This window comes from Ranitomeya imitator, chromosome 3 (assembly GCF_032444005.1).
Source record: "Ranitomeya imitator isolate aRanImi1 chromosome 3, aRanImi1.pri, whole genome shotgun sequence".
Lineage (NCBI taxonomy): Eukaryota > Metazoa > Chordata > Amphibia > Anura > Dendrobatidae > Ranitomeya > Ranitomeya imitator.
In genome coordinates this window covers 799,897,524-800,041,702 of record NC_091284.1, presented here as the reverse complement: position 1 = coordinate 800,041,702, position 144,179 = coordinate 799,897,524, and the positions used below count along the sequence as shown (strand labels likewise).

Sequence of the window (144,179 nt, the reverse complement as noted above, 5' to 3'; positions counted from 1 at the left end):
GTCATCAGCAGAAATGAGGGGGGAAGGAGGAGGTGCGGGGGGACGGAGTAGAGAATTGAAAGTGTTGAAAAGCTGTTTAGGGTTGTGAGACAGGGAGGATATGAGGGATGAGAAGTAAGTTTGTTTTGCGGCAGTGAGCGCAGACTTGAAGCTGGCGAGGGACTGCTTGTATGCAGTGAAGTGGTCGGCAGAGTGGGATCGCTTCCATCTCCGCTCAGCAATCCTGGAAGCCCGTCTCAATTCTTTGGTCAGGCTGGTCAGCCAGGGCTGCCTGTTAATTGTACGAGTTTTACTATGCATGAGTGGGGTGGCCGAATCGAGTGTTGTTGTTATTGTGGTGTTATAAAAAGTGGCAGCAGCATCTGTGTCATGAAGGGAAGCTATGTCTGTGAGAGGGAGAAGGGACTCAGAGAGTGATTGTAAGTTGAGATGTTTGAGATTTCTGCGAGGGTGAGTGAGTTTGTGGAGTGGGGGTTGCACACTAGGAGAGGAGAGGGACGAGAATGTCAGTAGGTTGTGGTCGGACAGGGGGAGGGGTGTGTTAGTGAGATTAGTAAGGGAGCAGAGGTGAGTGAAGATGAGATCCAGCGTGTGGCCATCTTTGTGAGTGGCCTCAGAGGACCATTGAGTGAGGCCAAAGGAGGCAGTCAGTGATAAAAGTTTAGAGGTAGCTGAGGTGAAAGTGTCAATGGGGACATTGAAATCACCCATGATGATAGTGGGGATGTCAACAGAGAGGAAATGAAGTAGTCAGGTGGTGAAGTGGTCGAGAAAGGTGGAGATGGCTAGTTCTGGGGGGCGGTAGATGACAGCCAGCTGGAGGTTGGAGGGGGAATAGATGCGGACAGAGTGCACCTCAAACGAGGGAAGAGTAGCGGAGGGTGGTAGCGGGATTGGAGTGAAGGAGCAGGTGTCGGACAGGAGCAAGCCAACTCCTCCACCGCGTTTGTTGCTGGGGCGAGGGGTGTGAGAGAGGTGGAATCCGCCATAGGAGAGCGCAGCTGGAGAGGCCGAGTCAGATGGGGTGAGCCAGGTTTCAGTGAGGCCGAGGAAGGAGAGTTTGTTGGTGATGAAGAGGTCATGGATAAATGTCAGTTTGTTGCAGATGGAGCGTGCGTTCCATAGTGCTCCAAGTAGGGGGAGCTGGGGAGTGGGGGCTGGATGAATGGGTATGAGGTTGTCGTGGTTGGGAAAACATGCGGAGGATCGTGGCAGGGGGTTAGAAACGAGTGTGGGGATGAATTGAGGAGGGCCGGGATTTGGGGATATGTCACCAGCAATGAGGAGTAACAGACAGATCATTAGAAGGTGGGAGCAGGATAGGACATGATGCGGCCGTGTGTGTCTGGAGAAAAAGGATTGTATGTGGAGGAACAGTTCTGAGGGGAAGGTGAGATGGCTGGGGAGTATGGAGGAAGAAATGACTAGTTCCTTACCAGGAGGAGGGATTGCAGGAGATTGTAAGAAGGAAAGTAGTATGGGGGTGAAAGAGAAAAGAAACCGAAACATTGTAGTGGTTAGTAGTCTGTTACCTTCCAGTCAATTCCAGTCCAATTCAGTCTAATTCAGAATCATAATTAAAAAGATGGAAGTTAAAAGATGATTTGCAGCATACTGAGTCTATAGCAGACTCCTGCATGTGAATATATCCCCAGTTAAGGGCAATCAGGTGTGATACTCTACACTCATTACCTGTATTAATAGCACCTGGTTGAACTTGTTACCTGTATAAAAGACACCTGTCCACACGCTCAATTACACTCCAACCTCTCCACCATGGACAAGACCAAAGAGCTGTTTAAAGGGACACTGTCACCTGAATTTGGAGGGAACAATCTTCAGCCATGGAGGCGGGGTTTTTGATTCACCCTTTCCTTACCTGCTGGCTGCATGCTGGCTGCAATATTGGATTGAAGTTCATTCTCTGTCCTCCGTAGTACATGCCTGCACAAGGCAATCTTGTCTTGCGCAGGCGTGTACTATGGAGGACTGAGAACGAACTTCAATCCAATATTGCAGCCAGCATGCAGCCACGGGGTAAGGAAAGGGTGAATCAAAAACCCCAAAACCCCGCCTCCACGGCTGAAGATTGTTCCCTCCAAATTCAGGTGACAGTGTCCCTTTAAGGACAACAGGGCCCTGAGAAGAAGGGGGTCAAAAAACAGAATATGGCACGGGGGTTAAGGGGTTCAGAAGCCCTGCTACTTTGCACTCATTACCTGTATTAATAGCACCTGGCTGAACTTGTTCCCTGTAAAAAAAGACACCTGTCCACACAATCACACTCCAACCTCCACTATTGTCAAGACCAAAGAGCTGTCTAAGGAAACCAGGGACAAAATTGTAGACCTGCACAAGGCTGGGATGGGCTACAGGACAATAGGCAAACAGCTTGGTGAGAAGGCATCAACTGTTGGCACAATGAAAATGACAAACACAAGATGACTGTCATTCCTCCTCGATCTGGGGCTCCATGCAAGATCTCGCCTTGTTGAGGTAAGGATGATTCTGAGGAAGGTCAGGAATCAGCCAGAACTACACAGAAGGAGCGGGTCAATGACCTGAAGAGAGCTGAGACCACAGTCTCAAACATTCCCTTTAGAAAATACACTACACCATCATGGATTAAACTCCTGCAGGGCACCCAAGGACCTCCTGCACACATCCAGGCCTGTTTGACGTTTGCCAATGACCATCTAGATGATCCCGAGGAGGCATGGGAGAAAGTCACGTGGTCAAATGAGATCAAAATAGACATCAACTCCACCTGCCGAGTTTAGAGGACGAAGAAGGATGAGTAAAACGCTGAGAACATTGTCCCAATTGTGAAGCATGGGGGGAAACCTCATACTTTGTACGTGCTTTTCTGCAAAAGGAAAAGGACGACGGCACCATATTTAAGGGAGAATGGATGGGTGTCACACTGTGTGAAGGACAGCTAAGTGCGCAACAACGAGGAGAGGGGAGCCCTAACACTAGCGAAGTGGGGAGTAGAGACCCCTAGGCAGCTCTAAGATCACCCTGTCTGCCCTAACCATCTCTGCAGTATTTAGGTTCTGCATCTACCACCGGGCAGGGAACTGATCCCTGCCTGACCCAGCCGATAGGCCTTGGTTAGGGAGGGGATGAGGTTGCACTAGTCAGTCCCCACTACAACTAAAGGCAGAGATGGTAGATGAACAAGGGGAACACTTAGTTTTAGAAGACAACCGAGATGTCACACCAGCAATCCTCTGAGAAGGAACTAATGGACTGTTAGTACTTCCAACTAGTCAGAGACAAGAGCTAACATCAGCACCATGCTGCAGCAATTGAATGTATTTAAACCTAAAGCACACAACGTTCACATAAAGAGCATTGAAAACGGGTCGTGGCTGGGTCTTCAAGCATGACTCAAAACACACAGACTGTGCAACTAAGGAGTGGCTCCATAAGAAGCATTCTCTCCAGACCTGAACCCAATAGAAGATCTTTGGATGGAGCTGAAACTCAATGATGACCACAGACAGCCCCAAAATCTGAAAGATCTGGAGAAGATCTGTATGGAGGAGTGGGCCGAAATCATCACTGCTGCAGGAAACAAATGACCTCTAATGTCAAACAAAGGTTTCTGTACCAAATATTAAGTTCTGTTTTTCTATTGTATCAAATACTTATTTCATGCAATAAAAATACGAATTATTTAACCCCTTCACTCCTGGGCCATTTTCCATTTTTTTGCTCCCCTTCTTACCAGAGCCATAACTTTTTTATATTTCCGTCAATATGGCCAAGTGAGGGCTTGTTTTTTGCGGAACAAGTTGTACTTTTGAACAACACCGTTTGATTTACCATACAGTGTACTGGAAAATGAGAAAAAAAATCCAAGTGCGTAGACATTACAAAAGCCAACCTGTCATTCTGATTCTCCAGGTTATTAAGAGTTCCTTAGATACCAAACTTTTCTTGGTTCTTTTTTATTTAAGTGGTGAAAAAAAAAACATCCAAAGTTTGAGGGAAAAAAATTGCATCATTTTCCAATACGCATAACATCTCCATTTTTTTGGATCTGGGGCTGGGTGAGGGTTTATTGAGATCATTTTGGTGTAAATACAATCTTTTGATCACTCGTTATTGCATTTTGACTTTTTTCTCATTATGCCGTTTACCAAGCAGATTAATTCTTTTTATATATTCATAGATCGGGGATTTCAGAACAGGGCGACACAAAACGAGTGTATTTTTTTTACATTGTTTTATTTTGAATGGATCGAATGGGGGTGAGTTAAACTTTTATGTTTTTTTTTTAAATATTTTTAAACATTTTTATTACTTTACACTTGCTTCAATAGTCTCCATGAGAGTCTAGAAATTGCCATCTTCAGGTTTCAGCTCAATTCCTATGAGTGTCGACTGCTGGGCGGCGCTCCTAGCTATCCGACAATAACAACCAAATGGGTCTCCTGCAAACCTTGCCTTGTAATGCCAACTTATCGGGGACCCGCAGTCATGTGAAACGGGTGCCGATGGGTGGGATTAGCAGCTTAACAGCCGCAGGTGGATCGCGATTCCACCAGCGGCTGTTAAGGGCATGTCACCTGATGAAATCAAGTGACATGTACTGGAAAAGATGTGGGCTCAGCGCCGGAGCTCACATCAAAGGGAGAGACCCGACATGCACCATACATGTACGGCGCATGATGGGAAGGGGTTGAAACTCGTACAATGCAATTTTCTGGCGTTTATTTTTAGATTCTGTCTCTCACAGTTGAAGTGTACCTACAATAAACATTAGACTTCTTTATTTTTTGTAGGTGGGAAAGCTTGCAAAATTGGCAGTCTATCATATACTCATTTTTCCCATTGTAACTAGAGAGGATGCTACATTATAAGGGACAGTGTTTAATGAGGAAAGTATATAATTCAAGATGGCGTTATAAATAACAAGAACGTACACGATAGTCTAAAGGATAGCACTATATACTAAGGGACAGCGACATATATATATATATATATATATATAAAAAGTGCACTATATACTAAGGGATGGCACTATATATAACAAGAAAGTGCGCTATATACTGTGCCACTGTGCTATACATAATAACCCGTTAGTTCTGTATCCATGTGAAGTGTCGGTGTGATTTCATTCTCAGAACTGTGATTTTCACGGATGTGAATAGATCTATGAAACTCTGAGTCCGTGTGCCATCCGATAAAAGAAATGTGGCAGCAGATCCATCACACAAGTGAGAATGTGGCCTAAGGAAGGTTCTTTTACAAATTACTGCAAGTCATACAGTACAGATACAGAATAACATTTCTATCCGGTGACCGCTGATGTCTCGTCTGTTTAGAGACGTTTTGTGCTGTTTCTTCTCCAGCTGGTCAGACCTTCATGTCGACGTCTCCCAGCCACGACTCCTCTTGTCACACTGATCACCGCAGCCTTGAAAATAACTAGGTCACATATTGTATGCAGACATTTGCCTCCTGAATAAAAAATCCCCAGCACTGCGCCCCTAATATAAATATGGTCCCCTTCCATTATTATTCTATTAGACATGCACCTATCAAAATATCAATTGATAAGCAGCGCTGTGCCGCCATTAACTATAATTTCTGCAACCAATTAATATAGATGAATCAGTCTCCATGACTCTCCCACGCAGCATTTTTCCTGCCAACACATCAGGATTTGCAGCAGAATTTTCTGCTTCATGTCCTGTACATGTGCACCTTAAGGTACCGTTACACTAACCGACTTACCAACGATCACGACCAGCGATACGACCTGGCCGTGATCGTTGGTAAGTCGTTGTGTGGTCGCTGGGGAGCGGTCACACAGACAGCTCTCTCCAGCGACCAACGATCAGGGGAACGACTTCGGCATTGTTGAAACTGTCTTCAACGATGCCGAAGTCCCCCTGCAGCACCCAGGTAACCAGGGTAAACATCGGGTTACTAAGTGCAGGGCCGTGCTTAGTAACCCGATATTTACCCTGGTTACCATTGTAAAAGTTAAAAACAAACAGTACATACTCACATTCCGATGTCTGTCACGTCCCCCGGCGTCCACAGGGTTAAAACTGCTTTTGGCAGGAGCGCTGCTAATGCACGCGCTGCTGCCGAGAGCTTTCCCTGCACTGTCAGCGCCGGCCGTAAAGCAGCGGTGACGTCACCGCTGTGCTTTGCTTTACGGCCGGCCGGCACTGACACAGTGCAGGGAAAGCTCTCGGCCGGAGCGCGTGCATTAGCAGCGCTCCTGCCAAAAGCAGTTTTAGCCCTGTGAACGCCGGGGGACGTGACAGACATCGGAATGTGAGTATGTACTGTTTGTTTTTAACTTTTACAATGGTAACCAGGGTAAATATCAGGTTACTAAGCGCAGGGCCGCGCTTAGTAACCCAATATTTACCCTGGTGAACACAACGCTGGATCGGCGTCACACACGCCAATCCAGCGATGGCAGCGGGTGATCAGCGACCAAAAAATGGTCCTGATCATTCCCAGTGACCAACGATCTCCCAGCAGGGGCCTGATTGTTGGTCGCTGTCACACATAACGATTTCGTTAAACGATATCATTGCTACGTCACAAAAAGCGTGACGTTGCAACTATATCGTTAACGAAATCGTTATGTGTGAAGGTACCTTTAGTCCCTGTCCTGTGCCCCCTACCCCCACACATTCATTGTAAGTCCCTGATAACATCTTAAGGATTTAGGGTTTGGGAGAAGATGGTATCAGGGTCTTAGAATCCTCTCCCAAACCCCCACTCCCACGATTTCATTACATCAGGTACTTAACAAAAGTTGAACCTGTGCCCCCAACTGCATGTTGGTCAGATGTATGGGCCCTTGTTGTATTCTAGATCCTATAAAGACATCCATGTTCACCCTCACATGTAATAATATCCCAATCCTGACCCCTTTGTGAAATAATATCCCCATCCTGGCCCCTTTGTGTAATAATATTCCCCACCCTGGGCCCCTTTCAGTAATAATGTCCCCCATCCTGGTCCCCTTTGTGTGATAATGTGCCCTATTTTGGTCTTCCTGGCATAATATTCTTCATCCTGGTATCCGTCCTGAAATAATGTGCTCCATCCTGGTGTAATGTGTCTCATCCTGAACTCAATTCTGGGACAATGTGCCCTCTCCTTATCCCTTTCCTTGGGTAATGGACCTCATACTGGTATGTGCCTAATCTTGGGTTTCTTCCTGGGGTAATGGTCTCCATCCTGGTCATCTTCTGGGGCAATACGGCCCTTCCTGGAGTAATGTGTCCTATCATTGACCTTCTCCTGGTATAATGTGTCCTGTTCCGTTCTTCCCCAACACATAAAAAATCCGATTCTTACCTTCCTTGCTCCCACGACATGCGGCGTCCCCTTCTACATCCGGAACAGGAGCCAGCAGCTGACTTTGTGGTCTCCTCCATCACTGCCAAAAGCCCCCCAGTCATAGGCGCCAATGTCAGCTGATTGTCCGCTGCCGTGTATTACAGTGCAGGGAGCCGGTGGGTCTCTGCTCCACAATACATTTCTGATGAATGTGCATCCTCGGACGTACATCCAGCTGTTGGCGGGCCCCCTACACGTCTGGGCCCGGGTGCAACTACACCGGTGATATGTCCGCCCATGCTTTACAGAATTTGTTTAGCTCTAGTGGTCTCCATAATTGCCATTGTCCTTGCTGCAATTTCTTAGGCAACATCTCTATTAAATCTTTGGATAGTTTGTGCCAAGTTAAAATCAAACACTTTATCTTTTGTAATACGTCTTATCTGATGTACTATGTTACATGTGATTATCCAAATATATGGGCCTGACATCTAGACAGCTAAAAGTTCTCACACGGAAACACGTCAGAGATGTTATAGCAGCTACGACCAAACGACATCTCACAAATACAGACAATCCCATTACAGTGTAGTGTAGATGGGCAGTGAATCTGGACACATTGGTTCCCAATCTTGTTGGCGAAGACATTAGTTTTACTTTTCAGTTTTGCTCAGTTTTTACTCTTAGTTTGTTTTTACAAGTATGCGGTTTTCCTTTCCTGCAGATCATGTCATATACACTTGCTCAAAAAAAATAAACAGAACACTAAAATGCCACATCCTAGATATAACTGAATGAAACATTCCAGTTGCAAATCTTTATTCATTACATAGTGGAATGCATAGAAACAATAAAACATAAAAATGATCAATGTAAATCTAAATTAATATCCCACGGACAACTGGATTTGGAATAATACTCAAAATCTACCGTATATACTCGAGTATAAGCCGACCCCCCTAATTTTGCCACAAAAAAATGGGAAAACTTAATGACTCGAGTATAAGCCTAGGGTAGGAAATGCAGCAGCTACCGGTAAACTTCAAAATAAAAATAGATACCAATAAAAGTAAAATTAATTGAGTCAGTAGGTTAAATGTTTTTGAATATCCATATTTAATTAGGAGCCCCATATAATGCTCCATACAGTTCATGATGGGCCTCATAAGATGCTCCATACAGTTCATGGGGGCCCCATAAAATGCTCCATACAAAAAATATGCCCCATATAATACTGCATAAAAGGTTAATCATGGCGCCATAAGACTCTCCATAGAATAATATGCCCCATATAATGCTCCATAAAGGTTGATTGCTCCATAAGATGCTCCATAGAATAATATGCCCCATATGCTGCTCCATAAAGGTTGTTGGCCCCATAAGATGCTCCATCGAATATGCCCCATATAATGCTTGATAAAGGTTGAAGGCCCCATAAGATGCTCCATAGAATAATATGTCCCGTATGCTGCTGCGATTAACAAAAAAAAATAACATACCTCTCGTCAATGTGAGCCAGGTGCCGGTGTCCTGACCAGGCGGGGACACCGGCGCGCTATGGGTGCCAGGTACCAGAGTCGCCGCTGGCTCAGACCCCCAGCACTTGCGATATTCACCTGTCCCCGTTCCACCACCACGCTCCGCTGTGTCTTCCGGGTCTCTACAGTGACTGTTCAGGCTGAGGGCACGCACTAAACACGTCATCGTGCCCTCTGATCTGAACGTCACAGCCAGAGGACGCGGAAGACAGAGCCCAGCAGTGGAATGGGGACAGATGAATATCACATGGCTCACCCTCCCGTTATACTCACCCTCCTGATGCGGTCTCTGCACTTGCCCGCTTCTCCGATGATCTCCGGTATGCGGCGGCAGCTTGTTCCTGTGTTCAGCAGTCACATGGTACCGCTCATTAATGAATATGCGCTCCATGCCTATGGAAGTGGAGTCGCGTCCATATTCATTACTTTAATGAGCGGTACCACGTAACCGCTAAACACAGGAAGAGCTGCCAGTGCTGGAGACCATCTGAAAAGCAGGGAAGTGCGGAGGTGAGTGTGATGTGACAGCTGCCACTCCTACCGCTCCCCCGCCGACTCCCTGGAACAATGTCTCGAGTATAAGCAGAGAGCGGCACTTTCAGCCTAAAAAAAATGGGCTGAAAATATCGGCTTATTCTCGAGTATATACAGTAAGTGGAAAATCAAATTACACAAATTACAGACTGATCCAACTTCAGTGGAAATGCCTCAAGACAAGGAAATGATGCTCAGTAGTGTGCGTGGCCTCCACATGCCTGTATAACTTCCCTACATTGCCAGGGTATGCTCCGTCTTCCCAGACCTGGTTTAAAACATCAGTCAATTCCTGGAAAGTCTATGGTGCAACGTGGCGTTGGTGGATGGAACAAGACATGATGCCCCAGATATGCTCAATTGGATGATGTCTGGGGAATGGGTCGGTCAGTCCATAGAATTAATGCTTTCATCATGATGGAACTGCTGACACACTTCTGCCACATGAGGCCTAACATTTTTATGCATCAGAAGAAATCCAGGGCCAACCTGCATATTGGTCTCTCAATGGGTCTGAGAATCTCATCCCGGTACCTATTGGTAGTCAGGATAACTCTGGCTAGCACATGGACTGTGGCTGTGCGGCCTTCCAACGAAATGCCTCCGCACACCATTACTGACCCACTGCCAAACCGGCATGCTGATGAATGTTGCAGGCAGAACGTTCTCCACGGCGTCTCCACACTGTCACGTCTGTTATATGTACTCAGTGTGAACCTGCTCTCATCTGTGAAGAGCACAGGACGCCAATGTCGAATCTGCCAATCTTGATGTCCTCTTGCAAATGTCAGTTGCCCTGCACGGTGTTGGGCTGTAAGCTCAACATCCCTTTTGGACATCGGGCTTGCATTCCACTTTCATGGAGTCAGTTTCTGACAGTTTGAGCAGACACATGAATGTTAGTTACCTGCTTGAGGTCAGTTTGCAGGGCTCTGGCACTGTTCCTCCTTGTTGCTGGGTTGTTGTCCTCCTGCGGCCCCCTCCACGTCTCCTGGCATACTGGCCTGTGTTCTAGTATCTCATCCATGCTCTGGACACTGTGCTGACAGCTACTCTTCTTGCCAAAGCTCGCATTGATGTGCCATCCTGGATGTGCTGCACTACCTGAGCAACTTCTGTGGGTTGTAAACACCGCCTCATGCTACTGTATCTCTAGGGGTGAGAATAGTGACTAAAAGCAAAAGTAAGCAAAACAACAGCCAAAAAGGATGACAACAGAGAAATGGTCTGTGGTCACCCCCTGCAGAACCACTCCTTTATAGGGATTGTATTGCTTACTGCCAATCATTTCTACCTGTTGTCTGTTCCATTTGCACAACAGCAGGAGAAATTGATTCACAATCTGTGTTGCTTCATAGCTGGACAGGTTGATTTCACAGAAGTGTGATTGTCTTGGAGTTACATTGTGTTAAGTGTTCCCCTTTTTTTGAGCAGTGTATTATTGTCATTTTATGCGACTGGCACCTTATGGATAATCATCGATAATTCTATCAACCAAAGAATAAAGTGTTTGGGCTCTTAGAAAACAAGAAGAAAAAAATTAAAAATAATCCAAGAATGTAAGAGGAAAAATCAAAAGCGAAAAGGGGCCCAATAGGAATTAATCATCCAAGAGGCCGAATAAACCTGCAGCTGAGCTGGCCCTGGTCACAGAGGTCTGAGTCCTACCCAGGCCATCAGAAATATGTTATCACTTCTATCATGGAAATGCCCCTTTGAGAAATTCTATCATCCATCTAATAGAGTGTATGAGGACATGTGGTCCTGGTGATGGTCAGCCTGGAATCAGATGACAATTCCCAGAACACTGCCTCTGTATCTTTCTAGATAGAATTAGAAGATAAAAAGAAACTGTCAGAAAACATATAATGTGATATAATGTCATATGCTGAGAATTGGAAATAGGAAAAGCTCAGCCAAACCTCTGTAACCACCGGCTGTCAAAAAAATTCCTGGAAAACTGCCAGGATTTTATTTCATTCATCCCTATTTGTGCCACCATCATTATCAGTGACTTTATAAGGGACAGGTAGTGAGAGAAAAAGTATTGGTTATTCCGCTGTATTGTGACATCATTACTTACCATATATGGAAGCTGGCAGTGATGTCACACAGGTGAGTGATGATGTCACAATAGAGCGGAACAGAAAAACACTCCGTCCCGTCTCACTGGCTCAGACTTGGTATTTGTTTGTCTCCTGACTGCACTTACTTAGATCTTTTTCTTGTGAATTAGCGATTTACTTGCAAGTTGTGGATTAGCCAAATACTTCTGTATTAGCAAAATACTTCTGTATTGGCGAAATACTTCTGGATTAGCTAAATACTTCTGGATTAGTAAATTATTTCTGGATTTTCCTGAAGATCATTGACTGAGGACTTCTCCATCTGGAGGTAAATCTATTGTGGCTGTTATAAAAAGAGGTTTTTCTATAATTATTTTTTCATGTATTCATGATATTTGTCATGTAATAAATTATTTGTCAATAATGTAAAATATGCCATCTGTTTACATGGGGAGGGATGATAGATAAATGCGCATTATAAGGTGGGAGGGGGATAATGTGCAGAAAGGGCGTCCAGCTATTTACATGGGGGGACGCTGATGTGTCCCCCAGTTATTTACATGGGGAAGGGGGCGATAATGTGTAAAATGTGCCCTCAGCTATTAACGAGGGGGTTAATGAGGAAAGGATTATCCAGCTCTCGCTGTACTGTATGTATATATGTAATCCCTCTTCACATGTGCAGCTCTCTGGAATTAAAGGGGTTGTCTGACCTTGAGCGACAAGTCTACAGTCACTATGATTCGCCGGCGGTGGGCCCGTGACCACAATTATGTGATTTACATACATGAGGTCACGTACAGACTAGACAGCCGCGGCCTTGATTGATGCAAGGGTATAGAGCGAAGTCAGATACAGTCTAGTCGGAATGTGGCCAATCACAGACATGGAAGCACGTGAACCCCCGCTCCGGGCACTGGAGAATCCGCAGAGCGCACAGTGTGTATGATGTAAGCGTTCCTAAGTCTCCATCAAGTGACTGCAAACTTCTAGCTTAAGAGCGGACAAGCCCTTTTGATGGTGCTTTAAAAGAAACCTATCACCTGATTCATGCTGCCTAAGTCACAGCCAGCATGAATCACAGATGGCCGCACAATTGCAGCAAGGTATATTATTCTCTGAAACGCTCCAGCTAGCCAGGGACCATAGCCGGAGACATGACTAGTCCAGCACTGCACCTGGCCGGCTCTTCCCAGCACCACAGCAGCTGATTATCAGGTGTCTCCTTATGTACAGGTGAGGGAGAGACCTGTCAATCACAGACGGCCGGTGCAGTGCTGGACTAGTCCTGTCTCCGGCGATGGGTCCCGGCTCGCTCTTCATACTACATAATGTACCTTGCTGCAATTCATAGCCCCGTGGCTCGGGCAGCAGGAATCAGGTGACAGAGAATACTAGTAATAATAATGGCAGCCAGCTCTCTACTTGTATGGGGCAGGGCGAGCTGCACCACGGACTATGGCACCATGTAATATTGATCCAATGTTTTCTTCCCCTTCAGATCTCCCTCCTGACTCTGTCTGGTCCAGGACCACAGAGGGACGTCAGACACCACCTAAATAAGCTGAGAAGAGAACGTCAGCGTGTACAGGACCCCGCAGAGCCGGACATCTTTAGAGTGAGTATAATGGCGGAGGCTCCTGGTCCTTCTTCTTACACTAATTAGATAAGTGGAGGAGGCCGGACCACGGCTGTCGGCACCGACCACTGAGTTAGGCCAGGATTGCACCTGACAACCTGCCGCATTTAACCACTATCAATCGGCTACTTGTTGGCTGGTCTGAAATAAAACCTGTGTGAATTACTAGGTTTGTGGTGATCGGGTTTACCATCACTGTACACACAGAACTGGGAAATAAAAGGGTAAAATCTAATCTGTTCCTTTTGACATAGGATTATTGTGTCAACCACTAGCCGGTATTCGCAGATGGTTGCTGTATATACATATATACCTATACTCATCTTTGTTTTTGTGGCGTCCCTTTGAACGGTACTTTTTTGTATTCATCAACTGTTCTGTTTTTATATTTATTTATAATAAAATTATGATTTTATACCGTTATTGTGGGATCTCTTCTTGGTCCCATTGAGATTTACATGGGATTTTGTGTTATACCGTTTATGAAGTGCCCTATGTTACTTTTGGACATTTAAGTGATTATCTATTGTGTACTGTTTTTTAATAGATTACTCATGGATTTTAAAGCCAAGGAATTGTCTTGGCGTTCTAAGGCAGTTGATTTATTCAAACAGGATACCGTCATCGTTTCACAAGATGCCTCTACATCGAGCAAAGAGCTCATGTTGAAATATAAAAATGTTTTACATAGGAAAACTAAAACTTGGTGGAACCGTGCATCATTGGAGAATTATTTGGGCAAAAAAGTTATTCCCCGGGGTTTGAGAGTTCAACTCTTCCCTACGTTTGATTTGCAGAATGAGGAGTTGGTCAGTAGATGGATGAATACAGCATCTAATAGTTCTTTGGACTTCATCAAAATTATAATTGACCATAATACATCATCTTTGAACAGTATGGGCGAAGATTTGGAGGGTATTTTTAAATCCTTAGAAACTAACATGTCCAAGGAATCAATTGATACTTGGTTGGAAAGGCTCAGCATAGAGGTGGACAAATGGGAGGAGGAAATTAGTAAGGGGAAACTAAAGAAATTCCTGAGAGATACCAAAGACTATGAGTCACATAGGGTATATCGTTGGCAATATAAAAAAATGGACAATAACGTACAGCAGAGATCTCGAGACGTGTCTGACGTCTCCAGCATCTCAGGAAGTGAGAGTGGAAGATCCACTGGTGAATCTAGTCATGGTCGAGAATTCCATCTACGCAGTGGGGCACGTCGGAAGTACCCGGACATGTTTAACAAACCTCATAGACCCAAGAAACTGAAGGACCAACTAAAGGTGATCAATTTATCTACACATGTCCTTACACCCATACAAATTAGTCTTTTAGAGCGGGGACTTACATTTTCTCCTTCTTCCAATTTAGACGCCTTTACTGCAATAAAGGATTTGAACCTATTTGCTTGTAAAATAATCGGATGATGTTAATCCAAAATGCCCTGATGTTATGGGTGACGAGGAAGTAGTACACATTTTAGAAACTCTTCTGGAGGAAAATGAACCACACGAGGGGAGTACTATTCCGTCTCGGCCATTTGTGAAATCACAAACTTTTCCCCCTTTGAAGCCGTCATCAGCAGTAGAAATTTTGACATGTCTTGTCACCAGAGACATTGAAGTCCTGGCTCGTAATCAGAAACACAGAGACAATTTATCTGTTGCAGAGCGTAGTGCATTAAGGGAGTTACAAGGATGGGACGATATTGTATATAAACCTGCGGACAAAGGGGGCAATTTGGTTGTGTGGCCGTCTGTGATGTACGAGCGTCAGGCATCAAAATTGCTTGGTGATAATAAATTGCTATAAAAAATTGGCATATAACCCCACATCTTCTTTTCAACAGACCTTGGTGTCATTTTTGGAAAAAGCATTCGATGATAGCCTGATTTCGAAAATGCTCTTGGATAGGATTCGCAAACTAGTACCTAGACTTCCCACCTATTACCTCATCCCAAAGGTACATAAAAACCCCACAGATCCCCCAGGACGCCCTATTGTGGCAGGGAATGGGGGTCTATGTGAGATCATCTCCGATGTTGTCGACTATTTCCTTAAACCCATTGTCTCCACTCTTCCATCTTTCATCAGAGACACGAACCAGGCCCTTCAATGACTAGATCAAATACAATTGGATGATAACATGATACTGGTAACAGCAGACGTAGAAGCGCTATATACGTCAATCAAGCACAGTGATGGTTTAGCGGCTACATCATGGTTTCTACAATCAAGCAACATTGATGGCCCCCTGGCCGACCTTATTTTGGTGTTACTGGAATTCATCTTAACCCATAACGTTTTCACCTTCAATGGAAAAATATACCGGCAATTACCAGGTACGGCTATGGGGGCATCATGTGCTCCATCATATGCGAATCTTTTCTTGGTGGCCTGGGAAAGACGTATTTTCTTGGGTGAGGAAATTGACGAGATAGGTCATGTACACAACTGGATGAGGTATATTGATGATATACTGTTTGTGTGGGAAGGGGATGAGCCGGGCCTTGGGAGTCTGATGAAGAAATTAAATAACAATGATACCAACATTAAATTGACTTTTAAAGCCGGTAGATGCTTGGAATTTTTAGATATATGGATCGAGGCGTCAGAAGAAGGGGTGATCAATACTGACATCTACAGAAAACCTACGGCTACCAACTCATACCCCAAGGCAGATTCAGCCCATCCCATTAGCACCATTCGAGGGATCCCTATTGGCCAGTTCCTCAGAGCAAGAAGAATTTGCTCAGATCCAGCAGCTTTTGAAAGACAGTGCCAGGATCTAACGAGGAGATTTGAAGACAGGGGCTATAGCCATAGGATGATCCGAAGAGGATACAAGAGAGTGCAGGGAAGCTGACGGCGTGGGACAGACACCGGAATGTAAGTATGTACTGTTTTTTTTTTTTTTACTTTTACAATGGAAACCAGGGTAAACTGTTATGTTTGCTAATGACAGGTGTTATGAAGGCAATCCAGAAACACAGTGTGCTTAGCGATCAGAGCGCACACAGTGATCTGACAAATACCCAAAAATACAAGAACGAGCTCTGAGACGTGGAAACTCTGTAGACTGCACACCTGATCCTATCCTAAACACAACTAAAAGCGGCTGTGGATTGCGCCTAACAACTACCTAGGCAACTCGGCACAGCCTAAGAAACTAGCTAGCCTGAAGATAGAAAAATAGGCCTGACTTGCCCCAGAGAAATTCCCCAAAGGAAAAGGCAGCCCCCCACATATAATGACTGTGAGTAAGATGAAAAGACAAAACGTAGGGATGAAATAGATTCAGCAAAGTGGGGCCCGATATTCTAGGACAGAGCGAGGACAGTAAAGCGAACTTTGCAGTCTACAAAAAACCCTAAAGCAAAACCACGCAAAGGGGGCAAAAAAAACCCCACCGTGCCGAACTAACGGCACGGCGGTACACCCTTTGCGTCTCAGAGCTTCCAGCAAAACAAAAGACAAGCTGGACAGAAAAAAAGCAACAAAAAAGCAAAAAGCACTTAGCTATACAGAGCAGCAGGTCACAGGAACAATCAGGAGAAGCTCAGATCCAACACTGAAACATTGACAAGGAGCAAGGATAGCAGCATCAGGCGGAGTTAAGTAATGAAGCAGTTAACGAGCTCACCAGAACACCTGAGGGAGGAAGCTCAGAAGCTGCAGTACCACTTGTGACCACAGGAGTGAATTCAGCCACAGAATTCACAACAGTAAACATCGGGTTACTAAGCGCTGCCCTGAGCTTAGTAATCCGATGTTTACCCTGGTTACCAGTGAACACATCGCTGGATCGGCGTCACACACGCCGATCCAGCGATGACAGCGGGTGATCAGCGACTAAATAAAGGTCCTGATCATTCCCAGCGACCAACGATCTCCCAGCAGGGGCCTGATCGTTGGTCGCTGTCACGCATAACGATTTCGTTAACGATATCGTTGCTACGTCACAAAAAGCAACGATATCGTTAACGAAATCGTTATGTGTGAAAGTACCTTTTTTTTTGAGGGGTAATTTTTTAGTATATTCACTTGCATTACAGTACAAAAAAATTATTTCATGCACTTTAACTATGGTTATTACTAGGTAATTTGAATATCAAATATATATATATATATATATATATATATATATATATATTTATTTATTTAGCACTTTAATACATTATATCAGTATTTTATATCGGGGGTAATTTATTATTATTTTTGTAGTTTCTTGTATTATGGGGTAAATAATACTACTATGCACTTTTATAATGGTCATTATTATGTAATTTGATTATTAGATATATGGTTATATTTATCCAGCAGCTATGCACTTTATATTATGAATTATTATTTTTTCTTTATATTATTATTGTTGTTAATCTGTTTACTGCCTTTTTGTCCTTTTGTCGTTTTTTTTAGCCTGCTTACCTTGTTGTTTGTTGTTCATTATTATGTATTCACTTGTATCATGTATTTTAATAAGAGTCGTCATTATGGAATATTAGATATATGTATTTATTCAGCGGCTATGCACTTTATATATATTTATTCATGGACACTATTATAATCATTATAGTTATTGATGGTTATTGTTCTTATGTTAATGTGACCACCCTTTTTTCCCCTGGGTCTGTTTGTTTTGCTGTCCATTATCCCCCCCTTTATGTATTCATCATTCATTAGTCTCAATCTCCCATGTTTGTAGTCCTGGCTTGTGCGGCAGTGGAGTCTGGGCCGATAGTGCGCATGCGTGCCGTCCCGATCCTCCGTCGCTTCTTATGATGCTCACACACCGACACGCAGCCTTCGGGCTTGCGTGTCACTGAACGTTGGCAGGAAGTGAGATGTTTCGGAGGAGGGCAGACGTGCGATGCGCCTACGTCATCGGCTATAGGACTCGCACTGCTGGCCGGCCATTGGACACTTGTGATTTAAAAGCTCGGCTCTCCTTCACCCCGGCACGCCCCCGGAAGAAGCTGGTGGCAAAACGCGCGTCGGGGTGAAGGGACGCCTAGGTGAAGCTCTATGGCAGGTAATGTGTACCCAGTTCTTATTTTATCCCCCCGGATCTATTGAGGTGGCTATGCCCTGCATATTGGCCCATTCATTGCGGCATATATATATTATCTGGGGCGGTTAAACATTGAGTTAGGGTCCTATGCTTTAGGATCTGGGGTATTGATCTATACATGTTGCCCATCTTCTGAAAACTTTGAGTAGGTATTGTCAGCATTCCTTTTGACATAGGATTACTGTGTCAACCACTAGCAGGTATTCGCAGATGGTTGCTGTATATACATATATATACCTATAATGATTTTATACCGTTATTGTGGGATCTCTTCTTGGTCCCATTGAGATTTACATGGGATTTTGTGTTATATCCTTATATTATAGGTGGAATATCGCTCTACTGCTGGAAGGTTCTCACAGTTTTACTTGTGGAGCGTTGAAAGCTCAAGTGTAAAGTTTGTTTTTGGATTAGAAATCTCATTTCCATCGGGAATTCACCAGCTATTACTGTAAGTATTCTGAGGTTACAACAATTTCCTGCCAAAAAATAAAAGAATAAAATCTGACCGATCTATTGCTTGTTTTAGGGTTGATAAACGATCACAGCACTGAGATCCTGACAAGAAGATCCCTGTCGATTACTACGATCCCAGCTGAATTCTGTAGCACTACTAGTGACATCACATTTCTTGGATCAACCAGAAGAGTAAAGTAGTTAGAGGGCAACGATACTTTTATGTGACATTTAAGCATGAGTTGCAATGTGTGAATATGATGTGAGGAATGCCGCTATTTCCGGCCATTATGTGGCTTATATGGTATTTTGCATTGTTCTCCAGTTTTCACCCTACAGTCACTATCTATAATTTGAAATTGTCTTTGAATCAGTGTCTCCTATACAAAAAGTACTTTAGCTCTTTCCTCAGGTATCACAGAGGCATGGAGGAAATTACATAGCAGTACTGAGCATTGTAGCTGTGAATCCAGCTCTGTTATAAGCTAACATACCTGCTAGAATCCTGCAGCACAATGTTTCTGTGCTTCCTCCTGGCTTTGCTCCTCCTCTCCCTCCTAACTTGTGAAATCATTGTGCTGAAGAAGACGGATTTGTGCTGTTTATTCAGAGTTAATGAGACCGGGAGATGGGGGAGGGGAAGAACTGACTGATGAGAATAAAATGAAGCTCATTTCTCTGATAAGATATATTACGAAGTGTCTTATAGTCACTTATACTATTGATTTATACAATGTGTTGAAGGTTCAGTTCCCATGTAAAGTGAATGTTTTCTTCATGTTTTGCTCTCTCAGGTTGTCCTCCGACTTTTTCCTCCCATCCTGCCGTACTACTTATCTGACGGTTACAAGGAACATATCTTCGATGTAAGTGTTTTATTTTACTCAATTGAGAAGAAAAATCCAATCTCTTACTTATACAGTGTTTGGCCTATAACTAATACATGCATGCCTGGATTTAATAGCACCAGTCGATCGTTTTGGGATTTTTCTTTTTTTTGGGGGGCAGGGAGGGATTGCCTATTCAGACTTTTTCTATGGGGCCCCATGATTTTATTGACTCCCTGCGATCGTGTTGTATGGGGGCCAATGGGGTGAGAGAGGGAGCCCCTTTCATGCACTGCAAATTGAACATACCAGTATGTCTAATGTTGGGAAGGAATTAAAGGGTCAGCAGCAATCTGTGATATTCCCAACCAGAGCAGCTATGGTGACAATTAATAAGAGGCTGAATTTGCCGGATTATTCGGCTAATACAAAGCAAAGAGCTCATAATTTTGATGGATTTTTCATAGATTCACCAAAAAGTGATAAACTGCAGATCAGTAACTACTGATGGGTCTGATGTCCAATTACAATGTGCAGATTGTTCTTTCCATATAATTAGGGCCAGAAAGTTCTGTGGAGTCCTCCCATGAGGAGGTGAACGGCCCTCTGTACCGGCATTAGTATCCTTGTAGGGATCCTGCCGAAAACCAACATTACAAGAGGCGTCTGCTCTGAGCTCCGACTTCACAAATGCCACATAGTGACGTGTAATGGTATAAAAAGGCTGAGCGCTTCATAGCAAAAGGGATTAATACATATGCACCTGACAATTTTTAATTATTTGATCCCATAAATGTAATTTTTGCCTATATTTTTCTCACTTCATTAACTTAACCATTTAGTGCTGATGCATCACTCACTAATTGGATCACAAAAATATTTAAAGAGGTTGTAATGTAACAAAATACTTAAAAGGCCAAAAGGGGTGAATAATTTCGCAAGCCACTGTGTGTAAAGAAAACCCGGAGCATCCATAGGTTTCCAATATGGCGGTGGCTGCATCCTCCTCTGTTCTCCGCAGATTCTCTGTATCTGAGCCCTGGGACATTTTATTGTTCCTTCTGCCATTACACATCAGTGTAAGAAATTACTGAAATTTGAGCCAAAAAAGAAAACATCTGTAATGTGAAATATCATTGTATTATCTGTATTTATATTGTAAAAATAATAATTATAATGAGTATTAATTCCATTAATAATTTCATGGCTTTTCCTCTAACATCATATTCCATTTTTCTCAGATTTCCTCTTCTGATTATATGATGAAGCATTCCAGCATGGCATCCAGCCGTCAGTATAAAGACCTGTTGGCCTCGCTGGACCTGCTCGCTGTCCCGCTCCTGAAGGACACTATTCCAGACATCGTCAAATCATATGAGCCTGAAGAAATGAAGACCATGACCAGCATGCTAATAAATCATCTGCATGATCTGGATGGACAGGATTTGGTGAATGCCCTCCTGTTCCTGTCAACCATAACATTTGCCAGAGCGGACGCTGACAACTTTCTGACTATTGAGCTCATTGATAAGACCTATCAACACATGCTGAAAGCAGAAAGTGAGAGACATCAGGGAATAACTGGTGCAGCTATGACGCTCCTGGCCAATATCGCCGTGTATCGCTCCGAAGACGTCATGGAGCGCTTGGACATTGATGAAGATCATCCACAGAGCAGTGCACTGAAAACATTGGATCTGATTTCCAACAAAACCATCAGAGTTTGGAAAGAGAGAAGTGCAGCGCAGAATATACGGACCGTGGATGACTTGATTGCTCCTACACAACACCAAGGTGGACCACCTGACGGCTTTGATTTTTATTATCATCTTCTGCACCCTAGCTATGGGTTCATAAATCACCTGGATGACGCTGATTTCCTCCATGACACAGACACAACCCAGGCTGGGATGTGTCATTACATTACATGTGTCTTATCTGATAAAGGAAGAAGAAAGATCATCCATTACCTGCTTATAGCACTGAGATCTCCTGTCAGAAAGAGCAGACTCATCAGTATCTTGTTCTTCTCGGAGCTGTTACTCCATCCTGAGCTCCTGGAGAAGAAAGTGGCAAAAGATTTAATCTTATTAATGGCTTCAAAGATGGACAGCTCGGACGAGCTTGAGGTCTGTCTTGCTGTAGAAGCTATGGGAAATGCCTGTAACGGTGCTCCAAGGCAGGTGCATCAACTGAAAGACCTCATCTATGACTGCCTTTACAGTAAACTAAATGGTCATCGGAAGCTTAAAGTGGTCATCGAAAGCCTAAAGGCCTTGTCAAAGTTCGTCACCCTGTTGAAAAGATCAAAATTTGGCAGCAAATTTGAGAGAATTGTCCATCGTTGTACTGAATTCCTAAAAAAAAAAAAAAAAAACCCGAAGATCCAGACATACTTCACTTCACTATTTGCAGATCTCGCCAAGAGTTGCAACAGGGACAAGAGAGGCTTCAGCCACCACGTCAGGACATTCCTACCCGAGTTAGGCTACTTTCACACTGGCGTTTTTTTAATACGTCGCAATGCGTCGTTTAGGGGAGAAAACGCATCCTGCAAAGTTGTTTGCAGGATGCGTTTTTGCCCCATAGAGTAACATTACTGACGCATTGCGACGTATTGTCACACGTCGCAACCGTCGTGCGACGGTTGCGCCGTGTTGTCGCGGACCGCCGGGAGCAAAAAAGTTAAATGTAACGTTTTTTGCTGCCGACGGACCGCTTTTTCCGACCGCGCATGCGCGTCTGGAACTCCGCCCCCACCTCCCTGCACCTCACAATGGGGCAGCGGATGCGCCGGAGAAATGCATCCGCTGAACCCGTTTTGCGGCGCATCAAACGCTAGCGTCGGAATCTCGGCTCGACGCAATGCGACGGCCCGAATCCGACGCTAGTGTGAAAGTAGCCTAACTGATAAAGTTACACAGCAAAGACCAGCAGGAGAAGGCATCCGGTATTGCAGCCTTGTTGCATTGTCTACCTTACATCGGATGTAAGAACGCACAAGAACTGTTATGTGCCGATGGTGAAAATTCCTGCAAAATATGTGAACAACTCGGGCAAATGGAACCTGGCCTTCTGGTGAGGATGAAGCTCCACTGCATTGAAATACTGTATATGGTAGACGAGGTAGACGCTGTCCTGAAACACCTCACTATGATAAGAGATGCTTTACCCTATGAAGAACTCTATCCTCTAGCATTATCTGATGTATTTATAGGGTTGAGGAGACTCAATTCTCAGACACATAGTCCAAAGGTGCTGGAGGCAAGTATCCGTGCCATTGACATCCTGGGCACCAAGTGGAAAAGCATCAGAACTGTTAAAGTAGTGAAAGTTGGAACATGGAGTAACCTCATGTATGAAAAAGTGAAAAGAGTGGAAGTAATATTTTACGAGACTTCAGTGTGAATCATCTGTCAGTAGAAGTCTAAATACACCTAAAAAAATGTGACACGAAGTACTGGGACTGTTAACAGACTGGAGAAAACTACAGATTCCCCAAACCTATAAAAGAACTTAAAATAAAGATTATTAATGGGCGTGGTTTGCCAAGGGACAGGCGCGGACGTGCTTTTGTGGAGCTCCTGCTAATCCCTCATTTGCTACTGATTAAGCTTACCTAAACGTGGATTATTCAACTCCTCAGCCCACAAGAACATGCCAGGATCAAGAGGGAAGAAGAAAATAGCTGGCACACCGATGAAATCTCCCTCATCAGGGCAGAGAAGTCCCCAGGAGAAATTCAACAATGGCGGCTGCAGGCTTCCCTCTGGTGAGGAAAGTAGTCCCGTGAGTGAAAGCAGTGGAGCTGTTGGCCGAAGACTGGCGGTCCTGCAGCCCCAAAGAAAAACTACGACTACCCGGACAGCTGCGTGGAAAACCCCTGCCCCCGCCTCAACCCTAGAGAAGACTGCGGGAGAACCGACAAGAAACAGAGACTGCGGACATCTACTCTGCAAGGACGCAGTGGAGGGATATCGCAAACAGCCCAGCGACGCCAGCAACGAGGATCCCTGCCCCCATCAAGACATCGACGCCAGGCGGGGAAGATGGTAAAGAGCGCCGAAGGATCTCCCCTGCACCGCAAGTCACAGCGACGATGAGAGAGCCAATGGACGGCACACCAGCAGCACAGCAGCCCAGCCGCGGAGTGATATCTCCAATGAACCGAAGCACACTAAGGTACGACGCACAGGAGTTCGTACCCGGAAATGAAGGGGGCAGGAAATATCAGACGCCGGGAATGGTGGTGGGGGACAGTGAAGTCAGAGAGCAGCGGCGAGGCCCGCCTGCTGCACACCACGCCGAGGGAGAGCATATTAAGCGCAGTACATCTCCCCAGTACAGGGGGGAGAAACTAATTCCTGCACAACACGCCGAGGGAGAGCATTTTAAGCGCCACACCTCTCCCCAGTACAGGGGGGGGGGGGGGGGGGGAACTATTCCCGGGTGGGAGAAGCGGCAATAAATATAACCCACCAGATTGGGTTAGACTCTTTCAGGATGGGGCAGATTCGAACCCACAACAGGGGCACTACTACAGGGACAATCCCCTATCATCACCTTTGCGGGTCATAAGGAAGAGATGCTTTCTCTGGAGCTGAGGATCCAGCTCAACACCACCAATGACTGTCTATCCTCAAAAAGTAAACCCAAACTGCGTGGGAATAAATCCCCTTTAATTAGTGAAACGACAGAGCAATCTGCATTGTTGTCCCAGTCATTTATAGAGTTGCTCACCTCACGTTTTGCGAAGAAACTTGAGACCCTTACTAGAGGGAAATGTGACAATCAGACCAGCACTGACACTTTCCTTGATCCGCCTATGTCACCAATAGCTGATAAATGTGTAGACACTGACAACTATACGGACTCTTCGTCCCCTCTGACCATGATTACAATGATTCCTCTGATGACTTTGATTATGAGGGTCCAGACGTGTACTCAGAGGGGCCCAGCGACATTGAGGACTTGAGCGGCTCAGATGATATGTCAAAAACCTCAAATACTAGCGACATGGAACAGGAGCAGTCTTGCTCTGAGGTCCCTGATTACTCCCTGTTAGATGGAGTCTCAGCCTCTGACAACTACCCCTCAGTGAGATTCATGGGCAACCTATGTAAAGCTCTCCTAATAGCTATGGACCGAAAAGGAATTAGAACTTCTGAGAAAATCTTTAAAAAACTCTTTAAAAACATCTTTTCACAAATAAATGCTGTCCCACTCTCTGACTTTAACATGACCTCTGACAAATCTCCCAACACCCCGAAAAAGTCCAACCCTTCAAGTAAACATCACGAGTTGGCGTCTTTTAATAATGCAAGGGGTGATTCTGTGCGATCGGATCCTCTGGTCAATCTAAAGAATGATATAGCCTCTTTCAAGAATAAATTAACAGACTTCGAGAACTTTAAAAGAAAAAATAACCTGAAAGTTCGAGGAATCCCGGAATAGGTGGGGAAATCTCAGCTGGGAGAGTACGTCTCCTCTATGAGATCTTACATACTCCCCGAAACCAAAGGGAAAAACAGGATTTTTGGTTGCTTACCGTAAAATCTGTTTCTCGGAGCCTTCATTGGGGGACACAGGAAACCATGGGTGTATGCTGCTGCCACTAGGAGGCTGACACTATGCAAATAAAAAAGTTAGCTCCTCCTCTGCAGTGTACACCCTACCGACAGGAAGTAGGATAATCAGTTAGTGAGAAAGCAGTAGGAGAAGCAACGTGTAAAAGAGAAATCTATAATATAACGCTGGGAGCGTCACAATGTCCGAAGCCTTTATAGACTGCGCAGGCGCAAGTGCCGGCGCAGTCTGGGCCTCACAGAGTGACGCTCCCAGGAGATCGCGGTGTGCGTTCACACTGAACGCACACCGCGATCTCCAACAGAGAAGCAGGGACCGCCAGGAGGGTGAGTATCGCCTATATTCACCTGTCCTGCGTTCCATCGCTGAGCGCCGCCATCTTCCCGGTCTTCGGCCTGTGACCTTCAGTTCAGAGGGCGCGATGACGCGCTTAATGCGCGCCGGCGCCGCCCTCTGACTAAACAGTCACAGCCAGGAGACTGGGAAGATGGCGGCGCGCAGCGCTGGAACGGGACAGACAGGTGAGTATAGTAAGTGCTGGGGGGCCTGAGCTGGCGGCGATACCGGCACCTGACCCCCACAGCGCGCCGGTGTCCCGCCTGCTCAGGCGCCCAGCGGGTCAGAGGCAGTATGGGGACGCAGGATGGAGCAGCACATAAGGATGGGGACGCAGGATGGAGCAGCACATAAGGATGGGGACGCAGGATGGAGCAGCACATAAGGATGGGGACGCAGGATGGAGCAGCACATAAGGATGGGGACGCAGGATGGAGCAGCACATAAGGATGGGGACGCAGTCGTTTTAATGATGGTAGTAATTAACAAGATGAGCTGCTTTGTGGGGTGGGGGTGGGGGGCTTTGGGATCGAAGGGGGCTGTTTGAAGGGGGAGGGGGGGGAAATACTCTATATTGAAAATGTAAATGTAACATGTTAATTGCCTTGTTATTCTTAATAAAAATTTATTTGAATAAAGGATGGGGACGCAGGATAGAGCAGCACATAAGGATGGGGACGCAGGATGGAGCAGCACATAAAGATGGGGACACAGGATGGAGCAGCACATAAGGATGGGGACGCAGGATGCAGCAGCACATAAGGATGGGGACGCAGGATGGAGCAGCACATAAGGATGGGGACGCAGGATGGGAGCAGCACATAAGGATGGGGACGCAGGATGGAGCAGCACATAAGGATGGGGACGCAGGATGCAGCAGCACATAAGGATGGGGACGCAGGATGGAGCAGCACATAAGGATGGGGACGCAGGATGAGAGCAGCACATAAGGATGGGGACGCAGGATGGAGCAGCACATAAGGATGGGGACGCAGGATGGGAGCAGCACATAAGGATGGGGACGCAGGATGGAGCAGCACATAAGGATGGGGACGCAGGATGGGAGCAGCACATAAGGATGGGGACGCAGGATGGAGCAGCACATAAGGATGGGGACGCAGGATGAGAGCAGCACATAAGGATGGGGACGCAGGATGGAGCAGCACATAAGGATGGGGACGCAGGATGGGAGCAGCACATAAGGATGGGGACGCAGGATGGAGCAGCACATAAGGATGGGGACGCAGGATGGGAGCAGCACATAAGGATGGGGACGCAGGATGGAGCAGCACATAAGGATGGGGACGCAGGATGCAGCAGCACATGACAGGATGGGGACGCAGGATGGAGCAGCGCATGACAGGATGGGGACGCAGGATGGAGCAGCACATGACAGGATGGGGACGCAGGATGGAGCAGCACATACCAGGATGGAGACCATATACCAATATAAATGCTCGCCACCCGGGCGTAGAACGGGTTCAATAGCTAGTAATATTATAATAATAATCTTTATTTATATAGCACCAACAAATTCCGCAGCGCTTTACAGTTTAACAGTTTCAAACACTCAAAGAGTGTTCAAAGAATTCAAACGTTAACAGTATAACAGTAAACAGAGCTGTTCAACTTGGGAGGGTGCTGTGTCCCCCAATGAAGGCTCCGAGAAACAGATTTTACGGTAAGCAACCAAAAATCCTGTTTTCTCTATCGCCTCATTGGGGGACACAGGGAACCATGGGACGTCCCAAAGCAGTCCCTGGGGCGGGAACAGCAGTCCACTCCAATCTAGGTCAGAGGAACTCACCACCGTCGCCTGCAAGGTCTTCCTACCTAAGCCGGCATACGCCGAAGCTAGGCATGGAAGTTTCGCGAACATGTGGAGGACCGATCATCGGTCTGTAGAGGTGCAAGGTAGAGGGCCCTATATGTGCACCGCCAGGAGGCGCCAACTGCCCGGGTAGAGTGCGCCTTAAACCTGGAAGGAGGAGCTCTGCTCTGACCTGGTAAATCTAAACATTGCTGACCAGATTTTGTGGGCATACGTTGATTTGGAGGCCGGAGGGCCTCTACGCCGAGCCCGTATACTGAAGAGGGGGGCCTTAGCTGGATAGATGCACCTCGCCCTGACCCGGTAGCGTGATGAGCGAAAGCTACAAAGGATGAGTCCGAGCAGGATGAAAGGAAGGGAATCAAGAACGATGGACAGAGCCATGGAGAACCTCGGCAAGGTAAGGGCAGAGCACAGAACCTGTGATCCACAGAATGTACAAAACTTCTGCCACAGACTCTGGAAGTGGTAGAAAGCCTGAAAGGAAGGTATAAAACTAAATTGGACCTGCCCCTCGCAAAAACGCAGGAATGTCCGATGTCTTGAAGAAAAGGAGGGCCTGGATAAAGGCTTTCATAAAATAAAGGTTTAGTCTGAGGAAGAAGAAAACTTGTCCCTCCGATGACCTCCTTAATAATTGGTTCAAGTTGGAGCCACACTGACGGAAAACCCTCGGAAGGCAAGCTGGTGAGGGACCTCCTAGAGGATAAGTTCTGCCATGCCTTAATCAAAAGGGTCCTACGGATAGGCACCAGATTGCAGGATGTCCAAGCAGCACCTGCAGCGGCATCCGCGGGGACGGATACCATGTACTTCCTTGCGAGAGTAAATTAGTCCGCAAAGGAGACAAAGGCAGGGCACAAAGTAGCGGCAGACACTTCAATGGTCGACTTCACCATGGACTATTAGTCTGCCATTGGTATCCTTGAGGGATGCTCTCTCTGGAAGAGGAGGACTCTATCGGTGGAAAATCTGGAAACCGGAAGGTCCAGAAATGGATAAGAGATCCAGTTCGCAGTAAGCTCAGAAGAGAGGGAATATAGGAAACCGAGACGCTTCCGTCTTTGGTACGGCGGGACTAAGGATTCCAAGAGAAACCCCAGAAAAGACCATTAAAATGAAATTACAAGAAAAGACTTGAGAGTAAAACGCTGAAGATGTACTGAAGGGGACCTCGGGTGAAAGCCTGGATCTCAACCCAGCAATGCAGGCTCTGCTACATCAACAAAACAGATCAGAAAGGGAGAACCGTTTGAAGAGACCACCTCTTGCCCGTCTAAGTAGATAGAACGGAGACTACCAGACGATTCCGCAGACTCAGATCCATCAGGAAGCTAAACATAAGCGAACGGGGATGAAGGTGGTTAATAGGGACTATGGAAAATGTAGACAAGATGGGCATTGATAGGCACAATCGGATATGAGCAGTCAAAGGAGGATAGTCCATGGAAAAACCTGGAGAATGTCAATTCCATGGGAAGTTGGCCCTAGGAAGGAGTACATAGGCCCCAGAAAAAAACTTGACTGCCAAAAGGAAGATCCTTACCTATGACGACATGAGTGACTCTATCCGACCCGGACCTTCTGGAACGGGGAGAGGGTTCTAGCGTGTGGATCTACTTACCTAGGTATAAGACACCACACAACGGAGAATAACAGTGAAAAGGATACGAATCCTGCTGAAGGAAGGAACGTATTATCACCAAAACCCCATCATCGGATCCAGGCGTGGAGCAGCCTTCTACACTGGATGATGCTTGCACAGAGTAAGATACCATTCCTATCCGAGGTGGGAGGACCTGTTCCTGCCACGGTCGGAAATAAAATCCCGGAGCTGCTCGAGGTTTAATCCAGTGTCTGTAAGAAAGAAGAGGTAAGTGCTGACACATAAAAGGGAAACTCTGTATTGAGGAAGTTCAAAGACCCCTAGAATAGTGCCATGAACAATCATGAGTCAAGGTATTATATGGGCTCTGACTCCGTAAGAGACAGCCCGAACGTATAATACTGTAAATCATATATGATAGGAGTAACGCACTGGATAGTGCAGATAGACCAAGGACCGCACTGTAAACTGACCTACTGGATAGGTAGTGGTAGGTCCGAATAACCAGATGGAGAGGAAGGCCCCTGGGGAACAACACGTAATTAAGGCCCAGAGCATGGCTGAAGAAAATCTGCGACCAGTCGGTACCCGAGACCAGCGTGTCCGACCTACCTGGACAGGCCACTTATGCTGCCACTGCAGTCCACCCTGTGGCACTGAGGTCCACCTTGTGGTATGTAGTAGATCTTCTGTTTAACTGTTAATAGACTACAGACGTTATTGACCCTGAAACACACGGTAAAAGTTGCGCCTCTGACTCACCTGAGAGCGGATTGTAACCGCTGCGGCAGCCAGCCAGAAGTGATGGATACCGGGCACCTCCCTCTGAGTGGTGACTAGAGGGGAGCCTAGGCAGATTCTGCAAAGGACCCATAAGAGCATGATAGAGAGCGTTTGACTCACCTGACTCTGGGGCAAAAGAGCAGGACCAATGCAGTACTCGATCTCGGGCACGTCTAAACCACTGGAAAGACGGCAGGTATAGACCAAATGTGTCTGGAAGATGACATCTAAAACCTGGCTAGCGGACAGAGTACTGCTGCAATCGAACGGGAGGAATATGAGAGTACGTCTAACCTACCTGAATACAGTACAGAATGCCAGTACCACTGCAGTGGTCAATCCAAGAAACGTCTTATCCGATGAAGAAACGACAGCTTCAAATACCGTACTGCACCTGGAAGGTGGTGCGTGAGCAACCTGGATGGAGGATTGAGCACCGCTACGATCAGCTCTCGGTATCCTGCGACTATGACAGATAGAGTACTGCTGCGATCGGCTCTCGTGCTGCGATCGGCTCTCGGTATCCTGCTGCGATCGGCTCTCGGTATCCTGACTAAATCAGCATGGAGAGATCCCTGGAGAAGGGTATAGGAGAGTTGATTCTGTGTAGCGGTCTAGGTCATGATACCTGACGGCCTTAGGCAGAATAACAGCTTCCGTGTAGTAAGCCGCACCACGGAGTCTGTCTTGAAGTATGTCCTGCCGTGCTCATTCTCCTGAAGGTAGGACAGTAGGCTTGTCAACAGGGAGACTAAATTCTACTCTCTGTTGTGAACCTGAGTTCAAACCTTGCGCCTGCGATATGTGGTCAGATTCTTTATCCACTGAGCCACAGCAGACATTGCTAGGAAATACGGACTCTTAACCAGCTGGAAGTCAGGTCCGAACACTGCAGTCGTGAAGTGGGTAGGAGCCGCTCCCCTCTCTGCTTAGAGCAGAGTAATGGTTGCATCCGGAGGGGGCTGCAGGGAGATGGAGGGCGAGTGCTCCTGAGCAGGAGATAAGGAAACTTTCGATAAGCCTGGGCTCTAGCATCACTATGTGTAGAGAAATAGCCGAGCCTCGCACTGCTGAAGATCAAGGCACAGATCTGCAATAGCAGAAACCACAACAGTAGTGTGACAAAACGGAAAACCTTCTACAAAGTGAATGCCATATGGCAGGTTTTATAATGGTCCTTCTCCTTGTGGAGAGTGAGGGGTGGACAGTGGCACCGATGACGGCAGCGTGGGGCATACTGCCATACCCCGCTGGTAACTGCCCGGCTCTAGGGCACTTATTACACCAGCGACTGCATGGCTCTAGAGTACTGCTCTACAATACCACTATGCTCCACAGCCAGTGGCTGCACGGATTCTTTGAGGGTTAGGAGACGGGGGTTTCGGGGGGGGACAGAGGGCTGCAGTGCTGAGATACTCACAGCAGATGAAAACGGATTCCAGATGGAGGAAGTTGTCCGGCTTGCGGGTGGAACTCCGGGGAAGTCTTTAGACAGGGAGGCGATATGAGCTCCTGCCGCAATACAAGAAGAGGAACCACAGGAAAAGACGCCAGACTGCGCGCTCTGCAAGGTGGTGGAGCGGCGATGTGTGGCGCCAGCGAAGTGGGGAGGGCGGAGTCTGCTGAGCGCCCAGGAGCACCAAGATGGCGCTGGTGGGCGGAGAATGCGGGGAGAGGGTTGTCGGGCGGGAGAAAAGCCCGCCCGAGCAACCGGAAGTGGAGGAGTCGCGGTGCCGGAAGTAGGCCCCGGCCGAAGCCGGGACCTAAATTAGAGGCCAGCGCCGCCGGAGAAGAGAATCGCAGCGCTGGAGCAGTGCGCCGCAGGGACTAAGCAGCGCGGCAGCCTACCAAGGCCGCCGCGCAGAAACAGGTCACAATGTGGCCACCAAGCAGTGCGGCCGCAGGGGGAAGTGGCGCGGCAGCCTGCCAGGCTGTCGCGCTGAAAGTGGAGACATTGCGGCCGCCGACCAGTGCAGCTGAAGTGAGAGCACTGCGGCCGCCGAAGGAGACAGATCCAGCGTCCCTAGCCGGCCTTCACGGTGAAAAAAAATGGCGCAGCTCAGGAGGGAGCGCGGGTGCCTGAAAGGCCGTCGTGAGATGCGGTTCTGCCCGTGTGGCTCTGGGATCCCTAATAAAAATAAAAGGTAAAAATCGTGCAGCGCATTTCTAAAGCGACCTGCTCCCCCACACTGCGAGTGATCTGGGAATGGGAGGGGAAAATACTCATCTAAACATACCACGCCGTTACTAACCTGAGGGGAATGAGACGTCCAGGGAGCTGTGGTGGACGTCCTCGTCTCCTCCAACCGACAGGCTCTGGTGGGCGAGTGGGTGAGGGACGGAGCCAGGACCGGACTTCTGAGCACGCTTGTGTGCTAGGCTCTTGGTCCTGCTGAGGGATCTATGAGGATACGGGGTGGCAGTACACGCCGTACTCATAGTCCGCATAGTGGGACTACAGGTGTGACTGCTCACCCTGTATCCCTCCGGAAGACCTGTAAGAAAAACGACGCACATTGAGGCAGATAAGGGTCTAATGAAAGACCCGTGTCCACCTCCTACTGACACTAAGCTAAACTGATTATCCTACTTCCTGTCGGTGGGGTGTACACTGCAGAGGAGGAGCTAACTTTTTTATTTGCATAGTGTCAGCCTCCTAGTGGCAGCAGCATACACCCCATGGTTTCCTGTGTCCCCCAATGAGGCGATAGAGAAAACCTAATTGTGAAAGCATTTAGGATACGCAGACCACCTTCTCTCCCGCCGAATATAGCTGCAGACGTCATAGTCTCACTCTATCCTAATTGGCTAAGAGACTCATTGTTTGACATCGCAAGGGAAGCAAGGTTCCTCTCTTCTCCATACAGACACTTGACCTTATACAGGGATCTGTGTAAGAATACCATGCAAAAACGGAAAAGGTGTCAGTACACCACCAATAGACTGCAACAGGCTGGAATACAATATAATTGGCACCAGTTCTCTAGTCTAAGATTTTTCTTTGCGGCAAAATGGCGTATATTTACTTCTCCAGCAGAGGCGGTGGACTTTCTAAACCGCGCGGGTATAGGTCCTCCCGGATCTCCTTCTGGCCCCACTTCTCTTGTATACTTCTCTTCTCTATACAGTCCACGTCACAGCATGTGATTAAACCGAACTTTTTGCCCAATAAAGTCCGTGGGTCATCTGGAGATGACCCGACGTCGACAGGCCTTTGCATACTATTCATTTTACTGGACAGCTTCAGAGTTGATCTAACTGCCCAATTCTACCTATACTACTGTGTATATTATTGCTTTTTCTATGTCACTGCATTTCTTACTTAACCGTTTTTTTTTTTTAGGTATTGTTTTTTAAGCTACAGCGCAGCGTCAGAGTAGATACAACCAGCCTATATGCAGACGTTGTCTTATCTATACTAATTTGCAGCACTACATATAGCCTAAAAATTCATAGCCTACTGCAACTTCAAAGTGAGTCTAATTTCTAGTATAAGAGAGTTACACACACCATTTCCCTTGTCAACGCATATTTTACTCAATACTCTCTTAAGTATTAATGATATGTTATATCTACCTTGTTAATTCTTACAGTTTTATGTGATGGCCTGTCTCCCCTATTTTCATAGGGGTTCTTTCCTTACTCTCTTATCCCTCCCCCTACCCCCCTCCTGGTCTACCCTTCCCAGTTAAAATATAAAACCCAATAAAGCTTTTGGGAAAAAAAAATAAAAAAAAATAAAATAAAGATTATTAAAAAAAAAAAAAACTTTTATTTTGTTTTTATGCTGATTGTAGCTATAAGTTTTCCACATTTCCAAGTTGTACCCATACACTAAAGATGAGAGAATAAATTCTAATGGAATTATACTAGAATTTTAATAAGATCCACATTCACCAAAATGTGTATTTTCTGTAATTACTTCCATCTGGATTCAGTAAATGGTGTTATTTCGCAGAAACATAAGGGTCCATTTAAAAAATAATCCTTATATTCACCTTACCGCTCTGGCTCCTCCGCTCCTCGCTGTAACCTGTCCGGTTCTCGTCGCGTCTTCAGGTCACCGACGCTCCCTTTGAATTTCCTGGGACTCTTCAGCTCATGCACGGAATGTCATGGCGCACCATGTGACATCGTGACCCTTGGCACAAGCTGGCACATAACCTTCCCAGGAAACATCAGTCCAGAAAGTCCAGGCCCAACATGAGAGGCCCAAGGAATTCAATGCGAGTGGTGGCAATCTGAAGATGCAATGAGGACCGGATGAGTGGCGGTGAGGAGGGAGGGGATGGAGAGGAGAGGGGAGTATAATTATTTTACCTTTTTTACATATTACGTTTTATTATGCTCAAGTCTGGAGAGACCCCAGAGCATATTACATTTGCTGAGAATAACTTCTTGAATCTAATTTTCTGGGAAAATCCGCACTAACAGGCTTATTCTAATATTGCCTGATCCACTCATGTCTACCAGATACACATATTTTGGCGATAGACATCTATGGAGAATGACCTAGCACTATCTTGATTAATCTGCCTATGTATGTTGAGGCATAAAATAGTAGATCCAGGAACGAGGATATTGATGACCTATTGAAATCAATTTTAGATCAGTTGGGGGTCCGACAACAGACATCCCTAGATATCAGATGTTAGCAGGTCCCTGGTAGCAGAATTCATTCAGTGCACGGAGCTGGAACAGCACAACTCCATACATTGTGTAGTGGCTGTTCACATGCGGAGGGTCCTGATGACAACTAATCAGTTTTACATGTGAATTTCGTATTGCAATACTGCCACAAAGATGATACCTATATGTTCTTAACTTATTATTTTGATCAGATTATATAAGCCTGTCTGCCAATGACAAGTTGACCTAGCCTAGCGTAAGACATTCTCTATCTGTAGACCTGATAACCGAGGTCTATCACTAGCCCTATATCTGATCCTGTACCTTGGCCCAACTCTAGACCTAACTAGGGTTAGAAAAAGTGTGTGTGTAAAAACTTAAAAGGCAGCTCTTAATAATGAATACAGACAAGCAGATTAAATATAAAATTACCAGCTTCGGCAAACTTCTCCAAGAAAGTTGATTAGAGCCAAGTCAAAGGTACTTCACTTCACCTTGATGCCCCGAAAGAACATATGAGACGCTCTTCCTCACTCGGTAGTCTTCCTCCCCACTGCGCCTTCACAAACTACCTGTACCATTTATTTCCAGTGTTTTATGGCTTTCTCTCCATATCTGGATGGCTGGCCTGTGAGTTGGGATGTCTTCTCAATATGCATGCGTCTTGCATGTACAGAGGTAGTGTACAACAAAGAAAATGTGTTGATCGCTGTGCGTCCAACCTAACCGTAAACCTTGCCCTAACCTAGCTGGGGGGGAAGAATAGTGAGTGAGGAAAAGAGGGTCAGACATATTCTGGTCTCTAATTACAATAAGCAGATTGTTCTTTCCATATAATTAGGGCCAGTAAGTTTTATGTTGTACTCGCCTAAGAAACTGAACAGCCCTATGTTTTGGAATTAGTTTCCATGTGTGGATCCTGCTGAAAACAAACATTAAAGTAGGTGTCTGGTCTTACTTCAAACTTCAGAAATGCCGCACAGTGACGTGTAATGGCATAAAAAGGCTTATCCACTTCAGCGCTTACCTTACCTTGCATGGTGAAACCCCTATCTGGCTAGGAAACAACGGATGGCAAACAAAGGTAACCAGCAGTGTATTTCACAACATTGCAGTATCAGACTTTTTAGACTACCTAAAATGGATGAACAGTCTAAAAATTATCCCTTTTTTTGGGCCAGGGCAAATGAATGCATTGCTGTAGTTTATTCATGCTTCGCACTTTAGGGCCAGAAATGGCAGCTGCATAGTCAAGCACTATGAAACATAGTGGGCAGCCAGGAGGTATACGTTCGTATAGCGTGTATCGCCTAGACTCCCACCTGCCTATTTTCGACATCACTTCAGAATGTAGGCCTTGTAGCTAAGCTTCCATTGTGGCCCCAATTCTAAATGAATGAGGGGATAATCTGGCTCTGACCACAAATTTCAGCACTGCTGAAAACTGATACCATCCCTGTATTTTAATAGTGCGCCTGTACGTGTCCTTTCTGCCGCTGGACATATAATAGACCCTTCTCAGGGCATCTACAATGACCCTTCAGCCATCTGCTCCTTTTTGGAATGGAGCAACCAAAATTCAACAGCATCTCCGACCACCGATGATGGTAACACCAATTCCCATTATCTTATGTTAATGAATTATCGATGATATCCTGGCACCATCACATCCTACCCATTCCAGAAATGAACTCAACGCTTGAAACAAGGCGCACAAAATTTAGCAGCACTTCGGAAGACACTTATCCACAAAATAAGCACCGTTATGAGAAGTTCACAGGGCACACTGGGTGAGATGGGTCCTGTAAGGCCAAGGTCCAGGTGGGCACATGGACCACGGCCATTGGTGCAGCAGGTTGGTGAATAGAGGTGCTGGAAACCATAGATAGACAAGTAGAATACTGGAAACTACAAACAATCAGGCGGACGTCAGGCCACCGCAGACAGGCGGACGTCAGGCCACCGCAGACATGCAGCCTTTAGTCCAAAGGGTCTGCAACAAAATAAATTCAAGGTGGAAACAATTTTGGCTGGCCCATTATGGTGATTTTGTGTCAAATTATGTTCAATTTGACTTTTTTTGTTGTTGTATCAATACACAGAGGAAATAAAAGTTGTCCTCAGGTTACAGTTTTGGCCTTTGCTGTAGAGTTCTGCCGCCGGGGAAATTCTTGTTTGGATTGAAAGTTATCCCAGAAATCCAGATCCTCGGGTGTAATTGGAAGTGAAGATGCCATGAGCTCTTCATAAGTGAGAACTGTGAATAATGTTCCCTCCTGCAGAATAAACAGATGCATTCAATGAAATGTACAGGACAACATCTTCAAGCAGGCAGCCATATGTATTTTAATTATAAAAATTAACCCCTTCCCGACCCATGACGCCACGTAGGCGTCATGAAAGTCGGTGCCAATCCGACCCATGACGCCTATGTGGCGTCATGGAAAGATCGCGTCCCTGCAGGCCGGGTGAAAGGGTTAACTCCCATTTCACCCGATCTGCAGGGACAGGGGCAGTGGTAGTTTAGCCCAGGGGGGGTGGCTTCACCCCCCCGTGGCTACGATCGCTCTGATTGGCTGTTGAAAGTGAAACTGCCAATCAGAGCGATTTGTAATATTTCACCCATTATAACGGGTGAAATATTACAATCCAGCCATGGCCGATGCTGCAATATCATCGGCCATTGCTGGAAATACTAATGTGCCCCCACCCCACCCATCGCCCCCCCAGCCCTCCGATCTGCCGGGTACACTGCCCCGCTCCCCTCCGTCCTGTGCTCCACTCCCCCCCGTGCTCTTGTCCGCTCACCCCCGTGCTCCAATCCACCCCCCCCGTGCTCCGTTCCACCCCCCCCCCATGCTCCGTTCCACCCCCCCAGTGCTCCGTTCCACCCCCCCAGTGCTCCGTTCCACCACCCCCGTGCTCCGATCCCCCCCCCCCCCCCATCATACTTACCGGTCCTGCCGGGGTCCGTCCGTCTTCTCCCTGGGCGCCGCCATCTTCCAAAATTCGTTCAAAGTGCATTTTGATCACTGAGAGATTATATCTCAGTGATCAAAATAAAAAAATAATAAATGACCCCCCCCCTTGTCACCCCCATAGGTAGGGACAATAAAAAAATAAAGAATTTTTTTTTTTCCACTAATGTTAGAATAGGGTTAGGGTTAGTGTTAGAGTTAGGGGTAGGGTTAGGGCTAGGGTTAGGGTTAGGGTTTCGGTATGTGCACACGTATTCTGGTCCTCTGTGGATTTTTCCGCAGAGGATTTGATAAATGCGCAGTGCTAAACCGCTGTGGATTTATCGCGGATTTACCGCGTTTTTTCTGCGCATTTCACTGCGGTTTTACAACTGCGATTTTCTATTGGAGCAGTTGTAAAACCGCTGTGGAATCCGCAGAAAGTGACATGCTGCGGAATGTAAACCGCTGCGTTTCCGTGCAGTTTTTCTGCAGCATGTGTACAGCGATTTTTGTTTCCCATAGGTTTACATTGAACTGTAAACTCATGGGAAACTGCTGTGGATCCGCAGCGTTTTACTCAGCGTGTGCACATACCTTTAGAATTAGGCTATGTGCACACGGTGCGGATTTGGCTGCGGATCCGCAGTGGATTGGCCGCTGCGGATTCGCAGCAGTGTTCCATCAGGTTTACAGTACCATGTAAACCTATGGAAAACCAAATCCGCTGTGCCCATGGTGCGGAAAATACCGCGCGGAAACGCTGCGTTGTATTTTCCGCAGCATGTCAATTCTTTGTGCGGATTCCGCGGCGTTTTACACCTGTTCCTCAATAGGAATCCGCAGGTGAAATCCGCACAAAAAACACTGGAAATCCGCGGAAAATCCGCAGGTAAAACGCAGTGCCTTTTACCCGTGGATTTTTCAAAAATGATGCTGAAAAATCTCACACGAATCCGCAACGTGGGCACATAACCTTAGGGTTAGGGTTGTGGTTAGGGTTGTGATTAGGGTTACGGCTACAGTTGGGATAAGGGTTAGGGGTGTGGTGGGTTAGTGTTGGAGGTAGAATTGAGGGGTTTCCACTGTTTAGGCACATCAGGGGTCTCCAAACGCAACATGGCGCCACCATTGATTCCAGCCAATCTTGTATTCAAAAAGTCAAATGGTGCTCCCTCAATTCCGAGCCCCGACGTGTACCCAAACAGTGGTTTACCCCCACATATGGGATACCAGCATACTCAGGATAAACTGCGCAACAATTACTGGGGTCCAATTTCTCCTGTTACCCTTGGGAAAATAAAAAAATGCTTGCTAAAACATCATTTTTGAGAAAAGAAAAATTATTTTTTATTTTCACGGCTCTGCGTTGTAAACGTCTGTGAAGCACTTGGGGGTTCAAAGAGCTCACCACATATCTAGATAAGTTCCTTGGGGGGTCTAATTTCCAAAATGGGGTCACTTTAGGGGGGTTTCTACTGTTTAGGCACACCAGGGGATCTGCAAACGCAACGTGACGCCTGCAGACCATTCCATCAAAGTCTGCATTTCAAAAGTCACTACTTCCCTTCTGAGCCCCGACGTGTGCCCAAACAGTGGTTTACCCCCACACATGGGGTATCAGCGTACTCAGGAGAAACTGGACAACAACTTTTGGGGTCCAATTTCTCCTGTAACCCTTCGGAAAATAAAAAATTCTGGGCTAAATAATTATTTTTGAGGAAAGAAAACGTATTTATTATTTTCACGGCTCTGCATTATAAACTTCTGTGAAGCACTTGGGGGTTCAAAGTGCTCACCACACATCTAGATAAGTTCCTTTTGGGGTCTAGTTTCCAAAATGGGGTCACTTGTGGGGGGTTTCTACTGTTTAGCCACATCAGGGGCTCTGCAAACGCAACGTGACGCCCGCAGAGCATTCCATCAAAGTCTGCATTTCAAAACGTCACTACTTCACTTCCGAGCCCCAGCATGTGCCCAAATAGTGGTTTACCCCCACATATGGGGTATCAGCGTACTCAGGAGAAACTGGACAACAACTTTTGGAGTGAAATTTCTCCTGTTACCCTTGGGAAAATAAAAAATTGCAGGCTAAAAGATAATTTTTGAGAAAATAATTTTTATTTTTTTTCATGGCTCTGCGTTATAAACTTCTGTGAAGCACTTGGGGGTTCAAAGTCCTCACCACACATCTAGATTAGTTCCTTTGGGGGTCTAGTTTCCAAGATGGGGTCATTTGTGGGGGGATCTCCAATGTTTAGGCATACAGGGGCTCTCCAAACGTGACATGGTGTCCGCTAATGATTGGAGCTAATTTTCCATTTAAAAAGCCAAATGGCGTGCCTTCCCTTCCGAGCCCTGCCGTGCGCCCAAACAGTGGTTTACCCCCACATATGGGGTATCAGCGTACTCAGGACAAACTGGACAAGAACATTTGGGGTCCAATTTCTCCTATTACCCTTGGCAAAATAGGAAATTCCAGGCTAAAAAATCATTTTTGAGGAAAGAAAAATTATTTTTTATTTTCATGGCTCTGCGTTATAAACTTCTGTGAAGCACCTGGGGGTTTAAAGTGCTCAATATGCATCTAGATAAGTTCCTTGGGGGGTCTAATTTCCAAAATGGGGTCACTTGTGGGGGAGCTCCAATGTTTAGGCACACAGGGGCTCTACAAACGCGACATGGTGTCCGCTAACGATGGAGATAATTTTCCATTCAAAAAGTCAAATGGCGCTCCTTCCCTTCCAAGCCTTACCATGTGCCCAAACAGTAATTTACCCCCACATGTGAGGTATCCGTGTACTCAGGAGAAATTGCCCAACAAATTTTAGGATCCATTTTATCCTGTTGCCCATGTGAAAATGAAAAAATTGAGGCTAAAAGAATTTTTTTGTGAAAAAAAAGTACTTTTTCATTTTTACGGATCAATTTGTGAAGCACCTGGGGGTTCAAAGTGCTCACTATGCATCTAGATAAGTTCCTTGGGGCGTCTAGTTTCCAAAATGGGGTCACTTGTGGGGGAGCTCCAATTTTTAGGCACACGGGGGCTCTCCAAACGTGACATGGTGTCCGCTAGAGAGTGGAGCCAATTTTTCATTCAAAAAGTCAAATGGCGCTCCTTCCCTTCCAAGCCCTGCCGTGCGCCCAAACAGTGGTTTACCCCAACATATGAGGTATCAGTGTACTCAGGACAAATTGGACAACAACTTTCGTGGTTCAGTTTCTCCTTTTACCATTGGGAAAATAATAAAATTGTTGCTAAAAGATAATTTTTGTGACTAAAAAGTTAAATGTTCATTTTTTCCTTCCATGTTGCTTCTGCTGCTGTGAAGTACCTGAAGGGTTAATAAACTTCTTGAATGTGGTTTTGAGTACCTTGAGGGGTGCATTTTTTAGAATGGTGTCACTTTTGGGTATTTTCAGCCATATAGACCCCTCAAACTGACTTCAAATGTGAGGTGGTCCCTAAAAAAAAGGGTTTTGTAAATTTCGTTGTAAAAATGAGAAATCGCTGGTCAAATTTTAACCCTTATAACTTCCTAGCAAAAAAAAATTTTGTTTCCAAAATTGTGCTGATGTAAAGTAGACGTGTGGGAAATGTTATTTATTAACTATTTTGTGTCACATATCTCTCTGGTTTAACAGAATAAAAATTCAAAATGTGAAAATTGCGAAATTTTCCAAATTTTCGCCAAATTTCCGTTTTTATCACAAATAAACGCAGACTTTATTGACCTAAATTTACCACTAACATGAAGCCCAATATGTCACGAAAAAACAATCTCAGAACCGCTAGGATCCGTTGAAGCGTTCCTGAGTTATTACCTCATAAAGGGACACTGGTCAGAATTGCAAAAAACTGCAAGGTCTTTAAGGTCAAAATAGGCTAGGTCATGAAGGGGTTAAAGAGTAAAAAAAAAAAAAAAAGGAAGATATAAGAAAAAAGAAGGATTTTTGGTACTCACCATAAGATCCTTCTTGGAGCCGTTATTGGGGAACACAGGTAACCATGGGTGTATGCTGCTGTCGCTAGGAGGTTGACACTAGGCAAAAAAAAGTATTAGCTCATCCTCAGCAGTATACACCCATCGACTGGCACAAAGCTAGTCAATTAGTAAAAAAGCAGTAGTAGAAGCAACAATATCACATTGTGCCCAACATAGGCACAACCCAGGGAGGGTGCTGTGTTCCCTAATGAAGGCTTCAAGAAAGATTTTACGGTGAGTACCAAAAATCCTTCTTTTTTTATTGCTTCATTGGGAGGACACAGGTAACCATGGGACATCCTGAAGCTGAGGGATGGAACAGAATAACTTGGATAAATTAGGTCCAACGGTGGGCGACCGTTGCCTGCTGGACCTTTCTCCCCAGGCCTGCATCAACCAAAAGGCGAGTATGAATGCTATAGAACCTCGCGAACGTATGTAGAGGACCACAGCCACAGCCTTGCAAATGTGAGATGCAGAGGCCTTGTGGCTAACGGCACAGTAACCCGCCCACTGCCCGGGTGGAGATCGCCCTTACACCCGGAGGGGGTTGTCTGTCTTTAACACGATATGCCTCTAGTATAGCCAGGCAAATCCAGCAGGCGATTGTAGATTTGGAAGCAGGAAGACCCTTACGAAAACCCTCAGGGATGACGAACAAGGCGTCAGAGTGTTAGAAAAAGCGGTTCTTGAAAGGTAGAAACGTAGGGCTCTGACCAGGTCCAGCTTGTGAAGAAACTTTTCAAGGGGATGAACTCGAGATGGGCAGAAAGAATTAGAATCTTCTAATGGATGTGATGGCTACCAAAAAGGCAACCTTCCAGGAGAGAAAGGAAAACTAAATGTCCTGAATGGGTTCGAAAGGAGGTTGCTAGATTAAGATACAACAGGGTCTACCAGAGGACGATACAGAGGTGCCAGGCGAGCAACTCCCTGGAGGAAGGTCTTGACCTGGGGACGAGAAGCCAAATTTTGTTGACAAAAAATTGAAAGCACGAAGACCTGACCCTTAAGGGTACTGAGAGAAAGCCCAGAGTCAAGGCCTGACTGGAGAAAAATAAGGATGGGTGGACAGGTATAAAAGACATAGGAGCTGAGTGGTTGTCTTCACATCAACGAAAAAAAAAGGCCATCTAATACCAATGATAAATACGTGAGGATGTGGCCTTTTTGCGGTTATCATGGTCTGTACAATGTGGGATGATAAACCTACTTCCCTCAGAATAACGGCTTTAATGGCTATACCATTAAATTCAGAGACTGAGAACTCCGGTGGAAGAGGGGACCTTGTGAGAGTAGGTCTGGACGGTCTGGAAGTTTCCAGGGAAAGTCTGCAAGCAAATTGACTAACTCTGCACAACAAGCCCTTCTGGGCCTGTCTGGGGCCACCAGGATTATTTTAACTCCCTCCGCTTTGATTTTCTAGAGGAGTCTCAGGATAAACAGGAGAGGAGGAAAGAGGTAAGGAAGCTGAAATTGAGACCATGGAAAGACCAGGGAGTTGTAGCCTAACGCCAGTAGGTCGCAAGACCTGGCTACAAAGTGAGGCACCTTGTGATTCATCTGTGACGCCATTAGGTCTGACAGTTTTGGTCAAAGACAATGTGGTTAAGGGACCACTTTCATGAGGAGAGACCCTGATAACTTAGGAAGTAGGAGGCCCAATTGTTCACCCTTGGGTTGTGCACTGCAGATATTGCTGGGACATGGTGCTCTGCCAAAAACAGAAACTTCGATATCTCCATCATAACGGACTTGATGCGCATTCTGCCCTAGTTATTTATGTGTGGCATGGCTGTAGTGTTGTCTGACTTGAACGCAAACTGGATATCCTGCAAGAAGATCCTGCCAGTGGAGAAGGGAGATGTAGATTGCTCTGATTTCCAGTAGATTGATCGGAAGGGAGGCCTCCGGAAAATTCCAGCAACCCTTGACTGTGTGATGAAGGAAGACTGTCGATAAAATACCTTGTCAGAGAGTTTTGCCCAGGGGAAACAGACTTGGCTACCCAGGTGAAAGCGAATGTGGGGAAGAGGGTAGCGCCTGCAGCCTCTAAGGCTGACTAGGCTAGTGAGTCGATCTGCCTGTCGGAGGAGTCCTTGAAAAAGGCACCATAAGGCAGAGACAGAACCGTTTTAGTGGATAGGCAGGAGACTGGCGGATCTACGGCCGGCGACTTTGTTTGTTTGTTAATGAGGTCCGAACTAAAGGGATATAGCATATCCAATTGTTTTCTACCAGAAAAGAGCTTTGTCGGATGTTTCCAAGGTTTAGTAAAGATTCCATCAAACTCCTTGTGATTGGAAAGTGTCCGGGGAGGGAGTTTTACCCTTTTGAATGAGACGGAGTGATCATGGGGGGTAAACCTCATCCTCCTTAATATTAAAACCTTGTTAACGGCTAATATGAGGCTGTCGAACACATCCTGAAGCTTGGAGGTCTGATCCATGTCAAGCTCAAAGTCTGACTGGGACTCAGGTTTGGACCCCCAGGATACCTCAGGGGAGGCATGGGATACCGAGGGCATGCTGAATGAAGTAGACTGTGATGGAGAGCTGGATGAGGAGCTGCAGTAAACCCGCTTTTCGATTTAATCCTTGATCTGCTCTCCTGAGGGTGGTGTTGAGGTGCCTGCGAATCGTCCTGATAATAAATGTATGGAGCAATGGTTCCTGTAGACAAGTTAAGTAAGCATTCTAGGGCCTGCACCAGAGACTGACAGCCTGGCTGCGTCAGAAATTGATTGAAAGATATCAACAGTCTGCTCTGGGGGAGGGGTTGTGCTCTTGTCTCGAGAGGCTCCAGAGATGCTGGCATGGTGGAAAGGGTGCAGGTCTGGCAGAAGGCCTATGACTGGCCTGAGGGCCACTTCTTTTTGCAGAGGGCACAGGTGTAGTAAATGACAGTCAGGAAGGGACGGGAGTGTGGCGCCCTAGGTGTGGTCATATGTGAGGGGCTGAGGCTAATGCTGCGGAAGGCAAAGCCTCTGAAAAAAAGAAAAGAAAAAGATGCAGCCTGAACAGAGCCTACCCGGTCCTGAAGAGGAAGGCCTTGTCATGGCTGATCTGCTGGAGCTGCAGACAGAGAGTAGAGTTGCTGTGACCCCTGAGCTGAGGCTGGGAGCTGCAGAGACAGAGCCGGAGTGCAAGAGAAGCAGGGGGTGGTCCCAGGCAATGCCCACTGCAAGATCCTACAGAAATGAGCCTGTAGATCCTATAGGCAAAAAATATGGAGCATGCGGGGTCTCGCCAGCTGATTGGGTGGCCCGCTGAGGGCGTGGAATTTTCCAGTAGCAGAGCCCTGTGAGAGGCCAGAAAAGCGAGCGAGGACACGGGAGGGGGTGTGGACCAATCACCAGAGAAGGAGAGACCAACTCTCTCATAGGGGGGGAAAAAAAAAAAAAACGCAACAGCAGGAAGCCACTCACTGATTGGCTGCGGCGCCTGGAAAAAAGGGGAGTGCCCAAAGTGAAGGCCCTAGGTCGGGGACTGAATTTGTCACGCTCGGACACAAATAAGTCCAGTGGATGACACAGGATTCAACAACGGCGGGATGGAAAAGAGGGAGAAAGGCACTAACAAAAGGAAGCGAGGGATGGGACACCTCCTGACACCAACCTGTGTCTGTCCCTAAGCTCCCCTTAACGCCCTATGTGGGTCCTTCCTCCCCCCGTCTGCGTCACATGCCTAGTCCCTGATTGTTACCTCAATATATCCTGGCTAGTGCACTGGCCGGCACAGACGCTAGCCTCACTATTGCAGATGATTAAACATAGGGGAAGAGATAAACACCGGACAAAGAAAGAAGGAACAAAATACTCAGCTTCATGCTCTGCTGGTAAGCTCCAAGTAGTAGAGAATACGGCACCAGGAATCTGCAGTCTCACAGTTGCAGCAACACCAAGGTCACAGGAGAGCTCCAAACCGCTGGCTGATCTGCATGGAACTCTATTACTGAAGATAAGCTGATGAGTCATGTGACCATTTAAAGGAACGTTGGAGAGGTTACCAACCAACACCAGCTGATCATCCTAAAAAAAAGCTGCCAGCAAGAGACCGACATTAACTCTGGCTGGACCAAAATGAAAAAAACATGTAAATTACTACAGAACCAGAGCTGCCATGAATCGCATAATGAATGGTGACAAAGTTAAGAAGCCATGGAGCTTCTATCGTGGCGCCTTGGAGTGCCATAGGCTCCACCGGTACACCCCCACTGCCATGCGGAGGGACTGTGGAAGATGGACAATTCCAGAAATGTGAGTCCCGATGCCTTCTTCACGTATATGAAAATGGCACCAGGAGTCCCTGGTGAGGAGGGGGGTGTCACTAGGAGATAACATGCTTGTTTCCGCTTTGTCTGGTCCTGGATGGTGCAGAAGACAATGTCAACCCCTAAAAAGGGGGAGGGCCACTAGCAAGTGACCACTGTCTTCATCACGGCCCGCTCCAAGGAGAAGGCAGGAAACAGGATAGGACCAACCACCTGGAATCGACCTGAAACACCCTGAGGTGACGGGATAAAGTCCTGCTGAGCGGATCCGAGAGTAGACTATGTGGGCGACACCACACTGTTCTCTTGGTCGCTCGTGTGTGGGAAAGCAGGGTGAGAAATTACACCCTGTTACCTTGTAGAAGAGAACCTCAGTGAAAAAGGGGAAAAGATTAGTAAATCACAACAGGGTGACCTGAAAAGGAAAAGACAGAACAGGAATCAGATCCAGGGCTGCCTCCTACAGACACTAAGCTTAAAATTACGACCTTTGTGCCGGTCAGAGGGTGTACACGGCTGAGGAGGAGCTCATTTCATTTATTGCCTAGAGTCAGACTCCTGACGACAGCCGCATACACCCATGGTTACCGGTGTCCCCCAAAGAAGCGTTAAAGAAGGTCACTTAACAAGAAATACCTCAGAGAAGGAACCTATAAGAATCCTAAGAATTTTATTCATCTACCGTACTTCTAAGTGTGAATGTAAACATACATTTCAGTAGACCAACATTTCGGATTTTAAAATATTTTTTCAAGCTGGTGTTATAAAGTATTCTAATTTACTGAGATAATGACTTTTGGGTTTTCATTGGCTGAAAGCCATAATCATCATTACCGGAAATAAACACGTGAAATAGATCACTCTGTAATGACTCTATATAATATGAATTCCACTTTTTATTTTGAAGAACTGAAATAAATTAACTTTTTGGTGATATTCTAATTTTGTAACATGCAACTGTATGTAATGTATCCAATAAAGGGAAAAGTAGGAGCAAAGGAATGTATAACAATGGAATAAAGATTATTAGTAAATATATAGAAATAATAAATACATAGTAATAGGGAGAGGTCAGACTAAAATATTCCATAAAATAAAGATGGTAATGATGACCCATGATCGGACCCAGAATCACTGATGTAGAAGGAAAAAAAAAAAAAAACCTCCGCCTTTTACTGGATACATTACATATATTATTGTCATTGTCCCATTGGAGAATTCTTTTCATTCTCCAAACCGCTTAATTTGCTTACAATTTTGGAGTCACCTACTGATATTTTGTGATGTCTCAGAACAATCCAATAAATTATACTGTAATATAAGAGGAAAGTTCCTACTGCACCTGTGATTGGGGGGGCTTATTTGTGTCTTTGCCCCCTAAAGCTACAGCCACGTGATGTTTTTCATCCAGGAGCGCTTCCTGCAAAACATGAACAAGACTGATCCTAAATACAATGATCTCGGACGTCATATAAATGGACCGGTAAAATTGTCATTTAGAGGTCTAGACTTGTGAATGGAGATGGGCGAACCCGAGCAGTAAAGTTTGGTGTCTGTATCGAACACCTACTGTTCGGGAAAGTACTTCACCAGGAGGTCAGTGTTACTGTTCGGGTGTTCGTCCTGCTGTCATGTGCTTGGCAGCGCGGCAAACACCGCTTCTGATCGGTGGTGAAATCATCCCCGACGGTCAGAGAGCCGCGGTTCCCACGCTGTCAAAAGACAGCATGAGCCTGCAGCTGTGATGGGAGGTATTAAGTTTTTCTACGGTCACTAGTGTCCGCTGATGGGACTACCGCTCAATTTATCCGACACCTGCAGCCGCTAATAACAGTGAGAGCAGGAGCGGTGGATGGAAGTGTTCATCAGACGCTCCTGCGCTGTAAATAAATAATATATAAAAAAAAAAAAAACCTGAGTGGGTTCCCCAGTATTTTTGATAACCAGCCAGGTAAAACTCACAGCTGGGGGCTGCAACCCTCAACTGTCAGCTTCAACAAGGCTGGTTATCAAGAATAGAGGGTGTGAAGATCTGAGGTTGTGATAATCACCTATGCGTGTTAACGATGCAACTATTTGGATTCATAAATCCATGGTTGCACAACAAATCCATGTAGATGGCCAACATACAATGTCCTCAGTTCACAAGTTTCCCATCTGAGATCTCCAAAACTCCATAGTCCATCCATCCATCCCAGCTCGGATCTTCTCACATCGAAATCACTCCAACCACTGCCTGATTAAACCCCGTGTCAATTTCTTCCTCCCCCTTAAACATTATTCTTTAGCTCACAGAACAAAGCATATTCCATCACCTGAGGCTGATGTGAGACCCCTGTGGTGAGGGCTTCCCTGGGTCCATTATTCCCATCCACAAAATGGGCCCAGGAGTGGGAGTATAATGGTGTGAAATCGGTCTTAAAATGTAGAGTAACCTTGGGAGAATCATCATCTTGTAAACTGTTACTCTCCCCATCCAAGATGTATTAATTTTGATATTTGTTTAATAAAGATTGAATTTCTTTGAAAATTTCCAGAAAGTTAACTTCTGCAATAACGTTTAAAGGTTTTTTTTGATTGCTATCCCTAAAGAGGATTTTTTTTCGTCTTCCCATGAAAATGGAAATAATATATATATTATACATATACACACACGATTAAAAACTGACTAGCTGAATCCCTCTAAGCGCTATGTAGAACCAGGAGGTCAATTTTCCCTGCACAAATCATCAGTCACTGCAAAAGTCAATGGCAATAGGGGGGCGGGAGCAGCTGGGTCAGAAGTTGAAGAGGGGATTGATAAATGCAGGAAAGAGACTTCCTGTTTCTACACAGAGCAAAGAAAAGAGAAGAATTAGATGGGTAGAAAGGCAAAATGATCAATTGTAAAGTACACAGTGCTATATAATACGATTGCAATATATTAAGAGGAGAAAAAGTTTGATGGGAGTAGGGCTTCTTAAGCTCACAATAATATTTCAAAATAACAAATGCATGTCTTTGTGGCCATATATATGTGAAACCTCAGATTAAACCCCCCCCCCCCCAAAAAAAAAAAAAAAAAAAAATTATAAATATTTATAAATTTATAAATAAATTTATAAATATTTATTTAATTTTATAAATAAACTCCTGAAACCACAGGAGAAGCCATCAACTGAGCTCTGAACTGGCAGCTCCTGAAACCACAGGAGAAGCCATCAACTGAGCTCTGAACTGGCAGCTCCTGAAACCACAGGAGAAGCCATCAACTGAGCTCTGAACTGGCAGTTCCTGAAACCACAGGAGAAGCCATCAACTGAGCTCTGAACTGGCAGTTCCTGAAACCACAGGGGAAGCCATCAACTGAGCTCTGAACTGGTAGCTCCTGAAATCACAGGAGAAGCCATCGACTATATATATATCCCAAAGCTACTCTACAAAGAGATGAAAAAGTGAGAATCCTCCGGCTTCAGGAGCTGCCACTTCAGAGGTCAGTTGATGGCTTCTCCTGTGATTTCAGGAGCTGCCAGTTCAGAGCTCAGTTGATGGCTTCTCCTCCGGCTTCAGGAGCTGCCACTTCAGAGCTCAGTTGATGGCTTCTTCTGTGATTTCAGGAGCTGCCAGTTCAGAGCTCAGTTGATGGCTTCTCCTGTGATTTCAGGAGCTGCCAGTTCAGAGCTCAGTTGATGGCTTCTCCTGTGATTTCAGGAGCTGCCAGTTCAGAGCTCAGTTGATGGCTTCTCCTCCGGCTTCAGGAGCTGCCACTTCAGAGCTCAGTTGATGGCTTCTCCTGTGGTTTCAGGAGCTGCCAGTTCAGAGCTCAGTCGATGGCTTCTCCTGTGGTTTCAGGAGCTGCCAGTTCAGAGCTCAGTTGATGGCTTCTCCTGTGGTTTCAGGAACTGCCAGTTCAGAGCTCAGTTGATGGCTTCTCCTCCGGCTTCAGGAGCTGCCACTTCAGAGCTCAGTCGATGGCTTCTCCTGTGGTTTCAGGAGCTGCCAGTTCAGAGCTCAGTTGATGGCTTCTCCTGTGATTTCAGGAACTGCCAGTTCAGAGCTCAGTTGATGGCTTCTCCTGTGATTTCAGGAGCTGCCAGTTCAGAGCTCAGTTGATGGCTTCTCCTCCGGCTTCAGGAGCTGCCACTTCAGAGCTCTGTTGATGGTTTTTCCTTTAGGTTGGTTTCTCCTACCTCTATCTTGTCTCAATTATGTAGCCTGTGAAATTGTGATTACTTTTTGGGGGAGGAAATAACGTTTGAATTCTCAATAAGAATTTGTAAATGGCTGCTTGTGAATAATTACAAGCACCGACCTCTCATGAAGATAAATAACATAGGATGTGATATGACCAGCACTCAGCAGCTTCTCCTCACCATGATTTTTTACTGAAATGCTGTCGTGTTTATAAGTGATACATACATGAGAGAAAATGACCAGATGCCTGATTGTTGCTGTCCATGGTCTGGATACCAAGAATCAAATGATACTCTATTTGTAGATGTGTCACAATCCGATTAATATTTCACTGCCGCTCCATCACCTTCACCCACAAGCCCGCCCAGACAAATCAGCACCAGAAATCGGATGTAATACAGCAAATTGGGCATCCATTAATAATACCATAGCGAGGCGGTGTACTCTTACCTCGAAGGACCAATCTTCATCTTCATCATCATCGAGCCGCATCTTGGTCTGTGTGTAAACCTTTCCAAGTTCCATGTGTACGGGCGACACCTCAAATTCTATTCTTTGCAGGTTGAAGCCGAGGCCGACCCCTATGGCTTTTGTAAAGCTTTCCTTCAATGCCTGAAATCACAAACGCCCACAATAACCCAACACTGAATTCTGTAGAAACTACAGAAACCTATGTATTTATTTTAAGGTTTCTTCATTTTTTTTTACGTCACTATGGATAGGAGATCTAAAGCTGTGATCCCATGAGTCTCCCTATAACTGCGTAGATTCCATAGTTGTAATGTACCGAGGCATCTAAAGGGCTTAGACTTGTGTGACTGGACAATACGGTAATAGGAATTTAGAGGGAAAGTCCATGTAAGTGACCTGTAACTTCAGTGCCATCAATCACATGTAAAACACATAAAACCACCTTTACAATTTGCAGTCAGCTCCCATTCTGCAGCCATGATTTACCCAGTGCCGGTAGAACATGTCGAGCTGCGCCCCATCACTGCCCGCATGCTTTATAGAGCGCCACTCTCTTTCTGTGAACTGGCGGTGCATGATACGGAAGAACTCTTCTGTGGAGCCGCTGCCTGAAAAATGGCAAAAGGCAAATGGTAGAATAGGTGCGGATAGCGTCAGAGGGTTAAAGCAAGAGCGAGTATACACAAGTATAATAGTGGGGCTCACGGCATTGGTTTTTCTATTTTACATCAAATCAATAGTTTCACGATGATGGTGGCAATAGTAGGACCGCAAAAAAATGCCAAAGACATAATTTTATGTCTGAAGACGGTTGCTTGCTGTAGTTTTGATAAAAATCGATGGTTTTATCACCAGGAGATTATCACTAGAGGACTAGTAAACCTGCTGCCATGTAGTCCTCCATATTCATGAGCTCTGTATAACCCCGCCCCTGATTGGCAGCTGTGTGCACGTGCAAATAAGTGGTGTAAGCGGGGCTATACAGAGCTCAGCATTTAAAGAACGGTTACATATGCAGCACAAATACGTTTTTAATCAAAACTGCAACAAATAGCACAATAATTGACACACTGCTGGAATGAGAGTCTCTGCCCCTATATCATGCTGCTTTCAGACGTGGCAGAAAAAAAACCCGGTGACAGGAAAGCAAACATAGGTCATCTGAGCGCTGTACAATTTTTCCATGGACCCATTAGACTTGCATTTGAAAGACCGATCAGAGACTGAAAATCAGACAGGTCTCCATTCTTTTCTGCGGACCACACTTTCCAGAGAAACTATATGGACAAGTGACCAGCCCCACATAGAACTGGTACCTATTATCAGTGAAAAGCACGAGTAGAACTTCCATGTGAAAAACTGTTGTCTGAATGAGGCTTTAACCCCTTCATGACCCAGCCTATTTTGACCTTAAAGACCTTGCCGTTTTTTGCAATTCTGACCAGTGTCCCTTTATGAGGTAATAACTCAGGAACGCTTCAACGGATCCTAGCGGTTCTGAGATTGTTTTTTCGTGACATATTGGGCTTCATGTTAGTGGTAAATTTAGGTCAATAAATTCTGCGTTTATTTGTGATAAAAACGGAAATTTGGCGAAAATTTTGAAAATTTCACAATTTTCACATTTTGAATTTTTATTCTGTTAAACCAGAGAGTTATGTGACACAAAATAGTTAATAAATAACATTTCCCACACGTCTACTTTACATCAGCACAATTTTGGAAACAAAATTTTTTTTTGTTAGGAAGTTATAAGGGTTAAAATTTGACCAGCGATTTCTCATTTTTACAACGAAATTTACAAAACCATTTTTTTTAGGGACCACCTCACATTTGAAGTCAGTTTGAGGGGTCTATATGGCTGAAAATACCCAAAAGTGACACCATTCTAAAAAATGCACCCCTCAAGGTACTCAAAACCACATTCAAGAAGTTTATTAACCCTTCAGGTGCTTCACAGCAGCAGAAGCAACATGGAAGGAAAAAATGAACATTTAACTTTTTAGTCACAAAAATTATCTTTTAGCAACAATTTTTTTATTTTCCCAATGGTAAAAGGAGAAACTGAACCACGAAAGTTGTTGTCCAATTTGTCCTGAGTACACTGATACCTCATATGTGGGGGTAAACCACTGTTTGGGCGCACGGCAGGGCTTGGAAGGGAAGGAGCGCCATTTGACTTTTTGAATTAAAAATTGGCTCCACTCTCTAGCGGACACCATGTCACGTTTGGAGAGCCCCCGTGTGCCTATAAATTGGAGCTCCCCCACAAGTGACCCCATTTTGGAAACTAGACGCCCCAAGGAACTTATCTAGATGCATAGTGAGCACTTTGAACCCCCAGGTGCTTCACAAATTGATCCGTAAAAATGAAAAAGTACTTTTTTTTCACAAAACAATTCTTTTAGCCTCAATTTTTTCATTTTCACATGGGCAACAGGATAAAATGGATCCTAAAATATGTTGGGCAATTTCTCCTGAGTACACCGATACCTCACATGTGGGGGTAAACCACTGTTTGGGCACATGGTAAGGCTCGGAAGGGAAAGCGCGCCATTTGACTTTTTGAATGGAAAATTAGCTCCAATTGTTAGCGGACACCATGTCGCGTTAGAAGAGCCCCTGTGTGCTTAAACATTGGCGCTCCCCCACAAGTGACCCCATTTTGGAAACTAGACCCCCAAAGGAACCAATCTAGATGTGTGGTGAGGACTTTGAACCCCCAAGTACTTCACAGAAGTTTATAATGCAGAGCCATGAAAATAAAAAATAAAAATTATTTTCTCAAAAATGATCTTTTAGCCCAGAATTTTTTATTTTCCCAAGGGTTACAGGAGAAATTGGACCCCAAAAGTTGTTGTCCAGTTTCTCCTGAGTACGCTGATACCCCATGTGTGGGGGTAAACCACTGTTTGGGCACACGTCGGGGCTCAGAAGTGAAGTAGTGACGTTTTGAAATGCAGACTTTGATGGAATGGTCTGCGGGCGTCACGTTGCGTTTGCAGAGCCCCTGGTGTGCCTAAAAACAGTAGAAACCCCCCACAAGTGACCCCATTTTAGAAACTAGACCCCCCAAGGAACTTATCTAGATATGTGGTGAGCACTTTGAACCCCCAAGTGCTTCACAGAAGTTTACAACGCAGAGCCGTGAAAATAAAAAATCCTTTTTCTTTCCTCAAAAATGATGTTTTAGCAAGCAATTTTTTATTTTCTCAAGGGTAACAGGAGAAATTGGACCCCAGTAATTGTTGCGCAGTTTATCCTGAGTATGCTGGTACCCCATATGTGGGGGTAAACCACTGTTTGGGCACACGTCGGGGCTCGGAAGTGAGGGAGCACCATTTGACTTTTTGAATACAAGATTGGCTGGAATCAATGGTGGCGCCATGTTGCGTTTGGAGACCCCTGATGTGCCTAAACAGTGGAAACCCCTCAATTCTACCTCCAACACTAACCCCAACACACCCCTAACCCTAATCCCAACTGTAGCCATAACCTTAATTACAACCCTAACCCCAACACACCCCTAACCACAACCCTAATTCCAACCCTAACCCTAAGGCTATGTGTCCACGTTCAGGATTGCATCAGGATTTGGTCAGGATTTTATGTCAGTATTTGTAAGCCAAAACCAGGAGTGGAACAATTAGAGGAAAAGTATAATAGAAACATATGCTCCACTTCTGCATTTATCACCCACTCCTGGTTTTGGCTTACAAATACTGACATAAAATCCTGATGCAATCCTGAACGTGGACACATACCCTAAGGCTATGTGCCCACGTTGCGGATTCGTGTTAGATTTTTCAGCATCATTTTTGAAAAATCCGCGGGTAAAAGGCACTGCGTTTTACCTGCGGATTTTCCGCGGATTTCCAGTGTTTATGCGGATTTCATCTGCGGATTCCGCACAGTATTTTCCGCACCATGGGCACAGCGGATTTGGTTTTCCATAGGTTTACTTGGTACTGTAAACCTGATGGAACACTGCTGCGAATCCGCAGCGGCCAATCCGATGCGGATCCACAGCCAAATCCGCACTGTGTGCACATAGCCTAATTCTAAAGGTATGTGCACACGCTGCGGAAAACGCTGCGGATCCGCAGCAGTTTCCCATGAGTTTACAGTTCAATGTAAACCTATGGGAAACAAAAATCGCTGTACACATGCTGCAGAAAGACTGCACGGAAACACAGCAGTTTACATTCCGCAGCATGTCACTTCTTTCTGCGGATTCCGCAGCGGTTTTACAACTGCTCCAATAGAAAACCGCAGTTGTAAAACCGCAGTGAAATGCGCAGAAAAAACATGGTAAATCCGCAGCGGTTTAGCACTGCGGATTTATCAAATCCGCAGCGGAAAAATCCGCAGAGGACCAGAATATGTGTGCACATACCAAAACCCTAACCCTAGCCCTAACCCTAGCTCTAACCCTAACCCTAGCTCTAACCCTAACCCTATTCTAACATTAGTGGAAAAAAAAAAATTCTTTATTTTTTTTATTGTCCCTACCTATGGGGGTGACAAAGGGGGGGGTAATTTATCATTTTTTAATTTTGATCACTGGGATAGATTATAGCTCAGTGATCAAAATGCACTTTGAACTAATCTGCCGGCCGGCAGATTCGGCGGGCGCACTGCGCATGCGCCCGCCATTTTAAAAGATGGCGGCGCCCAGGGAGAAGACGGACGGACCCCGGCAGGATCGGTAAGTATGATGGGGTGGGGGATCGGAGCATGGGGGGGGGGGGTGGATCGGAACGCGGGAGGGGTGGAACGGAGCACGGGGGGGGGGAGGGGTGGAACGGAGCACAGGGGGGGGGGGGGGGGGTGGTGATTGGAGCACCGGACAAGAGCACGGGGGGGGGGGGGGGGGGGGGGGAGCAGAGCACAGGACGGAGGGGAGCGGGGCAGTGTACCGGACAGATCGGAGGGCTGGGGGGGGGGGCGATCGGTGGGGTGGGGTGGGGGCACATTAGTATTTCCAGCCATGGCCGATGATATTGCAGCATCGGCCATGGCTGGATTGTAATATTTCACCCGTTATAATAGGTGAAATATTACAAATCGCTCTGATTGGCTGTTGAAAGTGAAACTGCCAATCAGAGCTATCGTAGCCACGGGTGGGTGAAGCCACCCCTCCTGGGCTAAACTACCACTCCCCCTGTCCCTGCAGATCGGGTGAAATGGGAGTTAACCCTTTCACCTGGCCTGCAGGGACGCGATCTTTCCATGACGCCACATAGGCGTCATGGGTCGGATTGGCACCGACTTTCATGACGCCTACGTGGCGTCATGGGTCGGGAAGGGGTTAAACATAAAAGGCAATAACACATCCAGCGATTGATCCTCCCGCCCATCAGGCGGCGCAATCCTCGCCCCCCACTCTGTAACATTACAGGGTCTCCACTTCGTGCCCGAGTTGCTGCGTTTCCTTCCACTTCTTAGTATCACTCACAGGTGATGGGGGAAGATTTAGGAGGGAAGAAATGTCATGGACGGACTTGTTACCCCGGTGGCTCCTATTACAGGACCCCGCTGGTATCAGGGAGCTCTGCACCGCCGGCTGTTCTGTCACATTAGTAAAGGCAGACGGGGGACACATTATACACTGTGGGGGACTGAGGTGTGTGACGGGGTGTACGGCAGAGCAAGAAGGGACAACAGGCCGAGGGATGATTCAACAGATTTATTATCAAGAACGCTGGAACAACACATGCAGGTAGATCTACAGAGTCCACAATTAGTCCAATGGAACAGGTTCAGGGGCACCTCCCGATAATCCTTGTGCCAGGTAACAAAGCAATAGTCCACACTTAGTCCAATGGATGCCAAAACAATCTCACGAACGACGAGATATGTCCTCAGCTCAAGTCTCGCCCCGTTCGCTTCCACAGTCCTAGATGGACATGGGGTCTTGCCTCAGCTAAGAATCCCCACTCCTCCTTCAAGGATCAACTCACATCTGATCTCAAAAATAAGAATGGATTGTCTGAGTTCCTGGGATCCGCCCATGAAGGGGGTAGGGGTCACACCTTCTATTCAATGGTTGGGTCCACCAGAAGATTCTAGACTGGTGGGCTCCGCTTAGTCTAGAAGTTTGTGTATTTGGCTAGCCACCTGCTGTGAGGAAGAATGGCTATTCCTTCCCTAGTGGTGTGGACAAAGCTTAATTACATTATAGCTCAGGGCTACAAGTAGAGGGGAAGTAGACAGGTTAGTTACATACACCCCATGACATTGCAAAATGTGCAGTAAATACAACGAAAGAGAAATCACATCATGACATATTATTCAAATACAGGACAGGACAAAAGTACCGTATATACTCGAGTATAAGCCGAGATTTTCAGCCCAAATTTTTGGGCTGAAAGTGCCCCTCTCGGCTTATACTCGAGTCAATGTGGGTGGCAGGGTCGGCGGGTGAGGGCGCTGAGGTATACTTACCTAGTCCCAGCGATCCTCGCTGTCCCTGCCGTCCCACGGGCTTCTGTGCTGCAGCTTCTTCCCCTCTTCAGCGGTCACGTGGGACCGCTCATTAGAGATATGAATAAGCGGCTCCACCTCCCATAGGGGCGGAGCCGCCTATTCATTCCTCTAATCAGCGGTGCCGGTGACCGCTGACAGGAAGAGCTGCGGCACCGAAGACCAGGCAGAGGGACAGCGCGAGGATCGCCAGGACTAGGTAAGTATAGCATATTCACCTGTCCTCGTTCCAGCCGCCGAGCGTCGCTCCATCTTCCCGGCCGGCGCCTCCATCTTCCCGGCGTCTGCGCTCTGACTGTTCAGGCAGAGGGCGCGATGACGCATACAGTGTGCGCGGCGCCCTCTGCCTGATCAGTCAGAGCAGAGACGCCGGGAGCTGCAATCAAGGGAGGCGAGTATGTGGTTTTTTTTTTTTATTGCAGCAGCGGCGGCAGAGATTTCTATGGGGCACAATGAACGGTGCAGAGCACCGTATATGGCACAGCAATGGGGCACAATGAACGGTGCAAAGCACCGTATATGGCACAGCAATGGGGCACAATGAACGGTGCAGAGCACCGTATATGGGCACAGATATGGGGCACAATGAACGGTGCAGAGCACCGTATATGGCACAGCAATGGGGCACAATGAACGGTGCAGAGCACTATATGGCACAGCTATGGGGCACAATGAACGGTGCAGAGCACTATATGGGGCACAGCTATGGGGAAATAATGATCTATTTTTATTTTTGAAATTCACCGGTAAATGCTGCATTTCCACCCTAGGCTTATACTCGAGTCAATAAGTTTTCCCAGTTTTTTGTGGCAAAATTAGGGGGGGGTCGGCTTATACTCGGGTCGGCTTATACTCGAGTATATACGGTACATATCATGACAATCCCTTCCCCTCCCAATTTGTGTACGTACCAGGGACCTCTACAGGTCGCTGGTTAAGTACACACAGGCATGGCTGACCGGACTCAGGGCTCCTCTTGCCTGGACAGTCCATCTGCATTTTGGTGTTGGCTGCCTCTTCTATACTGTATGGTAAAGTTATAGGGCTGCAGAGCCAGGCTCCATCGTAGTAAGCGTCCATTGTCCCCAGAGACTCTGTTCAGCCAGATGAGGGGATTGTGATCAGTAACCACAGTGAATTCTCGTCCATACAGATACGGTCTTAGTTTCCTGAGGGCCCACACTACAGCCAGACATTCTTTTTCAACAGTTGCAGGGGCAGTCTTCATTCCAAAGGGCATGTTTAGAAATTCATACAGACCAAATGGGGTTATAAAAGCGGACCGTTCTCTCCTCCGTCAGAGGGATTTGCCAGTATCCCTTACTGAGATCCCAGGTAGTGACATATCGGGACCCAGCCAGGCGGTCTAGAAGTTCGTCAGTACGGGGCATTGGGTAAGGATCACTGACGGTATGGTCGTTTAGTCGTCGATAGTCCACACAAAACCGAGTACTCCCATCCTTCTTGGGTACTAACACCACAGGAGAGGCCCAAGGGCTATGGGAGGCCTGGATTACTCCAAGCTGTAACATCTCCTCCAGTTCGTGCTGCATGGTGTGTCGAACTGATTCAGGTACCCGGTAAGGAGCCTGTTGTATGGGACGGATACCCTGAGTGTCCACATGATGTTGGGTGACGGTGGTTCGACCTGGTTGGGATGAGAAAGCAGCCTGTCTCTGTTGAAGCACTCCCAGCATCTGTTTTTTCTGTAAGGAATCCAGGTGATCTCCCAGTGGAACCTGTTCCACAGTGGATGGGGCTCTCGCTGCTTCCACGAGATCAGGTAGGGAGTCCTCATCCTCTTGACCATCTTCTGAAGCCAGCAGACAGCTTGCTATCACTGGAATGTTCCGGTCATGGTACTCCTTAATCATATTCACATGGACAGTCTTTTGTCTTAGCCCCTGATCATCTAAAGCAAGAAGATAATTGGTGTCATTTAGTTTTCTGAGAACCCGGAAGGGACCCTCCCATGTGGTCTGCAGTTTATTCTGCCGGTGGGGAACAATCATTAAGACCTGTTGTCCTTCTACAAACTCCTGATAGCGTGCTTTACGGTCATACCATGTCTTCTGTCTGGTTTGAGCCATCCGCACATGATTCTGGGCAAAACTAGCAAGTTGAGCCAGGGTTTCTCGCAACTTTAGGACATAAGGGACAACAGGGGCTCCTGTATCCTCAACTTGCCCCTCCCAGTATTCCTTGAGCAGGGTTAAGGGTCCTCGGACCTTTCTTCCATAGAGTAGTTCAAAGGGGGAAAACCCAGTGGACTCCTGGGGAACTTCCCGATAGGCAAACAAGAGATGGGGTAGGTACTTCTCCCAGTCTGAATCTCTGTCAGTGAAGGCCCTTAGCATATTCTTCAGAGTGCCATTGAATCGTTCACAAAGTCCATTTGTTTGGGGATGATATGGGGTCGTTCGGATTGCTCGTACTCCACAAGTGCGCCACAGGCACTGGACCAGCTCTGACATGAACTGGGAGCCTTGGTCTGACAAGATCTCACTGGGGAGTCCTACTCTGGTAAAAATGGTAACCAAGGTCTCGGCCACCTTGGCTGCAGAAATACTTGACAAGGCCACAGCTTCTGGATATCGGGTGGCATAATCCACAACAGTGAGAATGTACTGCTTTCCAGATTTAATAGGTTTAGCCAGAGGTCCAATGATATCAACAGCTACTCTTTGAAAGGGTTCTTCTATTATAGGCAGCGGTTGCAGGGGTGCCTTTGGGTGATCTCCGGGTCGCCCTCTACGCTGACATATGTCACAAGTTCGGCAGAAATGCGCTACAGCTTGGGAAATCCCCGGCCAATAGAAAGTTTGAGTCAATCGTCTCTCCGTGCAAGTTTTGCCTTGATGGCCGGCCGTAGGAATGTCATGAGCAAGGTGTAATAGGGGAATTCTGTACTTCTGAGGAACAATCAGCTGTTTGCTATAAGTCCAGGGCTTATCTAGGGAGTCGGCATTGGTAACCCGATATAGAAGTCCATTTTCTCTGATAATTCTTTCCCCGTTCTCCCCTAGCTGCCCTATCTCAGCTCGAGCTCTAAAACTAGCAAGGGTGGGGTCAGTCTCTACCTCTTGTCTAAACTGAACTTTATCCCAAGTAACATTCATATTATCCCCACAAGAAGAATCACTCACCGGCTGTGACGGCAGTTCTGGTGGCCTCATTTCCATGGATGGGTTGTACACGTCCACATCCGCTGCTCTCTTGGCTTGACTTCTGGTTACCGCCCCGACAAAGTTGCAATGAAGATTTCCCACATCATTTCCCAGAAGAACATCTGCAGGGAGGCCGCTCATCACACGACCATGCATTGTTTGGCCCCAAAGCCATAATCCAGGGTCACACTCGCTCTTAGAATATATCTCTGGGTGCCTCCAGCCAACTCAATGGCAATTCCTGGTCCCTTTTGAATTGCTTCTGGTTGAATTACTCGGGGATCGGCTATGGTGAGGAAAGCCTCAGTGTCACGGAAGCCAACAACTTTTTGGCCATCCAGCACAACCTCCTGTAGATGTTTGTGATGAGGAAGTGTCTTTCAAGATGTATGCCCACAGACTCAAACAAATATGTCATCGCTGGCTGGAGGCAGAGGAGGCCTTAACCTGGGAGACCTTCCTCCAGGTTATCCTAAAAGAGCAGTTTTACTTCAAGTGCCCTGCTGAGATCCGGGAATGGGTGCGTGAGAGGAGACCAGCCACTGTGGAGGAAGCTGCAGCTCTAGCTGATCAGGCTCTCACCATCAAGCCTCAGTGGAAAAAACTACTATTCAGTGAGAAAAAAAAAAAAAACTACCAGCCCCCCAACGCTGGCGGCCCCTGGTCCTTCGGCCTCCAATATTTACCATTCCACTAGACCATCAACTCATGGTGACCTTCGTGTGACTGTGCCCCGCACTACTCCTGCTCCACCTTTGGGAATACGACGTGGAGGAAGAATCCCAGAACGCAGATGTTATGGATGTGGGCAGCCTGGGCATCTGCAATTCCAATGTCCAGGTGTTCGGAGGCAGAACAGCTACAGACCGCCTTTGCCTGTTCATTATCTACAGACCCCCTCACCAGGAGAAGAGCTGGATTCAGTCCCTGATGACTTGCCAAGTGACTCTGATATCCTGCCTCCCCTACCAGGAGTCTATGGGGTGCGAGCCCCAGCCACCTGTTTTTCTGATCTTCATCCCTCGGCCTGTGAATGGCCACCCTCTCCTGAGCTCGGTGAATGGCCTCTTTCTTATAGTCTATGGTGGCCTCTTCTCCCAGCAATGCCAACTCCTCCTCGTACCACACAACCCACTGACTCCTTTGGGCATTTACCTCCGGCTGCAGTCTTTCCTCCATTTGCTGTGAGGATCCTTCCTCAGCGTCATCTTGCAGGCGAACTCCTTCCAAAGCCTCAATGAGCTGCTCCTTGGAGAGTCCCTTGTAACTGACTCCCAGTTCACGGGCCTTTGTTTGTAGGTTCACCGCAGTCCAGTTCTTGTACTCTGCGGTGCTGGTTCCCGATGTTGATGGGCCTTTGTCCTCCATTCCTTCTGCTCTGATCCCACTGCTGCCACCAGTTTGTGACGGGGTGTACGGCAGAGCAAGAAGGGACAACAGGCCGAGGGATGATTCAACAGATTTTTTATCAAGAACGCTGGAACAACACATGCAGGTAGATCTACAGAGTCCACAATTAGACACAAAAGAGAACGGCAAAACCAAAAACACTCAGTCTGAAAAAAATGTTTGCAGTAATCCGCAAGTGCTAGTAAAAGATGTAAATAACAGGGTATTTGGTTGATAGGTTTTTTGCAAAAAATGTATACTAAGCTGCTCTACCAATCTTCACGGTATACCCATATCAGAGCAGTCCTAACTAATGTATGCAATCCCTATCTGATGTATTTAAAAACCTGATCATCTGTATATTACCTGTGTGAACAGGGTTCAGAGAGGAAAAATCCATGTATGCATACAGGGCAGAACAGCTTTTGTGCAGCTAGCCCAAGAGGAGTGGTGGAACTCCCCAGTCTTGTAGACACAAGAGAACAATCACGGAAACAGGAACACATGGGCCACTTGCACAGTGAACAAGTCTGTAAGAACATGTTCACACACCACCAAGAAACCTGAAGACACAAAAGAGAACGGCAAAACCAAAAACACTCAGTCTGAAAAAATGTTTGCAGTAATCCGCAAGTGCTAGTAAAGTAAAGTGCTTTTACTAGCACTTGCGGATTACTGCAAACATTTTTTCAGACTGAGTGTTTTTGGTTTTGCCGTTCTCTTTTGTGTCTTCAGGTTTCTTGGTGGTGTGTGAACATGTTCTTACAGACTTGTTCACTGTGCAAGTGGCCCATGTGTTCCAGAGTCCACAATTAGTCCAATGGAATAGGTTCGGGGGCACCTCCCGATAATCCTTGTGCCAGGTAACAAAGCAATAGTCCACAATTAGTCCAACGGAACATATTCGGGGGCACCTCCCGATAATCCTTGTGCCAGGTATCAAAGCAATAGTCCACACTTAGTCCAAGGGATCCCAAAACAATCTCACGAACGACGAGATGTCCTCAGCTCAAGTCTCGCCCCGTTCGCTTCCACAGTCCTAGGTGGGCGTGGGGTCTTGCCTCAGCTAAGAATCCCCACTCCTTCTCCTTCAAGGATCAACTCACATCTGATCTCAAAAATAAGAATGGATTGTCTGAGTTCCTGGGATCCGCCCATGAAGGGGGTAGGGGGTCACACCTTCTATTCAATGGTTGGGTCCACCAGAAGATTCTAGACTGGTGGGCTCCGCTTAGTCTAGAAGTTTGTGTATTTGGCTAGCCACCTGCTGTGAGGAAGAATGGCTATTCCTTCCCTAGTGGTGTGGACAAAGCTTAATTACATTATAGCTCAGGGCTACAAGTATTGGGGGAAGTAGACAGGTTAGTTACATACACCCAATGACATTGTAAGATGTGCAGTAAATACAACGAAAGAGAAATCACATCATGACATATTATTCAAATACAGGACAGGGCAAAAGTACATATCATGACAAGGTGCCTAATGAAGAACTTGAATTCAAGGATTAAGATGAGTGTCCCAATACTTTTGTCCATACAGTATCTCTATAAAGATGCAGAATTGATTTTTCAGAGCATCAAATTTCCAGTTTCCCAAAATAAAGGGGCGTCCAATATACACAGTAAAGTCTCTTCTGAGTGGATCGAGCGTGTGCAGCTGTGGCTCCAGCCACTGTGTATAGGAGCAGCGCTCACACATGCTCACTACCGCACAATTCACACAGGAGACTTTGGGCCCTCTGTTCTCAGGATTGTTTGGAGACAACGCCTTTAAGGGCCGTCTGCCCCTGTAGATACATGTGGTCCTGGGCAATAGGAGAACGTTATGAGCCTCGGTATTAGAGACAAACACCCTGAAGAGAGATGACGGATTGGGGTTTTCTTTTTTCCCCCCGCGGCATTACAGGAAGCCCCAAGGAATCTCGGTTCCATTTCTGCGCTTTCGTTTTGACTTTTTTAGTTTTCTGCCTACATAGACATACGAGGTCTTGTTTTTTGACGGACGAGTTGTACTTCTGAATGACCCTATTAATTATACCTCCTCAAGTGGGGAGAAAATGACCTTACAATAGGATTCTCCTGATCAGTACGATTATGGCGACATCAAACAGGTTTTTTAGTATTTCAGTTGTGAAAAAAAAAAACAGAAATTTGAAATAAAAAGAAAAGGGGGAAAAAAAAAAAAAAAAAAAAAAAAAAAAAAACACAAAAAAGGTTTTTTTGTGGTTGTATCACCGTTTTCTCAGACTCGTAACATTTTCATTTTCCAATTGATGGAGCTGTGCGACGGCTTATTTTTTGCAGGGTGTGACGGTTTTTATCGATACCATTTGGGACATTTTGATCGCTTGTTACAGCAACAAAACAAACAAAAAAAGACCTTAATTTTGGAGTTCTTGAATTTTGTTTCGTGTTTGACGATGAGGTTAATCATTTTTATATTTTGAAAAAAAAAAAAAAATCGAACTTTTCGGAATGTGGAGATACCAGATGTGTGTTTTTATTATATTTATTTTTAATGGGGAAAAAGAGGAGCAATTTTTGACCCTTAATGTTTTAATAACATTTTTCTTCTTTTTTTTACTTTTCTTATTAGTCCCCTCTTAACGCTGCGATCGTCTGATCGCTTATAACTTATACAGCAATGTCCCAGCATCGGTGTATAGAGTGGAAATCACGGCCACAGGTAGGGTTTCAAGGGAGCTCCGTAATGTCAAGCATGGAGGTCTTCAGCAGACCCCCTGCTGTCATAGGAACCCATCAGTAACCCGCGATCATATCACAGGCGCTTAGACTGATGCGACCCCTTGCCGGAACACTTAATACCGCTATCAGCTCGACAGCGGCATTTAACAGGTTAACCCCTCGAGCCCGCTCCCAGTCTGTACGTTATCACCTAGCCCAAGGAAACCAAAGCCTTTACCAGCGCTGCGTTATGGAGCCAAATCGCTAAATCCGTACCTGGTCGATCGGTTTTCATTATGTCAACTCCCACCTGGAGCTCGGACTCCGCGGCCAGAACGGCAAAATCGCCCTGATGGGAGACATTGAAGCTGAAGTTTGGGATGTGCGGAGGAATCCCGCTCACCAGGAATGGCTTCCCTTTAGCACTCCTGTCCAGCACTATCTTATCCCAGGGGATCTGAAGCTTTTCCGCAATCAACTTTCTGATCAGAAGTCGTCCGGCCTGAAGGACAAAAAGGAGAACGGGTTCTGTAAGGGATATCGATCGAGGCGCAGCGCAGCCCTGAGGATACGGAATAGCGGAAAGCAGCGGCTGATCCAGTTACTCCCTAAGGCTATGTGCACACGTAAGAAAAGAGGTGCAGAATTTTCTGCACAAAATCTGCATCTCCTGGCAGAATCCGCAGCCGCGGATTTGCCGCGGTTTTAGTACTTTTTTGTGCGGAATTGATGCGGATTTGAAATCTGCAGCGTTTCTGCGCTGATTTTTCTGCACAGCTTTTTTTTTTTTACATTGATTTACATTGTACTGTAAATCACAGTGCGTTTCTGCGCCGAAAAAAAACGCTGCAGATCCGCACTAAATCTGCATCGTGTGCACACAGCCTTACAGTAGGGCTCTGCAGCCATCTATCGGCAGGAGACGCACATAGGGGGGCAGCACAGGCTTCATTATAGGGGACACAACCACTGAGGTCCCGACAAGCCACAATATCACTTTACTGACCACAGACGCTAAAAGGAGGCCACATGCATTATGCGCAGCATGTCGCTTCTTTCTGCGGATTCCACAGCGGTTTTACACCTGCTCCATAATAGAAAACCGCAGTGAAATCCGCACAAAGAAAGGCGATAAATCTGCAGCAAAAACGCGGTGTTTTTGCTGCAGATTTATCAAATCCCCCACGGAAAAATCCGCAGAGGTCCATTCTACGTGTGCACATAACCTTACTAGCCCCACATTGCCATTGGCCGGCACCTCCCAGCACCTCACTAGGTGACTGACAGCTGTCTCCCATGTGTGTGCATAGAGAAGTACACGGCCTGGAGTGGGGGCGCCGGACTAGTCACGTCTCTCCCTATGGTCCAGATCTATAGGGGACAGGTTCCCATCAGTCAGCCGAGCGCCCAGCTAATGTGCACTGGGGGTCCCAATCCTTCCCAGGGGGCAGATATTGGGGGACGGAGACCGGACACATGGGGAGGCAGGTCCATATAGTGCACTGGGGGTCCCAATCCTTCCCAGGAGGCAGATATTGGGGGATGGAGACCGGACAGATGGGGGGGCAGGTCCATATAGTGCACTGGGGGTCCCAATCCTTCCCAGGGGGCAGATATTGGGGGACGGAGACTGGACAGATGGGGGGGCAGGTCCATATAGTGCACTGGGGGTCCCAATCCTTCCCAGGGGGCAGATATTGGGGGACGGAGACCGGACACATGGGGAGGCAGGTCCATATAGTGCACTGGGGGTCCCAATCCTTCCCAGGGGGCAGATATTGGGGGATGGAGACCGGACAGATGGGGGGGCAGGTCCATATAGTGCACTGGGGGTCCCAATCCTTCCCAGGGGGCAGATATTGGGGGATGGAGACCGGACAGATGGGGGGGCAGGTCCATATAGTGCACTGGGGGTCCCAATCCTTCCCAGGAGGCAGATATTGGGGGATGGAGACCGGACAGATGGGGGGGCAGGTCCATATAGTGCACTGGGGGTCCCAATCCTTCCCAGGGGGCAGATATTGGGGGACGGAGACTGGACAGATGGGGGGGCAGGTCCATATAGTGCACTGGGGGTCCCAATCCTTCCCAGGGGGCAGATATTGGGGGACGGAGACCGGACAGATGGGGGGCAGGTCTATATAGTGCACTGGGGGCCCCAATCCTTCCCAGGGGGCAGATATTGGGGGATGGAGACCGGACAGATGGGGGGGCAGGTCCATATAGTGCACTGGGGGTCCCAATCCTTCCCAGGAGGCAGATATTGGGGGATGGAGACCGGACAGATGGGGGGGCAGGTCCATATAGTGCACTGGGGGTCCCAATCCTTCCCAGGGGGCAGATATTGGGGGACGGAGACTGGACAGATGGGGGGGCAGGTCCATATAGTGCACTGGGGGTCCCAATCCTTCCCAGGGGGCAGATATTGGGGGGACAAAGACCGGACAGATGGGGGGCAGGTCTATATAGTGCACTGGGGGCCCCAATCCTTCCCAGGGGGCAGATATTGGGGGACAGAGACCGGACAGATGGGGGGGGGCAGGTCCATATAGTGCACTGGGGGCCCCAATCCTTCCCAGGGCGCAGATATTGGGAGGACGGAGACCGGACAGATGGGGGGCAGGTCCATATAGTGCACTGGGGGTCCCAATCCTTCCCAGGGGGCAGATATTGGGAGGACGGAGACCGGACAGATGGGGGGGCAGGTCCATATAGTGCACTGGGGGCCCCAATATTTCCCAGGGGGCAGATATTGGGAGGACGGAGACCGGACAGATGGGGGGCAGGTCTATATAGTGCACTGGGGGCCCCAATCCTTCCCAGGGGGCAGATATTGGGGGCAGGTCCATATAGTGCACCGAGGCCATCGGACTCCAGTTACACCACTGTTTGCCCCATCAGTCGCCCTCTGGAGCTCAGCCCGGAATGGGGTCACCAGGAACAGAGGAAGAAAGGGAGGAAAAAACGAGAATGAGAAGTCCTGTGCTCTGCAGGAAGGGGTTAATAGCGGCCGTTCTCCGTGTACACACTGCGCGTTATACCATGGCGGCTTTGGCATCGCGGCTGAACATGAACTGAGCGATGCGCTGCTTCTCCTCAGGCTGCACACAGCGGGCGCACAGTGACCAGTCATCCCGGCCCGGGGCCCAGCGAGCACAGGGGAAAGCCCACCTCACCGCCTCCATGATGAGGGACCCCCGCATGTATCCGGGGCCCAGAGCGCCGCACACTCCGCCCAGCCCGGGCACAGGAGCTCAGAGAAAGTGACGTCACCCACAGCGAGGAGAATAAACCAATCCAAAAGGAGGAAAGGACCTCTGCTGACGTCATGCCATGTGATCATGAGAGGGCGGGACGTGTCACAGCAAGGGGCGGGGCCTCCTCCAGTGCAGATCAGGAACTAAAGCTGTGCTGAGTGCGGCTGCGCGGCAGCTCGAGATGCGGCTGAGTGGATACACACTGGGGCGAGGGGCGCTATACACAGGACACAGTGTGAGAGGACTGGGGGGCTCTATACACAGGACACAGTGTGAGAGGACTGGGGGGCTCTATACACAGGACAGTGTGAGAGGACTGAGGGGCTCTATACACAGGACACAGTGTGAGAGGACTGAGGGGCTCTATACACAGGGCACAGTGTGAGAGGACTGGGGGGCTCTATACACAGGACACAGTGTGAGAGAACTGAGGGGCTCTATACACAGGACACAGTGTGAGAGGACTGAGGGGCTCTATACACAGGACACAGTGTGAGAGGACTGAGGGGCTCTATACACAGGACACAGTGTGAGAGAACTGAGGGGCTCTATACACAGGGCACAGTGTGAGAGAACTGAGGGGCTCTATACACAGGACACAGTGTGAGAGAACTGAGGGGCTCTATACACAGGACACAGTGTGAGAGAACTGAGGGGCTCTATACACAGGGCACAGTGTGAGAGGACTGGGGGGCTCTATACACAGGACACAGTGTGAGAGGACTGAGGGGCTCTATACACAGGACACAGTGTGAGAGAACTGAGGGGCTCTATACACAGGGCACAGTGTGAGAGGACTGGGGGGCTCTATACACAGGGCACAGTGTGAGAGGACTGAGGGGCTCTATACACAGGACACAGTGTGAGAGGACTGAGGGGCTCTATACACAGGACACAGTGTGAGAGAACTGAGGGGCTCTATACACAGGGCACAGTGTGAGAGGACTGGGGGGCTCTATACACAGGACACAGTGTGAGAGGGCTGAGGGGAGCTATACACAGGACACAGTGTGAGAGGGCTGGGGGGCTCTATACACAGGACACAGTGTGAGAGGACTGAGGGGCTCTATACACAGGACACAGTGTGAGAGGACTGAGGGGCTCTATACACAGGACACAGTGTGAGAGAACTGAGGGGCTCTATACACAGGGCACAGTGTGAGAGAACTGAGGGGCTCTATACACAGGACACAGTGTGAGAGAACTGAGGGGCTCTATACACAGGGCACAGTGTGAGAGGACTGGGGGGCTCTATACACAGGACACAGTGTGAGAGGACTGAGGGGCTCTATACACAGGACACAGTGTGAGGGGGCTCTACACAGGGCACAGTGTGAGAGGACTGAGGGGCTCTATACACAGGGCACAGTGTGAGAGGACTGGGGGGCTCTATACACAGGACACAGTGTGAGAGGACTGAGGGGCTCTATACACAGGACAGTGTGAGAGGACTGAGGGGCTCTATACACAGGACACAGTGTGAGAGGACTGAGGGGCTCTATACACAGGGCACAGTGTGAGAGGACTGAGGGGCTCTATACACAGGGCACAGTGTGAGAGGACTGAGGGGCTCTATACACAGGGCACAGTGTGAGAGGACTGGGGGGCTCTATACACAGGACAGTGTGAGAGGACTGGGGGGCTCTATACACAGGACACAGTGTGAGAGGACTGGGGGGCTCTATACACAGGACACAGTGTGAGAGGACTGAGGGGCTCTATACACAGGACACAGTGTGAGAGGACTGAGGGGCTCTATACACAGGACACAGTGTGAGAGGACTGATGGGCTCTATACACAGGACACAGTGTGAGAGGACTGAGGGGCTCTATACACAGGACACAGTGTGAGAGGACTGGGGGGCTCTATACACAGGGCACAGTGTGAGAGGACTGAGGGGCTCTATACACAGGACACAGTGTGAGAGGACTGGGGGGCTCTATACACAGGACACAGTGTGAGAGGACTGAGGGGCTCTATACACAGGACACAGTGTGAGAGGACTGAGGGGCTCTATACACAGGACACAGTGTGAGAGGACTGATGGGCTCTATACACAGGACACAGTGTGAGAGGACTGAGGGGCTCTATACACAGGACACAGTGTGAGAGGACTGAGGGGCTCTATACACAGGACACAGTGTGAGAGGACTGAGGGGCTCTATACACAGGACACAGTGTGAGAGGACTGATGGGCTCTATACACAGGACAGTGTGAGAGGACTGAGGGGCTCTATACACAGGACACAGTGTGAGAGGACTGAGGGGCTCTATACACAGGACACAGTGTGAGAGGACTGGGGGGCTCTATACACAGGGCACAGTGTGAGAGGACTGAGGGGCTCTATACACAGGACACAGTGTGAGAGGACTGGGGGGCTCTATACACAGGACACAGTGTGAGAGGACTGAGGGGCTCTATACACAGTACACAGTGTGAGAGAACTGAGGGGCTCTATACACAGGACAGTGTGAGAGAACTGAGGGGCTCTATACACAGGGCACAGTGTGAGAGGACTGGGGGGCTCTATACACAGGACAGTGTGAGAGGACTGGGGGGCTCTATACACAGGACAGTGTGAGAGGACTGGGGGGCTCTATACACAGGGCACAGTGTGAGAGGACTGGGGGGCTCTATACACAGGACACAGTGTGAGAGGACTGAGGGGCGCTATACACAGGACACAGTGTGAGAGGACTGGGGGGCTCTATACACAGGACACAGTGTGAGAGGACTGAGGGGCTCTATACACAGGACAGTGTGAGAGGACTGAGGGGCTCTATACACAGGACACAGTGTGAGAGGACTGAGGGGCTCTATACACAGGGCACAGTGTGAGAGGACTGGGGGGCTCTATACACAGTACACAGTGTGAGAGGACTGGGGGGCTCTATACACAGGACACTGTGAGAGGGCTGAGGGGAGCTATACACAGGACACAGTGTGAGAGGACTGGGGGGCTCTATACACAGTACACAGTGTGAGAGAACTGAGGGGCTCTATACACAGGGCACAGTGTGAGAGGACTGAGGGGCTCTATACACAGGGCACAGTGTGAGAGGACTGAGGGGCTCTATACACAGGACACAGTGTGAGAGGACTGAGGGGCTCTATACACAGGACACAGTGTGAGAGGACTGAGGGGCTCTATACACAGGACACAGTGTGAGAGGACTGGGGGGCTCTATACACAGGACTGTGAGGACTGGGGGGCTCTATACACAGGACAGTGTGAGAGGACTGGGGGGCTCTATACACAGGGCACAGTGTGAGAGGACTGGGGGGCTCTATACACAGGACACAGTGTGAGAGGACTGGGGGGCGCTATACACAGGACACAGTGTGAGAGGACTGGGGGGCTCTATACACAGGACACAGTGTGAGAGGACTGAGGGGCTCTATACACAGGACACAGTGTGAGAGGACTGAGGGGCTCTATACACAGGACACAGTGTGAGAGGACTGAGGGGCGCTATACACAGGGCACAGTGTGAGAGGACTGGGGGGCTCTATACACAGGGCACAGTGTGAGAGGACTGGGGGGCTCTATACACAGGGCACAGTGTGAGAGGACTGAGGGGCTCTATACACAGGACACAGTGTGAGAGGACTGAGGGGCTCTATACACAGGGCACAGTGTGAGAGGACTGGGGGGCTCTATACACAGGACACAGTGTGAGAGGACTGGGGGGCTCTATACACAGGACACAGTGTGAGAGGGCTGAGGGGCTCTATACACAGGACACAGTGTGAGAGGACTGAGGGGCTCTATACACAGGGCACAGTGTGAGAGAACTGAGGGGCTCTATACACAGGGCACAGTGTGAGAGGACTGGGGGGCTCTATACACAGGACACAGTGTGAGAGGGCTGAGGGGCTCTATACACAGGACACAGTGTGAGAGGACTGGGGGGCTCTATACACAGGACACAGTGTGAGAGGGCTGAGGGGAGCTATACACAGGACACAGTGTGAGAGGGCTGGGGGGCTCTATACACAGGACACAGTGTGAGAGGACTGAGGGGCTCTATACACAGGACACAGTGTGAGAGGACTGAGGGGCTCTATACACAGGACACAGTGTGAGAGAACTGAGGGGCTCTATACACAGGACACAGTGTGAGAGGACTGAGGGGCTCTATACACAGGACACAGTGTGAGAACTGGGGGGCTCTATACACAGGACACAGTGTGAGAGGACTGGGGGGCTCTATACACAGGACAGTGTGAGAGGACTGGGGGGCTCTATACACAGGACACAGTGTGAGAGGACTGAGGGGCTCTATACACAGGGCACAGTGTGAGAGGACTGAGGGGCTCTATACACAGGACACAGTGTGAGAGGACTGAGGGGCTCTATACACAGGGCACAGTGTGAGAGGACTGAGGGGCTCTATACACAGGACACAGTGTGAGAGGACTGAGGGGCTCTATACACAGGACACAGTGTGAGAGGACTGAGGGGCTGTATACACAGGGCACAGTGTGAGAGGACTGAGGGGCTCTATACACAGGACAGTGTGAGAGGACTGAGGGGCTCTATACACAGGACACAGTGTGAGAGGACTGAGGGGCTCTATACACAGGGCACAGTGTGAGAGGACTGGGGGGCTCTATACACAGGACACAGTGTGAGAGAACTGGGGGGCTCTATACACAGGACACTGTGAGAGGACTGGGGGGCTCTATACACAGGACACAGTGTGAGAGGACTGAGGGGCTCTATACACAGGACACAGTGTGAGAGGACTGGGGGGCTCTATACACAGGGCACAGTGTGAGAGGACTGGGGGGCTCTATACACAGGGCACAGTGTGAGAGGACTGGGGGGCTCTATACACAGGACAGTGTAAGAGGACTGAGGGGCTCTATACACAGGGCACAGTGTGAGAGGACTGAGGGGCTCTATACACAGGACACAGTGTGAGAGGACTGGGGGGCTCTATACACAGGGCACAGTGTGAGAGGACTGGGGGGCTCTATACACAGGGCACAGTGTGAGAGGACTGAGGGGCTCTATACACAGGACACAGTGTGAGAGGACTGAGGGGCGCTATACACAGGACACAGTGTGAGAGGACTGAGGGGCTCTATACACAGGACACAGTGTGAGAGAACTGAGGGGCTCTATACACAGGACACAGTGTGAGAGGACTGAGGGGCTCTATACACAGGGCACAGTGTGAGAGGACTGGGGGGCTCTATACACAGGACACAGTGTGAGAGGACTGGGGGGCTCTATACACAGGGCACAGTGTGAGAGGACTGAGGGGCTCTATACACAGGGCACAGTGTGAGAGGACTGAGGGGCGCTATACACAGGACACAGTGTGAGAGGACTGAGGGGCGCTATACACAGGACACAGTGTGAGAGGACTGAGGGGCTCTATACTGGGCCGGACTGAGACTAAAATTCAGCCCTGGCATTTGAAGTTACACAGGCCCAATTGTCACATGGTGACTGTATAATATCTTTGTACACTTGTAGGCAGGACCGGTTTTAGGCAAAGTGGGGCCCTAGGCAAAGTTTAAAATGGGGCCCAAAATGCTAACATATTGCACATCACACAAAAGCATTTCGGTTGTATTTACAAGCGCTGAGTTCAGGCCGCTAAATGAATTTGATCGACAATACTGAAGTTGTGCAACGCTTGTTTCCCGGCCTCTTTCCACCAGCTGAGGAATAATGATGGGACAGAACGATCACTAACAGATTACCATACAGTATCATGTTATCAGCAGCACATCTACAGTTTACAGCGGCAATGTGCTGCTGAGAACAATGATTTTTGTTCCAGCAAAAACAATCTGAATATGCAGCATTTTACTTGTTTGGTAAAATACACCCCATAGTCCTCCATATATTATAATGTGCACCACAGTCCTCCACATAGTATAATACACTCCCTATAGTCCTCCATATATTAAAATACACTGCTCAGTCCTCCATATAGCATAATACACTCCTCATAGTGCTCCATATAGTATAATACCCCGCCATAGTCATCCATGTAGTACAATTCACTTCCCATAGTATAATGCACCCCATAGTTCTTCATATAGTATAACGTATTCCCCATAGTCCTCGATACAGTATAATGCAGCCCCCACCTTACAGAATATAATGCAGCCACCCCATAGAATATAATACAGCCCACCTCCCCATAATATATAATGTAGCCCCCATAGTATATAACACAGCCTCCCCCATAGAATATAATATACCCCCCCATAGTATATAGCTGTAAAATGTAAAATACAGTCTGTATAGAGTCTTGTGCGTGGGTGCCAGGAAACACAGAAGACACAGGCTTGTTTAAGTAGTTCTTGTATTACTTCATACAAGTAAGGGTTAACACAGTTGCAGGCAGGATACAAGACAGGCAGGAATAAACCTTAAGTCCATCTAGTTACAGAAACAGGTTAAAGGTTCTCTCTCTACTTCCCTTGCCAATGTTGATGGTAAGCTGAGAGATTCCTGAGTCCACACATGTCCAAGGATCTGAAGTAGAAGGTGGTAGGATAATAAGTCCAAGTCTTCCAGGAGCAAGGTGTCAAGTAAACTGCAGACTTGATTCTGAAGCACTGATTAAACAGCTGATGCTACTTAAAAGGGCAAGTGGCAGAGAACAGGGCGGAAACATTGAAACTGAGAACTCCATGCAGGTTAAGGGCAAAGTAGATACAGCAGAACAGAAAGCAAAATGGCTGACAGGAAAAACTAGGTTCTACAAAAAATAACGGCAGGTATAGCAAATCGTTTAAAACCTTACAATAGCACAATCTGCATAGCAGATAACACAGCCCATGTAGCAGTGTACAGCACAGCCCACGTAGCAGTATACAGCACAGCCCACTTAGCAGTATACAGCACAGCCCACACAGTAGTATGCAGCATAGCCCACACAGTAGTATACAGCACTGCCCACACAGTAGTATACAGCACTGCCCACACAGTAGTGTACAGCACTGCCCACACAGTAGTATATAGCACAGCCTATATAGTAGTATACAGCACTGCCCACACAGCAGTATACAGCACAGCCCACACAGTAGTATACAGCACTGTCCACATAGTAGTATACAGCAGAGCCCACATCTCTCCTCCCCCCCTAGAATGGCCCTACAGTCCAGTAAAAAAAACAAAAACACAAGCTCCTCACCTTTCCTCGTGCCCGCGCTGCCTCCTGCTCCTGTCTCGGCGGCTGCCGCTGCACTGCCTGGGACACAGTGAGTGTGCACGTACTCGCAGTGTCAGAGGCGGAGAGGGAGCGTCAGGTGACGCTCTCTCCTCCATCATTGCATTCAACTGTACCGGCGTCATAGACGCCGGTATAGTTGAATGCGGTGGCGGTGCTGGGGGAGGGAAGGGTGAGTCGGCGTGCAGGGGCCCACTACTGGCACTGGCCATTCTGGCATTTGCCAGAACTGCTCGATAGCCAGTCCGGCCCTGCTCCATAGGTTACTCACGGTCATGTCTCACTAGTGATGACGTCGGTAACATGATTGCCTGTGAGACATGACCGCTAGTGACCTATGAAGCTTCGTTCTCATAAGTCAGAACAGTCCACCATTGGTTGCACTAGAGAATCACTAGACGTCATGGGTACTACAATGGATTATGTCAAGTTCTGGTTCCCGAACAGAACTTTGGACTAAAGTTCAGTCGAACCTGAGCTTCCACGAGTCCGCTCATCCCTACTCATTTTGCCTTTCTACCCAGCTAATTCTTCTCTTTTCTGTTCTCTATGTAGAAACAGGAAGTCTCTTGTCCCTGCTTTTATCATTTCCCTCTCTAACTTCTGACCCAGCTGCTTCTGCCTCCCCCGTGCCATTGACTTTTGCAGTGACTGATGTGTCATGCAGGGAACATTGACCTCCTGTTTTTACATAGAGCTCAGAAGGATTCAGTTAGTCAGTTATTAGTCGCGTGATGTCATAGACCTAATGGAAAAGAGAAGAATTAGCTGGGTAGAAAGGCAAAATGAGCAATTGTAATTACACAGTGCTGTATAATATGATGACTGCAATATATGAAGATAAAAACTTTGACGGGAGGAGGAGTGCTTCTTTATTAGTAACGGTCTTTTTATATCTGCGAAAGGGATTGTTAAGGCCCCCTTAGGCTCGCGAGTGATTGCAAACCATGCACCTACTATCGTTACGCTTCTGAATACGAGCAGTCAGACCCTCAGTGACCAGCAACTTATCCTCTGTCCAACGAATGAGAAAAGGTTGTGTCTCCCTGATTTATAGATCTGCCGTGTGTCTGAGCCTTGACCCAGTCGATTTACCCAAACTGTAAAATCCCAGATCAAACAGAGTTGTGCCGAAAATAAACTCAACTCTGCTATACCGGCAACTCAACCTCACTGCTCCATGGTTTGGTGCGTACAGCAATCTAGGGAGAGTATCTGTTACTGAGATGTGGATATTTAATGCCATATTCCCCGGCTCTGACGGTAACATTTCTCCTCCAGCACAATACCAAGAAATCCCACAATATTCATCATCACTGTATAATAACAGCCTCTGGTCACACTACACCAGGCAGCAGGGCTGGAGGCTGTGTGTGCTGCTCCCTCCTCCCTCCCAATACTTTCCGATATGTCGTCCTCCAATAGGAAAAGCTGGAATAGACTCCAATGAGGGGCAGGATAACAGTGGGCTACATGTAACAGGCCTCCTGGTGGGCTGCGGCACCAATGATGCCCTGACACCGCCTGCCCTGACACCGCCTGCCCACCATCCACACAGGTACAGTCGGTATTAACCCCATGGTACTTGTCTGTACATATGTGATATATGTGTATATGTGTATATACTGTATATGTGTATGTCTGTGCATCTGTATGATGTGCACATATGTAAACATACGATGTACTGTAAATATATATGCATGTGGGTGTCTTGACAGTATGTGTATACAGTGTTTTTAGGCTGTGTACACACGATGCGGAATTAGTGCGGATCCGCAGCGGATTTTTCCGTGCAGAAGCGCTGTAGTTCCGCACAGTGATTTACAGTACAATGTAAATCAATTGAAAAAAAAGCTGTGCTGATGGTGCGGAAAACTCCGCATGAAAACCGCTGCGGATCAAAAGAAGTAGCATGCTACTTCTTTTGTGCGGAACTGCAGCGTTTCTGACCCCTTCCATTATAGAAATCCACAGGGGTAAAAAACACAGAAAATCCGCATCAAAAACGCACAAAATCCACATAAAAATTCACACCTGCGTTTTCTGCCAGGAGATGCGGATTTTGTGAGGAAAATTCTGCACCCCAATCCGCAACGTGTGCACATAGCCTTACAGTTTGTCTGCATATGTAAATACAGAATATGTATATATGTGTGCATGTGTATTTATAGTATGTGTATAGCTGTGTGCATGTGTATTTACAGTATGTGTGCATGTGTATTTATACTATGTGCATACATGTGTGCATGTGTAGTTACAGTATGTAAAGCTGTTTGCATGTGTTTTTACGGTATGTGTATAGCTGTGTGCATGTGTATTAACAGTATGTGTATATATGTGTGTGTGTGTATTTACAGTATGTGTGCATGTGTATTTATAGTATGTGCATATGTGTCCATGTGTATTTACAGTATGTGTGCATGTGTATTTATACTATGTGCATACATGTGTGCATGTGTGGTTACAGTATGTAAAGCTGTGTGCATGTGTTTTTACGGTATGTGTATAGCTGTGTGCATGTGTATTAACAGTATGTGTATATATGTGTGTGTGTGTGTATTTACAGTATGTGTGCATGTGTATTTATAGTATGTGCATATGTGTCCATGTGTATTTACAGTGTATATATGTGTGCGTGTGTATTTACAGTATGTGCACATATGTGTGCATGTGTATTTATAGCATGTGTATATATGTGTACATGTGTATTTAGAGTATGTGTATAGCTGTGTACATGTGTATTTATAGTATGTGCACGTGTGCATGTGTATTTATAGCATGTGTATATATGTGTATTTACAGTGTGTATATGTGTGCATGTGTATTTACAGTGTGTATATATGTGTGCATGTGTATTTACAGTGTATATATGTGTGCGTGTGTATTTACAGTATGTGTACATGTGTATTTACAGTATGTGCATATATGTGTGCATGTGTATTTATAGCATGTGTATATATGTGTACATGTGTATTTATAGCATGTGTATTGTTGTGAATTCTGTGGCAGAGCTCCCTCCTGTGGTCACAAGTGGTACTTCGGCTGGTTCTCTCTGTGAGCTTCCGTTGGTGGAGGAAAGTGGTACTGCGGCTTCTGAGTTTCCTTCCTCAGGTGATGTGGTGAAGTCGTTAGGTGCTGCTCTATTTAACTCCACCTAGTGCTTTGATCCTGGCCTCTAGTCAATGTTCTAGTATTGGACCTGTTTCCTCCTGGATCGTTCCTGTGGCCTGCTGCTCTGCATAGCTAAGTTCCTCTTTGCTATTTGTTTGCTGTTTTTTTTCTGTCCAGCTTGTCAATTTGTTTTTTTCTGCTTGCTGGAAGCTCTGGGACGCAGAGCGTGTACCTCCGTGCCGTTAGTTCGGTACGGAGGGTCTTTTTGCCCCCTTTGCGTGGTTTTGTAGGGTTTTGTGTTGACCGCAAAGTTACCTTTCCTATCCTCGCTCTGTTCAGAAAGTTGGGCCTCACTTTGCTAAATCTATTTCATCTCTACGTTTGTCTTTTCATCTTAACTCACAGTCATTATATGTGGGGGCTGCCTTTTCCTTTGGGGTATTTCTCTGAGGCAAGGTAGGCTTATTTTCTATCTTCAGGCTAGCTAGTTTCTCAGGCCGTGCCGAGTTGCATAGGGAGCGTTAGGCGCAATCCACGGCTGCCTTTAGTGTGGTTGGAGAGGATTAGGGATTGCGGTCAACAGAGTTCCCACGTCTCAGAGCTCGTTCTATTATTTTGGGTTATTGTCAGATCACTGTATGTGCTCTGACCTCTATGTCCATTGTGGTACTGAATTACCTTTCATAACAGTACTAGAGGCCAAAAGTACTAATGATTCTCAATAGAGGGAAAAAAGAAGTTCTGAGACCATTTTTTTTTTCTCTGCACTGTGTTTTGCCTTTTTTTTCCCCTAGACATTTGGGTGGTTCAGGACACAGGTGTAGCAATGGACATTAAAGGTCTGTCTTCATGTGTGGATCAGCTCACGGCAAGAGTACAAAGTATTCAAGACTTTGTGGTTCAGAATTCTATGTTAGAACCGAGAATTCCTATTCCTGATTTGTTTTTTGGAGATAGAACTAAATTTCTGAGTTTCAAAAATAATTGTAAACTATTTCTGGCTTTGAAACCTCGCTCCTCTGGTAACCCAGTTCAACAAGTTAGGATCGTTATTTCTTTTTTGCGTGGCGACCCTCAGGACTGGGCATTTTCTCTTGCATCAGGAGATCCTGCATTAAGTAATATCGAAGCATTTTTCCTGGCGCTCGGATTGCTGTACGATGAGCCTAATTCTGTGGATCAGGCAGAGAAGAATTTGCTGGCTCTGTGTCAGGGTCAGGATGAGATAGAGGTATATTGTCAGAAATTTAGAAAGTGGTCCGTACTCACTCAGTGGAATGAAGGTGCGCTTGCAGCTATTTTCAGAAAAGGTCTCTCTGAAGCCCTTAAGGATGTCATGGTGGGATTTCCTATGCCTGCTGGTCTGAATGAGTCTATGTCTTTGGCCATTCAGATCGGTCGACGCTTGCGCGAGCGTAAATCTGTGCACCATTTGGCGGTATTACCTGAGCTTAAACCTGAGCCTATGCAGTGCGATAGGACTTTGACCAGAGTTGAACGGCAAGAACACAGACGTCTGAATGGGCTGTGTTTCTACTGTGGTGATTCCACTCATGCTATCTCTGATTGTCCTAAGCGCACTAAGCGGTTCGCTAGGTCTGCCACCATTGGTATGGTACAGTCAAAATTTCTTCTGTCTGTTACCTTGATCTGCTCTTTGTCATCGTATTCTGTCATGGCATTTGTGGATTCAGGCGCTGCTCTGAATTTGATGGACTTGGAGTATGCTAGGCGTTGTGGGTTTTTCTTGGAGCCCTTGCAGTGTCCTATTCCATTGAGAGGAATTGATGCTACGCCTTTGGCCAAGAATAAGCCTCAGTACTGGACCCAGCTGACCATGTGCATGGCTCCTGCACATCAGGAGGTTATTCGCTTTCTGGTGTTGCATAATTTGCATGATGTGGTCGTGTTGGGGTTGCCATGGCTACAAGTCCATAATCCAGTATTAGATTGGAAATCCATGTCGGTGTCCAGCTGGGGTTGTCAGGGGGTACATGGTGATGTCCCATTTCTGACTATTTCGTCATCCACCCCTTCTGAGGTTCCTGAGTTCTTGTCTGATTACCGGGATTTATTTGATGAGCCCAAGTCCGATACCCTACCTCCGCATAGGGATTGTGATTGTGCTATCGATTTGATTCCTGGTAGTAAATCCCCAAAAGGTCGACTGTTTAATTTATCTGTGCCTGAGCACGCCGCTATGCGGAGTTATGTGAAGGAGTCTTTGGAGAAGGGGCATATTCGCCCGTCATCGTCGCCATTAGGAGCAGGGTTCTTTTTTGTAGCCAAGAAGGATGGTTCACTGAGACCTTGTATACATTACCGCCTTCTAAATAAGATCACGGTTAAATTTCAGTACCCCTTGCCATTGTTATCTGATTTGTTTGCTCGGATTAAGGGGGCTAGTTGGTTCACCAAGATAGATCTTCGTGGTGCGTATAATCTTGTGCGTATTAAGCGAGGCGATGAGTGGAAAACTGCATTTAATACGCCCGAGGGCCATTTTGAGTATCTAGTAATGCCATTCGGACTTGCCAATGCTCCATCAGTGTTTCAGTCCTTTATGCATGACATCTTCCGAGAGTACCTGGATAAATTCCTGATTGTGTACTTAGATGACATTTTGATCTTCTCGTATGATTGGGAGTCTCATGTGAAGCAGGTCAGAACGGTGTTTCAGGTCCTGCGTGCTAATTCTTTGTTTGTGAAGGGATCAAAGTGTCTCTTTGGTGTTCAGAAGGTTTCATTTTTGGGGTTCATCTTTTCCCCTTCTACTATCGAGATGGACCCTGTTAAGGTCCAAGCCATCCATAATTGGACTCAGCCGACATCTCTGAAAAGTCTGCAAAAGTTCCTGGGCTTTGCTAATTTTTATCGTCGCTTCATCTGCAATTTTTCTAGTATTGCTAAACCATTGACCGATTTGACCAAGAAAGGTTCTGATTTGGTCAATTGGTCTTCTGCTGCGGTGGAAGCTTTTCAAGAGTTGAAGCGTCGTTTTTCTTCTGCCCCTGTGTTGTGTCAACCAGATGTTTCGCTTCCGTTCCAGGTCGAGGTTGATGCTTCTGAGATTGGAGCAGGGGCTGTTTTGTCGCAGAGAAGTTCTGATTGCTTGGTGATGAAACCATGCGCCTTCTTTTCCAGGAAGTTTTCGCCTGCTGAGCGAAATTATGATGTGGGCAATCGAGAGTTGCTGGCCATGAAGTGGGCATTCGAGGAGTGGCGTCATTGGCTTGAAGGAGCTAAGCATCGCGTGGTGGTCTTGACTGATCATAAGAACTTGACTTATCTCGAGTCCGTCAAGCGGTTGAATCCTAGACAAGCTCGTTGGTCGTTGTTTTTTGCCCGTTTTGACTTTGTGATTTCATACCTTCCTGGCTCTAAAAATGTGAAGGCGGATGCTCTGTCTAGGAGTTTTGTGCCCGACTCTCCGGGTGTATCTGAGCCGGCGGGTATCCTCAAAGAGGGACTAATTGTGTCTGCCATCTCCCCTGATTTGCGGCGGGTGCTGCAAAAATTTCAGGCTAATAAACCTGATCGTTGCCCAGCGGAGAAACTGTTTGTCCCTGATAGGTGGACGAATAAAGTTATCTCTGAGGTTCATTGTTCGGTGTTGGCTGGTCATCCTGGAATCTTTGGTACCAGAGAGTTAGTGGCTAGATCCTTTTGGTGGCCATCTCTGTCGCGGGATGTGCGTACTTTTGTGCAGTCCTGTGGGATTTGTGCTCGGGCTAAGCCCTGCTGTTCTCGTGCCAGTGGGTTGCTTTTGCCCTTGCCGGTCCCGAAGAGGCCTTGGACACATATCTCTATGGATTTTATTTCAGATCTTCCCGTCTCTCAAAAGATGTCAGTCATTTGGGTGGTCTGTGATCGCTTCTCTAAGATGGTCCATTTGGTACCCTTGTCTAAATTGCCTTCCTCCTCTGATTTGGTGCCATTGTTTTTCCAGCATGTGGTCCGTTTACATGGCATTCCAGAGAATATCGTTTCTGACAGAGGTTCCCAGTTTGTTTCGAGGTTTTGGCGAGCCTTTTGTGGTAGGATGGGCATTGACTTGTCTTTTTCCTCGGCTTTCCATCCTCAGACTAATGGCCAGACCGAACGAACCAATCAGACCTTGGAAACATATCTGAGATGCTTTGTTTCTGCTGATCAGGATGACTGGGTGTCCTTTTTGCCTTTGGCTGAGTTCGCCCTTAATAATCGGGCCAGCTCGGCTACCTTGGTTTCACCGTTTTTCTGCAACTCTGGGTTCCATCCTCGTTTCTCTTCAGGGCAGGTTGAGTCTTCGGACTGTCCTGGTGTGGATACTGTGGTGGACAGGTTGCAGCAGATTTGGACTCATGTAGTGGACAATTTGACTTTGTCCCAGGAGAAGGCTCAACGTTTCGCTAATCGCAGACGCTGTGTGGGTCCCCGACTTCGGCTTGGGGACTTGGTTTGGTTATCTTCTCGTCATATTCCTATGAAGGTTTCCTCTCCTAAGTTTAAACCTCGTTTTATTCGTCCGTATAGGATTTCTGAGGTTCTTAATCCTGTGTCTTTTCGTCTGACCCTTCCAGATTCTTTTTCCATACATAACGTATTCCATAGGTCATTGTTGCGGAGATACGTGGCACCTATGGTTCCATCTGTTGATCCTCCTGCCCCGGTTTTGGTGGAGGGAGAGTTGGAGTATATTGTGGAGAAGATTTTGGATTCTCGTGTTTCAAGGCGGAAACTCCAGTATCTGGTTAAGTGGAAGGGTTATGCTCAGGAAGATAATTCCTGGGTCTTTGCCTCTGATGTCCATGCTCCCGATCTTGTTCGTGCCTTTCATATGGCTCATCCTGGTCGTCCTGGGAGCTCTGGTGAGGGTTCGGTGACCCCTCCTCTAGCATGTGTATTGTTGTGAATTCTGTGGCAGAGCTCCCTCCTGTGGTCACAAGTGGTACTTCGGCTGGTTCTCTCTGTGAGCTTCCGTTGGTGGAGGAAAGTGGTACTGCGGCTTCTGAGTTTCCTTCCTCAGGTGATGTGGTGAAGTCGTTAGGTGCTGCTCTATTTAACTCCACCTAGTGCTTTGATCCTGGCCTCTAGTCAATGTTCTAGTATTGGACCTGTTTCCTCCTGGATCATTCCTGTGGCCTGCTGCTCTGCATAGCTAAGTTCCTCTTTGCTATTTGTTTGCTGTTTTTTTTCTGTCCAGCTTGTCAATTTGTTTTTTTCTGCTTGCTGGAAGCTCTGGGACGCAGAGGGTGTACCTCCGTGCCGTTAGTTCGGTACGGAGGGTCTTTTTGCCCCCTTTGCGTGGTTTTGTAGGGTTTTGTGTTGACCGCAAAGTTACCTTTCCTGTTATGTATGCTAATGACAGGTGTTATGAAGGCAATCCAGAAACACAGTGTGCTTAGCGATCAGAGCGCACACAGTGATCTGACAAATACCCAAAAATACAAGAACGAGCTCTGAGACGTGGAAACTCTGTAGACTGCACACCTGATCCTATCCTAAACACAACTAAAAGCGGCTGTGGATTGCGCCTAACAACTACCTAGGCAACTCGGCACAGCCTAAGAAACTAGCTAGCCTGAAGATAGAAAAATAGGCCTGACTTGCCCCAGAGAAATTCCCCAAAGGAAAAGGCAGCCCCCCACATATAATGACTGTGAGTAAGATGAAAAGACAAAACGTAGGGATGAAATAGATTCAGCAAAGTGGGGCCCGATATTCTAGGACAGAGCGAGGACAGTAAAGCGAACTTTGCAGTCTACAAAAAACCCTAAAGCAAAACCACGCAAAGGGGGCAAAAAAAAAACCCACCGTGCCGAACTAACGGCACGGCGGTACACCCTTTGCGTCTCAGAGCTTCCAGCAAAACAAAAGACAAGCTGGACAGAAAAAAAGCAACAAAAAAGCAAAAGGCACTTAGCTATACAGAGCAGCAGGTCACAGGAACAATCAGGAGAAGCTCAGATCCAACACTGAAACATTGACAAGGAGCAAGGATAGCAGCATCAGGCGGAGTTAAGTAATGAAGCAGTTAACGAGCTCACCAGAACACCTGAGGGAGGAAGCTCAGAAGCTGCAGTACCACTTGTGACCACAGGAGTGAATTCAGCCACAGAATTCACAACAGTACCCCCCCTTGAGGAGGGGTCACCGAACCCTCACCAGAGCCCCCAGGCCGACCAGGATGAGCCGCATGAAAGGCACGAACAAGATCGGAAGCATGAACATCAGAGGCAAAAACCCAGGAATTATCTTCCTGAGCATAACCCTTCCATTTAACCAGATACTGGAGTTTCCGTCTAGAAACACGAGAATCCAAAATCTTCTCCACAATATACTCCAATTCCCCCTCCACCAAAACCGGGGCAGGAGGCTCAACAGATGGAACCATAGGTGCCACATATCTCCGCAACAACGACCTATGGAATACATTATGTATGGAAAAGGAGTCTGGGAGGGTCAAACGAAAAGACACATGATTGAGAACCTCAGAAATCCTATACGGACCAATAAAACGAGGTTTAAATTTAGGAGAGGAAACCTTCATAGGAATATGACGAGAAGATAACCAAACCAGATCCCCAACACGAAGTCGGGGACCCACACGGCGTCTGCGATTAGCGAAAAGTTGAGCTTTCTCCTGGGACAAGATCAAATTGTCCACTACCTGAGTCCAGATTTGCTGCAACCTATCCACCACAGAATCCACACCAGGACAGTCCGAAGACTCAACCTGTCCTGAAGAGAAACGAGGATGGAACCCAGAATTGCAAAAAAATGGAGAAACCAAGGTAGCCGAGCTGGCCCGATTATTAAGGGCGAACTCAGCCAACGGCAAAAAGGACACCCAATCATCCTGGTCTGCAGAAACAAAACATCTCAGATATGTTTCCAAGGTCTGATTGGTTCGTTCGGTCTGGCCATTAGTCTGAGGATGGAAAGCCGAGGAAAAGGATAGGTCAATGCCCATCCTACCACAAAAGGCTCGCCAAAATCTTGAAACAAACTGGGAACCTCTGTCAGAAACAATATTCTCAGGAATGCCATGCAACCGAACCACATGCTGAAAGAACAAAGGTACCAAATCAGAGGAGGAAGGCAATTTAGCCAAGGGCACCAGATGGACCATTTTAGAAAAGCGATCACAGACCACCCAAATGACTGACATCTTTTGAGAAACGGGAAGGTCAGAAATGAAATCCATCGAAATATGTGTCCAAGGCCTCTTTGGGACCGGCAAGGGCAAAAGCAACCCACTGGCACGAGAACAGCAGGGCTTAGCCCTAGCACAAATCCCACAGGACTGCACAAAAGTACGTACATCCCGTGACAGAGATGGCCACCAGAAGGATCTAGCCACTAACTCTCTGGTACCAAAGATTCCAGGATGACCAGCCAACACCGAACAATGAAGTTCAGAGATAAGTTTATTAGTCCACCTATCAGGGACGAACAGTTTCTCTGCTGGACAACGATCAGGTTTATTCGCCTGAAATTTTTGCAGCACCCGCCGCAAATCAGGGGAGATGGCAGACACAATGACTACTTCCTTGAGGATACCCGCTGGCTCAGATAAACCCGGAGAGTCGGGCACAAAACTCCTAGACAGAGCATCCGCCTTCACATTTTTAGAGCCCGGAAGGTACGAAATCACAAAGTCGAAGCGGGCAAAAAATAATGACCAACGGGCCTGTCTAGGATTCAAGCGCTTGGCAGACTCGAGATAAGTCAAGTTCTTATGATCAGTCAATACCACCACGCGATGCTTAGCTCCTTCAAGCCAATGACGCCACTCCTCGAATGCCCACTTCATGGCCAGCAACTCTCGATTGCCCACATCATAATTACGCTCAGCGGGCGAAAACTTCCTGGAAAAGAAAGCACATGGTTTCATCACTGAGCAATCAGAACCTCTCTGTGACAAAACCGCCCCTGCTCCAATCTCAGAAGCATCAACCTCGACCTGGAACGGAAGAGAAACATCTGGCTGACACAACACAGGGGCAGAACAAAAACGACGCTTCAACTCCTGAAAAGCTTCCACAGCAGCAGAAGACCAATTAACCAAATCAGCACCCTTCTTGGTCAAATCGGTCAATGGTTTGGCAATGCTAGAAAAATTACAGATGAAGCGACGATAAAAATTAGCAAAGCCCAGGAACTTTTGCAGACTTTTCAGAGATGTCGGCTGAATCCAATCCTGGATGGCTTGGACCTTAACTGGATCCATCTTGATAGTAGAAGGGGTAAAGATGAACCCTAAAAATGAAACTTTCTGCACACCGAAGAGACACTTTGATCCCTTCACAAACAAAGAGTTAGCACGCAGGACCTGAAAAACCATTCTGACCTGCTTCACATGAGACTCCCAATCATCTGAGAAGATCAAAATATCATCCAAGTAAACAATCAGGAATTTATCCAGATACTCACGGAAGATGTCATGCATAAAAGACTGAAACACAGATGGAGCATTGGCAAGTCCGAACGGCATCACTAGATACTCAAAATGACCCTCGGGCGTATTGAATGCAGTTTTCCATTCATCTCCTTGCCTGATTCTCACCAGATTATACGCACCACAAAGATCTATCTTAGTGAACCAACTAGCCCCCTTAATCCGAGCAAACAAGTCAGATAACAATGGCAAGGGATACTGAAATTTAACAGTGATCTTATTAAGAAGGCGGTAATCAATACACGGTCTCAGCGAACCATCCTTCTTGGCTACAAAGAAGAACCCTGCTCCCAGTGGTGATGACGATGGGCGAATATGTCCCTTCTCCAGGGATTCCTTCACATAACTGCGCATAGCGGCGTGTTCGGGCACGGATAAATTAAATAATCGACCTTTAGGGAATTTACTACCAGGAATCAAATTGATAGCACAATCACAATCCCTATGCGGAGGTAGAGCATCGGACTTGGGCTCTTCAAATACATCCTGATAATCAGACAAGAACTCTGGGACCTCAGAAGGGGTGGATGACGAAATCGACAAAAATGGAACATCACCATGTACCCCCTGACAACCCCAGCTGGATACCGACATGGAATTCCAATCCAATACTGGATTATGGGTTTGTAGCCATGGCAACCCCAACACGACCACATCATGCAGATTATGCAACACCAGAAAGCGAATAACTTCCTGATGTGCAGGAGCCATGCACATGGTCAGCTGGGCCCAGTATTGAGGTTTATTCTTGGCCAAAGGTGTAGCATCAATTCCTCTCAATGGAATAGGACACCGCAAAGGCTCCAAGAAAAACCCACAACGTTTAGCATAATCCAAATCCATCAGATTCAGGGCAGCGCCCGAATCCACAAACGCCATGACAGAAAACGACGACAAAGAGCATATCAAGGTAATGGACAGAAGGAATTTGGACTGTACAGTACCAATGACGGCAGACCTAGCGGACCGCTTAGTGCGCTTAGGACAATCAGAAATAGCATGAGTGGAATCACCACAGTAGAAACACAGACCATTCAGACGTCTGTATTCCTGCCGTTCAACTCTAGTCATAGTCCTATCGCACTGCATAGGCTCAGGTTTAACCTCAGGCAGTACCGCCAAATGGTGCACAGATTTACGCTCGCGCAAGCGTCGACCGATCTGAATGGCCAAAGACAAAGACTCATTCAAACCAGCAGGCATAGGAAATCCCACCATGACATCCTTAAGAGCCTCAGAGAGACCCTTTCTGAACAAAGCTGCCAGCGCAGATTCATTCCACTGAGTGAGTACTGACCATTTCCTAAATTTCTGACAATATACTTCTATATCATCCTGACCCTGGCACAAAGCCAGCAAATTTTTCTCAGCCTGATCCACTGAATAATTAGGCTCATCGTACAGCAATCCGAGCGCCAGGAAAAACGCATCGACACTACTTAATGCAGGGTCTCCTGGCGCAAGAGAAAATGCCCAGTCTTGAGGGTCGCCGCGCAAAAAAGAAATAATAATCAAAACCTGTTGAATAGGATTACCAGAAGAATGAGGTTTCAAGGCCAGAAATAGCTTACAATTATTTTTGAAACTTAGAAACTTAGTTCTATCTCCAAAAAACAAATCAGGAATAGGAATTCTTGGTTCTAACATAGATTTCTGATCAATAGTATCTTGAATTTTTTGTACATTTATAACGAGATTATCCATTGAAGAGCACAGACCCTGAATATCCATGTCCACACCTGTGTCCAGAATCACCCAAATGTCTAGGGGAAAAAAAAAAAAGTGAACACAGAGCAGAAAAAAAAAAAAATGATGTCAGAACTTTTTCTTTCCCTCTATTGAGAATCATTAGTTTTGGCTCCTTGTACTGTTATGTATGCTAATGACAGGTGTTATGAAGGCAATCCAGAAACACAGTGTGCTTAGCGATCAGAGCGCACACAGTGATCTGACAAATACCCAAAAATACAAGAACGAGCTCTGAGACGTGGAAACTCTGTAGACTGCACACCTGATCCTATCCTAAACACAACTAAAAGCGGCTGTGGATTGCGCCTAACAACTACCTAGGCAACTCGGCACAGCCTAAGAAACTAGCTAGCCTGAAGATAGAAAAATAGGCCTGACTTGCCCCAGAGAAATTCCCCAAAGGAAAAGGCAGCCCCCCACATATAATGACTGTGAGTAAGATGAAAAGACAAAACGTAGGGATGAAATAGATTCAGCAAAGTGGGGCCCGATATTCTAGGACAGAGCGAGGACAGTAAAGCGAACTTTGCAGTCTACAAAAAACCCTAAAGCAAAACCACGCAAAGGGGGCAAAAAAAAAACCCACCGTGCCGAACTAACGGCACGGCGGTACACCCTTTGTGTCTCAGAGCTTCCAGCAAAACAAAAGACAAGCTGGACAGAAAAAAAGCAACAAAAAAGCAAAAGGCACTTAGCTATACAGAGCAGCAGGTCACAGGAACAATCAGGAGAAGCTCAGATCCAACACTGAAACATTGACAAGGAGCAAGGATAGCAGCATCAGGCGGAGTTAAGTAATGAAGCAGTTAACGAGCTCACCAGAACACCTGAGGGAGGAAGCTCAGAAGCTGCAGTACCACTTGTGACCACAGGAGTGAATTCAGCCCCAGAATTCACAACACTTTCCTATCCTCGCTCTGTTCAGAAAGTTGGGCCTCACTTTGCTAAATCTATTTCATCTCTACGTTTGTCTTTTCATCTTAACTCACAGTCATTATATGTGGGGGCTGCCTTTTCCTTTGGGGTATTTCTCTGAGGCAAGGTAGGCTTATTTTCTATCTTCAGGCTAGCTGTTCTGAATGGCAATTCAGTATCACAATGGACATGGAGGTCAGAGCACATACAGTGATCTGACAATAACCCAAAATAACAGAACGAGCTCTGAGACGTGGGAACTCTGCAGACCGCAATCCCTGATCCTCTCCAAACACAACTAGAGGCAGCCGTGGATTGCGCCTAACGCTCCCTATGCAACTCGGCACAGCCTGAGAAACTAACTAGCCTGAAGATAGAAAAATAAGCCTACCTTGCCTCAGAGAAATACCCCAAAGGAAAAGGCAGCCCCCCACATATAATGACTGTGAGTAAGATGAAAAGACAAACGTAGGGATGAAATAGATTCAGCAAAGCGAGGCCCGATATTCTAGACAGAACGAGGATAGGAAAGATAACTTTGCGGTCTACACAAAACCCTAAAGAAAACCACGCAAAGGGGCAAAAAGACCCTCCGTACCGAACTAACGGCACGGAGGTACACCCTTTGCGTCCCAGAGCTTCCAGCAAAACAAATAGACAAGCTGGACAGAAAAAATAGCAACAAATAGCAAAGAAGCACTTAGCTATGCAGAGCAGCAGGCCACAGGAATGATCCAGAGAAACACAAGTCCAACACTGGAACATTGACAGGAAGCATGAATCAAAGCATTAGGTGGGGTTAAGTAGAGAAGCACCTAACGACCTCACCAGATCACCTGAGGGAGGAAACTCAGAAGCAGCAGTACCAGTTTCCTCCACAAACGGAAGCTCCCAGAGAGAATCAGCCGAAGTACCACTTGTGACCACAGGAGGGAGCTCTGCCACAGAATTCACAACAGTACCCCCCCCTTGAGGAGGGGTCACCGAACCCTCACCAGAGCCCCCAGGCCGACCAGGATGAGCCACATGAAAGGCACGAACAAGATCGGGAGCATGGACATCAGAGGCAAAAACCCAGGAATTATCCTCCTGAGCATAACCCTTCCATTTAACCAGATACTGGAGTTTCCGTCTTGAAACACGAGAATCCAAAATCTTCTCCACAATATACTCCAATTCCCCCTCCACCAAAACCGGGGCAGGAGGGTCAACAGATGGAACCATAGGTGCCACGTATCTCCGAAACAATGACCTATGGAAGACGTTATGTATGAAAAAAGAATCTGGGAGGGTCAGACGAAAAGACACAGGATTAATAACCTCAGAAATCCTATAAGGACCAATGAAATGAGGTTTAAACTTCGGAGAGGAAACCTTCATGGGAATATGACGAGAAGATAACCAAACCAGATCCCCAACACGAAGTCGGGGACCCACACGGCGTCTGCGATTAGCGAAACGTTGAGCCTTCTCCTGGGACAAGGTCAAATTGTCCACTACATGAGTCCAAATCTGCTGCAACCTGTCCACCACAGTATCCACACCAGGACAGTCCGAAGACTCAACCTGTCCTGAAGAGAAACGAGGATGGAACCCAGAATTGCAGAAAAATGGCGAAACCAAGGTAGCCGAGCTGGCCCGATTATTAAGGGCGAACTCAGCCAAAGGCAAAAACGACACCCAGTCATCCTGATCGGCAGAAACAAAGCATCTCAGATAGGTTTCCAAGGTCTGATTGGTTCGTTCGGTCTGGCCATTAGTCTGAGGATGAAAAGCCGAGGAAAAAGACAAGTCAATGCCCATCCTACCACAAAAGTCTCGCCAAAACCTCGAAACAAACTGGGAACCTCTGTCAGAAACGATATTCTCTGGAATGCCATGCAAACGAACCACATGCTGGAAGAACAATGGCAACAAATCAGAGGAGGAAGGCAACTTAGACAAGGGTACCAGATGGACCATCTTAGAAAAGCGATCACAGACCACCCAAATGACTGACATCTTTTGAGAGACGGGAAGATCTGAAATAAAATCCATAGAGATATGTGTCCAAGGTCTCTTCGGGACCGGCAAGGGCAAAAGCAACCCACTGGCACGAGAACAGCAGGGCTTAGCCCGAGCACAAATCCCACAGGACTGCACAAAAGAACGCACATCCCGCGACAGAGATGGCCACCAAAAGGATCCAGCCACTAACTCTCTGGTACCAAAGATTCCAGGATGACCAGCCAACACCGAACAATGAACCTCAGAGATCACTTTATTTGTCCACCTATCCGGGACAAACAGTTTCTCCGCTGGACAACGATCAGGTTTATTAGCCTGAAATTTTTGCAGCACCCGCCGCAAATCAGGGGAGATGGCAGACACAATTACTCCTTCCTCAAGGATACCCGCCGGCTCAGATAAACCCGGAGAGTCGGGCACAAAACTCCTAGACAGAGCATCCGCCTTCACATTTTTAGAGCCCGGAAGGTACGAAATCACAAAGTCAAAACGGGCGAAAAACAGCGACCAACGAGCCTGTCTAGGATTCAAACGCTTAGCAGACTCGAGATAAGTCAGGTTCTTATGATCAGTCAATACCACCACGTGATGCTTAGCTCCTTCAAGCCAATGACGCCACTCCTCGAATGCCCACTTCATGGCCAGCAACTCTCGGTTGCCCACATCATAATTCCGCTCAGCAGGCGAAAACTTCCTGGAAAAAAAAGCGCATGGTTTCATCACTGAACAATCAGAACCTCTCTGCGACAAAACAGCCCCTGCTCCAATCTCAGAAGCATCAACCTCGACCTGGAACGGAAGAGAAACATCTGGTTGACACAACACAGGGGCAGAAGAAAAACGACGCTTCAACTCCTGAAAAGCTTCCACAGCAGCAGAAGACCAATTGACCAAATCAGCACCCTTCTTGGTCAAATCGGTCAATGGTTTGGCAATACTAGAAAAATTGCAGATGAAGCGACGATAAAAATTAGCAAAGCCCAGGAACTTTTGCAGACTTTTCAGAGATGTCGGCTGAGTCCAATCATGGATGGCTTGGACCTTAACAGGATCCATCTCGATAGTAGAAGGGGAAAAGATGAACCCCAAAAATGAAACCTTCTGCACACCAAAGAGACACTTTGATCCCTTCACAAACAAAGAATTAGCACGCAGGACCTGAAAAACCGTTCTGACCTGTTTCACATGAGACTCCCAATCATCCGAGAAGATCAAAATGTCATCCAAGTACACAATCAGGAATTTATCCAGGTACTCTCGGAAGATGTCATGCATAAAGGACTGAAACACTGATGGAGCATTGGCAAGTCCGAATGGCATCACTAGATACTCAAAATGACCCTCGGGCGTATTAAATGCAGTTTTGCATTCATCGCCTCGCCTGATTCGCACCAGATTATACGCACCACGAAGATCAATCTTGGTGAACCAACTAGCCCCCTTAATCCGAGCAAACAAATCAGATAACAAAGGCAAGGGGTACTGAAATTTAACAGTGATCTTATTAAGAAGGCGATAATCTATACAAGGTCTCAGCGAACCATCCTTTTTGGCTACAAAAAAGAACCCTGCTCCTAATGGCGACGATGACGGGCGAATATGCCCCTTCTCCAGGGATTCCTTCACATAACTGCGCATAGCGGTGTGCTCAGGCACGGATAAATTAAACAGTCGACCCTTTGGGAATTTACCAGCAGGAATCAAATTGATAGCACAATCACAATCCCTATGCGGAGGTAGGGCATCGGACTTGGGCTCATCAAATACATCCCGGTAATCAGACAAGAACTCTGGAACCTCAGAAGGGGTGGATGACGAAATTGACAAAAATGGAACATCACCATGTACCCCCTGACAACCCCAGCTGGACACCGACATGGATTTCCAATCCAATACTGGATTATGGGCTTGTAGCCATGGCAACCCCAACACGACCACATCATGCAAATTATGCAACACCAGAAAGCGAATAACCTCCTGATGTGCAGGAGCCATGCACATGGTCAGCTGGGTCCAGTATTGAGGCTTATTCCTGGCCAAAGGCGTAGCATCAATTCCTCTCAATGGAATAGGACACTGCAAGGGCTCCAAGAAAAACCCACAACGCTTAGCATATTCCAAGTCCATCAAATTCAGAGCAGCGCCTGAATCCACAAACGCCATGACAGAATATGATGACAAAGAGCAGATCAAGGTAACGGACAGAAGAAATTTTGACTGTACCGTACCAATGGTGGCAGACCTAGCGAACCGCTTAGTGCGCTTAGGACAATCAGAGATAGCATGAGTGGAATCACCACAGTAGAAACACAGCCCATTCAGATGTCTGCGTTCTTGCCGTTCAACTCTGGTCAAAGTCCTATCGCACTGCATAGGCTCAGGTTTAAGCTCAGGTAATACCGCCAAATGGTGCACAGATTTACGCTCACGCAAGCGTCGACCGATCTGAATAGCCAAAGACATAGACTCATTCAAACCAGCAGGCATAGGAAATCCCACCATGACATCCTTAAGGGCTTCAGAGAGACCCTTTCTGAACATAGCTGCCAGCGCAGATTCATTCCATTGAGTGAGCACTGACCATTTTCTAAATTTCTGGCAATATACCTCTATCTCATCCTGACCCTGACAAAGAGCCAGCAAATTCTTTTCTGCCTGATCCACTGAATTAGGCTCATCGTACAGCAATCCGAGCGCCAGGAAAAACGCATTGATATTACTTAATGCAGGATCTCCTGGCGCAAGAGAAAATGCCCAGTCCTGAGGGTCGCCGCGCAAAAAAGAAATAATAATCAAAACCTGTTGAACTGGATCACCAGAGGAACGAGGTTTCAAGGCCAGAAATAACTTACAATTATTTTTGAAACTCAGAAACTTAGTTCTATCTCCAAAAAACAAATCAGGAATAGGAATTCTTGGTTCTAACATAGATTTCTGATCAATAGTGTCTTGAATCTTTTGTACTCTTGCCGAGAGCTGATCCACAAATGAAGACAGACTTCTAATGTCCATCGTTACACCTGTGTACTGAACCACCCAAATGTCTAGGGGAAAAAAAAGACAAAACACAATGCCAAGAAAAAAAAAATGGTCTCAGAACTTCTTTTTTCCCTCTATTGAGAATCATTAGTACTTTTTGGCTTCCTGTACTGTTCTGAATGGCAATTCAGTATCACAATGGACATGGAGGTCAGAGCACATACAGTGATCTGACAATAACCCAAAATAACAGAACGAGCTCTGAGACGTGGGAACTCTGCAGACCGCAATCCCTGATCCTCTCCAAACAACACTAGAGGCAGCCGTGGATTGCGCCTAACGCTCCCTATGCAACTCGGCACAGCCTGAGAAACTAACTAGCCTGAAGATAGAAAAATAAGCCTACCTTGCCTCAGAGAAATACCCCAAAGGAAAAGGCAGCCCCCCACATATAATGACTGTGAGTTAGATGAAAAGACAAACGTAGGGATGAAATAGATTCAGCAAAGCGAGGCCCGATATTCTAGACAGAACGAGGATAGGAAAGATAACTTTGCGGTCTACACAAAACCCTAAAGAAAACCACGCAAAGGGGCAAAAAGACCCTCCGTACCGAACTAACGGCACGGAGGTACACCCTTTGCGTCCCAGAGCTTCCAGCAAAACAAATAGACAAGCTGGACAGAAAAAATAGCAACAAATAGCAAAGAAGCACTTAGCTATGCAGAGCAGCAGGCCACAGGAATGATCCAGAGAAACACAAGTCCAACACTGGAACATTGACAGGAAGCATGAATCAAAGCATTAGGTGGGGTTAAGTAGAGAAGCACCTAACGACCTCACCAGATCACCTGAGGGAGGAAACTCAGAAGCAGCAGTACCAGTTTCCTCCACAAACGGAAGCTCCCAGAGAGAATCAGCCGAAGTACCACTTGTGACCACAGGAGGGAGCTCTGCCACAGAATTCACAACAGCTAGCTAGTTTCTCAGGCCGTGCCGAGTTGCATAGGGAGCGTTAGGCGCAATCCACGGCTGCCTTTAGTGTGGTTGGAGAGGATTAGGGATTGCGGTCAACAGAGTTCCCACGTCTCAGAGCTCGTTCTTGTTTTTTGGGTTATTGCCAGGTCACTGTATATGCGCTGACCTCTATGTCCATTGTGGTACTGAATTACCTTTCATAACAGTGTATATATGTGTACATGTGTATTTAGAGTATGTGTATAGCTGTGTACATGTGTATTTATAGTATGTGTATATATGTGTACTTACAGTGTGTATATGTGTGCATGTGTATTTACAGTGTGTATATATGTGTACATGTGTATTTACAGTGTTTATATGTGTGCATGTGTATTTACAGTATGTGCATATATGTGTGCATGTGTATTTACAGTGTTTATATATGTGTGCATGTGAATTTTCAGTGTGTATATGTGTGCATGTGTATTTACAGTGTGTATATGTGTGCATGTGTATTTACAGTGTGTATATATGTTTGCATGTGTATTTACAGTGTGTATATGTGTGCATGTGTATTTACAGTGTGTATATATGTGTGCATGTGTATTTACAGTGTGTATATATGTGTGCATGTGTATTTACAGTGTGTATATATGTGTGCATGTGTATTTACAGTGTGTATATGTGTGCATGTGTATTTACAGTGTGTATATGTGTGCATGTGTATTTACAGTGTGTATATGTGTGCATGTGTATTTACAGTGTGTATATGTGTGCATGTGTATTTATAGCATGTGTATATATGTGTACATGTGTATTTAGAGTATGTGTATAGCTGTGAACATGTGTATTTATAGTATGTGCACGTGTGCATGTGTATTTATAGCATGTGTATATATGTGTATTTACAGTGTGTATATGTGTGCATGAGTATTTACAGTGTATATATGTGTGCGTGTGTATTTACAATATGTGTACATGTGTATTTACAGTATGTGCATATATGTGTGCATGTGTATTTATAGCATGTGTATATATATGTGTACATGTGTATTTAGAGTGTGTATATATGTGTACATGTGTATTTAGAGTATGTGTATATATGTGTACATGTGTATTTAGAGTATGTGTATAGCTGTGTACATGTGTATTTATAGTATGTGTATATATGTGTATATGTGTACTTACAGTGTGTATATGTGTGCATGTGTATTTACAGTGTGTATATATGTGTACATGTGTATTTACAGTGTTTATATGTGTGCATGTGTATTTACAGTATGTGTACATGTGTATTTACAGTATGTGCATATGTGTGCATGTGTATTTACACTGTTTATATATGTGTGCATGTGTATTTACAGTGTGTATATGTGTACATGTGTATTTACAGTATGTGTACATGTGTATTTACAGTATGTGCATATGTGTGCATGTGTATTTACAGTGTGTATATGTGTGCATGTGTATTTACAGTGTGTATATATGTGTGCATGTGTATTTACAGTGTGTATATATGTGTGCATGTGTATTTACAGTGTATATATATGTGTGCATGTGTATTTACAGTGTGTATATATGTGTGCATGTGTATTTACAGTGTGTATATATGTGTGCATGTGTATTTACAGTGTGTATATATGTGTGCATGTGTATTTACAGTGTGTATATATGTGTGCATGTGTATTTACAGTGTGTATATATGTGTGCATGTGTATTTACAGTGTGTATATATGTGTGCATGTGTATTTACAGTGTGTATATATGTGTGCATGTGTATTTACAGTGTGTATATGTGTGCATGTGTATTTACAGTGTGTATATGTGTGTGCATGTGTATTTACAGTGTGTATATATGTGTGCATGTGTATTTACAGTGTATATATGGGTGCATGTGTATTTACAGTGTGAATATGTGTGTATGTGTATTTACAGTCTGTGTATATATGTGTGCATGTGCATTTACAGTGTGTATATGTGTGCATGTGCATTTACAGTATGTGCAGATATATGTGCATGTGTATTTACAGTACTGCTGAACCAGGTATCCTGTTACAGCTACTTTCAGGAGGATTGTAAGCTGCCATTAAACCCCCCACCTTACACAGTGTGTGTTTACAGTATGTGTATATTTATATGTACAGTATGTGTGTGTATTTACAGTATATATACGGTGCCTTGCGAAAGTATTCGGCTCCCTGGAACTTTTCAACCTTTTCCCACATATCATGCTTCAAACATAAAGATACCAAATGCAAATTTTTGGTGAGGAATCAACAACAAGTGGAACACAATTGTGAAGTTGAACGAAATTTATTGGATATTTTAAATTTTTGTGGAAATTCAAAAACTGAATAGTGGGGCGTGCAATATTATTCGTCCCCTTTACTTTCAGTGCAGCAAACTCCCTCCAGAAGTTAATTGTGGATCTCTGAATGATGCAATGTTGTCCTAAATGCCTAATAAAATAATGATAAATATAATCCACCTGTGTGTAATCAAGTCTCCGTATACACTCCCTGACAGAAGTTATGTCACTTATCCATGTTATGTAAATAAAAGCTTATAACCTGACGTTAAATTCATCCATTGGTTGTATAAATTATTCTTTTGAAAGCTGAAACCCTCCGAAATGTGGTTTAGGTTAAGAAAATAAATTGGCATCAATGCAGAAATATTGATCAGTTAATGGACACAGAATGGTCAGATTTTGGCAAGATAAAAGTTTTGTCACCCACAGAAAGTAATGTGATATTCAAACAAATAGTTAACTTAAAATACAACTATATGTTGCATAACATTGATGAATGAAGTTGTGGTGCTATTAGAGTCATATTTAATATTTTGCGTGACTTCCATGAGTTTGAAGGACTGCATCCATGCAGTTCAACAATGATTCATACAATTTATTAATGAAGTCATCAGGAATGGCAAAGAATGCAGTCTTACATGCCTCCCAGAGTTCATCTAGATTTTTTGGTTTTGTCTTCCAAGCTTTCTCTTTCATCCTACCCCAAACATGCTCAATGATGTTCATGTCTGGTGACTGGGATGGCCAGTCCTTGAGCACCTTGATCTCTTTTGCCTGGAGGAACTTGTTGTAGAGATGGATGTATGAGATGGAGCACCATCCTGCTGCAGAATTTGACCCCTTTTATGATTTGGAACATAAGAGGTAGCTAATACTTCTTGATATTTTGGGCTATTGATATTGCCTTCCACCTTGCAAATGTTTCGCACACCCCCATACTGAATGTAACCCCAATGATCTTTCCACCACCAAATTTAACTGTTTTCTGGTTGTATTTTGGATCCATACGGGATCCAGTAGGTCTCCTGCAGTATTTGCGCGGCTGTGGTGTAATTCTGAAGATTCATCAGAGAAATCCACCTTCTGCCACTTTTCCAGCATCCATCTGTTTAGCAGGCTGTGGGACTTTGCAAATGCCGCACGGTTTTTTATGTGCCTTTTGCTTAGTGCTGGCTTCTGGGCACTGATTCGGCCATGGAGGCCATTTCGAAACAGAATCCTACAAGCTGTTCTACTTGACACAGGGACTTGAGGTGACCAGGCCTGTTGGTGCTCTGCTGCAGTGGAAGAGGGGCTTGCTTTGGATTTTCTATCCAACAAACGTTCCTCCTGAGCACTTGTTTTGCGGGGTCTGCCAGACCTGGGCTTGTCAAACACATCTCCAATCTTTTTTTAATTCTTTGTATTTGATGCTGAGACACATTAAAGGTGCCAGCCACTTCTGCAGTGGATCTGATCTTCAGCCTCTTGATAATCCAGGCTTTGGTTGCAGGGTGGATTTTTGGCATGTTGTCAGAGCTCAAGTGGCAGTTCAAGTGAAGGTTTGGGGTGCTGGGTTTCTTTTTATAGACACACACTAATTAACCCATCATTTACTGAGCACAGGTGAGGATGTAAACTAGGATTGGGTGCGTTATATGTCCAGGCAACAAAACTTTTGTCTTGCCAAAATCTGACCATTATTAACTGTTCAATATTTCTGCATTGATGCCAATTTATTTTCTTAACCTAAACCACATTTCAGAGGGTTTCAGCTTTTCAAAGAATAATTTGTACAACCAATGGATGAATTTAACGTCAGGCTATAAGCTTTTATTTATATAACATGGATAAGCGACATAACTTCTGTCAGGGAGTGTAAATGCACCTGCTCTGTGATAGTCTCAGGGTTCAGCTTGAAGCACAGAGAGCACCATGAAGACCAAGGAACACAACAGGCAGGTCCGTGATACTGTTGTGGAGAAGTTTAACGCCAGATTTGGATACAAAATGATTTCCAAAACTTTAAACATCCCAAGGAGCACTGTACAAGCGATCATATTGAAATGGAAGGAGTATCCTACCACTGCAAATCTACCAAGACCCCACCGTCCCTCTAAACTTTCATCTCAAACAAGGAGAAGACTGATCAGATATGCAGCCAAGAGGCCCATGATCACTCTGGATGAACTGCAGAGATCTACAGCTGAGGTGGGACAGTCTGTCCATAGGACAACAATCAGTCGTATACTGCACAAATCTGGCCTTTATGGAAGAGTGGTAAGAAGAAAGACATTTTTCAAAGATATCCATAAAAATTGTCTTTTAAAGTTTGCAACAAGCCACCTGGGAGACACACCAAACATGTGGAAGAAGGTGCTCTGGTCAGATGAAACCAAAATCGAACTTTTTGGCAACAATGCCAAACGATATGTTTGGCGTAAAGGCAACACAGCTCATCACCCTGAACACACCATCCCCACTGTCAAACGTGGTGGTGGCAGCATCATGGTTTGGGCCTGCTTTTCTTCAGCAGGGACAGAGATGGTTAAAATTGATGGGAAGATGGATGGAGCCAAATACAGGACCATTCTTGAAGAAAACCTGTTGGAGTCTGCAAAAGACCTGAGACTGGGACTGAGATTTGTCTCCCAATAAGGCAATGATCCCAAACATAAAGCAAAATCTACAATGGAATGGTTCACAAATAAACGTATCCAGGTGTTAGAATGGCCAAGTCAAAGTCCAGACCTCAATCCAATCGAGAATTTGTGGAAAGAGCTGAAAACTGCTGTTCACAAAATCTACATCAAACCTCACTGAGCTCGAGCTGTTTGCCAAGGAAGAATGGGCAAGAATTTCAGTCTCTCCATGTACAAAACTGATAGAGACATACCCCAAGTGACTGCAGCTGTAATCGCAGCAAAAGGTGGCGCAACAAAGTATTAAGTTAAAGGGTCCGAATAATATTGCACGCCCCACTTTTCAGTTTTTGAATTTCCACAAAAATTTAAAATAACCAATAAATTTCGTCAACTTCACAATTGTGTTCCACTTGTTGTTGATTCTTCACCAAAAATTTTCATTTGGTATCTTTATGTTTCAAGCATGATATGTGGGAAAAGGGTGAAAAGTTTCAGGGAGCCGAACACTTTCGCAAGGCACTGTATGTATTTTATATTATATTTGTGTGTGTTTCCAAAATTGAAGAACAGTAGCACTCAACATGTATGCAATTCAAGAGTCCTTTATTTCCAGTACATTGGACAGCCGTCGTTCTGTTGCTTTGCATTGCCAAAAAGCTCTATTTTTATTTCATCTGTCCGCAGAAGCTTTTCCTGGAAGGATTGTGGTTTGTCAAGGTACCCTTTGGCAAAGATCAGTCCTTCCTTTTTATGTGTTTTCGTCAGCAATGGTTTCTTCCTTGGCCTTCATCCATAAAGCTCTGCTTGGTTTAGTGGGCGCAGTACAGTACTTGTTGAAACCATGACCCCAGACTGTTCCAGGTTGGCCTTCAGGTCTTTGGATGTTTGACGTGGTGTTTTCTCCAGTATTCGCACCAACCTTCGAAGACATCGCTTGTCAATTTTCCTCTTTCTCCCAAGTCCAGTGAGGTTCTTGATCATTCCATGCTTGGCAAAATTCTTAATCACATTGCGCACTGTTGAAACTTGGATACCAAGGTCTTTTGAGATGGCCTTATACCCTTTAGAAGTCTTGGGTTTGCTAATAATAGCAGCACTGATGTCCTCAGACAGCTCCCTTGTATGTGACAGCTGACACCCCGCAGCAAGGCTAGCACCGATCGTGGGCATTTATCCCCTCTGATGTCACTGTCAGTAGTGAAAGCAGCACAGAGAAGCATCGCGTAGGGAGGGAGCTCCTTGCACGCTTTCATCAGGACATCACGATCACATTGAATTGTCCTGATGGTCTCCATGGAGACCCCCGGCACCAAGATGGCTGCGGGGTCCTGCAGGGAGGTGACTTGGGAGCGCCTGCTGAGAACACACACCGGCATGCCTCCTTCCCTGCCTGTCCGATCCTGATGTGATGCTCTGCAGTGCAGAGTGTCAGATCAGCGATCTGCTGTAAAATAGTAATGTCCCATACTTGGACATTGTAATAAAGTTTAAAAAAATATTATAATGTCTATAAATATTTTTTTTTAACCCCCTTGAGACCTAGCCAGTTTTCACCTTAATGACCAGGCCAATTTTTACAATTCTGACCACTGTCATTTTATGAGGTAATAACTCTGGAACGCTTCAACGGATCCCTGCGATTCTGAGTTGTTTTCTCGTGACATATTAAAATTTCTTCGATATGACTTGCGCTATGTCGCGTTTGAAGAGCCCCTGATGTGCCTAAATAGTGGAAACCCCCCACAAGTGACACCATATTGGAAACTAGACCCCTTTTGGGAACTTATCTAGATGTGTTTTGAGCACCTTCAACCCACAGGTGCTTCACAAAAGCTTATAACGTTAAACCGTGAAAATAAAAAAAAATCTAATTTTTCCCACAAAAATCTTTTTTAGCTACAAATTTTGTATTTTCACAAGTGCAACAGGAGAAAATGGACCCCAAAGTTTGTTGTGCAATTTCTCCTGAGTTAAAGGGACTCTGTCACCTGAATTTGGAGGGAACAATTTTCAGCCATAGAGGCAGGGTTTTCGGGTGTTTGATTCACCCTTTCCTTACCCGCTGGCTGCATGCTGGCTGCAATATTGGATTGAAGTTCATTCTCTGTCCTCCGTAGTACATGCCTGCACAAGGCAATCTTACCTCCAAATTCAGGTGACAGAGTCCCTTTAACCGATACCCCATATGTGGTCGAAGACTTTTTTTGAGGCACAGTGCAAAGCTCAGAAGGGAAGTAGCGCCGTCTTACAGTGCAGATTTTGCTGCCCTTGTTTGAGGGGGCCATGTTACATTGACAGAGCCCCTGAGGTGCCGGAACTGCAGAATCCACATAAGTTTTACATTTTCACACTGGGAAATGGGTAAAAGTGGCATCAGAATTTGTCCCAGAATTTCTGCTGAATGTAGAAATACCCCATATGTGGCTGTACAGTACTACTTTGCCATACGGAGAGACTCGGGAGGGACGGAGCGCTATTTGCCTACTGGAACGCAGATTTTCCTAGACTAGTTTGTGGATTTCATATAAAGAGCCCTTAAGTGCTAGAAAAGCAGAATCCCCCCTCGAGTGACCCATTTTTGTCTGAGTTTCCTGCCTTCTCCGCCAGACATCTTGAGCAGGCGCCATTATTTCTTGGGGCAGTGCATGCACAGTCATGACATTTGAGAGCCGGACTACGGATCTGCGCTTGCGCCAATGCTGAATGATTGGCTCAACAGATGAATCCCCACAATCAATCTTTTATCATCTATCCTCTGAATAGGGGATAAATTGTTTTCACCAGACAACTCTTTTAACCCCTTAGTGACAGAGCCAATTTGGTACTTAATGACCGAGCCAATTTTTACAATTCTGACCACTGTCATTTTATAAGGTTATAACTCTGGAAAGCTTTAACGGATCCCGCTGATTCAGAGATTGTTTTTTTCGTGACATATTGTACTTCATGTTAGTGGTAACATTTCTTCGATATTACTTGCGATTATTTATGAAAAAACAGAAATATGGCGAAAAGTTTTTAAAATTTTGCAATTTTCAAACTTTGTATTTCTATGCCCTTAAATCAGAGAGATATGTCACGAAAAATAGTTAATAAATAACATTTCCCACATGTCTACTTTACATCAGCACAATTTCGGAAACAAAATTCTTTTTGTTAGGGAGTTATAAGGGTTTAAAGTTGACCAGCAATTTCTCATTTTTGCAACACCATTTTTTCTAGGGACCACATCACATTTGAAGTCATTTTGAGGGGTCTATATGATAGAAAATAACCAAGTGTGACACCATTCTAAGGCTACGTTCACATTAGCGTCGCGTCGCCGTTGCGTCGGCGACGCAGCGGCGACGCACGGAAAAACGCGCGCAAACGCGCGCGTTTTGCGACGCGTGCGTCGTTTTTGACGAAAATCGGACGCACAGAAAATGCTACATGTAGCGTTTTCTTGCGTCCGACGCTAGCGTCGGAAACGACGCACGTGGCGAAAAACGCCACCAAAACAACGCACGCGTCCCCTATGTTAAACATAGGGGCGCGTCGCCGCTGCGTCGCCGCTGCGTCGCCGACGCAACGGCGACGCGACGCTAATGTGAACGTAGCCTAAAACCTTCACCCCTCAAGGTGCTCAAAACCACATTCAAGAAGTTTATTAACCATTTACGTGCTTCACAGGAACTGAAACAATGTGGAAGGAAAAAATGAACATTTAACATTTTTTTGCAAACATTTTACTTCAGAACCATTTTTTTTTATTTTCACAAGTGTAAAAACAGAAATGTAAGCATAACTTTTGTTGTGAAATTTCTCCTGAGTACGTCGATACCCCATATGTGGGGGTAAACCACTGTTTGGGCGCACTGCAGAGCTTGGAAGTGAAGGAGTGCCGTTTGACTTTTTCAATGTAGAATTAGCTGGAATTGAGATTGGACGCCATGTTGCGTTTAGAGAGCCCCTGATGTGCCTAAACAGTGGAAACGCTCCACAAGTGACAACATTTTGGAAACTAAACCCCTTAAGAAACTCATCTAGATGTGTGGTGAGCACTTTTAACCCCCAAGTGCTTCACAGAAGTTTATAACGTAGAGCCGTGAAAATAAAAAATCACATTTTTTTCCTCAAAAATGATCTTTTTGCCCCCAAATTTTTGTTTTCACAAGGGTAACAGGAGAAACTAGACCACAAAAGTTGTTAAGCAGGTTCTCCTGAGTACACAGATACCCCATATGTGGGGGTAAACCACTGTTTGGGCGCACCGCAGAGCTTGGAAGAGAAGGAGTGCTTTTTGACTTTTTCAATATAGAATTGGCTGGAATTGAGATCAGACGCAATGTCGCATTTGGAGAGCCCCTGATGTGCCTAAACAGTGGAAACCCCCCACAAGTGACACTATTTTGGAAAGTAGACCCCTTAAGGAACTTATCTAGATGTGTGGTGAGCACTTTAAACCCCCAGGTGCTTCACAGAAGTTTATAACATAGAGTGAAAATAAAAAATCCTTTTTTTTCCTCAAAAATGATTTTTTAGCCTGCAATTTTTTATTTTCTCAAGGGTAACAGGAAACATTGGACCCCAAAATTTGTTGATCGGTTTGTCCTGAGTATGCTGATACCCCATATGTGGGGGGGGGGGGCACTGTTTGGGCACACATCGGGGCTCGGAAGGGAAGGAGCGCCGCTTGGAATGCAGACTTTGATGGAATGGTCTGCGGGCGTCATGTTGCATTTGCAGAGCTCCTGATGGACCTAAACAGTAAAACCCCCCACAGGTGACCCCATTTTGGAAACTAGACCCCCAAAGAGCTTATATAGATGTGTGATGAGCACTATGAACCACCAACTGCTTCACAGAAGTTTATAATGTAGAACCATGAAAATAAAAAAAATCATATTTTTTCCACAAAAATGATCTTTTCACCCCCAAATTTTTACTTTCACAGGGGTAACAGGAAAAATTGGACCCCAAAATTTATTGTGTAATTTATGCTGAGTAGGCTGATACCCCATATGTGGGGGGGACCACTGTTTGGGCGCATGGCAGAGCTCGGAAGGGAAGGAGCGCCGTTTTGGAATGCAGACTTTGATAGAATGGTCTGCGGGTGTTATGTTGCGTTTGCAGAGACCCTGATGTACCTAAACAGTAGAAAATCCACACAAGGGAACCTATTTTTGAAACTAGACCCCCCAAGGAACTTATCTAGATGTGTGGTGAGAACTTTGAATGCCCAAGTGCTTCACAGAAGTTTATAATGCAGAGTCGTGAAAATAAAAAAAAAAATTTTTTCCACAAAAAAGATTTTTTAGCCCCCAAATTTTATTTTCACAAGGGTAACAAGTTGTTGTCCAAATTGTCCCGAGTACACTGATACCCCGTGTGTGGGGGGGACCACTGTTTGGGCGCACGGCAGAGCTCGAATGGGAATGAGCGCTGTTTTGGACTGCAAATTTTGATAGAATGGTCTGCGAGCGTTATGTTGCGTTTGCAGAGCCCCTGATGTACCTAAACAGTAGAAACCCCCCACAAGTGACCCCATTTTGGAAGCAAGACCCCAAAGGAACTTATCTAGATGTGTGGTGAGAACTTTGAATGCCCAAGTGCTTCACAGAAGTTTATAATGCAGAGTCGTGAAAATAAAAAAAAAAAATTTTTCCACAAAAAAGATTTTTTAGCCCCCAAATTTTATTTTCACAAGGGTAACAAGTTGTTGTCCAAATTGTCCCGAGTACACTGATACCCCGTGTGTGGGGGGGACCACTGTTTGGGCGCACGGCAGAGCTCGAATGGGAATGAGCGCTGTTTTGGACTGCAAATTTTGATAGAATGGTCTGCGAGCGTTATGTTGCGTTTGCAGAGCCCCTGATGTACCTAAACAGTAGAAACCCCCCACAAGTGACCCCATTTTGGAAGCAAGACCCCAAAGGAACTTATCTAGATGTGTGGTGAGAACTTTGAATGCCCAAGTGCTTCACAGAAGTTTATAATGCAGAGTCGTGAAAATAAAAAATAAAAAATTTTTCCACAAAAAAGATTTTTTAGCCCCCAAGTTTTTATTTTCACAAGGGTAACAGGAGAAATTGGACCCCAAAAGTTGTTGTCCAATTTATCTCACTATGCTGATGCCCCATATGTGGTGGTAAACCACTGTTTGGGCACATGGCAGAGCTCAGAAGGGAGGGAGCCCCATTTGATTTTTTGAGCACAAAATTGGCTGTCGCATTTGGAGACCCCCTGATGTACCTAAACAATGGAAACCCCCTAATTCTAACTCCAACCCTAACCCCAACACACCCCTAACCCTAATCCCAACCCGATCCATAATCCTAATCCTAATCACAACGCTAACGATAATCACAACCCTAACCCCAAAACAACCTAATCTGTTGTGAATTCTGTTGTCGGGCTCCCTCCTGTGGTCATGAATGGTACTTCGGCTGGTTCTATCCATGGACTTCATCTGGTGGCTGTGGGTGTTTCTGAGTTTCCTTCCACAGGTGACAAGGTTAATTCGTTAGCTGGCTGCTCTATTTAACTCCACTTAGATCTTTGTTCCATGCCACCTGTCAATGTTCCAGTATTGGTCTAGTTCACTCCTGGATCGTTCTTGTGACCTGTCTTCCAGAAGAAGCTAAGTGCCTGCTTGTTTTTCTCTGGTTTGCTATTTTTCTGTCCAGCTTGCTATTTTGATTGTTGTCTTGCTTGCTGGAAGCTCTGGGACGCAGAGGGAGCGCCTTCGCACCGTGAGTCGGTGCGGAGGGTCTTTTTGCGCCCTCTGCATGGTCTTTTTGTAGGTTTTTGTGCTGACCGCAAAGCTACCTTTCCTATCCTCAGTCTGTTCAGTAAGTCGGGCCTCACTTTGCTAAATCTATTTCATCTCTGTGTTTGTATTTTCATCTTTACTCACAGTCATTATATGTAGGGGGCTGCCTTTTCCTTTGGGGAATTTCTCTGAGGCAAGGTAGGCTTTATTTTTCTATCTTCAGGGCTAGCTAGTTCCTTAGGCTGTGCCGAGTTGCTTAGGGAGCGTTAGGAGCAATCCACGGCTATTTCTAGTGTGTGTGATAGGATTAGGGATTGCGGTCAGCAGAGTTCCCACGTCCCAGAGCTCGTCCTATATTATCAGTAACTATCAGGTCTTTCCGTGTGCTCTTAACCACCAGGTCCATTATTGTCCTGACCACCAGGTCATAACACTAATCCCAACCCTAACCATTACCCTAATCAAAACCCTAAATCCAACACACCCCTAATCCTTATCTCAACCCTAACCTCAAACCTAACCCTAATCCCAATACACCCCTAACCCTAATCCCAAACATAACCCTAATGCCAACCCTAACTCTAATATCAACCCTAATCCAAACCCTAATCCCAACTATAACCCCAACTTTAGCCCCAACCCTACCTCTAACTTTAGCCGCATCCCTAGCCCTAACTTTAGCCCCAACCCTAACCCTAACTTTAGCCCCAACCCTAACCCTAGCCCTAACCCTAACTTTAGCCCCAACTCCAACCCTAACCCTAGCTTTAGCCCAACTCCTATAGCTGCCGGCCGGCAGATCATCTATATGGATACGGATGATTGACCTCGTGGAGACCAAAACATCCAACACCGCGGAGACACCATCACGTGTTTCTCAACGCAGGCAGTGAATAGCCAGGCCTTTCCCCGGGAAGGAACAACCCAGGGAAGGGCAGCATCTAATAAAGGAAAACATCCAATAAAGGAAAACCACCTATGCCAAGCATGGTATCCATCCACAGACAGCTGTTTCGGTGTTTTTGCCCCTCATCAGTGTGGAGTAGGAAACTGGCTATCAGGAGCAGTGCCTAGTAGAAAGTCTATAAAGGCACGGATCATTGACCTCGTGGAGACCAAAACATCCAACACCGCAGAGACACCATCACATGTTTCTCAACCCAGTGATCCAGAACACTGCCCCCAAATATGCAAATGCATGTAGAGGAGCTGCGGAGACACCATCACGTGTTTCTCAACGCAGGCAGTGAATAGCCAGGCCTTTTCCCGGGAAGGAACAACCAAGGAAAGAGCAGCATCCAATAAAGGAAAACCACCTATGCCAAGCATGGTATCCATCCACAGATAACTGTTTCGGGGTTTTTGCCCCTCATCAGTGTGGAGTAGGAAACTGGCTATCAGGAGCAGTACCTAGTAGAAAGTCTATAAAGGCACGGATGATTGACCTCGTGGAGACCAAAATATCCAACACCGCGGAGACACCATCACGTGTTTCTCAACGCAATGATCCAGAACACTGCCCCCAAATATGCAAATGCATGTAGAGGAGCTGCGGAGACACCATCACGTGTTTCTCAACGCAGGCCGGCAGATAATGGCGGGCGCACTGCGCATGCGCCCGCCATTTTCTTACCGGATGAAGAAGCCAGCGGTCAGGAGGGGACACAGGAGGACCCAGGGACATCGGTAAGTATAACAGGGTCCCCGAATCCCCCTATTTCTCTGTCCTCTGATGTGCGATCACATCAGAGGACAGAGAATTACACATCGCTTTTTTTTTTTTGCGGCCGCCGGTAAAGTTAATTACCAGCTATCGCAAAACAGGGGTCGGTATAAACCGACCCCAATCATGTTCTTTTGGGTCTCGGCTACCCCCGGCAGCTGAGACCCCAAAGATCTTCCGATTGCCGGCCGGCGGACGCACTGCGCATGTGCCCGCAATTTTTTGGCCGGAACAAGATGGCGGCGCCCATCGGGAGCCACGAGGAGCATCGGAGGAGACAGGTGAGTATCGGGGGGTGATCGGGGTCCTCATTTCTCTGTCCTCTGATGTGCGATCACATCGGAGGACAGAGAAATTAAATGGGAAATCGCGGGGGGGTTTTTTGCGACCGCCGGTAAACGGTTAATTACCGGCGATTGCAACCCGGGGGTCGGTAAAACCCCCAAATTATGTTCTCAGGGGTCTCGGCTACCCCCAGCAACCGAGACCCCAGAGAAAATCCGACTCTGGGGGCGCTATTCACTTTTTCCACAGCGCTGTTAATTAACGGCGCTGTGGTTTAAGTACCCTTGCCGCCGTTACAAGGCGTATCGGCGGTTGTTAAGGGGTTAAAGGCGTTATAAAATAAATAATAGTAATGGCAGATTTTAGATTTTTAAAATTCTGCAAAAAAAGAAAAACCCACACAGTGCAGTTCTAGTACATGTAGATTTTCAGAGAACTTTACTTTTTGCAATGCTAAGTTTACAATGTACATGCAACAGATGAGAATTTGCTGCAAAATTTGTAGACGAAAATTCTGCTACATCCAAATTTGTTGTTACAGATCCTCCTCCACCTGACATAAACGTTAGATTAATTTTATTATACACCAATATTTGACTTATGTTTTTGTTCCTACCCTAAGCTTTCCCATATTTCCGGGCTCAATATGGACCTACTTGGGAGAGTAGTGTGCAATGGATCTTTATCTGCTGAAAAGAAATCGGTCTCCTTGGTGGCGGAAAGTCACGGGCAGCAAATATTAACCGTGCTGCAGAGCTTCCGAGAACAAAACATATTCTTTGATTTCAACATAACAATGAAAGATGAATCCATTCCGTGCCACCGTTGTGTCCTGGCAGCCAGCAGTGACTTCTTCAGGTAAGGTCCCATTGGTATATTTGTCCAGGAAGATTTTTTCCACAGAAAAATAAATATATACATAGCTAAATCACATTTTCATAGTATTATCCCTGGTGCCCTGGTCTGGTCGTAGCTGCTAAATCATGGACTCTTCATCTTTGGCTAAAAAAAACCCTATAAAATATATTTTTATTAGTTATACATTTGTGTGAAAAAGTGTCTAGCTTTTGAGAACCTTTTAATGTACTTCAGTTTTTGTCAGGCAGGTCCTATTTAAGTAATTTCTTGATTGAGAACAGGTGTGGCAGTAATCAGGCCTGCGTGTGTAAATTGAACTCAGCTTTCTAAAGATGTGATGTCACTTTTTTACACAAGGACCTGTAGGTTTGGATTTTTTTCCCTTAATAATAAATACCTTTGTTTATAAACTGCATTTTGTGCTTACTTGTATTATCTTTGTCTAATATTTAAATTTGGTGATCTGAGACAAACACGGAAAAGAATAACAAATCAGGAAGGGGGCAAACACTTTTTCACACAACTATATATTAAAAAAAATAGGGGAACAACAATACAAGACCAAAACCACTATTAAAACATGAGGGTCCTGAGAAAGGCACTAAAGGAAATAATAGTTGGTGGTATAGACATAAATTCCCTAATTATACATAATACTAGATGTTGGCCCGATTCAATTGCATCGGGTATTCTAGAATATGTATGTATGTATGTATGTTGCGCTGTCAGTGGTGTTTAAATCCCGCACTAATATCGCTGATTGGCTGATATCTGAGACAGACAGACAATTAGACCCTTAGACAACACAATGGCGGCACTTGACAGCAGTGGAGGACAATGATGATTCCAGAATTCACGGCAGACTGTGCCCATCGCTGATTGGTTGAGGCCGGCTGGCCTCGACCAATCAGAGACTGTGCCCGTCGCTGATTGGTCGAGGCCTGGCGGCCTCGACCAATCAGCGACACGGAATTTCCAGGACAGACAGACAATTAAACCCTTAGACAATTATATATATAGATAACACCCTGCCTGTCCGCGGAGGTTGGCACCATAGGGTTAGTGATATGGCACCTCTGCTCAGCATGGACTATATATCCCTATAATACCCTCTGAAGCACCCAACACCAAAACACCAAGTGAAAAAAAACCCCACAAAATTACTGGCAAACAGTGAGAGACGGCGCTTGTATCAGACAGTGCTTTCAAAAATTACTATCACCTATGCAGATGTGGGTTTTGGGGAAGTAGACCCTCACACCAGATGTTTGAATGATAAATCAACTATAAATAGAGATTTAATCATCATATTCATATACCTCCTGTCCCCACCACTCATATACAAGATCAATAAAGTCTTAGTGCAGATAGTCTTCTCCCACAAAATGGGGTATGCCGATGTGCATATATTCAGCATAAGGGCAGTAATATCTCTAAGTCCCAGCAGGCTATTGAGCATATACGCTAATTGTATAGGACATTTTAGATGTTATGTCAGAATGTCTGCTGGGGCTTAGAGATATAACTGCCCTTAGGGATATGCTGAATATATGGGTAACACCCCAGGGTCCTGGTTGTTACAGTGGAATTTCTTTCCTCTTGGGGAGAGTGATGTCACGCTTGGAAGCAAGGGAAGATCTCTTCTATCAGGTAAACACAAACATGCAACATGTTCGCACTCCAGGCCAAAAGGGGGAGTTCTGAACCCGGTTTTCAGGGGAACTTCCCTTGATATATATTCTGGCTGGAGGGGAAGTCAGAGAGCAGTCTGGAGCAGACAGTGGAGAGAGGAGTCGGACTGTGAGTGTCAGAAAGACTGAAGGGGCCGTGCAGCCAGAGTTGCTGCAGCTCCTGGAGGAAGAGAATTGAGAAGGAAAGAACAGATTGTAGAGAGCATGCAGGAAAGCAAAGCACAGGAGAATGACAACTGGGGAGGATAGCTGTGACTGGGCTACCTCTCCGCAGAGTGCAGATGACCAGTAGCCGGAAGACCGAGGTTGTGTTGGACTCTAGGAGGCACAGCAGAAATTGGCAGGACAGCTGGATTACACATCACCTGTCTGCCCTAATACCCAGGAGGCACAGTGTCACATAGAGCCCGGGTCGTGATAGAGACCCTATAAAAAGGCTCGAGCCACCTGTCATACTTGTTTGTGTCTTAATCTTCATGGAGGACGAGTGAACTGTGAGGACCTTGCCAGAAGCCATAGTCAGTAAGGGACTACACCAAAGCGCTGGTAGGAAGGCTTTCATCTCCACCTGGTAGCGGGGACTCAGAACTTGCTTCCAAGCCAGCCGGACCCTGCCTATACCTGTGATCTGGTGCTTGACGCATGAGAGGGCAGTGGTATGCTGCAGAGTTCGGCATTGAGGTCAAGCGTGATAGTGTGGGCACAGGTGGAAATGCCGCCACTGTCTGCTGAAAATACCGACTCTGCTGCATAGCCTGCACGTAAGCAGCATTGCAGGCCTGCATGACACTAAGCTGGAGATCAGGAGTAAGGTGTTCTGACATGCCCTTCTCTATTTGATTGAAAAAATGATGTGCTGGCCTCTGGAGGTCGGCTTTCACTTGTTAAAGGCTTCAGGTGACATCCTGGATACGTGTATTCATATGGTTTATGGCAATATCCAGTCTGTCACTCATCGCCTTGAGTGCATCATGAAAGACCAGAGCTCAAGTGCAAAAACTCGGGCATGAGTGACCTGTCCGAGGCCCTCTGGGACAGGGGAACACCTGATGGACCAGCTTCCTGGTCTCCAGTCTGTGTGGCAGGCCCACTGCTGCAGTGCTGCTGGAAGGCTGGGACGGGTCCGTGGCTGTTTGATGAATGACCGCTCCGGAACTAGGGTCAAGAGTGCTGCACCATTTGCTGTGAAAAAAGAAGAAAAAAATACATTAATACAAAACATTTACAATAGTAAAGCACCAACTCCTGTGGAATAGAAAAATACAGATTAGGCAATCCAACACAACCCATTACACCACAAAAAATTCTTACGTTCTCTGGGCAAGGACCGGTCTCAAAAATGCAAGGATGCGGTAATATTTGTATTTGTGGATCCTTGCTCCAGAACCACCAGGAACCTGGCTCTCTTGACGAAGGTCCTTGTTGAAGCGGTCCTTCATCGAACGCCAAAGTGTTTTGACTTTGAACGCTGTTGAAAAATATAAATAATGGTTAGACAATGCACTTTTGACCGTGATCACACAACTGTGTGTGAGGAGAAAAACTCCTGAGGTGTGCTGTGAGCCCCGACCACAGGGTGGCGCTCACAGCCACCGGCGATCAGTAACCATAGAGGTCTCAAGGACCTCTATGGTTACAATGGAGACGCATCGCCGACCCCCGATCATGTGACGGGGGTCGGCGATGACGTCATTTCCGGCTGCCCGGCCGGATGCGGTAGTTAAATGCCGCTGTCTGCGTTTGACAGCGGCATTTAACTAGTTAATAGGTGCGGGCAGATCGCGATTCTGCCCGCGCCTATTACGGGCACATGTCAGCTGTTCAAAACAGCTGACATGTCCCGGCTTTGATGCGGGCTCACCGCGGAGCCCTGCATCAAAGCAGGGGATCTGACCTCGGACGTACTATCCCGTCCGAGGTCAGATAGCGGTTAATGTTAAAGATAGGAACACACGACGCATGCACAAACGCTGCGGACACAACCGCAAATGTGAAACCAGCCTTACTTCAGCTGACAGCTGTCTTTAGGAAAATGGCACTGGAGGGAGCACATGCATAGAATGAGATCTCTGCTCTTCATTGAGCTCATGGTCTGATCATACCACATTTTCTGGGCAGGGGAGGAAGCAAAAGAGTATACAGACATTACAGCTCAGGATCACAAATAATTCTTTCATTGAGGTAAAACATTCGTAAGGAAACATTTTACCTCACAAAAAGAATCAACTCTGATTCCCAGCTGTCCTGTCTGCATCCTCTCTTTTACTTCCTCCCCTGCCCAGGAGCTGTGGTATGATCAGACCATGGTGCTGTATGGTCAGACACAGCCATTACATAGTGCACAGCAGGGGCACAATTATGAGATTATCTCGGCACAGGAACATTTTTTTTAAAAACACATCTAATTGTGAAAATTATTATTATTCCAAGATGTACGGATTAAAATCAACTTTAAAATTAACTTTGTTTGTGGGAAAACCCCTTTAAATACTGTTATGACCAGTGTAAAATAAAAATAACAGATACTTAGCTCCCACCCCAGCCTAGTTCCACGTGAATCCTTAGTCGCTATTGAGCTGCTGCAATCTCACTTTCTTTGGATGAATCTCAGATTTCCTAAGGAATAGGAGAGCTGTAGCCCATTTTCAGCCGCTGATTGGCTGCAGAATCATGTGGGATAACAATGTCACAAGAGCCCAGAGAGAACTGTAGCCGACATCTCTCAAATGGCGCTGGTAAAGGAGGTAATTTTTATATTTTTATTTTACACAGGGATATATTGTGTTTAAGAAGGATGTCATGGGGATTCCATGACAGAATGGGGTCAGACAATCACATCGTTTGGTGACATACAGCTGCGGTAGTTAGAACGGCTTTATCGTTCTATTAGCAGTTCTGGCTTTCTTTGCTCTGGTTCTGCAAGGGTTAAACTGCTTAGTTGGGCTCCTGAAGTTGTTTGTCTTTGGTGATATGGGCTGTTCCCAGTTCCTTACTGCCAGCAGGTGTAAGAACCCTCCTCCTTGTTTCTGACCTTGCCAGTGATAGTTACCACTACCTGGTTTGGAGTTGAAGGAGAGAGTTAAGTGTTTTGAGTAGGAAGTTGGAGAGTTTTTCAGGAGATTGGTTTACATGTTTATCCTTATCCTCTCCCATTTGGTTTCTTCCATCCTATCTCTGCCTGTATTCCTCTCTGTTGTTTTGTAAGTGTATTTGTATGATTGTAGTTGTGTTTTATCCCTGTCTGTTAAGCCTTGTCTGTCTGGTTAGTGTTTGCCTATACACTTCGGACCCACACCTCACACTACCTGACAAAGGGACTGTCCAAGTAGTAGACAACACATTTACGAATCATGGATTTAACATAGACAAAGGACTTTTCAGAAACATTTACAGCTAAAACTCACAGTTTTGCCATGGATTGCAGTTGTACATGCAGGTTAGAACAATTGTAATTCAATATAACTAATCCATATCACTTTATGTATGTAATCAATAATGAGCAAGCTCTAGATTTTAAAATCCACAGTATTTATTATTTATTAATCCATAGTACATTCATTATTCCTAATGGATAATTTCCTAAGCATGTATATTGGGTATAAAACCCCATATTCACATGCAATGCAGAAGGCACATGAAGAAATGGTCCAATAAGGTGTTAGGCAGGAAAAGAGGATCCCAGTTTATTTAAAAGGGTTCTGCAGGAATAGAAATAAACATAAATAATTAAAGTAAATATCATTATAAATAAATTCCTAAACACTTTTAATTAGTAAATCACAATCATTAGGTTTAGGGAGGTAATTACTATAGAAATAAAATGGCTGCGGCCTTGTTTCACTGAGGGAAGCCTGCCTTGGAATGTTGGGACAGGAGCTTGTGAGAATCTGCAGAAGAAGGTCCACCCTCCTTCATATGTAGGAATATGTGCTCCACTAATGCTACTAGAGATAGCAGAGGTGCTATCACACTACATTGCTCACACTACTGTCCGCCATGTCTATCTGATCTAATACTAAAGATGCCAGAGGTGCTGGGGTAAGAAGAGGCTGCTCACAATGCTGTCCACCCAGTCTATCTGATTTAATACTGGATATACCAGAGGTGTTGGGGTAAGAAGAGGCTTCTCACACTGCTGACCATCCTGTCTATCTGATCTAATACTAAAGATGCCAGAGGTGCTGGGGTAAGAAGAGGCTGCTCACAATGCTGTCCACCCAGTCTATCTGATTTAATACTGGATATACCAGAGGTGTTGGGGTAAGAAGAGGCTTCTCACACTGCTGACCATCCTGTCTATCTGATGTAATACTGGAGATACCAAGGGTGTTGGGGTAAGAAGAGGCTTCTCACACTGCTGTTCACCCTGTCTATCTGATCTAATACTGGGGATACCGGGGTGCTGAGGTAAGAAGAGGCTGCTCACCCTGCTGTCCACCCTGTCTAACTAATCTAATACTGGAGATCCCAGAGGTGCTGGGGTAAGAAGAGGCTGCTCAAATTGCTATCCACCATGTATATCTGATCTAATACTGGAGAGACCAGAGGTGCTGGGGTAAGAAGAGGCTGCTCACACTGCTGTCCACCCTGTCAATCTGATCTAATACTGGAGATACAAGGGGTGCTGAGGTAAGAAGAGGCTGCTCACACTGCTGTCCACCCTGTGTATCTGATCTAATACTGGAGATAGCAGGTGTGCCGAGGTAAGAAGAAGCTGCTCACTCTTCTGTATGCCCTGTCTTTCTGAATAACAATATAAGTATCTTCAGGTCACAGCAAAGAAGCTTCCTGCTGTACATTCTCACAGACTTCTGTCCTAATATTCTAGGACAGTTTTTAAATAGTGTTACAAGGGTCCAGAGGTGGATTTGCTAATTAAAAGTATTTATGAATTTATTTAAAATAACATTTCTTTTAGTTATTTATTTTTTCCTATTTCCCGAGTACCCCTTTAAATCTTTTTACAATGTTTTTTTTTGTACCTGTCTTTTAAAGTGGAATTCTCAAGTTATCCAGTATTCTGTGGAGATCACTGGAGGTACAACCATTGTGAAGAACCCTGGCTGAGTGAAGCGCAGGTTGATCATATATGCTGCTGTCACATTAATTCTAATGGGAGTGCTGAAGACCAGCTGAGCGCACGTCTCCGACACTTCCAATAAGAATGAAAGGCACTTTAGTGAGCATGATCAACCACAGCTATATTCACACAGGGCTCTTTGGAGTCCTTAGTCTTAGGTTCACTGGAGCCACAGCAGTCAGACCTCCAACAATTAGAAAGTTATATCTTATCCTGTGGGGATCGCTGGGGCTCTGATCACTGTGAAAAGCCCAGGCTGAGTGAAATGGAAGTCGATCATGCACGCTACTCCATTCATTGTAAGGGGAGTGCTGAAAACCAGATGATTGCAGCGCTCGCCAATCTCCAGGGCTTCGAATAAGTGAGCACGATCAGCCACCAGTCCATTCACATAGGGCTCTTCAAAGTTCCGGCTCTTGAGATTGTTGGGTGCCACAACGGCCAGACCTTCAACGATCAAAAAGTTATCCTTTATCAGGCAGAAAGGCAATAAATTTCAGACTTTAGAATACCCCTGTAATGATGCTATCATTACTACAGTATTCTTAAAGTTCCTGGTGTGAATGGATCAGTACCACAGCCACGACAGCTTAATTTACAGTCTGTAGGATTGATGGTCACACATTCTCACTCCACTTCACTCACAATGGAAAATTTTGAAACCCTGTTATCGGGATTAGCGTAGGTCTCCCTCACTGGCCATACATTATCTATCTTAAAGATGGGTGTTAAATTTGCTCCTTCAAGCAGCAAATTTGGATTTGGATAAGTTAGGGTTTCCTTCGTAAATTGTGCACCTTTTTAGTGTTCTTAAAAACAACTTTTTTGCTTGGTACCATAATTTACATGACTAATTTAGTTGTATTTCCTTTCAGGGCTATGTTTGAAGTAAATATGAAAGAAAGAGATGGAGGAAACGTCATGATCAGCAATCTGTCTCCAAAAGCTATAAAAGCATTTCTGGATTACGCCTACACAGGCAAAGCCGAGATTACAGAAGGAAATGTGGATATGCTATTTCAGATGTCCTCCTTTCTCCAGGTGCCTCTACTATCGAAGGCGTGCAGTGATTTTTTAATTAAGACCATTGACCTAAGTAACTGCCTGTCATTACTGTCATTGTCAGATAGCTACGGTTCCACCCATCTTTTCGAATGTGCCTTACACTTTGCTCTACGGCATTTCCCATTGCTAACACAATCTACGGACTTCTTGGAGTTGAATGTTGGGGTGCTAGAAAAATGCCTGGAGGATGATGACCTGAATGTTCCAGACGAAGAATTTGTGCTCATGGCTGTTTTAACTTGGACAAAGCATAGTTTGGAAAAGAGAGCACAGTTTTTCCCCCAGTTGATAAGTAAGGTTAGACTACATCAGCTCTCACAATCTTTTCTTCAAAATCTACTGGATTCTGAGGAGCCATTATTAGCAAGCACGGACTGTTCATCAAAGGTCAGAAATGCCATACGATGCATTGAACATTTTGGGGGGTTATACCCGGATGCCCGAATTTCGACTACGGAAAAATATATCTTTGTCCATAAAACAGCAGAAGATGGAGAAACTCAGTACACATTTTGCTATAATATCAAAACCGATAAATGGTTGGAGCTTCCTCAGATCCATATCATTGACCTTCCTGGTTCTAGCTTGTCTAGTTTTGGAGAAAAGCTCTTTATCACAGGAGGATGTACCGGAAGCTGCTGTCGTGCCGTGCGGCTTCATATAGCCGAGCCCCACCATGAAGCTACTGACCGAACCTGGTGCTATTGTCCTTCAAGCAATAACTCATTTTTAGTACCAGCCATGAAAAAGCCAAGAACCATGCACACATCTGTCATAGCCCTTAACCAGTTGTTTGTTATTGGTGGGAAAACGAAGGGAGCACAAGACATACGTAGTCTACTAGATGTCGAAGCTTATAATCCTTTAACTAAGGAATGGAAATCAGTTGGTCCATTGCCAAGAGGGATATACTATCCTGAGGCAAGCGCATGCAAGTCCTTCATTTACGTACTGGGATCCGAAGTTGAGATCACAGATGCTTTTAACCCTTCGCTAGATTGTTTTTTCAAGTATAATGCACACACTGATCAATGGTGTGAACTTGTGGCAGAGTTTGGACAATTTTTTCATGCCACTTTAATCAAAGCCGTTCCCGTCAACAGCGCCTTGTACATCTGTGACCTTTCAACATATAAAGTTTACAGTTTCTGCCCTGAGACTTGCGTTTGGAAGGGTGAAGGGTCCTTTGAGTGTGCTGGCTTTAATGCTGGGGCAGTAGGTATCGAAGATAAAATTTATATCCTGGGTGGCGATTATGCCCCTGATGAAATCACCGATGAAGTTCAAGTCTACCACAGCAACCGATCGGAGTGGGAGGAAGTGTCCCCAATGCCCAGGGCTTTAACCGAATTTTACTGTGAAGTCATTCAGTTTAATAAGTGCAGGAATCCTTGGGGCGATAGCCATTTGTAAGCCGGTTCATTTCTGGACATTACACAGACTGTGTAATCAGAAAACAACCTATTTTTTTTTTTTATATTGAACCTGTCTAGTAAATTCATGCTCTCTGAATTGCAGAAAGCATGGATCAGAGAGAGGCTACATCATTACAAATATTTCAGAAATCTTGCATTTTTTACACTTGTCAGTGAAAAATCACTAGACTCATATTTCTTGTTCTGTAAAGGTCACTTTTCAGCAGACACATAAACATAGGCATTATCTCCTAGGCTCCTGTCTACTCCCATGCACCACGCCATGGTGTCATGCGGTTACCACGACAGTGTGGAGACAGAAGACTGCAGCATCTGATTGCTCCTACTCCGGCGCTGAGGAGAAGCACTTCTCCTTCATTTTAAATATCTTTATTTCTTCTGGCAGAACAGGGGTTAATCGGCCATGTTGGAAATCACTGCGTGCACAGCTGAGCTCGGTTAGCCACTCATTTTCCCTTTATAATCTGGGCTTTATTACTAATCCTTGTCAGAGCTAGTATTTGCTGCATGGTTAAAGGTGAGAGAGGAGCACATATGAGAAGGAGAGTTGAAGGAGATATAAGTGACTGTTGCTTGGTTTGTATGTGTTGTAATTCCCTATACTTCTCTGCTTTTGTTTAATAATAATAATCTTTATTTTTATATAGCACTAACATATTCCGCAGCACTTTACAGTTTTGCACACATTATCATAGCTGTCCCCAATGGGGCTAACAATCTAAATTCCCTATCAGTATGTCTTTGGAATGTGGGAGGAAACCGGAGAACCCAGAAGAAACCCACGCAAACACGGAGAGAACATACAAACTCTTTGCAGATGTTGTCCAGGGTGGGGCTTGAACCCAGGACTCCAGCACTGCAAGGCTGCAGTGCTATCCACTAAAGGTCCCTTCACACTCAGCGACGCTGCAGTGATACCGACAACGATGTTGATCGCTGCAGCATCGCTGTTTGGTCGCTGGAGAGCTGTCACACAGACCGCTCTCCAGCGAACAACGATGCCGGAAACCAGGGTAAACATCGGGTTACTAAGCGCAGGGCCGTGCTTAGTAACCCGATGTTTACCATGGTTACCATCGTAAAAGTAAAAAAAACAAACACTACATACTTACCTTCAGCTGTCTGTCCCCGGCGCTCTGCTTTCCTGCACTGACTGTGAGCACAGCGGCCGGAAAGCAGAGCGGTGACGTCACCGCTCTGCTTTCCGGCTGACCGACGCTGACACAGGATGCAGGAGGAGTGCAGAGAAGCACAGTGCCAGGGACAGACAGCTGAAGGTAAGTATGTAGTGTTTGGTTTTTTTACTTTTACGCTGGTAACCAGGGTAAACATCGGGTTACTAAGCGCGGCCCTGCGCTTAGTAACCCAATGTTTACCCTGGTTACCAGTGAAGACATCGCTGAATCGGCATCACACACGCCGATTCAGCGATGTCTGCAGGGAGTCCAGCGACGAAATAAAGTTCTGGACTTTCTGCAGCGACCAACGACATCACAGCAGGATCCTGATCGCTGCTGCGTGTCAAACACAACGATATCGCCAGGACGCTGCAACGTCACGGATCACTAGCGATATCGTTGTGAAGTTGTTTAGTGTGAAGGTACCTTAAGCCACCGTGCTGCCCCATCCTTTACCTTCACACCTCTGTGCATTCCTCTGTTACATGTGAGTGAATATTTTGTATGCCTGGAGTTCTCTGTTAACCCCTTTCTGACATCGGACGTACTATCCCGTCGAGGTGGGGTGGGCCCCTATGATCACGGACGGGATAGTACGTCCAGCGCGATCGGCGGCGCTCACGGGGGGAGCGCGGCCGATCGCGGCCGTGTGTCAGCTGCCTATCGCAGCTGACATCCGGCACTATGTGCCAGAAGCGGTCACGGACCACCCCCGACACATTAACCCCTGGCACACCGCGATCAAAGATGATCGCGATGTGCCGGCGGTACAGGGAAGCACCGCGCAGGGAGGGGGCTCCCTGCGGGCTTCCTTGAGCCCCCCGCATCAACGCGATGTAATCGCGTTGCTGCGAGGGTCTTACCTCCCTCCCTGCCTGCTCCAGACCTGGATCCAAGATGGCCGCGAATCCGGGTCCTGCAGGGAGGGAGGTGGCTTCACAGAGCCTGCTCAGAGCAGGCACTGTGAAGCAGCCTGCACTGCTATCAGATCGGTGATCTGACAGAGTGCTGTGCAAACTGTCAGATCACCGATCTGTGATGTCCCCCCCTGGGACAATGTAAAAAAGTAAAAAAAAAAATTTCCAAATGTGTAAAAAAAAAAAAAAAATATTCCTAAATAATGAAAAAAAAAAAATATTATTCCCATAAATACATTTCTTTATCTAAATAAATAAAAAAAAAACAATAAAAGTACATATATTTAGTATCGCCGCGTCCGTAACGGCCCGACCTATAAAACTGGTCTACTAGTTAACCCCTTCAGTAAACACCGTAAGGAAAAAAAAAAAAAACGAGGCAAAAAACAACGCTTTATTATCATACCGCCGAACAAAACGTGGAATAACACGCGATCAAAAGGACAGATATAAATAACCATGGTACCGCTGAAAGCGTCATCTTGTCCCGCAAAAAACGAGCTGCGATACAGCATCATTAGCAAAAAAATAAAAAAGTTATAGTCCTGAGAATAAAGCGATGCAAAAATAATTATTTTTTCTATAAAATAGTTTTTATCGTATAAAAGCGCCAAAACATAAAAAAATGATATAAATGAGGTGTCGCTGTAATCGTACTGACCCGAAGAATAAAACTGCTTTATCAATTTTACCAAACGCGGAATGGTATAAACGCCTCCCCCAAAAGAAATTCATGAATAGCTGGTTTTTGGTCATTCTGCCTCACAAAAACCGGAATAAAAAGCGATCAAAAAATGTCACATGCCCGAAATTGTTACCAATAAAAACGTCAACTCGTCCCGCAAAAAACAAGACCTCACATGACTCTGTGGACCAAAATATGGAAAAATTATAGCTCTCAAAATGTGGTAACGCAAAAAATATTTTTTGCAATAAAAATCGTCTTTCAGTGTGTGACGGCTGTCAATCATAAAAATCCACTAAAAAACCCACTATAAAAGTAAATCAAACCCCCCTTCATCACCCCCTTATGGAAAAATTAAAAAAAATCTATTTATTTCCATTTTCCCATTAGGGCTAGGGCTAGGGCTAGGGTTAGGGCTAGGGTTAGGGTTAGGGCTAGGGTTAGGGCTAGGGTTAGGGCTAGGGTTAGGGCTAGGGTTAGGGCTAGGGTTAGGGCTAGGGCTACAGTTTGGGTTGGGGCTAAAGTTACAGTTAGGGTTTAGATTACATGTGTCAGGGTTAGAGGTGTGGTTAGGGTTACCGTTGGAATTAGGGTTAGGGGAGTGTTTGGATTAGGGTTTCAGTTATAATTGGGGGGTTTCCACTGTTTAGGCACATCAGGGGCTCTCCAAAAGCGACATGGCGTCCGATCTCAATTCCAGCCAATTCTGCGTTGAAAAAGTAAAACAGTGCTTCTTCCCTTCCGAGCTCTCCCGTGTGCCCAAACAGGGGTTTACCCCAACATATGGGGTATCAGCGTACTCAGGACAAATAGGACAACAACTGTTGGGGTCCAATTTCTCCTGTTACCCTTGGGAAAATACAAAACTGCGGGCTAAAAAATAGTTTTTGTGGGAAAAAAAAGATTTTTTATTTTTACGGCTCTGCGTTATAAACTGTAGTGAAACACTTGGGGGTTCAAAGTTCTCACAACACATCTAGATAAGTTCCCTGGGGGGTCTAGTTTCCAATATGGGGTCACTTGTGGGGGGTTTCTACTGTTTAGGTACATTAGGGGTTCTGCAAACGCAATGTGACGCCTGCAGACCATTCCATCTAAGTCTGCATTCCAAATGACACTCCTTCCCTTCCGAGCCCTCCCATGTGCCCAAACGGTGGTTCCCCCCAACATATGGGGTATCAGCATACTCAGGACAAATTGGACAACAACTTTTGGGGTCGAATTTCTCCTCTTACCCTCGGGAAAATACAAAACTGGGGGCTAAAATATAATTTTTGGGGGAAAGATTTTTTTTTTAATTTTCACGGCTCTGCGTTACAAACTGTAGTGAAACACTTGGGGGTTCAAAGCTCTCACAACACATCTAGATGAGTTCCTTAGGGGGTCTAGTTTCCAAAATGGTGTCACTTGTGGGGGGTTTCTACTGTTTAGGTACATTAGGGGCTCTGCAAATGCAATGTGACACCTGCAGACCATTCCATCTAAGTCTGCATTCCAAATGGAGCTCCTTTCCTTCCGAGCCCTCCCATGCACCCAAACAGTGGTTCCCCCCCACATATGGGGTATCAGCGCACTCAGGACAAATTGCACAACAAATTTTGGGGTCCAATTTCTCCTGTTACCCTCGGGAAAATACAAAACTGGGGGCTAAAAAATAATTTTTGTGGGAAAAAATTTTTGTTTTATTTTTACGGCTCTCCATTATAAACTTCTGTGAAGCCCTTGGTGGGTCAAAGCGCTCACCACACATCTAGATAAGTTCCTTAGGGGGTGTACTTTCTAAAATGGTGTCACTTGTGAGGGGTTTCTACTATTTAGGTACATTAGGGGCTCTGCAAACGCAACATGGCGTCTCATCTCAATTCCTGTCAATTTTGCATTGAAAAGTCAACGGCGCTCCTTCCTTTCCGAGCTCTCCCATCCGCCCAAACAGTGGTTTACCCCCACATATGGGGTATCAGCGTACTCAGGACAAATTGTACAACAACTTTTTGGGTCCAATTTCTTCTCTTACCCTTGGAAAAATAAAAAATTGGGGGTGAAAAGATAATTTTTGTGAAAAAATATGATTTTTTATTTTTACGGTTCTGCATTATAAACTTCTGTGAAGCACTGGGTGGGTCAAAGTGCTCACCACACCTCTAGATAAGTTCCTTAGGGGGTCTACTTTCCAAAATGGTGTCACTTGTGGGGGGTTTCAATGTTTAGGCACATCAGTGGCTCTCCAAACGCAACATGGCGTCCCATCTCAATTCCAGTCAATTTTGCATTGAAAAGTCAAATGGCGCTCCTTCGCTTCCGAGCTGTGCCATGTGCCCAAACAGTGGTTTACCCCCACATGTGGGGTATTGGCGTACTCAGGACAAATTGTACAACAATGTTTGGGGTCCATTTTCTCCTGTTACCCTTGGTAAAATAAAACAAATTGGAGCTGAATTAAATTTTTTGTGAAAAAAAATTAAATGTTCATTTTTATTTAAACATTCAAAAAATTCCTGTGAAGCACCTGAAGGGTTAATAAACTTCTTGAATATGGTTTTGAGCACCTTGAGGGGTGTAGTTTTTAGAATGGTGTCACACTTGGGTATTTTCTATCATATAGACCCCTCAAAATGACTTCAAATGAGATGTGGTCCCTAAAAAAAAAATGGTGTTGTAGAAATGAGAAATTGCTGGTCAACTTTTAACCCTTATAACTCCCTAACAAAAAAAAATTTTGGTTCCAAAATTGTGCTGATGTAAAGTAGACATGTGGGAAATGTTACTTATTAAGTATTTTGTGTGACATATCTCTGTGATTTAATTGCATAAAAATTAAAAGTTGGAAAATTGCGAAATTTTCATAATTTTCGCCAAATTTCCGTTTTTTTCACAAACAAACGCAGGTACTATCAAAGAATTTTTACCATTGTCATGAAGTACAATATGTCACGAGAAAACAATGTCAGATTCACTGGGATCCGTTGAAGCGTTCCAGAGTTATAACCTCATAAAGGGACAGTGGTCAGAATTGTAAAAATTGGCCCGGTCATTAACGTGCAAACCACCCTTGGGGGTAAAGGGGTTAACCCTTATCTGTCATGCCAATAATCATGAAGCGCATCATTAAATTGTGGCCAAGAGCAGAAAAATAATGCTCTCCCAAAATTAGTACCCAGACTCACTGGGTCGACAGGACAACTCCAATAAACATAGAATAAAATGAAGAAATGGAGTATAAAAATCCCACAAAACATACTAATCATGAAAAAGGGAATTTATTAATACAATTATGAATACAAATCAATAAATAACAAACATTGTAGCCCACACAGTGAGGAAATATGGAGGACACATGAAGGTACGCAAGCTAAGTACATCCAGAGCAAGTTATCTCTCAATGACCGTAATTACATAATACCATCCGCACGGCAGAAAGGTTTGACAATCTAAATGGGTGCCGAAGGCAATATCCCGCAAATCATTCCCAGTCAATTGGTCATTCATACATGCTTACCCATAAGTAAGTGGACGGCTCTCCCACTTGCCCCAGCAGCCCCCTGACGCGCGTTTCACGGTCAAGCTTTCTCAAAAGGGGTTGAACATTGTCCATTCTACTACATTTAAATAGGCCGCATACCGGAAGTGGAGCTGATTCATGGCGCACACGCGCTAGAGACCAGGCTCCACAACCCCCGCAGCCGTCACCACCGTGCGCGCATGAGGGTGGAAATCCGCCAGGTGACATCATCTGACATGCGCACACAGAAGCTACTGATAGCCGCTGGAGAAGTGAAACAGAATGGAATCATAGTGCGCAAACGCGCTCACAGCGGCCATTTTCTTGAAGCTCATGGAGACGGCCATCATTCAGGGGATGGGACGTAAGTCTATATACACACTGACCTCCTCAGTAAATACTCTATGTTACGTGTATAATAAGACATAACAATAAATATCATTAAATCATGAAAATCATAACGAAAACAATATACATAATGTACAATCATTAAGAAAAAATTACATATATAACATAGTAACATAGTAACATAGTTAGTAAGGCCGAAAAAAGACATTTGTCCATCCAGTTCAGCCTATATTCCATCATAATAAATACCCAGATCTACGTCCTTCTACAGAACCTAATAATTGTATGATACAATATTGTTCTGCTCCAGGAAGACATCCAGGCATCTCTTGAACCCCTCGACTGAGTTCGCCATCACCACCTCCTCAGGCAAGCAATTCCAGATTCTCACTGCCCTAACAGTAAAGAATCCTCTTCTATGTTGGTGGAAAAACCTTCTCTCCTCCAGACGCAAAGAATGCCCCCTTGTGCCCGTCACCTTCCTTGGTATAAACAGATCCTCAGCGAGATATTTGTATTGTCCCCTTATATACTTATACATGGTTATTAGATCGCCCCTCAGTCGTCTTTTTTCTAGACTAAATAATCCTAATTTCGCTAATCTATCTGGGTATTGTAGTTCTCCCATCCCCTTTATTAATTTTGTTGCCCTCCTTTGTACTCTCTCTAGTTCCATTATATCCTTCCTGAGCACCGGTGCCCAAAACTGGACACAGTACTCCATGTGCGGTCTAACTAGGGATTTGTACAGAGGCAGTATAATGCTCTCATCATGTGTATCCAGACCTCTTTTAATGCACCCCATGATCCTGTTTGCCTTGGCAGCTGCTGCCTGGCACTGGCTGCTCCAGGTAAGTTTATCATTAACTAGGATCCCCAAGTCCTTCTCCCTGTCAGATTTACCCAGTGGTTTCCCGTTCAGTGTGTAATGGTGATATTGATTCCCTCTTCCCATGTGTATAACCTTACATTTATCATTGTTAAACCTCATCTGCCACCTTTCAGCCCAAGTTTCCAACTTATCCAGATCCATCTGTAGCAGAATACTATCTTCTCTTGTATTAACTGCTTTACATAGTTTTGTATCATCTGCAAATATCGATATTTTACTGTGTAAACCTTCTACCAGATCATTAATGAATATGTTGAAGAGAACAGGTCCCAATACTGACCCCTGCGGTACCCCACTGGTCACAGCGACCCAGTTAGAGACTATACCATTTATAACCACCCTCTGCTTTCTATCACTAAGCCAGTTACTAACCCATTTACACACATGTTCCCCCAGACCAAGCATTCTCATTTTGTGTACCAACCTCTTGTGCGGCACGGTATCAAACGCTTTGGAAAAATCGAGATATACCACGTCCAATGACTCACCGTGGTCCAGCCTATAGCTTACCTCTTCATAAAAACTGATTAGATTGGTTTGACAGGAGCGATTTCTCATAAACCCATGCTGATATGGAGTTAAACAGTTATTCTCATTGAGATAATCCAGAATAACATCCCTCAGAAACCCTTCAAATATTTTACCAACAATAGAGGTTAGACTTACTGGCCTATAATTTCCAGGTTCACTTTTAGAGCCCTTTTTGAATATTGGCACCACATTTGCTATGCGCCAGTCCTGCGGAACAGACCCTGTCGCTATAGAGTCACTAAAAATAAGAAATAATGGTTTATCTATTACATTACTTAGTTCTCTTAGTACTCGTGGGTGTATGCCATCCGGACCCGGAGATTTATCTATTTTAATCTTATTTAGCCGGTTTCGCACCTCTTCTTGGGTTAGATTGGTGACCCTTAATATAGGGTTTTCATTGTTTCTTGGGATTTCACCTAGCATTTCATTTTCCACCGTGAATACCGTGGAGAAGAAGGTGTTTAATATGTTAGCTTTTTCCTCGTCATCTACAACCATTCTTTCCTCACTATTTTTTAAGGGGCCTACATTTTCAGTTTTTATTCTTTTACTATTGATATAGTTGAAGAACAGTTTGGGATTAGTTTTACTCTCCTTAGCAATGTGCTTCTCTGTTTCCTTTTTGGCAGCTTTAATTAGTTTTTTAGATAAAGTATTTTTCTCCCTATAGTTTTTTAGAGCTTCAATGGTGCCATCCTGCTTTAGTAGTGCAAATGCTTTCTTTTTACTGTTAATTGCCTGTCTTACTTCTTTGTTTAGCCACATTGGGTTTTTCCTATTTCTAGTCCTTTTATTCCCACAAGGTATAAACCGCTTACACTGCCTATTTAGGATGTTCTTAAACATTTCCCATTTATTATCTGTATTCTCATTTCTGAGGATATTGTCCCAGTCTACCAGATTAAGGGCATCTCTAAGCTGTTAATAAAGTGACGAAAGTGCATTATAACCACATGCTGCAGGTCACTGTGAAAACGTGATACATCTTAAAACAAGGAAAAACATCTTTTTACATTTAGCAAAAGTAAAGTGACTATAGTGCATACGTGATACCTATCACAATGTGACAGTGTGATTACAATTATACATTAAAATAAAAATATGCATTATTTAAAAAAGAAGGAAAAAACATCCCTTCCATTCATAAACGTGACCGAGGAGGCAAGCAGAATCCAGAACAAATGACAATGATCTCAGACAGCCAGGCCATTCAGTGCAAGTGCGTAATATAAGTGCTAGATAAAAAAAGGGAAAACCCTTATCTGTGTTGCCTTGTTTGTCGGGTTGGTGTACTACAGTGCACAGTAGCGCCTTCTTCCCAAGGTGGGGCGCAGAGAATAGATGGAGGACTAACTTAGGAGATAAGGCAAAGGCGGAGGCCCCCAGCATCTTCGCCATCTTAATTGTCCCGGGGAGCAGGGCGAGCAAGGGTGCTCCCTAGTGTTAGGGCCAGGGTAGGAGTCCCGGTTCACACGACAGCTGTGTCGTGACACATGCAGTCTTGGTTCAACTCCCAGATGTTCTCCACCAAGGGATTCCTTCCTGTATTAGCCCATATGGTGTGTAATAAGAAGTATGATTCACCCAATTATCATTATATCTAACATATACATAGAACGCCAAAATCGGCATACGGAGGAATGCAACAACGCATGTCCGGGTGCATCATAATCAATCAGCCAATTGAAGCGCTTTCAGGAGTTTCAGGAAGACTTTGCAAATATGCAATGAGCGTAACTTATGCACAAACACCATCTTGGTTCAGGGAAAACGTTCCCAATTGTGGTCCGGCAATTTCATAGGCATATTGCAAGTACAGAGAATACCGAGAGCCATCTCCGCAAAGGGAATTATCCCCATTTCATGGCCATAAGTGCAAGAGCATAACACACTGGTATAAGAGAGAATGGTTGTCAAGTATGCACAACTTTACGCACCCATGGTCCTGGAAACATCACCCTCTCAGGGGGACGATTACAGAAGCCAAAGGTGTCAGGTGGAAGTCAAGTCCCTGGCAGGGCAAGGCCTCCATCAGCACCACAAGGAGGGACGTGGTGCAGTGACAGGAGCAATCTATTGCATTTCCACCCTAAATAGTATGTATGCACATTGGCTCTACAGCTCATTCATCAAAAGGACTCATAGTTTAATAGTTGGCTAGGAGATTATTCCAAAAAATGCATTGATAAAAAGTGCAAAAAAAAAAAAAAGATTAAACACCCCGAACGTGGATGGATGAGTCCACCTCTTCTCATATATTGTGTGTCATTTTTACACTAGCCACTAAGCCCTAATTCTAGACACTTGCACTTCCTATTCTTTTTAGCCACTACTTGGACATACAGAGGATATAAAAATCATTTCATAACTTTTTTTCCCCCTTTTAACGTCACCCATAATCTGCATGAGTTCATTGAGAAAGAAACTGAAATCGTGGTTGTGCAATTATGAGCACCCTTTTATAATTGGGGATGTTGTTTCAGAATTAACCCATCAGATTTACACTTATGTTACATAGTAGTCAGTACAAGGCCGCCATCATTTATAGCAGGGGTGTCAAACTGCATTCCTCGAGGGCTGCAAACAGGTCATGTTTTCAGGATTTCCTTGTACTGCACAGGTGATAATTTAATCACCTACACAAATAATGAGTTGGTGATTAAATTATCACCTGTGCAGTACAAGGAAATCCTGAAAACATAGTAACATAGTAACATAGTAACATAGTTAGTAAGGCCGAAAAAAGACATTTGTCCATCCAGTTCAGCCTATACTCTATCATAATAAATCCCCAGATCTACGTCCTTCTACAGAACCTAATTGTATGATACAATATTGTTCTGCTCCAGGAAGACATCCAGGCCTCTCTTGAACCCCTCGACTGAGTTCGCCATCACCACCTCCTCAGGCAAGCAATTCCAGATTCTCACTGCCCTAACAGTAAAGAATCCTCTTCTATGTTGGTGGAAAAACCTTCTCTCCTCCAGACGCAAAGAATGCCCCCTTGTGCCCGTCACCTTCCTTGGTATAAACAGATCCTCAGCGAGATATTTGTATTGTCCCCTTATATACTTATACATGGTTATTAGATCGCCCCTCAGTCGTCTTTTTTCTAGACTAAATAATCCTAATTTCGCTAATCTATCTGGGTATTGTAGTTCTCCCATCTCCTTTATTAATTTTGTTGCCCTCCTTTGTACTCTCTCTAGTTCCATTATATCCTTCCTGAGCACCGGTGACCAAAACTGGACACAGTACTCCATGTGCGGTCTAACTAGGGATTTGTACAGAGGCAGTATAATGCTCTCATCATGTGTATCCAGACCTCTTTTAATGCACCCCATGATCCTGTTTGCCTTGGCAGCTGCTGTCTGGCACTGGCTGCTCCAGGTAAGTTTATCATTAACTAGGATCCCCAAGTCCTTCTCCCTGTCAGATTTACCCAGTGGTTTCCCATTCAGTGTGTAATGGTGACATTGATTCCTTCTTCCCATGTGTATAACCTTACATTTATCATTGTTAAACCTCATCTGCCACCTTTCAGCCCAAGTTTCCAACTTATCCAGATCCATGTGTAGCAGAATACTATCTTCTCTTGTATTAACTGCTTTACATAGTTTTGTATCATCTGCAAATATCGATATTTTACTGTGTAAACCTTCTACCAGATCATTAATGAATATGTTGAAGAGAACAGGTCCCAATACCGACCCCTGCGGTACCCCACTGGTCACAGCGACCCAGTTAGAGACTATACCATTTATAACCACCCTCTGCTTTCTATCACTAAGCCAGTTACTAACCCATTTACACACATTTTCCCCCAGACCAAGCATTCTCATTTTGTGTACCAACCTCTTGTGCGGCACGGTATCAAACGCTTTGGAAAAATCGAGATATACCACGTCCAATGACTCACCGTGGTCCAGCCTATAGCTTACCTCTTCATAAAAACTGATTAGATTGGTTTGACAGGAGCGATTTCTCATAAACCCATGCTGATATGGAGTTAAACAGTTATTCTCATTGAGATAATCCAGAATAACATCCCTCAGAAACCCTTCAAATATTTTACCAACAATAGAGGTTAGACTTACTGGCCTATAATTTCCAGGTTCACTTTTAGAGCCCTTTTTGAATATTGGCACCACATTTGCTATGCGCCAATCCTGCGGAACAGACCCTGTCGCTATAGAGTCCCTAAAAATAAGAAATAATGGTTTATCTATTACATTACTTAGTTCTCTTAGTACTCGTGGGTGTATGCCATCCGGACCCGGAGATTTATCTATTTTAATCTTATTTAGCCGGTTTCGCACCTCTTCTTGGGTTAGATTGGTGACCCTTAATATAGGGTTTTCATTGTTTCTTGGGATTTCACCTAGCATTTCATTTTCCACATAGAATACCGTGGAGAAGAAGGTGTATAATATGTTAGCTTTTTCCTCGTCATCTACAACCATTCTTTCATCACTATTTTTTAAGGGGCCTACATTTTCAGTTTTTATTCTTTTACTATTGGTATAGTTGAAGAACAGTTTGGGATTAGTTTTACTCTCCTTAGCAATGTGCTTCTCTGTTTCCTTTTTGGCAGCTTTAATTAGTTTTTTAGATAAAGTATTTTTCTCCCTATAGTTTTTTAGAGCTTCAATGGTGCCATCCTGCTTTAGTAGTGCAAATGCTTTCTTTTTACTGTTAATTGCCTGTCTTACTTCTTTGTTTAGCCACATTGGGTTTTTCCTATTTCTAGTCCTTTTATTCCCACAAGGTATAAACCGCTTACACTGCCTATTTAGGATGTTCTTAAACATTTCCCATTTATTATCTGTATTCTTATTTCTGAGGATATTGTCCCAGTCTACCAGATTAAGGGCATCTCTAAGCTGGTCAAACTTTGCCTTCCTAAAGTTCAGTGTTTTTGTGACTCCCTGACAAGTCCCCCTAGTGAAAGACAGGTGAAACTGTACAATATTGTGGTCACTATTTCCTAGATGCCCGACCACCTGCAGATTTGTTAGGCCATGTTCACACAGTGCGTTTTTTACCGCGGAAACGCAGCGTTTTTGCCGCTGCGGTTCCGCGGCTGTTTTCCATGCAGGGTACAGTACACTGTACCCTATGGAAAACAGGACCCACTGTGCACATGGTCCTGAATTGAAAAAAAAACGCACTGATTAGCTGCGGTAAAAAAGAAGTACCATGTCACTTCTTTTTGTAAAACAGCAGCGGTTCTGCACCCATAGACCTCCATTGTGAGGTCAAACCCGCAGTAAAACCCGCAGATCAAAAATAGATCTGCGGGTTTTATTGCGGTTCGTGGTGCAGAACCGCTGCAGCAGGAAGTGCGGGGAAGCGGGCGGAAGTGCGTGGGCGGAGTGTGGCTGCCCCGATCCCACCCCCCCATGCTCCGATGCCCCTCCCCCGTGCTCCGATGTCACCCCCCCGTGCTCCGATGCCCCCCCCGTGCTCCGATGCCCCCCCGTGCCCTAATCTCCCCCCTTATACTTACCCGGCCTCCCGGTGTCCGTCCGGCCGTCTTCTCCCTGGGCGCCGCCATCTTGCAAAATGGCGGGCGCATGCGCAGTGCGCCCGCCGAATCTGCCGGCCGGCAGATTCGTTACAAAGTGCATTTTGATCACTGAGATATAACCTATCTCAGTGATCAAAATAAAAAAAATAGTAAATGACCCCCCCCCCCCCTTTGTCACCCCCATAGGTAGGGACAATAAAAAAATAAAGAATTTTTTTTTTTCACTAAGGTTAGAATAGGGTTAGGGTTAGGGGTAGGGTTAGGGGTAGGGTTAGGGGTAGGGTTAGGGGTAGGGGTAGGGTTAGGGTTAGGGGTAGGGTTAGGGTATTTTCAGCCATTTTAACCCTAAAAAAATTCCTAGAAAACACACAGACTCTGGCTAGAAAACTGCATCAAAAAACGCATCAAAAACGCATCAAAAAACGCATCAAAAAAGGACCAAAAAAGGACCAAAAAAAGGACCTGCGTTTTCTGCCAAGAGCTGCAGTTTTTTAAAAAACAGTCCTGAAAAAAAAAGGATGGAAATCAGGAACGTGTGAACATACCCTTATTCTGTCAGGTCTATTAAATAGTATTAGGTCTAAAAGTGCTGCTCCTCTGGTTGGATTCTGCACCAATTGTGAAAGATAATTTTTCTTGGTTATTAGCAGGAACCTGTTGCCTTTATGGGTTTCACAGGTTTCTGTTTCCCAGTTAATATCCGGGTAGTTAAAGTCCCCCATAACCAGGACCTCATTATGGGTTGCAGCTTCATCTATCTGCTTTAGAAGTAGACTTTCCATGGTTTCTGTTATATTTGGGGGTTTGTAACAGACCCCAATGAGAATTTTGTTACCATTTTTCCCTCCATGAATTTCGACCCATATGGACTCGACATCCTCATTTCCTTCGCTAATAAAAAGTGGAAAAGTCCTTAAAGTGGACTTTAGACAAGACTTTACATAAAGACAAACCCCTCCTCCTCTCCGATTTTTACGATCCTTTCTAAACAGACTGTAACCCTGTAAGTTAACTGCCCAGTCATAGCTTTCATCTAACCATGTCTCGGTTATTCCCACTATGTCAAAGTTACCTGTAGATATTTCTGCTTCTAGTTCTTCCATCTTGTTTGTCAGGCTTCTGGCGTTTGCGAGCTTGCAGTTTAGAGGATTTTGTTTTGTTCCAATCTCCTCACTGTGGATTGTTTTAGAAATGTTCTTACCTCCCTTCTGAGTATGTTTTCCTGGATCTTCTTTGTTCAAGTCTAATGTTTTTCTTCCCGTCCCCTCTTCTTCTAGTTTAACGCCCTCCTATGACCTGTTTGCAGCCCTCGAGGAATGCAGTTTGACACCCCTGATTTATAGGGACTCTGATTAACCCCATATAAAACTCAGCTGTTCTAAGAGGATTTTCAGCAAAAGTCAGGGTCCGTAATCAGCTTACACCACAGCAAAGGGATCTCGTTGAAAGTCATCAGTCAGTAGTAGGTCACAACAAAAAAATCCAAGACATTAAATATGCCATGGAATGCTATAATAATAATAATAATTTTATTTCTATAGCGCCAACATATTCCGCAGCACTTTACATTTTAGTGGGGACTTGTACAAACAATAGACATTACAGCATAACAATAATCACATAACTCCACAGATACCCAGAGGATTGAGGGCCCTGCTCGCAAGCTTACAATCTATGGGGAAAGAAGGGAGACATGAAAGGTGGATGGTAACAATTGCTTTCATTGTTCGGACCAGCCATAATGCAAGAAATCGGGTGTTCATGTAATGCTGCATGAGAGGGTTATCAGCCAGAATATGTAACAGTACAGACACAGAGGGCTATTAACTGCATAATATGAATGCATAAGGCATACGAGAGCATGATTCAAGGAACCTGGTTATGGTGAAAATTGTTATGTGGGCAACACATGGATAGATTAATGTGTTGAGGCAGTAGGCCAGTCTGAAGAAATGCGTTTTTAGGGCACGCTTAAAACTGTGGATATTGGGGATTAATCGAATTAAGCTGGGTAGTGCATTCCAAAGAATTGGCGCAGCACATGAAAAGTCTTGGAGATGGGAATGTGAGGTTCTGATTATTGAGGATGTTAACCTCAGATCATTAGCGGAGCGGAGAGCACAGGTAGGGCGGTAGACTGAGACTAGAGAGGAGATGTAGGGTGGTGCTGAGCCATGGAGTGCTTTGGGGATGAGGGTAGTAGTTTTGTACTGGATTCTGGAGTGGATGGGTAACCAGTGTAATGACTGGCACAGGGTAGAGGCATCAGTGTAACAGTTGGTGAGGAATATGATCCTGGCTGCTGTATTCAGGACAGATTGGAGCGGGGAGAGTTTGGTAAGAGGGAGGCCGATTAGTAGAGAGTTACAATAGTCCAGATGAGAATAAATAAGAGAAACAGTAAGAGTTTTTGCAAAGTCAAAAGTAAGAAAAGGTCAAATTCTAGAAATGTTTTTGATGTGCAGACGACAAAAGCGAGTCAATGATCGGATGTGGGGGGTGAAGGAAAGCTCTGGATCAAGTATGACCCCAAGACAGCGGGCATGTTGCTGGGGAGTAATGGTAGAACCACACACGGAGATGGCAATGTCGGGCATAGGTAGGTTAGAAGAGGGAACACTGTGATAACGTCAAGAAGAAATGGCTTAAAATTGGCACAACAGTGATAATAATTGATGTCCTTCAAAAATTGATGACTAGACAAAAAGAAAATTAGTCTGTGAGGTCTACATCACTATTACAGGAACTGGAGGAATTTCTGATAAGTACTGGTTGTGTACTGCTTGTGATAAAAGTCTCCTGTATTCTTCATGTGTGTGGCCTGTGGGGTATAAAAATTAAAATTGCTAAATATATACTGTATATATATATATATATAGAGAGAGAGAGAGAGAGAGAGAGAGTATATATACAAAAAAATCTGATTTAAAAAATATATCACTTTCTATTGTCTCATCCCTAAGACTGGGGACTGTGAAGGAAAGCACCAGGAGTACAACTTGATGGAAATGCTTATTCTTGTATAGAGGTTTTGTTTAGAAATTGCATGTTATGAGCTATTGTATAGTTTTTGTACCTCACCTGTTGCCCTCCATTGGAGTTAATAGAACTGATTAATTTTTGATTCAAGCAGCATTCTAGGCACTGAAAAATGTGACCAAAGTCACACCGACACAGCACACGAGACAAGGATTCATGTAGACCCTTCCGGAGGAGAAGGTCCTCAAATAACATCACCATCCCTCCAAGCCAAGAGCCAACGGCGAGGGTCAGAGATCTTCGGTGCTCTCCCTAGCCAAAGCTGGGGGAGAGCCATTTTCATGCTCCCAGTGTCCAACCAAACTCTCACCCTAGTGTAGCAGGGAGCCCTATGTAATGTTAATTTCTCAGCCCAAAGCTGACCAGACCTCCGACTGGTTTATAAAATTTCCTTTTCCTAACCCGGAGTCAAGGAATAGGAAAAGCTGAACGTGACGGATCTATGTCTTCAACGTATTATATGTCACTATGTATTAGGCCGGCGTTACACTCAGCGTATAAAAATACGGTCTGTAATTTACGGCCGTAATACACAGAAAAGTCCCCAAAATAGTGGTCCGTATCTCATCCGTAGGCAGGGTGTGTCAGCGTATTTTGCTCATGGCATCCTCCATATGTAATCCGTATGGCATCCGTACTGCGAGATTTTCTCGCAGGCTTGCAAAACCGACATACGAACATACAATGGATCCATGTGTTAAAAAAATCATAAAAACATATATACTGTCTATATATATGTCAGTAAGACATATATATATATATATATATATATATATATATATATTAATATTTCATACAGCGCTAGATAGCTTAAAAGCCGGTAATTCAATTGCCGGCTTTTGCTATCTCCTTCCTAAACCCGACATGATATGATATAAGACATGATTTACATACAGTAAAGCATCTCATATCCCTTTTTTTTTGCATATTCCACACTACTAATGTTAGTTGTGTGTATGTGCAAAATGTGGGCTCTGTAGCTATTGATTTAAAGGGTTAAATCGCGGAAAAAATTGGCGTGGGCTCCCGCGCAATTTCTCCGCCAGAATGGTAAAGCCAGTGACTGAGGGCAGATATTAATAGCCTGGAGAGGGTCCATGGTTATTGCCCCCCCCCCCCCCCGCCGCCTGGCTAAAAACATCTGCCTCCAGCTACCCCATAAAAGGCACATCTGTAAGATGCGCCTATTCTGGCACTTGGCCACTCTCTTCCCATTCCCGTGTAGTGGTGGGATATCGGGTAATGAAGGGTTAATGTCACCTTGCTATTGTAACATTAACATTATTGTAACACATTCTGGTGACATTAAGCCAGATTAATAATGGAGAGGCGTCAATTATGACACCTATCCATTATTAATCCAATTGTATGAAATGGTTAAAAAACACACAAACACATTATTACAAAGTCTTTTAATGAAATAAATACACAGGTTGTGGAATAGTTTATTAGACTGGTAATCCACCTGAAGACCCTCGCCCTGTAAAAAAGGTAAATTAAAAAAACAACAATATCCCATACCTTCCGATGATCTGTCACATCCCACGCTGTAAATCCATCTGAAGGGGTTAACTAATTTTACAAGCAGGAGCTCTGCTAATGCAGCTGTGCTCATGCCAGTAAAACCCCAGCGAATGAAAGGAATGTAGGTCAATGACCTGTAGTTACCTTCAGTCGCGGTGATGCGCCCTCTGCTGGATGTCCTCATATGAACTCGAGCCTGGGAACTTTTCAGAATATTTTCTCACGCTCGAGTTCATATGAGGACATCCAGCAGAGGGCAGATAGAATTACCGGCTTTTAAGCTTACTAGCGCTGTATGAAATATTAATATATATACATATATGTGTCTCACTGACATATATATATATATATATATATATATATATATATATATATACCCCTATACTATGTGTAGACATTTATTCTACCTATTCTATTGTAAGCTGTCAGTGTGATTTTACTGTACACCGCACTGAATTGCCGGCTTTTCTATAGAGCACCGCTGCGTATTTCTCGCCAGTCACACTGCTGGTCCGTGTGTAATCCGTATTTTTCAGGCACCCATAGACTTTCATTAGCGTATTTTTTGCGCAATAAGGTGACAAACGCAGCATGCTGCGATTTTCTACACCCGTAGAAGACCGTAAAATACGGATCAGTAAAATACGGCTGATAGGAGTTGGGGCATAGAGAAGCATTGTACCGTATGCAATCCGTATTTTCAGCACCTCTCTAACATCCGTAAAACACGGTAGTGTGACGCCGGCCTCAGGGTCTCCTTGTGGAGAGCGACAAGCTAAGCCTGGCATTTCAAAGTGCGGAGACTTATAGGCCATGCATGCTTCTCTGGGAAATTAAATATGGAAATTGTCGCTTCAGTTCTAGTCCTCTTCCTCTTTGAAGAGACAATTTGCGCATGTAACTTTGTACAATGACTATGATGTGACATCTAATGATCTGTCATCTTTAAAGCAGAGCGAGGAAATGTAGTACACTGTGTGCAGAATTATTAGGCAAGTTGTATTTTGATCACATGATGCTTTTTATACATGTTGTCCTACTCCAAGCTGTTCAGGCTTGAGAGCCAACTACCAATTAAGTAAATCAGGCGATGTGCATCTCTGTAATGAGGAGGAGTGTTGTCTAATGACATCAAAACCCTATATAAGGTGTGCTTAATTATTAGGCAACTTTTTTTCCTTTGGCAAAATGGGTTAGAGACAGATTTGACAGGGTCTGAAAAGTCCAAAATTGTGAGATATCTTGCAGGGGGATGCAGCAGTCTTGAAATTGCCAAACTTTTGAAGCGCGATCACCGAAAAATCAAGCGTTTCATGGCAAATAAGCAAAAGGGACGTAAGAAGCGTGTTGGGCAAAAAAGGCGCAAAATAACTGCCCATGAATTGAGGGAAATCAAGCGTGAAGCTGCCTAGATGCCATTTGCCACCAGTTTTGCCATATTTCAGAGCTGCAACATTACTGCAGTAACAAAAAGCACAAGGTGTGCGATACTCAGGGACATGGCCAAGGTAAGGAAGGCTGAAAAACGACCACCTTTGAACAAGAAACATAAGATAAAACGTCAAGACTGGGCCAAGAAATATCTTAAGACTGACTTTTCAAAGGTTTGATGGACTGATGAAATGAGAGTGACTCTTGATGGGCCAGATGGATGGGCCAGAGGCTGGATCAGTAAAGGGCAGAGAGCTCCACTCCGACTCAGACACCATCAAGGTGGAGGTGGGGTACTGGTATGGGCTGGTATCATCAAAGATGAACTTGTGGGACCTTTTCGGATTGAGGATGGAGTGAAGCTCAACTCCCAGACCTACTGCCAGTTTCGGGAAGCCAACTTCTTCAAGCAGTGGTACAGGAAGAAGTCGGTATCGTTCAAGAAAACCTTGATTTTCATGCAGGACAATGCTCCATCGCACGCCTCCAACTACTCCACAGCGTGGCTGGCCAGTAAAGGTCTCAGGCCAGGATCACACACAGAGAGATACGGCCGAGTCTCACAGGTTAAAACCAAGCACTGGCACCGGCACTCCAGAGCAGAGCGTGCGGCCGCACAGCAATACATGGAGCTGCACGCTCCGCTCCGGAGTGCCGGTGCCAGAGCTTGTTTTTAACCCCCTAATGACTGCCAATACGTCTTTTAATTGACCTGAGATATAAGAGAATAGCGTCCCCATACAGGTGACAATCCAGTAGCTGTTGGCTGTACACTATAGCTGACAACTTGCTGTATCAGCCACGATCAGTGTTTGCACCGTCCAAATCTGTTTAACCCCTTAGATGCTGCTGTCAATAGTGACTACATCATTATAAATGGTTAACAGAGTGTGGGGTCTTTCTATTTAACCAAATTGGTGCCCTCAGATCTTGACTTTGTGGTCCTGATGTTTGCCATGGCTATTCATGACCAAATAGCAGCCTTAGAGTCTGACGGCTGTAGTAATCTGTTCAGAAGTTAGCGGCATTTAGGTGGTAAAAATGCACATTTTCATTCCTATCATGCCACATTGCATTAATTCCTGTAAAGCACCTGAAGGGTTAATAAACTACCTGACTGCAGTTTTCGATATGTCAGGGGGTGCTGTTTTTAAAATGGTATCACGTTTGGGGGTTTCCCAATATATAAGACCCCTAAAGTCACTTCAAACACGGATAAGCCCCTAAAAAATAAATTTTGTAAATTTCCTTGAAAAAATGTAAAATTATTGCTACATTTTTAATCCTCCTCAAATGCTAACAAAATAAAATAACATTTTACAAATGGAGCTGATGTAAAGCAGACATGTGGGAAATGTTATTTATTAATGGTTGGCTGTGGTATGACCATCTGGATTAAAGGGATAATCATTCAATTTTTGAAAATTGTTAATTTTTTCAAAATTTTTCTCAAATTTTTTATATGTTTTATAAATAAACACAAAACATATTGATCTAAATTTACAATTATCATAAAGTATAATGTGTCACGAAAGAACAGTCTCAAAATCACTGGGATTTGTTGAAGCGTTGCAGAGTTATTACCACCAAGTGACACTGGTCAGATTTCAAAAATTTGGCTCCGTCACTAAGGGACTCGGCCGTATCTCGCTGTAGTGTGACCCCGGCCTCAAAGAAGAAAAAAATAATGACATGGCCCCCTTGTTCACCTGATCTGAACCCCATAGAGAACCAGTGGTCCCTCACAAATGTGAGATCTACAGGGAGGGAAAACAGTCCACCTCTCGGAACAGTGTCTGGGAGGCTATGGTGGCCACTGCACGCAATGATGATCGTAAACAGATCAAGCTACTGACAGAATCTATGGATGGAGGCTGGTGAGTGTCATCATAAAGAAAGGAGGCTATATTGGGCACTAATTTGGGGGGTTTTGTTTTCGCATGTCAGAAATGTTTATTTCTACATTTTGTGCAGTATATTGGTATACCTGGTGAAAATAAGCAAGTGAGATGGGAATATATTTGGTTTTTATTAAGTTGCCTAATAATTCTGCACAGTAATAGTTACCTGCACAAACAGATATCCTCCTAAGATAGCCAAATCTAAAAAAAAAAAAAACACTCCAACTTCCAAAAATATTAAGCTTTGATATAGCATTTCATCCAGGTATGTTTAATTCTGAAACGCTGGGGTGTCTCAGAGGAAAACATGCTTTAGGCCGGCATCACACTAGCGAGTTTTATGGACGTATGAGAGGCGCTGATAATACGGATTGCACACGGCCCAATGATTCTCTATGGCCCAGCTCCTATCTGTCGTATTTTACTGATCCGTATTATACGGTCTTCTACGGCCGTAGAAAATCTCAGCATGCTGCGTTTGTCACCGTATTGCGCCAAAAATACACCAATGAAAGTCAATGGGGGCGAGAAAATTACAGATTACACACGAATCAGCAGTGTGACTTGTGAGAAATACGCAGCGGTGTTCTATAGAAAAGCCAGTAATTCAGAGCGGTGTACAGTAAAATCACACTGACAGGTTAGAGTAGAATAGCTAAAATAAATGTGTACACATAGTATAGGGGTATATATATATATATATATATATATATATATATATATATATATATATACATTGGGGCAAAAAAGTATTTAGTCAGTCAGCAATAGTGCAAGTTCCACCACTTAAAAAGATGAGAGGCGTCTGTAATTTACATCATAGGTAGACCTCAACTATGGGAGACAAACTGAGAAAAAAAATCCAGAAAATCACATTGTCTGTTTTTTTTAATCATTTTATTTGCATATTAAGGTGGAAAATAAGTATTTGGTCAGAAACAAAATTTCATGTCAATACTTTGTAATATATCCTTTGTTGGCAATGACAGAGGTCAAACGTTTTCTGTAAGTCTTCACAAGGTTGCCACACACTTGCCACTCCTTCACAAACCCGACATGATATGAGACGTGGTTACATACAGTAAACCATCTCATATCCCTACTTTTATTACATATTCTTCATTAGTAATGTAAGAAGTGTATGTGTGTCAAATTTTGTGGCTCTAGCTATTAAATTAAAGGGTTAAATCACGGAAAAAATTGGCGTGGGCTCCCGCGCAATTTTCTCTGCCAGAGTGGTAAAGCCAGTGACTGAGGGCAGATATTAATAGCCTGTAGAGGGTCCACGGTTATTGACCCCCCCTGGCTAAAAACATCTGCCCCCAGCCACCCCAGAAAAGGCACATCTGGAAGATGCGCCTATTCTGGCACTTGGCCACTCTCTTCCCATTCCCGTGTAGCGGTGGGATATGGGGTAATGAAGGGTTAATGCCACCTTGCTATTGTAAGGTGACATTAAGCCAGATTAATAATGGAGAGGCGTCAATTATGACACTTATCCATTATTAATCCAATAGTATGAAGTGGTTAATAAAACACACACACATTATTACAAAGTATTTTAATGAAATAAAGACACAGGTTGTTGTAATATTTTATTGTACTGGTAATCCACCTGAAGACCCTTGTCACCTGAAACAAATGTAAACAAAACAAACAACAATATTCCATACCTTCCGTCGTTCTGTCTTGTCCCACGCTGTAAATCTATCTGAAAGGGTTAACTAATTTTACAAGCAGAAGCCTGCTAATGCAGCCGCCCCTGCCTGTAAAAACCCGGGGAATGAATGGAATGCATGGGAATGACCTGTAGTTACCTCGAGTCGCGGTGATGCGCCCTCTGCTGGATGTCCTCATATGAACTCGAGCCTGGGAACTTTTCTGAATATTTTCCCACGCTCGAGTTCATATGAGGATATCCAGCAGATGGGGGTCAGAATTTACTTAGGGGGGTCTAGTCTGAACAGGGCCAGCGTCAGCACCTGGGGGCCCTAGCGAGACAGGGGGGCCCATTTTGACAAGTGTGACCAACTTCTTACTATTGATACTGCCTATGCAGCATCAATAGTAAAAAGATATATTGTTAAAAAAAATAAATAAATAAAAAATCGTGCTATTCTCACCTTTCGGCATCCTCCGTAGCCTTCTCGATCCTCGTGATGCTCCCAGCAGCTCCCGTTCCCAGTAATGCCTTGCGAAATGACTCCAAATGATGCAGGATCATGCGAGACCGCTACGTCATCACAGGTCATTGTCGCAAAGCATCACTGGGAACGGGAGCTTGCTGGAGCATCGATAAGGTCTGAGTTGGATCCGGGGGCCGCCAGAAGGTGAATATATAACTATTTTTTATTTTGATTCTTTTTTTAACAGGGATATGGTGCCCACATTGCTATATACTACGCGGGCTGTGTTATATACTATGTGGCTGTGCTATAAACTAGGTGGGCTGTGCTTTATACTATGTGTCTGTGCTATATACTACGTGGCTGTGCTATATACCACGAGACTGTGCTATATTCTACCCATTTTGCACTTTTACAAATGTTCTACGTTAATACTTTCTAATGTTTACTTTAAAAAGTTTTCCATTAAAAAATTGTCATATTCAATGTATGCAGTTTTTTCTTTGCAGCAAGTTTAGCTAACAATAAAATGCCTACTGGTAACTGATGAAGAGGGAGTAGGTCACAAAAATGTTCAAATAAGGGGTTGACTTATAAAGCCCCTCTGCTGTATGGTATTGTAGAATTTACAATAGCTATCACTCATGTAAGAAGTGAAATCTGGCATTGTACTATACCTAGATTTCTCTGCTGTATCTGTCCATCATGAATCGTGGTATGTGTTAAAGGGGCCCACTGAGACTCTTTCGACCGGGGCCCACGAAAACCTGGAGACGGCACTGAGTCTGAAGTTAGAATTAATTTTGGGGTCTGATCTAATTTTGGAGTATGGTGTCTTATTAATTTTTGCACTTTTGTCTGAGCTTCATTTAAGGTTATCGTTATGGGGAACATGATTTTATTAAGCTGCTATTGTCACATCTTTGGACGCCATAATAGCTGGTGGATAGTTTTTGGGGGAATTGAGTAAGAGACACAAAAGGCTGTCGGCAGAACTATGCTTTTGGCCAATCGTTAGGCTGACAGCCATCTCCGCCATCTCTCCCATACACGTGTGCGTTCCTTTGTCCGAGCGCTCCTTTGTTCTCTATGAGAGAGGCACCAGCTGACATGGCGGCCAGAGACTGTTCTCAGGGGGAAGAATACAATTTGGCAGTCCGAATTCGACAAGTGCGATCCAGATCTCTCCCGACCGTCAAAATGGCCAGTGCCCCTATACACATAACGGATTTTTCCATGTAAATTTGTCACAAAACCTGAAGGACTTCCTACTGCCAGCAACATAAGTGAGAATCCCGAAGTCTCGCGCACACGCTGCTTACTTTTGTCTGCCAGCAGGTCAATTCTTTCAGCGTTTTTGCCACAGATTTCACCCCATACTAATGAGCAGGGAAAAATGTGTACCAAAATGTAAAAAAAAAATCCCATAAAAAACGCATCTATTTTGCTAAGCGTTTTTCCTGTAATGCTATGCAGAAATTTCTGTGGCCTTAAATCCTTAATTAGCTTAGATAGGTGGTGTGAAATTAAAGACCTGGTGTCCACACTTAGGCCATGTGCACACGTCGAGTATATTGTGAGTTTTTTACCTCAGTATTTGTAAGTCAAAACCAGGAGTGGAACAATGAGAGGAAAAGTATAATAGAAACATGTCACCACCACCACTTCTGTAATTATCACCCACTTCTGGTTTTGGCTTATTGATACTGAGGCAAAAAATTGGCCAAATATTTTTATTACTTATTAATATAGCGCCATTTATTCCATGGCGCTTTACATGTGAGGAGGGGTATACATAATAAAAACAAGTACAACAAGGACCCTGCCCGCGAAGGCTCACAATCTACAAGGGATGGGTGAGAATACAGTAGGTGAGGGTAGAGGTGGTCATGCAGTGGTTTGGTCGATCGGTGGTTACTGCAGGTTGTAGGCTTGTCGGAAGAGGTGGGTCTTCAGGTTCTTTTTGAAGGTTTTAATCCGAGAAGGAAAAAATCCCAAAGTTATAATAAGTACACTTCAAGTAGGTACCACACTTTTTACCAATCAAAAAACTCCTTGAAAATAAATAATTAAAGAGAAAATATCTAAAAGTTCAAAATGCTTTATTTGACACCACTAGAACAATACACACACACAAAAAATAGATTAAAAACAAAAGGGGCAGTCTTGGACATTCATAATATCACTAAATGCATATAAAGAAATATTTCCTTTTATAATATTTAGGCACTGGTAGCAAGAAGGAAAAAAGTCATTTATAGCTACAACACCGCATCGGCCTATATCCACAGTGGGACGTAAATGAGGTAA

At 45.4% G+C, this 144,179-nt stretch overlaps 2 protein-coding genes across 5 annotated transcripts; one reads left to right on the top strand and one right to left on the bottom strand.

Annotated features, from left to right (window-relative positions):
* Positions 1 to 33,354: 33,354 nt before the first annotated feature.
* On the bottom strand, positions 33,355 to 67,239 carry AASDHPPT (aminoadipate-semialdehyde dehydrogenase-phosphopantetheinyl transferase). 4 transcript variants are annotated; one of them, XM_069759222.1, is made up of 7 exons: positions 66,858 to 67,132; positions 64,093 to 64,318; positions 50,574 to 50,695; positions 50,067 to 50,228; positions 46,786 to 46,863; positions 41,151 to 41,228; positions 33,355 to 36,504 (listed from the first exon to the last, which is right to left on the bottom strand). In XM_069759222.1, exons 1-7 carry the CDS (start codon positions 67,017 to 67,019, stop codon positions 36,349 to 36,351), a joined length of 984 nt encoding a protein of 327 aa, XP_069615323.1. In that variant the 5' UTR covers positions 67,020 to 67,132; the 3' UTR covers positions 33,355 to 36,348. The 4 variants fall into 4 exon arrangements, with proteins under 4 accessions (XP_069615323.1, XP_069615327.1, XP_069615325.1 ...); XM_069759223.1 differs by having other exon boundaries at positions 36,212 to 36,504; positions 66,988 to 67,239; XM_069759226.1 differs by lacking the exon at positions 41,151 to 41,228 and having other exon boundaries at positions 66,988 to 67,235.
* An 8,497-nt stretch (positions 67,240 to 75,736) lies between these two features.
* Positions 75,737 to 118,420, top strand: KBTBD3 (kelch repeat and BTB domain containing 3). The gene is made up of 3 exons (XM_069759221.1): positions 75,737 to 75,832; positions 108,758 to 108,993; positions 116,640 to 118,420. Exons 2-3 carry the CDS (start codon positions 108,782 to 108,784, stop codon positions 118,240 to 118,242), a joined length of 1,815 nt encoding a protein of 604 aa, XP_069615322.1. The 5' UTR covers positions 75,737 to 75,832; positions 108,758 to 108,781; the 3' UTR covers positions 118,243 to 118,420.
* The last annotated feature ends 25,759 nt before the right edge of the window (positions 118,421 to 144,179 follow it).

What these genes read in the sequence shown, in the direction of transcription:
- AASDHPPT (XM_069759222.1), bottom strand. Translation starts at nt 67,019, where the DNA reads ATGCGGGGGTCCCTCATCATGGAGGCGGTGAGGTGGGCTTTCCCCTGT. An exon ending in AATGAAAACCGATCGACCAG is followed by an intron (nt 50,696 to 64,092) that starts GTACGGATTTAG and finishes GCCATTTTTCAG; the next exon opens with GCAGCGGCTCCACAGAAGAG. An exon ending in ATAAGCCCCCCCAATCACAG is followed by an intron (nt 41,229 to 46,785) that starts GTGCAGTAGGAA and finishes TTTTTTGCCTAG; the next exon opens with TGTCAACCTCCTAGCGACAG.
- KBTBD3 (XM_069759221.1), top strand. Translation starts at nt 108,782, where the DNA reads ATGGACCTACTTGGGAGAGTAGTGTGCAATGGATCTTTATCTGCTGAA. An exon ending in GCCAGCAGTGACTTCTTCAG is followed by an intron (nt 108,994 to 116,639) that starts GTAAGGTCCCAT and finishes ATTTCCTTTCAG; the next exon opens with GGCTATGTTTGAAGTAAATA.